Source organism: Onychomys torridus, chromosome X (assembly GCF_903995425.1).
Source record: "Onychomys torridus chromosome X, mOncTor1.1, whole genome shotgun sequence".
Taxonomy (NCBI): domain Eukaryota; kingdom Metazoa; phylum Chordata; class Mammalia; order Rodentia; family Cricetidae; genus Onychomys; species Onychomys torridus.
Genome location: NC_050466.1, coordinates 16713279 through 16840335, shown reverse-complemented (window position 1 = coordinate 16840335; position 127057 = coordinate 16713279). Strand labels below are relative to the sequence as shown.

Below are 127057 nucleotides of genomic sequence, written 5' to 3'. Positions count from 1 at the left end.
AAGTTATGGCCATCATGGGTATACCTGCACAAATTAAAACTGACAATGCTCCAGCATATGTCTATTAAAATGAAACAGTTTTTTGCTTATTATAATATAAAGCATATTACAGGTATACCACATAATCCTACAGGCCAAGCAGTTATAGAAAGATCCAACGGAACTCTAAAGGACATGATAAATAAACAAAAAGGGGTAACAAAAACCCCCAGAAATAGACTGCACAATGCTCTATTAACTTTGAATTTTCTCAATGCTAATGAGAAAGGAACAACAGCTGCAGAGAGACATTGGTTAATAGAAAAAACAACAGAATTAAATCAGCCTATATACTTCAAGGATGTGCTGACCTCAGAATGGAAACCAGGGCATGTGTTACGTTGGGGACGAGGTTTTGCTTTTGTTTCTGCAGGAGAAGATAAGCTGTGGGTACCATCAAAACTGATAAAGGTTCGATTTGAACAAGAGAGACCTCTTAATTAGAGGAGGTGATAGTTCATCAACCAACATGACCATCCAGTTTAAACTCACTTATAACATTAATACATGCCTTTTCATTTAATCAGATGTAAGTTGCCAAAAGGGGACCTCCCCAAAATTAGTCTTGGGGAAGGGTTTTTGTTTTTGTCTTTTAGGAGAATGAAGGCTAAGGAATCTGAAGAACACTGGACAAATGAGACAACTGAAGAAAAAGGACAAATCATCTGTCCCAGGAAAAAGAGTAAAATGGCCTATTGGTATATCATCTACAAAATTTCATAAATCTTTCTAAATGTTTGTTTCTGCTCTTCTCTAAAAAATTAATACTCTTAGTCTTCTTGTAGTCCCAGTTCAATTAAAGCTTCAAGCTGATTTTGGAGTTGGAGAATGGCTCTCTCCTCCTTTAAACTCAAGCATGTTGTTAAAAAGAAAATGAAAACTCCCTGTATCATACCAGAAGAAAGAGCCATCTTCTGACATGGGACAGGAGAAAAACCAAATTAATTAAGGGACTATTCTATTACTAATCTCAATTCTTTGACTCTATTCTGATTCTTTAAACTTTTCTTAAAGTGTGAATTTTATATCAAAATTTACAAGATATATATATATATTTTTTTTTTAAACTTTGTTAAGATAATAATGGTCATATAGAGTAGTAATTAATTCTAGAGAAAAGGCTTCGATTAGCTGCCTATACATGTCTTTGTGTTCGAGTCTCTTTTCAGTTTTCTGCAGGAAATCACGGCCAGGCCTAACATCAACTGAAATCTCCAGGAAGAAGATGGGGCCCCACAACGACAATTCCACGTGGAAAATAATATCACTAAGCTGACAAACATCATCTACAGATCAGCTTTGGACTACAAAGTGCTTAGAGCAATTCTGAGATGGCTAGCTGAGATGATCCAGTTTCAAAGACTGCTTAAATAAGGACTTGAGATAAACCCTGAACTTTCGCATTATGGATAACAAAGAATATAGTTATCTTTCCTAGAATTTGTCAATTAACCCAAAATTTTTCTTTTCAGAATAAAGATAACTTCGCCCATACCCAGCAGGAAGCAATTTTAAGAATTCGACGCCCACATTCCCAAAGGGGTGTTGTGGGGTGGGTGGTTTTTTGGTCTTTTTATGGGTATTGGGTCTGGGATAGTTTTCATTGTTTAGGAGGGTTGGTTACAAGTTGTTGTTAAGGGTTAAGAAAAGGGCTAGGCAAAAGGTGCTTGTTTAAAAAAAAAGAAAAGAAAAGAAAAAAGAAAAAGACAATTACTAGTTTTAAATACTTTACATTCAATTGGATTGTTTTATATTGTATACAAATTATTATTATTGAGATTGAGATTGTTAGAATATACCATATACGTATTTCTAATCTTGTTCGAGATATTGTATTTATACCATTCATTTAACAATGTAATGCAATTTGCTAATCCTTGAATGTTAGTATTACCAACTATTAGGATATATAGAAATGAAAATTAGTGGTTAGACATTACAATTGAACTTGTAGTCATATTAGGTGTGTTTTCAAGATCAAACAGATATATTTTAGATAGACAGGTCATCTTCAAACCCTTCAGAGATCTACAGAATATGGCATTTAAAATGTTTTAATAACTTAAGAATTTTTTCTTTTTTGCTATGACTATGAGACATGACGGCTCCTGGCAGTACCAATCTACTTCAGAAAAAATATGGGCATTGAAGAAACTGCATATGGAGCTAACTTTCATTGTGGCAAAAGTCAGCCACTGGACAACAAAGTATCCTCGAATCAACTGTTGACAAACAGGACAGACAGGACATGAAACCAAGGACTACCAATTCTTACAAAAACAAGTGTGGTTGTGGCTTTAACAAAAGGCATCTTCTGAAGCCAGGACAATATGGCACCATCCCTGAAGTGAGTGACCTTTTCTTCGAAGGCAGCTGAACAGGGAGTGGGCCAATGGCTTCTGATATGCAATGGAACAGCAGATGAAACAGTTATTCTTGAAGAATAACTAAGCTCATCTCTCTCAATAGTAGACTGGCATTTAATAGAGGGATGTGGAGAAGAACAGGATGCCAAGATGAAGCCACACACACACACACACACACACACACACAGAGCCAAGAAAAATGGACAGCTGAATTGAAAAGACATCACTAATTTCCAGAATTTAAAATCCTGAATCATGACATGACACTAATGGAATTCAGGTGTTTCTGGTACATGGACTGCTCTCACCAAATGTGAGGTCAAACTGTTGACCTTGTATACATCTTAGTTCACAAAAGAGTCTGTCAGATACGCTAAGCCTGTAGGCTGAAGATGATGCCCCAACACTGTGGAGAAACCTCAGGTGACTGTCCAGGCAGCTGGCTGTTTCTGTCAACTCACATTTTTTTTTGAAGCTGCTTGCATGCACTTCTTGTTTTTATTTTTTATTAGGTAATATTATTTCCTTCTTGGGTCTCTGAGGGAGTTGAAGATCAGTTAGTTATAGTTATAATTATCTTTGTTAAGGATTTCAAAAAAACTCACTAAGAGCTGTAAGTGTATAAATTTGAAAGACGTTATAAGACAGTTCCGTTAGCTATATAAGTTAGGATAAAAAAGTGAATCAGGAACATTCTGGACTTACCAAAATAAGATAAATAATGGAATTATTTTCTCTGAATTTGTCAATTACAAATGGACTAGACATTGTTTAGGTATTTATTGTTTGTATATATGGTATATATAATTATTGTACTTTTGTATATAGTCTTTCTTTCATTTGTTATAACTTTTTCCTTTTTTTCTTTTTATTAAAATAGAAAAGGGGAAATATAGTGATATTTTATTTGTATTGAAATGTGATTTTATTTGTGTGTCAATAAAGTTGCCTTGAGGTCAGAGCAAGCCAGAGCAGAAGCCGAGCAGTAGTGGGGCACGCCTTTAATCCCAGCACTTGGGAGGCAGAGCTAGGCAGATCTCTGTGTGTTCAAGGACACAGCCAGCATGGCAGACACGCCTTTAATCTCAATACCAACCATAGAAGACCTGGAGGTCTGTACAAACAGGCAGTGACAAGGAGGTCATGTGGCTGGGTTTATAACCAATGAGAAAACAGAACAGAAAGTCTTTAAATAGACAGGACGCACAGAAGTAGGTCTCTTGCGGAGAGGAAGAACCACAGAAGCAGTGAAGGGTAAGGTTTTCCGCTCTTGCTCTGACCTCGTGGTTTAACTCTGCAATCGGTTCTGTGTTTCTTATTGAACAAGCTGGATACATCTACAATAGATTGAGTTCCAAGACATCCAGGGATACACAGAGAAACCCTGTCTCAAAAAAACAATCAAAAACAAAAAACAAACAAAACAAAAAGGATTCTAACTGTCACCAGTTACTAGAACCAGGACTTCAAACCAGGGGTCTCAACTAGTATGCAGGAGCTTCCTATAATCTAGGATAACTAATTTCCCTTAAGGGGCTGTGTTTTATATTCATGTTTTAAAGAGCTACCTCAAGCCAACTGTTAGAAATCCTGGAAGACACATTACATCTTCCAGTGTTACAATGATACAGACAGGTGGGTATTGGATATGAGAGGGTTTTTTAAATTGTGCCTGTAAGATTGAATGTTTCGGGGCTCGAAAGATGGCTCACAGTTAATAGTAACTCCAGTTCTAGAGAATCTGACACCTTCACACAGACAGACATGCAGGCAAAAACACCAATGCACATAAAATAAAAAGAAATAAATTATATAAAACATCATTTACATATAATAAATAAATCTTTAAAAATTTTAAAATAGTAAGGGCATCTCTGAATGTTATTTTAGGTAATTATATAGCTGTTAGAAATGCAAAAAATCAGGGTTGTGAAGAACATCTTGGTAAGTTCTCAAAAAAATTAAAAATATGGGGGCTGGAGAGATGGCTCAGAGGTTAAGAGCACTGACTGTTCTTCCAGAGGTCCTGAGTTCAATTCCCAGCACCCACTTGGTGGCTCACAACCATCTGTAATGAGATCTGGCACCCTCTTCTGTGCACATAATAAATAAATAAATCTTTAAAAAAAATTAAAAATATGACCCAGCAACTTTACTCCTAGGTCATACCCAGGAGAAACATAAACAAATGTTCACACAAAACAAGTTTGTATAAATGATCTGAACAACATTATTCATAATAGCCAAAGATTAGACACTGCTTACCAAATAATGAATGGATAAACTAAATGTGCCATGGATCATTATATAGAAATTAAACAGAAGTAAATGCCAACCTGTGCTATAGCACAAAAGAAGCGAAGCACAGAGGGCTACATGTCGTTTCATTCCCCTTCCACAAAATGTCCACGGTAAGCAAGTCTCCATGGAGACAAGCCGCTTATTAGTAGGATGGGAGAAGAGAAAAGTGGCTGCTAATGGGTACAGTGTGTCTTCTTGGAACAGTGACGATATTCTAAAGTTAGGAGTGGTAGTTGCACAAATCAGATTATATGCAGGAACCATTGCACTGGTGTACTTTAACTGAGTAAATTTTTGTGGTGCATAAATAAATTCCAAAGGTTTTAGAAAATGCACCCGAGGGAATGCATTAGGGGTTTAGGCATTTATTTCAGTATCTGTATGTGTCTAATCTCATGCTGATCAATTCCTCCTAAACCCTGACGTTCTGTGCTGTCAAGCTGTCCCATCATAGTCTGATTTATATATAAATCTGATTTATATATATATAAACACCTGGGGCTCATACGTACAGAAACAGGTCTGTTTAGAGACAATAAAACATGTTCACTTGCAAGCCAAGGAGTAAGCCACCTGATATTTGGTTGTGGCAGCCCTGGCAAATGAATGTAGCAAAGTCATTGCAGTCAACCTAAGGCTCTTTCATACTTGTTCTTATCAAGATCTCCAATATGCGTAACAGTGGGCATAACAGTGGGTGGTGCTGCAGCCCAAACCTTTAGAGTATCCATTCTAATGGTTTCACCTTCCTGTCTTTTCACCAGGAAGAATGAATGCTAAATGACAGAACTGGACTCCTATTTAAGCAGACCTTCAGACCACCTCTATCCCCACATATACTTTAGCCCCAGCCCAGAAGGGAAAAAAATCCCAGAAGAGCCCTTTCCTCATGCAAATACACATTCTAGGCAGTGTCTTTCCCCAGGTAGATTTGTTCAAGGTCTTGACATAGAGTAAGCACTTGCTATTGGCTGAATAAACAAAAACTCATTGCTATAAAATGACAGCAGGTTAATGCTTAGGTATCTGAATTTAACTTACTAAGTCCTGCTGATTGAAAATAGTATGACTTTGTAGATCACTGAATCCCAGAGGGCTGTGTTAGAGGAACAGGCAGTTTAATTGAAATGAATATTTATTTATTTGGCAAAATAAAAAGATTTTAATTTGGGGTTCATCATTAGGAAAGGAGCAAGTTGGGCAGCGTCCCAGTCTGTTTCATAGTTTACTTGGAAGTTTCTCACTGAGTGATGGTTTAGTAGACTCCATGGCTCACTTGCACGGACTTTCTGATTTTACCTTTACTCCCCAGATGCAAACAGCTCACCTCCAGTACGATTTTTCATGACTCAAGGTTTTTGTGGAAGGAATTAGTGTCCATCCGAAACCACTCTGTCTACTAAACAATATCCTGACTGCAAAGCTTCTCTGACTATTGGTGGATCAATAACGACACTGCACGGCTGTTATCACCATGGCAACCATACCCTGGGCCTGCCAGAGGAAAATTGCACATGGAACCACTGACTGTCAAGCAGCATGCCTCAGCTTCCTGTAGTCTGGTGTACTCTTAGGTACCACCACCAACCCAGTCTGGGTCCAACACTACAGATAAAACCTAATATTTAAAAGGGAATATAAATAGAGAAAAAGGTACTGCTTTGGTATGGCAAAGTCGTTTCTTATTAGGGTACAAGTTTGGTGATCTTGCCACTGTTGAATAAGCTGTGTTGAGATGGAACAACAAGTAACTCAAGCGTAAGTATCAGCAGGTTTTCAACGCTGGAAGAAGAGCTTTTAGATAAACAAGGAGCAGGTGCTACAGAGATTCATGTGCCAAAGAAACTCTAATAGAAATGCTCAGATATATTTATATATGTGCATTGATGTGTGTATATACACAGATTAGTGTGTATACATACAGGTTAGCGTGTATATACACAGATTAGTGTACACATATCTTTATTGTGTCTATTTTGATAGCTTAAGAGAAAGAAACACATGGCTATTTTGGTACCTAACACAGTCATTTAAGATTTATTTGTATTTTTTAAATTACTTTTTATGTGCTGATGTGTTACCTGCATGTATGTCTGTGTACCATGGCTGTGCAGTGCCCATAGAGGCCAGAATAGGGTGTTGTATGCCCTGGGGCTAGAGCTACAGACTGTCGTGAACTGGCATTTGGGTCTTAGGGACCAAATCAGGTCCTCTGGAAGAGCAGTAAGCATTCTTAACTACTGGGCCATCACTCTAGCGCCCAAACAATACTTCTCATTAATGAATGTGCACACATCTGATTGTTGCAACTCTTGAATATTCCAAGACAGAATGTAGGTAATGGAATCACTTGTGTCTTGAAAGATCAAGATGGAAACAACATTCAATATCATCAAACGAGGTTTGTCCTGGGCAAGTTGCCCAACTGTTTCTACTCAACCGTAGTATTAGATCTCAGGTCCTGTGCTTATTCATGGGTGAGACCTGTTTTCCACTGAATCTCATATATTTGGTTTCACAAAATGCCACTAGTCATGCTCTTGAGATCAATCAAGTTTTGGAAATGATAGATGGGATACACAGACTTCCAGATCCTTCCACAAGCGTCTCTGATCTCCAGGAACACTGAAGATCAGAGTAGGCATCAGAACCTCAGAGCCCCAGGCAGAAACAAGCAATGAGACAGCAAAGGAGAATGCTGGAATGAATGGCTCCATCTAGTGGCCTCACTGCTGTAGAACTCATGACTTTTTTTCCTAAAAAAACTCAACAAAACAAAATCCTATAAATCAGAGCTTTCCTAGGGAAAGCTCTGTTTTGATGTATAAATGCCTCAAATTTAAATTGCCCATCTCCTGTTGTCAAGGTGGCAGTGAGTACCACACTTGAAGAAGGGACAATCTGTTGGAAAACATCAACCCAATAGACCAATTGGACCCCAAGTTATACCTAGAGGGCTGAGGAAGTTGACAGTGCCGAAAATGGTTAGCAAAAAGGAGTTTTACTCCACGTATGTTAGTTTGGGGGTTCATCAGCTTGGTGGAAATAAACAGGGAGTGGGGCTTAAAACCCCTCCTACCCTTGATTGAGATTGGGCAACGATTAAGTGATTCACTTCTGCTATGGCTTGGATCTTACCTTTTCCCCAAAGCCCCATGTGTTAAAGGCTTAATCCCTAGAGTCCATGGTGGATTTGCTTTTATGTGTCTGTGCGTATGTGCAGGTACCCATAGAAGCCAGAAGGCATCAGATCCCCCAGAACTGGTGTGGTGCTGGGAACTAAACTCAGATCTGCAAGAGCAGTAAGCACTTTAAAAACAATTTTTTTTTTCAAGACAGGGTTTCTCTGTGTAGCCCTGACTGTCCTTGAACTCACTTTGTAGACCAAGCTGGCCTCGAACTCACAGAGATCTGAATTTCTCTGCCTCCCACGTGTTGCAATTAAAGGTGTGCACTGCTAGGCCAGCGGCAGCGGGAAACCCTTTACACATTGAGCCACCTCTCCAGCCCCTATGGTGGACCTTTTAAGAAGTGAGACCTAGTGGGAGAGTTAAGTCACTGTGGGCATGCCACTGAAGGTGTTAATGGGGCCCCAGGCCTTTCTTCTGTCCCTGCTTTGCTGTACTCTGCCACATGATTCTTCCACAGTGTGCTACCTCACCACAGGGCCAAAGCAGCAGGCCCAATTATCAGGGACTGCACAACCTCTAGAACTTGTGAGTAAAAACCATTTTCTTTTTAAAGTTAGAGTGCCAGAAACATGAGCAACAGCACTTCAAAGAGTGCTAACTGTATAGAAGACAAAGTTGATAGCTATTAACTACTTCAGCCAGGTGCTAAGTCATAGCGATCCAAGTGATAGAATAAAAAGGAATTTACCACCAGGCGGTGGTGGCACACGCCTTTAATCCCAGCACTCGGGAGGCAGAGGCAGGCAGATCTCTGTGAGTTCGAGGCCAGCCTGGGCTACAGAGTGAGTTCCAGGAAAGGCACAAAACTACACAGAGAAACCCTGTCTTGAAAAACAAAAACAAAACAACAACAACAAAAAATTATCAGATGAGATCCAAATTGAGGGATGCTTACCAAGTAATCAAATGCAGATTATTCTTGGTGGCAGGTGACTTTATCCAATTAACCATCTTGCTGGCCCACTCGTAATTTCTTGATTATGAAGAAAATATGCCACATTAATGTAAGCCTAACAGTAGGGGGAAATGGGTGTAGGTGGATACAGGTATACTTTCCAACTTCTATGAAAATCTGAAACTATTTGAAAATTTAAAAAGCATGACATCTATAAATGCAATGTGGCATCTAGGTCAGATCTTAGAACAGTAGAAAACTGGTAGAATCCAAATAAAAGCTGACATTTACCTAATGATGTATTGGTGGTGTTCTTACTTTTGATGAACGTACTCTGTAATATGAGACACACATTAAGGGGAATTTGGTAGGGAGTGTAAGAGAACTTTGTATTTTACTAACTACTATTATTAGTATATGCAGGTGTAATGAGTATGTGTGGTAAATGTACATGTGTGCAGGAGTGCACACCTCTGCAACTGTTCACACACCAAAGGAGTACATCTGCTCTCCTCTCTGCCTATCCCTTGAGGCACTTTCTCCCTGAACCTGGAACTAGGCCCGCAGCCAGCAAGCCCCACTGATCTTCCTGTCCCTGCTCCCTATAGAACTGGAGTTGTAGGCACATATGTGGCATGCTATATCTTTTTACATGGGTGGCAGAATCTGCACTCAGGTTCTCATGCTTTAGCACCAAGAACTCATACTCACTAAGCTATCTCCCCAGTGCTTCTCTCTCTCTCTCTCTCTCTCTCTCTCTCTCTCTGTGTGTGTGTGTGTGTGTGTGTGTGTGTGTGTGTGTGTGTGTATTAGGTTTTTTGAGACAGGGTTTCTCTGTATAGCTTTGCGCCTTTCCTGGAGTTCACTCCATAGCCCAGGCTGGCCTCGAACTCACAGAGATCCACCCGTCTCTGCCTCCTGTGTGCTGGGATTAAAGGTGTATGCCACCACCACCCAGCTTATTTTATATTTTTATGATGCTGAAGATTATGGGGCTTCACACATACTAGCATACTAAGCATGTCTCTGAGAATTCTCTACTTTTTTGCAACATTTCTATAAATCTAAAGTGATTGTAAAATAAAAGAAAATAATATAGTGCAGGGTAGATGAATGTACCAAAAAAATCTGCTTGGATTACTCTGGTAACCCGCACAAGGGCACTTGCCTTAATTAGGACTCCATGGTAAAGTCTTTCCTTTGACACATATCTTAATACTTAGTAGTGTCCCTGTTAGAACACTGTGAATGTATTTCCTGTGCACATATTTATTGAAAAGAGTGGAAACTAGATGACCTAAAACTAAAGAATAAAACAAAACAGAAAGGGACCAGCTTTCAGAAGTCATGGAAAGATGAGAACTACTGGAAGCTAGTGCTATTAACCACTGAGTTAGCTCAAAGCAGATAGCCAACATTCTTCAGGAGGGGCCAGAGACTAAGGAAAATGTTGACAGCTTGGGTAATACTCCATTTTGTGTGCCTTAGCTATGTCTTATACACAAACTCTTTGACCATAGTATCCTTAGTGCTTTAAATGAGATTGGCAAAGATCAGCTTGATAACCTAGTGTCTGCCATGACTTAATAAGAGTAAAAGACACAGGATAGGGAGAGAAGGGAATAGATCTAGGCAACGGTCATAAGATAGTCCCAAGCTTCTTGTTTCTGCAGCCATCTTCTCTCCAGACAGAGAGCTCCAGGCAGAGAATCTGCCTGTTTATTGTCTCAGCCCAGCAGCCTTCTATTTTCAGTAGGTACTTAATATACATTGTGTAGTTAATGAGCAAAGTGGGAAGTCAGAAACTAATGCAACTGGCAAAAATTTTTTCTTTTGAAATTTTTCTATGAAGCCAGGTGTAGTGGTACATACCTGTAATCACTACATAGACAGTCTGAATCCAACCCAGGTGTGCTGGTTAGTGTTATATCAACTTGACACAAGCTAAAGTCATCTGAGAGGAGGAACCTCAATTAAGAAAATGCCTCTAGGGTTGGAGAGATGGCTCAGAGGTTAAGAGCACTGACTGCTCTCCCACAGGTCCTGAGTTCAATTTCCAGCAACCACATAATGACTCACAACCATCTGTAATGAGATCTGATGCCCTCTTCTGGCCTGCAGTCATGCATGCTGTATACGTAATAAATAAATAAATCTTAAAAAAAAGAAAAAGAAAAGAAAATGCCTCTATAACATTAGGTCTGTAGGGCATTTTCTTTTTTCTTTTTCTCTTTTTGGTTTTTCGAGACAGGGTTCCTCTGTGTAGCTTTGGTGCCTGTCCCAGATCTTGCTCTGTAGACCAGGCTGGCCTCGAACTCACACAGGTCCACCTGGCTCTGCCTTCTGAGTGATGGGATTAAAGGCATGCACCACCACCGCCTGGCTTGGTATTTTCTTAATTAGTGATTGATGAGGGAGGGCCCAGCCTATTGTGTGTGGTGCCATCCCTGGGCTGCTGGTCCTGGGGTCTATAAGAAAGTAAGCTGAGCAAGTCATGGGGAGCAAGGCAGTGAGCAGCACCCTTTCATGGCTTCTATAACAGTTCCTGCCACCAGGTTCCTGCCCTGCTTCCTTTGATGTTGAACAGTGATATGGAAGTATAAGCCAAGTAAACCCTTTCCTCCCCAACTTGCTTTGTCGCCATGGTGTTTCATTGCAGCAATAGAAACCCGAACAAAGACAGTAAGCTACATAAAACTGTATCGAAAAACCAAAAAGGCAGGTTGGAGAGATGGTTCAATATTTAAAGTGCTTGCAACACAAGCATGAAGACTGATAGGAGTTTGGATCTTCCAAAAGCCATGTAACTTGCTAGGTGGATGTAGTGTCCTGCCTGTAATCCTAACCTCTGAAGGGTGAGACAAGGGATTCCCAGAGCAAGCTGTTTAGCAAGACTAGCCACATCATCATCAGGCTCTGGGTTTGGTGTGGGAGATCCTCCCTCAAAGAATAAGGTGGAAGAGTAATTGAAGATTTTTTTTTTTTTTTTTTTTTTTTGGTTTTTCAATACAAGGTTTCTCTGTGTAACAGCCCTGGCTGTTTTGGAACTTGCTTTGTAGACCAGGCTGGTCTTGAACTCACAGAGATCCACTTGCCTCTGCCTCCCAAGTGCTAGGATTAAAGGCATTCGCGACCATGACTGGTGAATATGATTCTTGACATCAACCTCAGGCCTTATGTGCATATGCACAGAGTTATATGCACACCCACACCACACAGATACCCACACATGCCAAAACATGTGTATTATACACACTGACACAGAAAAATATGGGGAAAAAATGAATAAACCAAAGTAGAAATAAAACAGTAAAAAGAATACTAAATATATGAGGAAACAATCTCCAACATGTCCTCATATTGAAGCAATTAAAAATATTTTGATAATTCAATTTTTCACTTCAACGAAGAGACATGGTCCTAGAAACAGAAATTGAGGGATGGACATGTGAATACTAAGTAAGTAAGCATTTCAAAGGGTAAGTTACTGCCCAATTGGGTTATCTGAAGACTAGTGGAAAATGACATGATAAACTATGTTGTGAAAAGGATAACCAGACTATAATCCACAACTCCAGAGAAGCTAGGTAACAAGGAGGACCCAAAGAGGGGTGCATGGATCACCCTGGGAAGGGGAAATATATGAGATCTCCTGTGTAAACTGCAGGTGGGGGGCAATAGAAGGGAGGGGATGGGGAATGGGAACATGAGGGAACAGGACAATCGAGCTGGGGGAGAGACAGAGTGGAAGAGCAATGAAAGAGATATCTTGATAGAGGGAGACATTATGGGGTAAGGGATACCAGGGAAATTCCCAGGAATCCACAAAGATGACCCCAACTTAGACTACTAGCAATAGTGGAGAGGGTGCTTGAACTGGCCTACCCCAGTAATCAGATTGGTGAATGCCCTATCATCATAGAGCCTTCATCCAGTAACTGATGGAAGCAGATACAGAGATTGACAGATAAGCACCAGGGGTCCAGTCTAAGAGAGGGAAGAGGAATTAAATGAGTAAGCAGGGGAGGGGGGTCAAGCTCATGATGGAGAAATCTACAGAGACAACTGAACCAAGCTCATAGGAACTCACAAACTAGACCGATAGCTGTGGAACCTGCATGGAACCAGACTCTGCCTATAGGAGAGAGTTGTGTAGCTTGGTCTGTTTGAGGGGCCCCTGGCAGTGGGATCAGGATCTATCCCTGGTGCATGAGCTGGCTTTCTGGAGCCCATTCCCTAAGATGGGATACCTTGCTTAGCCTTGATGTAGGTAGGGAGGGGCTTGGTCCTGCCTCAACTGAATGTACCAGGCTGTGTTGACTCCCCATGGGAGGCCTTACCTTGGAAGAGTGGATGGGGGGTGAGTTGGGGGGGCGGTGAGGGGGAGAAGAAGGGATGGGGGGGACTGTGGTTGGTATGTAAAGTGAAAAAAAAATTAAATTAAAAAAAGTGGCAGAGAACTCTTAAGAAGACTACAGACATGCCCATTGTTATGAGAGAAGGATTTCAGGCCCTTCCTTTTGTCTTTAGTGCAGCAAAGAGAATTGAGAACAGTAAGCTTAGTGCTCTCAACCCTGGGCCAGTCTCAACTGTTTAAAGCATGAGTTCTCATATTAGGACTCTGCAGCAAAGTGGATCATAGCTGTCTTCATGGGTGAAAGTACTTGCAGATCAGACTGTGTGAGAAACTTCGGAAATGCTAGAATTCTGTGTCACTGTATCAAGACCAACATTTCTAATTCCTAGCTCAAAATTAATCCCAGCACTCAGGAGGCAGAGGCTGGTGGATCTCTTGTCAGTTCCAGGCAGCCTAGTCTACACTAGGCAGGGCCACACAGTGAGGCACTGTTGGGCCCTGCCTACCCCCCACTTCCTTGGGGAGCTGTTGCCTTGCTTGCTGACCTTGATCGGATGTCCTGGTGGTTTCATTCCTCCTAACAGCTTACCGGAAGTTCCTTGTTTGTGTATCCTGCATATTGGTGTAATGCTAGAATGTAAAACATCTGTAGCGAACTTTTGCCCTCTCAGGTTCTTCCACTGTACTGTAAGCCTGTATTTAAGGCCGCCTCCCTCCTTCAATAAAGGGCATTCTACTGAGATGAATGACCCACCGTCTTGTCTCTCTTTTTAATCCTTAGCCCCTCGCTCGGACATGGTGAATGGGTAGTAACATGGGCGCTGCTACAGTAAAAAAAAAAACCCACTCTATTGTGTATGTGCCCGTGAATATATCCATTCAAAAAGCATGTGCATGTGTGTGCAAATGTTTTGTTTAGTCTAAAGGGATACTTGAAAAGGGCAATGAAAAACGCACATTTACTGAGTACATCTACTAGCTAGATCTCATGTTTCATATATTCGCAATTTATCATTGAATCTTTACATTTTACATTAGTCATTTCCATATTACATACAAGGAAAAAGATAACAAAGGATAAATAACTTGACCAAGGAACGTGCTAACAAGGAACCAAATCCAAGTTTATCCGACTCTAGAACCTGCTCTTTTCTAAATCACATTATTCATGGAGGTTTTCTGATACTCATTGTGGGGAGAATGGTGCAGTACTGGGATTGAAGTGAGGGCCTTGCACATGCTAGGGAAGCACTTACTCACTAGCTATAACTATACTCTTATTTTTCTTCTCAGTCAGGGTTGAAGTTTGCCAGATTGGAGTTGAACTAACTGGCCCTATAGTGCAGGTAAGCCATGAACCCATGATCCTCCTGTCCACACCCTGCCTCGCTTCTTTGTACATATCTTGATGCGTCCTTTGCAAACGTACTTTCTGACTTGTAAGTTCAGTGTATTTACACAGTAACCGCAAGTGTCAACATTGTGTCCGTAAGCAACTAGTTTAGCCTTTTCTTTAAGCAACTGTATGAAAGGTATCAGGAAATATTCCCAGAGCAATACCCTGATTATCTGCAGCTGAAACACCCAGAAAGACAGAAATACTCTGAAAGAAGTCAGTCAAAGCCAGGTGTGGTGGTGCACACCTTTAACCCTAGCACTTAGGAGGCAGAGGCAGGAGGATCTCTGTGAGTTCGAGGCCAGTCTGCTCTACTGCTCTACATAGAGTATTCCAGGATAGTTAGGACTAGACAGATCCTGTCTTAAAAAACAAATAGCCGGGTGGTGGTGGTGGTGGTGGTGGTGGTGGTGCACGCCTGTAATCCCAGCACTTGGAAGGCAGAGGCAGGAGGATCTCTGTGAGTTCGAGGCCAGCCTGGTCTACAGAGTGAGTTCCAGGAAAGGCACCAAAGCTACAGAGAAACCCTGTCTCGAAAAAAACAAACAAACAAACAAAAAAGAAATTAAAGAAGAGGAAGAAGAGGAATGAAAAAAAAAAAAACCAAAACAAAACCAGAAACCCTAATTAGTTAGAAAGACAGTGACATAATAATTCAATTTGCCATGTGGAGTACAGGAGGATGAGATCCAAGAGATGTAAAAAGGAAGGGAGAGAGCACTGTCTAGAGTGAGAGGGCAATGCAGGGCAATCCAAGGCGGACGACAAGCAATCAAGAAGAAAGCCAAGAACTCTGAAGATCAAGACCATGCTAGATTAACTAGGACATGATGGTGACTCCTCACATCTGCACGCTCTGGAAACAATGCAGCAGAAAGAACACGTGAGCATAGATGGCAGTACAACTCACTGTAGAATGAAACTCAGAAGCAGCTTTAAAGGCATGTAGCTAATGCATTAGAACAGGGATTTCAAATCCCTGATTGATTGAAGTCAATTTAAGACAAAAGTTGGTTTTTCTTGCATCTCCTGGTTTACTCAAGTCATCTAAAAATAATTCACCTTTAACAAGTGTTGATAACCAACTTTAATGACACATATTTCATTTTCAGCAACATATGCAAACCATCAACAACATTACCAGGTTCCATTGTCCCAGATGTTATTTCATTGGTACATTATATTGGTATTTACAAGGCCTTTCAAATTCAACAACACAAAACAAAACAGCTTAATTTTTAAAAACTACAATGCTTTAAAAAAAATGTAAACAGTTCATTTTTACATTATTGTAAAAAAGAAGACTCACTCCTTAATGTGGCTTATTTTTAAGTGAGCAAAGCCTGGTGCTCATGGATAAAGAAAAGAATTTCTTACATAGAAACATTGTGCTCCAGTGTGGCAAAGAAAAAAAATTATATATATATATATACACATACAAAGTAATGAATAAGTCCACAATTTAGATCACAAAAAAATCTTGTCCCCAAATTGAGAAATTTATAAAAAACCATTTATACATGGTTATTGACCTATTGAAAACCTATATAACATTTTCAAAACAATAATTCAGTCAAAAGATACCACGTTTCTTAAAAACGAAATTTTGTGCAAAAAAAATTTTAGAGCTAGAAACAAGACTATCACCCAGCAGGAGGCCAAAAGAGCCACCGCAATAATTTAACTTTGTTAGATTTAGTGCATGTAACCAAAAGGCACGCACATGTGATTAATATATTAATATCTTTTCATGCAGAAACCTGTGCATGTTTATAATTATATAACAAAACATAAACATAACAAAACATAAACTCTATGCTTGGCAATGTTAATCTAGCCACATTCTTTCTAGTCTAGGGGTTCCTAGATTGCTAACACTGCCTCTCAAAAAAATATATATTATATTTGGACAACTTTCAATAAAAGTTAAAAAAGGATGTTAGCCTGAAACACTATAATACTTTTCTCATTTCTGATACATATAGAAACTCATTGATATGGTTGTTTTAAATATATTTTCAAATTAAGGTACAGTTTTCCTTTTGTTAATAAACACTTTGATTGCTCCAGTGAAGTCAGCAGAGAGAAGAACTTCTGTGTTATCCATCTTCACAATACCTGAAAAGCAGAAGAAAAGATATTAGCTGATTTTAAAGGACCAAGAAGCCCATTGCCACAATACTACACGCTCATGACCTTGTTTGTACCTTTGGTGGGAAAGATCTTCTTCCGACCATCTATGTTCTTGATTTCTCTAGAATGCTTACATTCTCTGGTACATTTCTGCCTGACTAAAGCACACTTCCACTTAACTTCCTCTTAGCTGTTCTTTTCCCGTCTTAGGGGTGTTACAGTTCCTTGGAGACTGAATGACTCAATTACTCCAAGGTAGTCTAGGCCTCTATGCCATCTAATGCTTCCATTTCAATCTCAGGATTGGAATACTGGAAGAATTGGAATACTAGAAGAATGCTAACAGCTGGGCAGCAGTTCTGCTGTTAAGAGGGTCTCTAAGATGATTGATAAGGCTAGCTGTAGCACAGACACCCTGAAACTGCCATGAAATGAGTACATACATACATTCGCTCTGTGAATGCTGACAGCAGCACTCTGCCTTTCTGGTCTATATTGAGTATCTATGTAGCTACGCTCACTGGCCCAAATGCTTACCTTTTTCATTTGCCAGCTCTGTAAAAACAGTTGACAAACAAATTCTATGTTGATATAGACTAAAAACTGTAGATATAACAAGTGCTGACTCCTTAGGGGTAGAGGAACTTAAATTTTCATTGAAAAGTTGGGTACACGATGAGAAAGACATCATGTTTTCACTCTAGGTTTGTCATACTGTCTTGTGAGTCTTTGAACATTCCTTATGCTCCTTCTGGACTATCTTAAAGGCAAGCAGTGCAGCAGTAGTAAAGGATTTAGAGATGTGAGAGAAGCAGAAGAAAATGAAAATTCTTTATTGAGACTCAAATAGTGGCTGGAATCTCAGCAAAAGTAGGTGAGGCAGAGGTTTGAGGAAGCCAGTCTCAGTCTATAGTGAGTTCCAGGTAAGCTTGAGCTACAGGATGAGACTACTATAGTACACTGTTTCTAATTCTTATTACATGGTGTAAACCACATCATCCTAACCTGGGGTGGGGGGTAAGACAGGAAAGCCCAAAGTGCCAAATACCAGGAATAAAGAAAGAGGGACACTGGATGTGTTTTATGGTCCCATGCCCTGAGTTGTCAGTTTAATCTTAGCTATACCTAGACAGGTACAAATTTGGAAATAATCCATTAAAAGCTGTGACTCTTCAAAAAGGATCTAGAGAGTTAATGGGGCCTTGTTAATGTGATACAATTTTGAGAAGGCTTTAAAAAAATATACTATAGATTGTCTCCAAGTAGGCATTTAGTAAATTCTTAATAATTATCATTTGGGTTGAAAGGAGTGCTAGGCTAGAATTCATCCTTGTTTCTAAGAATATTCTTCAAGGCAGATGGTGGTGGCAGACACCTTTAATCCCAGCACTTGGAAGGCAGAGCCAGGCAGATCTCTGTGAGTTTGAGGCCAGCCTGGGCTACAGAGTGAGATCCAGGACAGGCACCAAAGCTACATGGAGAAACCCTGTTTCGGAAAACGAAACAAAACAAAACAAAAAAGAGTATTCTTCAAACAGAATGGCACAGTAAGTAGAATGGATAGTATAAATGACATTATTGGGACAGTTAATTGAAAGTCCTTAAAAACTTTTCAGGAATTCAAGTAGCCATCCTGGTCTACAGAGCGAGTTCCAGGACAGTCAAGGCTACACAGAGAAACCTTGTCTCAAAAAACCAAAACAAAGCAAAAGAAGACAAAAGCCCCTCTGTACTCCTATTCTGCTGTGATTTTATGGCTCTGTAAAAGGTTTGTCAGTAAGGTGCAGAAAGTCTTCTATGACCGTTTTTTTTTTTTTTAATATAAGCTTATTTTCTCTAATAACTGCTTCACATATGCAGGTTCTTACCCACACTCTTAGGACTAGTACAGAACACGTTTATATAACTGCTGCTACAATCACTCTTACTTTGGACACTTTCCTTTCACTTCCTATTCTGAGCATTTTAAATATCTATAATTAATTCCAGCACTTGGGAGACACAGGCAGGCAGATCTCTGTGAACTCAAGACCAGCCTGGTCTACAAAGCAAATTCTAGGCCAGCCAGGGCTACACAGTGAGGCCTTGTCTCAAAAACAAGTAAGTAAACAAATACATAAATGAAATGACCACTCATTCTCAAAATTGCAGGTATGCATACAGCTACCTATTTGAAGACAGCAGGCATTTGTAGCAAGCAGAGGAACCTTGCTTTCATTGGAATCATGGATTTAGGAAGTAAACAATTATTAAGCACTGACTAAAAGCAGGCAAACACGACACTAAATCAAGCACTTAGAGTCTCTGTCTAGAAGCAGCTGACTCAAGCTGTATTTTCTGATTCTGTCAGTTATCCACGGGGCTGCATGTGATGATGTTATAAGTAGCTTAGAGTAGTCTTTCCTTCTACTGTGTGGGTCCTGGGGATGGAAATCAGGTGTCAGGCTTGGCAGCAGCGGCCTTTACAGGCTATACCATCTTGCTCGCCTCATTTTGATTTCTCTTCAGAGAATGCTGCCTGCAAAAATGATGAACTCCCAATTTTCCAAAATTCCTAGATGAATTTAAAGGTGTAAAACTTACAAGAAACATGTTACTGAAATGTTCAGAAATGGGTATCTAACAACTGTTATTTTGAACACAAGAAATGTTCTTTTATATGTATGAAAATCTTCCCATAGGTGGCTAGAAAAAAACAGGACAAATAAAATATAGATACCTACCAGTAGACGTGCTATCCAAAACTTCAGCATCTTCACTTTTATCAGTACCTTCTAATTTTTCAGACTGAACATCCAAGGATAACATCAAACTTGGGTTTGGAGCAAAGATGGCTGATGTAACCACTGCATTATGTGCTGGGAAAAAATTATTTCAGGATAACTGAGAAAGTTTATATTAAACATCAAGACAAAAATGAGACTATGAAAAATATCTTTTAAATCATGTAAGACTAATTTAAAATCCAGAAGCATTTTGTTAAAACTGTCTCATATAGGTTCTACGCTTCCATACTTTTTCAAATGTTAGGCCACAATAATTCTCACTGTTATAGATAAATGAAATAGTCTGCTATTGAAACACAATCAGTTACAATTGTTAAACTGCCTATGTCTTGAAGATCAGGTTGCACCTTGCTCTAAGTTTCTCCATGTCTTGCTGTGGGTGGCTCCATATTACAAAGCAGTGTTTGACTCCATTTTGAATAGAAATGCAGAGACAGGCTGACTTTATATCTTATTTGTACACACAGACACCATCACCCGTCCAGCACCAACTACAAGCACAGACAAGCCACAAGGGTAGCACCTACAAACTTATCAAAGTCGACTGAAAGCATATGACTACAGGGCTTATTAAAACTGTATCAGAGAGAAAATGGCCCCAGAACTTAGTGAACACACTGAAAGGTGGAGTACTCTCATCTGGACCCTATAAAATGACAGAGCCTATCACTTTAATGGTAGTGGTTACAAACCCAGTGAACTGCTGCTACCTGAGCACCTGGTCCATGTCAAGAAGAGAGAACTCCTAATTGTCCTGTAAGCTTAAGCTCAGCTTAGTCCTCCTTCTGGAAGTGTCCCACTTCCTGCCTGTCACCTGGTTTTCAGTTCTTTCACAGTTTGGCTGTGGGTTGCTCTGCTGAGCCTCCAGAAACTCTTCCCTTATGTTCCTTAATGTCTTATCTAACTACCCCAGTGACTTTCTTTGCATCTATCTGCCTCTGCCCCAGTAAAGCTTCCTTCAACTGTGACCTCTTTAACCCTTTTGAGCCACTCTATAAGCTACTACTTACTGTGTCATGTGAATGTGTGATGTGAAACTTAATATTAGTAATTGAAATAGAACAAAAGGGCCAGGGAGATGGCCCGGTTAGTAAAGGTTCTTGTTACACAAGCCTTACGACCTGAGTTGATCCCTGAAACCCATGGTGGAATGGGAGCACCGACTTCACAAAGTTGTTCTCTGGTCTCTACAGTTGCACAGTGTCATGTGTGGAACTATACCACCCACACTACCCCCACACAAGTAATGATTCTTAAGAACTGGGATAAAAAGAACCTGTGTTGGCCTAAGGCCAGCTATCAAATGAAACTGGGACTTCTTGGGAAATTGCAGCCAACAAAACTGTTGTAACTTGTGAGTTTACTGTTATTCTATAAATTCTGACATAGTGGAAGACATAAATCCGTCCATCTATGTTTCCAGCATAGTGCGGTCACAATGAATCTCTACTCCTCTATAATAAGGCACATACATATAAGTAAGCTGCATTTGCTTACCTTTAATACCTTCCCAGAAGTCATTACGATCTCTCCTGACTGAAGTAAACTTGCTTAGGTCATGGTAAGTACTCCAGATATAAACATATTTATCTTCTGAACCGCTAACGAGGTAAGTAAAGTCATGGCTATATTTGAGCAGGACAGGTCAAAAAATAAACAGAAAAAAAATCAAGGTTTCCTTCTATCAGTGCTTCCTAATTTAAAATATCTAAAACAACACCTGAGGGAGATTGCTGAAAACTAGAGCCATCTTCTTATTCTGAAGACTATGAAGGTGGTTTGATGCAGAGCCAGGCTTTTTTAATGCTGTTGATCATTGCTACTTACTTGTTCTAGCACTGTTATAATGACTATACTATCTGTCACAATAACCAGGCTAATCTTTTCAGACAGAGGGATGTAAGCTGTTGTTCACATCTTGAACATTATTAGTTCTGAGGACCCAACCCAGGGCCTCATTGAGCTAAGTGTGACTCTACCAGCATTAGTAATTTCATCAAAGCCCAGTAACTATGATGTTGTTTGATCTACTCTAGGAGAACTAGTGCCTTAAAGGATAACAGAAGTAGAATAGTTCACCAGTTGAATGGCTGGGGAATTACTGGGTCCTTCAAGAAGAAAATAACTGACTTTGGAGAAGAGTTGAAAGCAGGATTAGAAAGAAGAAAAGCTAGGCAGGTAATCTTATTTCAGGAGAGCTTACAGATCCCAAATAAAGAACTGAAATAATAATGACAAGTAAAGGTATAATGACAAGGTACTTTACTTTAGGGTGATCAAATGCTTTCTTAGCTCCTGCACCTAAAGGGATCAAGGCAATATGTGTGTAGTGGTGGTGGTGTGGTGGGGTGTCTCTTGAAAGTTTATATAAAAGTTGAAAAGCAAATATTTGTGAGCTAAGAATCTTCTGAGCATGTCTCTGAGAACTATGATTTTAGGCCAATCATTCAATGTTCTGGGTTTTGCTTTTTTTATTTGCAAAATGGAGATAGTTTTCTTACCTACCAGGGTTTTGCTTTATTTGCAAAACAGGGATAGTTTTTTTTTTTACCTACCATGCAGGTAGACAAAGTAAATATTGTATGATGATGATATGATGTGATACCAGTTGTAAAAATGTAGACTTAAAAACCTTATATAATGAAAAACAGGGAGTGAAGAAATGCCATACTTTTGGGGATTTCTCAATGCCAATTTACCTGAAACTTGCTTTGATCTGGCTGCTGCTATTGACATAACCCTTATACTTCATGGACAGTGATAGGTCTCTGAGATCGTATAGTCTGATTCTGGAGTCATTTGAGGTTACCAGTATCTAAAAGAAAACCAAAAGCAAAGATAAAATATCATCTTTTCATCTAAATTAAGCCATAACACCAAAAGGGTGTTAAACACCAAGCCAATAAACAGCAAAACTACAAACAGCAGTATTTTCCTATGTTATACCCAGATAGTAAAACTAACTTTCAAGAATCAGTACACAGTGTGGAGAGAGATGGTTTTGAATACTACAGTACCTTATTTTCTCCAGGTAAAGGTTCAATGCCAGTAATTTTTCTTCCAACCTTGTTGCGCCCTCTAGTAGATCGTACATGTATTTGTGTATGGTATTTCAAATGCTAAAACAAAATAATAAATTAAAAATATCAGAACTAGATAGAAGAAACCTCAAGGATCATTTGTTCTAAGTCTCAGATATTACCAATTTTGCCCCATATTACAGATAAGGCATTTAAAGGCCAGAGGGTAAAAATAACTTGTCTAAAACCATAAGGCTCTTACCTCTGTATCATAGAAAATACATCTACCATCATATGTCCCAATTACTGCATATTTGCCATTCTGACAGAAGTTGGCAGCTGTGATCAATTTAGTCTGACCATCTACTTCATTCCATAAAGCCACTTTTTTGTCAGGTATGTTCCACAGGCGGAGCTTTCCATCCAATGAACCGCTGAGAAAATACCTGTCATCCTAAAAAGTTGGCAAAAGAGAATGCTTTTATTTTCACATCAGGGAAAGCTTGGCTAATTTACAAATTAAGAAATAATAACCTAAAATGAAGTGTTAGTTGAAAAGTATTTGTTACTGTTATTTTCTTTTTATTTTGAAGGCTGGGTACTAGGGAGTCAAGCCAAGGCCTCATGCATGAAAACAAGTGATAGAGATAGAGATCAGTGAACGACATTTACACCTAGCCACAAAGTATTAGTCTTCAAGCAAGCACCATTTTGTGTACTAAAAATGACAACAATTAAACATGTCTGCTTTCATGTTGGAGACACAGAATTTGAATAACTTCATTATATCCTTAAACTGTTTTTCCAAGATATGGATGTTAATGTAAATGTTTGAGTAAGCATCACATGAAATAATGTTCTACAATCAATTAAGTTTAAGAAATTCTGGAGTGCAAAAACTTTATAAGATTTTCAGTTAACCTGTATTTTGAATATCCAAAAGGGGGATAAAGTGGGTTTTTAATTTAATTCACCCTGGACTTTCTTTGGGTATGCTTTGGGAAACACTATCTTATACCATGCATGTTTCAGGGACATGTGTAACATTGGGATACAAGGCTAACACCAGTTACAAGTTGAACCTGCTTTTTAGGAACTAAAAAATATTGAATTGCAGTGCAGGAGTTCTGTATCTAGAGAAACTGGATCCATCCTAGGTATACAGCAATGTCAGCAGACATTTCTGATGATCATAACCTAGTGTAGGGGAGGATGTTACCACTGTAAATCATCCTACACTATATAGACAAGACATTCATCCCTCCCACTATAATGAAGAATGTCAATAGAGTCAAGGCTGAAAAGTCCTCTGTAAACTAAACTAGTCCTACCTCTCAGCTGAGCTAAATTCTGGTAATGTGATAATTACTTTCCAGGGGCTGGGGAGATGGCTCAGTCAGTAAAGTGTGAGGACCTGAGCTTAGATCCCCAGCACCCACATACATGGTAATGACAAACATTTGTAACTTTAGTGCTCAGGGGCAGAGAAAGGCAGACCCCTAGAGCTCCCTGGTCAACAAGTCTAGCCAAATTGGTGAGCTCTAGGTTAAGTGAGAAACTCTTTCTCAAAAATAACATGAGAAGGTACAGATTCTCATTACAGCTACCACCTCCCACAAAGACAAGGATTATATATTAATAATCAGGACATTTTCTTCATATAAGACACTTAATTCACTGCTGAAGCCTGTCATGGATGATCTATACATGATGGAACATTCTTGAGGATATGGTATAATAAACTGTACTTAGCATCTACCAGAAAAGTTGAACAAGTTTTAAAAATATTATCTTGGACTTCAAAATTTAAACTGTATTGAAATATTAGCATGTGTCTCCAATTTCTCATTTGATTTACAAGTTTGTTGCTTTCTTTCTTTCCAGGTAACATTATAGTAGAGTCACATTGTCTATAAAATGTTGACATGACTGTTTTCCCCAGCCCCTGCCAAAATCTCTTCGCCATAGTTTTTTTTTTTTTTTTTTTGGTGTTTTTTTTCGAGACAGGGTTTCTCTGTAGCTTTTGGAGCCTGTCCTGGACTAGCTCTGTAGACAAGGCTGGCCTCAAACTCACAGAGATCCGCCTGCCTCTGCCTCCCGAGTGCTGGGATTACAGGCGTGCACCACCACTGCCCAGCCAAGCTTTTAGGTTTTCAAAGAAAATTACAAAAATAATTGAAAGAACTGAGACCTCAATAATAAAATACTATCGAGAACACTATTACAAACTAGTGTTTCCTTCAGCACTGCTACTTTAATAGGTGGAGAGATTTGGCTCAGTTACTGCTAAGTATAGATTCCATCCTTTATCTTACCTAAGGAAAGGGATAAGGACATTATTTAGAAAGAATATTCTACTAGTTTGATGGTCAAAATTAATAAGATACAAACACAGATTATACCATTTTAATTTTCAAGTGTTCTTAAGCCTTTTAAAAGCTATAGGTTTGCCTTGGGAGAGCAATTATATTGAGGGGGAAAGTTAGTGATTTTTCCTAATTTGAGGGAAAAGAAGAAAGGCAAAAATGACTGAATGTTGCATTAAAAAAGACAATGGGTATTAAACAAATAGAGATGCATGACCTGACTGCAAGGTAGCCATTTACCAGACTTGGGAGGGAAAGGCAATTTAGAAGCATCTCGAGTCCTCCACCTATTTTAATCTGGCAGCAGTGGAGGCATCAATGAGTATTCTTCCTTGTGCTTACATTTGCAGAAAACCAAAACTAATTCAGCTTTAAATATTTATGGCTCTATACCATAAAGTCGTAAGGCATCTACAATTCCATGTCAACTTTTTTCCTCTTTGGTTGAAATAAAATTAACTACTGCTTTTTTTTTCTATTTTCAAGACCAAGTTTCATTATGTAGCCCACATTACCCTGAAACTTACAATGTAGCCCAGGCAGCCCTCATATTAATGATCCTCCTGCCTCAACCTCCTGATTGCTGGAATTCCAGACATGTACCATCACACCTGGTGAAGTACTTGGTTTCTAGGGGTAGATATTAAAGGATTTTCTAGATGGAAAAATGAATAAAAAGGAACAACAATGTGAGCCAGGATCAGCAACACATGTATGTTGCCTCAACTACTCAAAAAGCTCAAGGCAGGAGGATCACTCGAGGCCATAGCAACACAGTGAGATCTGTTTTCAAAAATGGTAAACAAGAAACAAACAAGATTAAGAGTAACAAGAACTTCAGAGATGGCTCCTTTGTGTCAAATGCTTGCTACCTTAGCAGGAGGACTCAGGTTCTGATCCCTAGCACCTACATAAAAGTTGGGTGTGTTAGCACAAGTCTGTAACCCCATTGCTGGGGCAAGGGACAAGACAGGTAGATTCTGGAGAGCTTGCTGGCCAGCCAGTCTAGTCATAACAGTGAGCTCCAGCTTCAGTGAGAAAGACTCTCACAAAAAATAAGGTGGGTTTGAAAGCATGGCTCAGCAGTTAAGAGAACTGGCTGCTCTACCAGAGGACACAGGTGCAATTTTTAGCATCCACATGGTGGCTCACAAGCATCTATAATTCCAGTTCTGAGGGATCCAACACCCTCTCTGGCTTTGGAGGGCACCAGATACACATGTGGTACACAGATATACTTGTAAAATACCCATATACATAAAGTAATAGAAATTCATTAGTTAATAAAAATAAGGTAGGGTGTGATAGACGAAGAAAATCCAATGTTGACCTTAGCCTCAAGAGAATACAATGGCAAGTATATCCACATGTGAACATGTATACACACAAGTGCACACACATTCACATAAGCATACACACACACACACACACACACACACACACACACACACACACACACACACTATTGATTAACAATGTTTCAAAACCCTAAATATTAATTCAGGATATCATAGAATGAAATTTGGTCATTACCCATTTCAGTCTTTTGAACTTTGTCTCCGTTCCACAAGTCTCACATTTACCATGTTATACCTATTGTTTTTTCCTTTTAGAGACAATGGCATATAGCCCAGCCTGGCCTTAAACTAGTGATCGTCCTCCACTCAGCGTCAAGAGAGCTGGGATTACAGGCATGCACTACCATGTTTAGCTATTTTTCTATCTCTAAGTCTAATAGTTCCCATCTTTAGTGTATAAAGAATTTATACTCCATGTGTTATTAAGAATTTGGAGTGCCTTTTTTGTTTTTTTTCCAAGACAGGGTTTCTCTGTGTAGTTTTGGTGTCTGTCCTAGAACTCACTCTGTAGACCAGGCTGGCGTCAAACTCACGGAGATCCGCCTGCCTCTGCCACCCGAGTGCTGGGATTAAAGGTGTGTGCCACCACCGCCCGTGGGATGACTTTTCACTACTGTACTTAGAATATAATTTCCCATTTGTAATGTAAATTATTAGAATACTTCTTTTCCAACCACTGGCTGACAGGGTCTTATGTATCCCAGACTGGCCTCAAACTCATGGTGTAGTTCAGAGTGACTATGAATTTCTCATCCTTCAATCACTACCTTCCCAGAACTGTGAATACAGGCATACATCACCACACCCAGTTTTTGTAGTGCTTGCAACTGAACTCAGAGCTTCCTGCTGCTAAGCAAATACCCTACTAAGCTACATTCTTAGTCCCTTTCCCCATTTTTTAAGACATGGCCTCTAGGCAGCCCTGGCTGTCTTAATACTTACTATATAGACTAGGCTGGCCTTAAACTCACAGAGATTCACATGCGCTAGCCTCCCGAGTGCAGGGCTTAAACACTGATGTCACAACACCAAGCTCAAAAGCAAAATAAGATATTAATTTTTCAGTTATATGGCTACTAACGATTTTAATCCTGTAGTCCCAACTGTTCTCCGCAGAAATCAAATTCCTTCATCTCTATTTAGCATGACAAAGGGTGTATAAATGGTTACTTACTCTTGGATGGAAAGCGATGGCAGTGACAAAATCTATATGTTGAAAACAGCAAAGGCATTCTCTTCTAGAAATGTGCCATAACCTGACTGTTTTATCCATAGAAGAAGAGAGCAGAAAGTAGTTCTATGGAGAAAATGACATCAGTTACTTTATTACTAATATATATGAAAACACTATTTACACAATACAATTTAACTAGAATTACAGTTTTATTTCCAGTTTTAGTTTTATATACTATGTTATTGCTATATGCAACATCATAAAGAACACGATTATTTCAATTCACTTGAAAAATGTATTATTTTCTCAAGTTATTATCTAGTGTATTTCACTGACTCTAAGCCATTTTAGCACTACCTGTTGTTACATTACTTTGAATCTTACAATGTATGAAAGGAAGTATGTCAGGTACTAAAAGAGGATTAAGGAGTACTTTAGCTGTTTTAACCAGAACATGTTTAAACTTAGCTATGAATATATGAAATCTATTAATTTGATTATTTTAGTTTAGTTATTTTTCACACCCAAACCGCTGGTGAATTCTAACTTACATGGATCCTAATTGTCACTTAAAATATCTTCAAAAAGATTACTCTGGAATGCAGCATAGAAATGAAAAGTTATTGTGCTCCTGTCACACTCTAGCAAGAAAATCAGAGAACAGAAACTGACAAGTTCTCAGAAGACATCATAGAATTTTCAGAGCTGGAAGAAGTAGGGTAACTGACTAATCATTATATCAGACCAATTACCATGGAACCAAACACCTACCCATGAAAAGGTCATGGCCAACAAAGCCCAATAATTTCTAAAACTCACCTATTTAAAGGGCAGAACCAACAAATCAAGGAAGTGATAACACTTGAGTACACACAATTTGCAAAAAAAGCTTTGTTTTTAGCACTATACAGCGACTCTGCGAGGTAGGCAGATTATTTTCATCCTTTTTGACAACTGAGAATAGTGAAGTACAGAAAAATGACTTGCCTAAGATTACACAGTAGAGTTAGGGTTCAAGAACAGATGGTCTGACTCTATGTCTAGGCTCTAAGCAAGTTTTGCAGAGTGCAGAAAAGCACCAAGATGCTTTGTCATTTGCTTGAAGTAATTAAGAACACTTGATCTGAATCTGTGTGGCAGCTCATAGTTGTAATTTTGTGGTTGTAGAGGCAAGAGAATCAGGAGTTCAAAGTCATTCTTAGCTATATAGTAAGTTTGAAGACAGCCTGGCTACAAGAGACCCTGTCTTCAAAAATCATAAAAAATAAGCAAAAAGACTAATTGCAAATATTTATTTGGTTATATAATGTTATGAGCTATTCTATAAAACACATCTAAAATATCTATTTTTAAACAGATATTATACCTTATTGCTAAAATATAGAGTCTTGGAGCCACACATGGTGGTAAAGTACTTGCAAGGATTGGCCCTCAGTATCGAGAAATAAAGAGAAAAAAAAGGAGGAGGAGAAAACTGGAAATCTATAATATACTCTGGAGGTATCTAATAATTTTTTTTACTTTCAAAGATAACTCAGTTCCAGAAAAGTTTTAATAAGCATATATAGTTTGCATTCTAATTTTCTGTTTATTAATAGAACTAAACTTATGGTCCAATGCTCTTGAATACAAGCAAATAAGCCAACCAACCAACCAACCAACCAACCAACCAACCAACCAACCAAAATAACTCATATATATTCAGTGCTTGTTTTAAGCATATGATAGATTAATATATTCTTAAAATATTAAATGAATGTGTTAAAGAAATGTTAAATTTTATTCTACTGTGTCAAGAGTTTTTGTTCAATAAATTCTTACTAAACAAAATTAATTTTCAAAAAAATTTCTTTATGTGTCTGAATGTTTTGTCTGCATGTGTAACTGTGTACCACGTGCATATGTGGTGCCCATAAAGGCCAGAGGAGAGTGCTGGATCCCCTGGAATTGGAACATATAGTTGTGAACCATCATATGGGTGCTGGGAATTGAACCTAAGTCCTTGGGAAGAACAGCCAGTGCTATTAAATGCTGAGCCATCTCTCCAGAGCTAAAATAATTTCTTAAACTAATCATTGACCTTTGGAGTCATATAAAGTATATTCAAACTGAAATTCTGTATATAACTAGACTTAAAATCTTTAGGTGGATCAGGGAATATAGTCCTCTCACCTATACAATGAAAGGTCCTTTACTACATAGGATTTTTATTCTATGTTTTAATATTGTGTTAGTTGGCACAAAAGTATTTAAAAAATAGAAAACTCACGATAAACAGAGACTCTAATAGACAGTGAAGAGAAATAACAGTAAAGTAAGATTTGGCCACTACCCTTTAACAGGTTAGAATCTCATTGTAAATAACATCTAGAAATCTATGGTGGTTTGAATGACAATAGACCCTATAGGATCATATATTTGAATGCTTGGTCCACAGTTGGAGGAACTGTCTGGGAAGGATTAGGAGGTGTGGCCTTGTTGGAGAAGGTGTGTTACTAAGGAGTGGACTTTCAGGTTTTAAAAGCCCAAGTAATTCCCAGTTAACTCTCTTGTCTCAACATGTAAACTCCCAGCTACTACTCCAGTGCCATGCCTTCTTGCTTGCTGCCATGCTCCCTGCCATGATGATCATGGACTCACCCTCTGAAACTGTAAGCAAGCCCCCAGTTAAATGCTTTCTTTTATAAGCTTCCTTGGTTATGGTGTCTCTTCGCAGCAATAGAAAAATAATTAAGACAGTAGCAGTTAGGTCTTTCCCAGCAAAAAGCACACCAATTTGTTATCCAATACCAAATGGTCAGCCCTGAAAACATAACATACAAGCAACATTATATTATATTGAGCTGGTTGTATTTATGTATTTAGGAACACACACACACACACACACACACACACACACAGAATGTAACAACAATAAAAAAAAGAGATCATGACATTGAAAAAGAGCAAGATGAAGGTGGTACATGGGAGAGTTTAGAGGGAATAATGCAAACAGGGAAATGATATAACCTCAAAAATTAATGAAAAATCTGGCAAGATAGCTAAAGGAACAATTGAGTGAAACAAGTTAATACTCATTTTTCATTGTCAGGAAAGGCTGACAGAAGGATGCTCCTTCAGGAGGAAGCAGCATCAAAGGCACCCTGATTCATGATGAGTGGGAACCAGCCCAATAAACATATTTTGATATAAAACAAAGGTAGAGGCTGCCTAAGGAACAACACCTAGGATTGTCCTCTGCCCTGCCCTACCTCCATGTGCATGGGTGTGCATGTGGGCATGCACGCCCCTACTCACATGCATGCGTTCACACACACATAAATTAATGTGAATAGCATCCACAAAAATTTTCAATGTGTTATATCCTTGTTTTCTATATTTATCTTTTTATGACTAGTATTCATGATATCAAGAATCAAGAAGCCTCAGCTTACAAACTGGCACCAGTCATGAGGCAACTATATAGACTAAACACTAAATATTTCTGTGACCTACAAAATTTGTAAAGAATGCAGGAAAGGAAGAATTTATGATTCTTGTATCTTTGCAATATATCCAGAATTTTCAATTTTTGTATGTTAGCTTTTGTAGGGTGATGAGCTATTGTGACATGGGAATGGGGTGAGAGAGTACTGCTCTAAAGACATGGAGTGTGAATTCAACTCTTTACTCATAACTACACACCTGTCAGCATGTTCCTTAACTCATACAAATCTCCTTTTTCAAATCCTTGATAAACATCAGTGATCTTACCTGTTTTGATAACACAAAAGAGAACACATATAAAATACTTAAGTTTGGTGTCCTTGGTGCCTAAAATCCTCTACCTGGTGCATTCATAGATCATGTTTTTAATTTTTATTTTTAATTTTGTGTGTGTGTGTGTATGGGGGGGTGGTTATTTGAATGTTAAGTGTAGTTGCCTGTGGAGAACAAAGGTATTTTATCCCTTTGGAGCTGGAGTTATAGGCAGTTGTAAAATGCCCCTGAAGAAGCTGGGAACCAAACTCGGGTCCTCTGTGAAGAGCAGTACTCATTCTTAACTGCTGAACCATATCTCCAGCCCCACTCACAGGTAATGTTAATTGAACATTTATTGTGTGCTAAGTAGGTATGCTTATTTTGTTTTGTTAAGATTTATTTTATGTGTATGAGTGTTTTGCCATTTGAATGTATGAGTACTGTATGCCTACCTTGGAACTGGAGAGGCAGATGGGTGTGAGCCACCATGTGGCTGTTGGAAATGGAGCCCAGATCCTCTGCAAAAGCAGCAAGTGCTCTTAACTGCTGAGCCATCTCTCTAGCCCTATATAAGTGCTTTGTATTTACTCAGTTAATCTTTCCCTGTAACTCTGCAAAGAAGCTACTTTTATTATGCCTATTTTGCAGGTGAAGTATGGTAAAGTTTAAGGAAAGTGGCTAAAGATCCTACAACAATAGGGGCAAAGCAGTTAGAATATGAATCCTGGGTGTCTGGCTCCAAAGTTATGCTCTTAAATAGGTGGTTAGGTGAACAACAGATTGAATCTGAAATATAGAATATCTAGTAGGCAGATGTTTATAGGAACTCAGTTTATTCTTTTATTTTAATTAAAATATAATTACAACACATTCCCCTTTTAATTCCCTCTCTCCAAACTCTCCCATGTTCTCTCTTACTCCCCCTTGAACTGATGGTCTCTTTTTCTTTGACTATTATTATTACACACACACACACACACACACACACACACACACACACACACACACACAGAGAGAGAGAGAGAGAGAGAGAGAGAGAGAGAGAGAGAGAGAGAGAGAGAGAAAGAGAACCTGCTGAGTCTGTTTAGTGTTGCACCAAAATGTAATTAGGTATGAGGAATAAGTTCTAGTATTCCATAGTACAGGAAGTGTCTGTAATTTATAACAATTTGTTATACATTTTATAAGTAACTAGAAAAGAGGAGTCTGATGGCACTAAATAGAAAATGGTAAATCTTTAAGGAGGTAGAGATGTAAATAATCTGACTTTTAATCATTATCTATTATATACAAATATTATATTATACTTCATTAATATGCATAATTCTCATGTGTCAATTAAAATATAAAAACTGTCTGACATAAACCTCTTTATATGTAAAAAGGTTCTTGGGCCATCGAGATGGCTCAGAGGTTAAAGGTGCTTGCTGTTAAGCCTGATAACTTGAGTTCAATCGCTGGGACACACATGGTAGGAGAGAACTGACTCCCACTTATCCTCTGGCTTCCATATGCACACCTTGGCACACATGCCCATGCACATACGTGCACACAGGTGCACACACACAAATAAATAAATGTAATTTAAAATTTTGAGAACTAAAAGTTCAAAAATGTTTTCACAAAAGGCTTTGTTCCTCTTTGTGTTCATGTATGTGCATTAAATTGTGTATATACATGTACGTGGAGGTCAGAGGACAACCTTAGTTGTTATTACTCAGACACTGCTACTTACTTTTTTTAACAAGATTTTTTTTTTTTAAGATTTATTATGTATACAGAGTTCTGATTATATGCCAGAAGAGGGCGCCAGATCTCATTACAGATGGTTGTGAGCCACCAATGTGGTTGCTGGGAATTGAACTCAGGACCTCTGGAAGAACAGCCAGTGCTCTTAACCGCTGAGCCACCTCTCCAGCCCACTGCTACTTATTTTATGAGGCAGGGTTTTTTACTTGTCTTGAACTTTCCAAGTAGGCTAGGCTGGCTTACCAGAGAGCCACATGGGTCTCCTCCTATCAGTGCTGTGATTATAATGTGACATTATGCCTGGCTTTTCTTTTTATGTGAATTTTTGGGATCAAACTTAGGTCCCCAAGTTTGTAAGATATTTGGTTTAAAAAGCAGACCACAGAGAGAAATGGAGAGAGAGATACTGATTGATTATGACAGATGGGTTATATAAAATACCCAGATACCTAAAGAGAACCAGCAATTCAAAAATGCACTGATTCAAAGGTGTTACACAGCAGGGAATGTTGATCCCAATACTTGGCAGGCAGAGGTAGATACGGAGGCAGAGGTGAGAGGATCCCATTGAGTATGATGCCAACCTGGATCACAGAGTGAGTGTCAGCCCACCCTGAGCTACAGAGACTCAGTCTCAATAAACAAATAAACAAACAAACAAACAAACAGAGTTCAGGTGCAGCTTTAGTTTGTCAAAACATGCCATTAATATCTCTGTGCTACATAAGGTTTTTTCTGATACAATTAATGTTATGGGTAACATTTGTATCTCTGGTATTGTCTAGTTAACACAGTTCATTTTTCTCAAGTCATGGTATTCAAATATTACGTTCTCTCTTAAATTTTAAACATATTTTAGATACTGATTACTGACAAAGTTTAAAGTATCAAACAAAAATAATGAGGTATTTCGTATTTAAACACCTTACTTAAAATTTGAGATATCTCCTTAAATTTAGTATTTAGTGGCAAAATTGTCTCTTTACTACTGTTACAATAGTGCTCTATGGGAAAAGCATCACAAAATGAACTTTTAATAAAAAAAAAATCAGTAATTGCATAAAGGTAGCAAGTTAAGCTTTAAAGCAGGCTTAAAAATGGACCAGACTTGATCTGTGTAGCTGAAGTCATATCCATTTTATAAAAAGCAAACGGCGAATAATACATAGAAGGATCTAAACTGTTAAGCAATATCAACACTTAAAATTCCTCTTTTGAGAACTTAGATTAGCTTATAAATAACTTTCACAAAGTTGACAGCCTTTGCTTGCTAGTGTAACAACCATGAAAATAAGACATTTTAAAATCCTAATGTCACTGGGTGGTGGTGGTGCATGCCTTTAATCCCAGCACTTGGGAGGCAGAGGCAGGCAGATCTTTGTGAGTTCGAGGCCAGCCTGGTCTACAGAGCGAGATCCAGGAAAGGCGCAAAGCTACACAGAGAAACCCTGTCTTGAACCCCCCCCCCCGAAAAAATCCTAATGTCAAAGTCATACAGAATTAATGCATAATTCAAATAATAATTTCTTACTTTAGACCATGAAAGATCAAGGAGATCAGCAGTATGCCCTTTATATTTGCAAAATGGCCGTTGCCGAAATGGTGCATTTTTGTCATCTGGGTCTTCATCAGTTCCGCTACATACCTAGTTAGACATAAAATAGACTTTACAACTGGGATGTAATGCTATCCAAACAAGAACTTCAGACTTTTCCCACCCAAGGAGACTCTCCTGTTGCTGCTGATCTGCTACTTACCACCTTTCTCTCTCTCAGGCAGTAACAAATTAAAGCACTCCTTTCCCTCTTGAAAAGAGCCCTTGCTTTGTTTTGGCCTTTTCTTAGCATCTGTTTCTTCAGAAGTGGGCCAGCTTGGGCAGTTCAGTCATGACTAGGCTAAACTACTTTAAGACTAGCTTACTCCATTTCCCAAGGATGACAAGTTTAGCCCCAGGGTGGGTTCAACAGAGCTCACTTAAGAGACTTTCCCCTCTTTTGCCTTTGAACATTGTTGTCTCCAAGTGACATTTACAAGCTGCCCTTTTACAACCATAAGGCAAGGAAAGGCCCAAGACAAAAGAGAGTGAAAGGCAGAAAATTGGTGGGACTCTGTGTCCCTGAAGATACTTCTGAACTAACTAACCCTAAGAAACCTTACCTCTAGACTCACTTCCTCATTACTTAAGCCATTTTTAGCTAGGTTTCTGTTATTTCACAGAAGTGTGTAGAAAATAAAAAAAATTAGTTAGTGCATGCTTTGTGTATTCATCATCTGAATGATTCCTAGCAACTCTTTGAGATAGGAATTAACACTATGAATATGAAGACATTAAGAAAAACCCTGTAGGTCCAAATAACACATTAGAAGGTCACATAGCCACCTGTGAACAAGAGAATCAAGGCAGAATGTAAGTTATCCAACTCCTTTTTTTTTTTTTTTTGTTTTTTGTTTTTTTGAGACAGAGTTTCTCTGTGTAGCCCTGGGTGTCCTGGAACTAGCTCTGTAGACCAGGGTAGCCAGGAACACACAGAGGTCCACCTGCCCCTGACTCCCAAGTGCTGGAATTAAAGGAGTGCAACCACTACCCAGCAGCTATCTCTCTACTGGTTTAGAGCATGTAGCATGAAACAAAATACAGAGTGCTAGCTAAGCCTTTCATGTTTAGGAAAGAATAAATAGCTAGGGTGAGGATGGAGACAAAAGTTCACAGAACTATAAAAAGATATTAAGTTAGAAAGGTACTTGGAGACCATTTCATGAAGGATCTCAAACTTGTAGCTCAAGAGTCTTGGTGGTATAAGGACATGGAGAACCAATATAGAATTCTGAAAAGGAAAAAGTAACCTGATCTGACTGAAACTTTAGAAGGAAAACTCAACAATGTCAAAGACTGTTTGGATGAAGCAAATGGAGATAGAAAAAACAATAACTTTAAGAATGATGGCTTGAAAGCTGGGCAGTGGTGGCGCATGCCTTTAATCCCAGCACTCGGGAGGCAGAGCCAGGTGGATCTCTGTGAGTTCTAGGCCAGCCTGGGCTACCAAGTGAGTTCCAGGAAAGGCGCAAAGCTACATAAAGAAACCTTGTCTCGAAAAACCAAAAAAAGAGTGATGGCTTAACTTCAAATACAAGTCTAGGAAGAGCTGAGCTGGGTTTGACCTGAAAGCCTCCTCCCTAAGGACTAACTTTCATAATGTAGGAAAGTGCTATGCAAGCTGCCAAGAGAGACAAGCAATCTGAGAAGCCTATGAACCACAACAATAAGTACTATGGGATATCCCTAAAACTGTAACAGTGGCATTCATATCTTGGCAGTAACCAACAACTATAATTGGATTTAAGGCCTACTCAACAGGAGGAAATTCATGCCTGGTATTAGAAACCTAGCTAACTACCTAGGGCTAGTGAGGTCATGGATCTTAGAAGAGAAATTACTACTGCCACTTTACTAAACAAGCATAATTTTTAATTGCATTCTAAAAACTTATCCTTATACCCACAGATTAAGTGTAGCTCCCAGCCCTCACCAAAGAAGCTTCTATTCACAACAGGCAGAGACCATTACAGAAAATCGCAACAGGTCCAAATGCAGAGAAAAACTGATCAGATGGTGCATAGCCCCAATGGCTATATCTACAATACAACTACTACACCTAACTAAGACTTAGAGAACATCGAGGAAGAGGGAGCAGAAAGATTTTAAGAGCCAGAGGACCAGGATATATGCTGTGAGATTGTGTCTCCTAGAAATGACAGAGAAGCTTCATCCATGATACCTCTACTATGTGGCTATCTAAACAAGACTAGAACAAAGAGAACACCATAAGACATGCAATGAGGAAGGGGGAAATGTCACTGCATCCTACCACTGGACAAACAACTATAGGCAACTAACAGATATTGAGAGAGGTAGAAATAGTTTTCTCCCAAGGGATGAGCCCCCCAATTGCCTATACAATAACAAGTGCTCAGCACTGAATTCATGTACACATAAGCAACACTAACCATACTCTGTAGGTGATATTAACATATTTTCTGTGTGTGTGTGTGTGTGTGTGTGTGTATGGGGGGGGTTGGAAGAAGGAAAGGGAATGCAAATACATTTTAATAATAAAAATCATCAAAGTATTAAAATGTAGGAAAAAAATGAGAGTTTGAACTAGGACAGTAGCCATGGGGTAGAAAAAAAAGCAACAATTATTATTTGTCTATACTGGAGGCTTGATTTTTGATGCTGGGGATGGAATCCAGGAGCTTCATGCTTGCTAGACAAGGGCTCTTAATACTATACTATACCTCCAGCCCTATAGAAAACTTTCAAAGTTTATAAGAAAATCTTCACAAGAACCATGCAGGCAAACCAGAACACTGAGCTCTGGGCTTTTACCAATCACTTCTAGATAACAACTTCTTCCCTAAATTTTACTTCCCCAATAAGACTTACCATTAATCGTCTTGCCCTATTACATAAAAGCCAACTTCTTGCTTAATATTTATTTTTCATTAACTCCTAAACACAATGCCCCTAACAGTGATTCCAGGCCTTTAAATCTTTTTTTTTTTAATATTTGTTTTATTTTATGTTATGACCATTTTGCCTACATGCATGTATATATACCAAGTGTATGCCTATGCCTTGGAAGTCAGAAAGAGGGTGTTAGGTTCTGTGGCACTGAAGTGTGGGATGGTTGTGAGCTACTATGTCGTCAGTGCAGAAAACTGAATCTATATCCTCTGCAAGAGCAACAAGTATTCTTAACCATCTGCCCCCTCCCTACCACCAGACCTCTTTTTAGACATTGATTTTCTTCTCCCTGACTTTTTTGTGCTGGAGATCTAATACAGAGCCTTTGCACTCTACCCCCAGTCTTCCAGTCTCTCAATATTTTTAATAATCTTTTTTTGGTTATTTTATGTCATTCATAAAAATCAATTAAAAATGGATTAAAGAATTGACTATAAAGTCTACACAGTAAAACTGGAAAAACAAGGAAAAATCTTCTAGACAGTGGGTCTGGCAATGATTTATTAGCTATGCTACCAAAAAAATCTATAAAAGGAAAATGAGACATGGGAGATTGCAGTAACCCTCCTTTATTGTCAGTTTTGCATTCTGCAATTTTGGTTATTTATTTTGACTCAAAAGGGAAATAGAACATTCATTATCATTTTATTACAGTATATTACTATAACTGTTCTATTTCATTATAATGTGTTATTAAATCTTTTATGTCTAAATTTATAAATTAAACTTTATCATAGGTGTATACATAAAAGAAAAAACATTGCAGGTTTTGTTACACCCACTGAAAATTTTGGATCACATCTCCCCAAAAAAAGAAGACATCAAAGTAAAAAACTTCTTGCATGAAAAGTAAACAACCACCTGGCAGTGGTGGCACACACCTTTAATCTCAACACTTGTAGGCAGTCGGATCTCTGTGAGTTCAAGGCCAGCCTAGTCTACAAAGCAAGTTCCATGACAGGCAGGGCTACAAAGTGAAACCCTGTCTTGAAAACCAAGAAAGAAAAGAAAACAACCAACCACATGAAATAGCAGCCACATAAATGGAGGAAACTATTTGTCATCCAAACATGCAAATTTATAAAGAACTCTACAACTGGACAGTAAAAAAGCTAAACTAAAATCCAATCAGGTGACTCAATTAGAAATGGTCCAAAGGTCCAATGTGGCTCAGTGTTAGAACTGTTGCCTAGCATGCAGGAAGCAAGCCCTGATCTGCGCGTGCGCGCGCGCGCACACACACACACACACACACACACACACACACACACACACACACACACTCAGAGAAAGAAAAGAGAAAAAAAGAAAAAAAAAGTCAAAGGAACTGCCAGGCATGTTCCAAAGCAAACATACAAATGGTGAATAGGTATTCACAAAGACATCCAACATCATTAATCATCAGGTTGATTTGATTTGTACCATTGCAAGTTAAAAAAAAACACAACAATGTATCTCCCTACAGTTGTCATGATGGCTATCATAAAAAAAAAAGTATAGCTACTAACGCTGCAATCTACAATGGTGGCCTGCCTGCATGACATGATGGTGTAATAAAGGCACAAATGTAGTGGGAGTAACCAACCTGATTGAGTCTCACCCAGTATAAACCACACTTAAGGGCAGGCCCCATGCCCAGAAGAAGATAGCCAACACAAAATGAACTCAATGGTACTTTTGGAGTTTTTGTCTTACACTGCATTGTTTGGGCATTTTTTTTTAACCTTACTGGTCTTTTGCTGGTATATTAGGGATTCTGGTTTTGTGTTTTATAGGTTTTGTTTATGTGTGTATGTATTTCTTATGCTTTTAAAAATTCTTTTCTGAAAATTACTGGTTTGGTTTCTAAAGAGAGAGAGAGATGGCACTGAGTTGGATGGGTGGGAAAATAGGGGGGATCTGAGAGGAATTGAGGGAGAGGACACCATTATCAGAATATATTATATGAAAAATTATCTTAATAGAAAAACATTGATAAAGGCTGGCAAGAAATTGGAGAAAATGTAACTCTATATACAACAGGTGGGAATGTCAATCAGTTCAGCCACCAGGAAAGGCAGTATGGAGATTTCTTAGAAAATTAAAAATAGAGCTCCTACGTGATCCAGTAATCCTATTTCCTGGTATATATCCAAAGGAATTAAAGTCAGAATCTAAAAGATTTGCACTATCATGTTCACTGCAGCCAAGACATGTGAGTAACCCAAATATCTAATGGCAGAGGAATAGATAAAGTAAATGTGGTTTATACACATCATAGAATATTATTTATTCTAAAAGGAAAATGCAGCCATTTATGATAACAAGAACAAGCTTAGAAAATAAGTAAAGTAAGCTAGATACAGAAGGGCAAATACTATATCATACCACATAAATGATAAATGTAACATAACATAGTTCCATTCACAGAAGCAGAATATGGTTGCTGCCAGGGATCAGGGGAAAGATAAACCAAATAGTATTATTCAAAGGGTATAAAATTTCAGTTATACAAAATTAGCAAGTACTAGAGAGCATAGAACAACGATTATGGTTAATAATACTGTATTATACACTTAAAATTTAAAAAATGTTAGTTCAAAATTTTTTATCATAAAAATTAACAAATAAGGAGAATGAAGAAACAACTGGAGTTGATGGGTAGGTTTTTGGCATTCATTGTGTTTATGCTTTCATGGTTGTACATTTATCTCCAAACTCACCAAATAATATATGTTAATATATGGCTTTTTGTATGTTATAACTCAATAAAGTATCTTTAAAACTTATTTATTACATTTGTTTGTGTATGTGTATGAATACATGCAAGTCAGAGTACAACTCATGGACATTTGTTCTTTTGTTCTAGTATGTGAGTTCTGGGGACCCAACTCAGGTTGTCAGGCTTAGTGGGAAGCACCTTTACCTACTGAACCATTTTGATGGTCCTCAATAATGTGTCCTATAAAATTGTATTCTTCCATATAATCTTTATAACATAGCTTTGTCTTGTTTCTTTGTTTACTATTTCTTCAAATAGTTTTTTAAATAGTGATTAATATGTGGTAGAAATTCAATAATCGATATTTTTGGACTGAATGAAGATAAGTCCCAGCTATCAAGATGGCAACTAGTGTAGCATAATTCTTAAAAGCCTAGGTTGTAGAGATAGAGCTGGATACTAACTTTAATGCAGTATTTATCAACTGTGAAACTGTTACTTAATATTTCAAAGCTTTTTTATCTATAAATTAGTTATTAATAGCACTAAAGTATAGATTTATAAAGTGTCACACATTTTCTCAATTTCTTCTAGAGTGATAGCTCCCTTTATTCAAGTTCTTCATTCTAACGATCTATTCCCTCCTCAAAATTTTAGTGAAATATTCCCTCCAAAATTTTAAGCAGCAGTTAACATGTTACTAATACTCATTGACATTCTACCAATAAAGTATATTGGACAAAAAATTTACCCAAGAAAAACACTAATTTCTAAGTTAAAAAAAAAAGCACCCTTACAATTTATAGCAACAAGAAGAAATTTTACACAGAATCACCATACTACACTCTTGTCAGATTATGGATTCATAGAAACTGAGAAGACTGAAAGTCCATGCTAAAGTCAATACTACAAAGTCTTTAAGCATTTAGACAGCAGGACAAGCTAAGCATGCACCTCTCTTATACTTCCTGAGCTACTTTTGGGAATTAAGAGAAGCATGATAGGAGTCATAGGAGTCAGCTAGGCTTGGGAACACTGCTAAGTAGTAGGTGAGTGACCTTGGCTCATCACTGCTCAACTGTACTCTATTTTCTAAAACATGAATAATCACTTCAAAAGAGGTAAGCCACCACTACCATGAGCCAGACAAAATGCATATAAAAATGATCTCCACTGTGCTAATTGTGCTCCACTGGATCTAGAGTTAGGTTAAGAATAATTCCAGACACCAAACCCCAAAAGACATGTAATAGAGGCCTTTTCCTGAAAATGATAGACCATTCAATTATTTCAGAAGAAAAAAATCAAATATTATAAGAAAAATGATCAACTTTTTTATTAAAGAAGTTTAATAGTTCTCATTTATAATGTCTTATTCTAAATTAACATTGTAATTACACTTAGAGATCTGGGGTAGGGAGGCTACACAGAAGTAGTTATGAATATATAAGCTGCTAAGCATATTCAAGACAGTCTTATGCAGTATAGGCTGTCTTTTAAAAGCAATAAATACCTAGAAGCTTTATAGTAAATTAAACTAATAAATAAACCCCTTTCCCTAAAAGCAAAGCAGTTAAAATTGTCACTATGCATTAGTGAGTGAAGACTTTAGAGAAAAAGTGGCCCATGAAGAATGGGCATAGTTTGAATAAAAAGAAAGGAGACTGGAAGCATCTACATAAACTTAGAATAAAAGCACAGAAGCAGCATTTCAATAAATGTACACCTACTACAGTCAGCATGGAGTAAGGTGTCAAGAATTAGTCCAAAGCCTAAATAGAAGGAAGATATGGTAAGCAATATAAATAGAAAATACACACGATATATTATAAAACACACTGAGTAATAATTTTGCCTGCTGGATTTAGGAAAACATTTACTAAGAGAACATAAGATATTTGAGCTGAATTCAGACAGGGCTTTCTGGACAAAGCAAACACATGGGAAAAGATGTCAATGTAAAAGTGTTGAATTTAGGACACAGACCAGCACGGAAAGTAGAATTCACAGATATCAGAGTATTAGAGCTGAGTTAGAAAGGCAGTATGAGGCATTATCAAGAAGTATCTTTTTCCTGGTGGCAATAAAATGACATTAGAAGAATTTAACTATAGTTAACTTATAAAATTATTATTTTAAAAATATTAAACCTGGATTGAGGGAAAGTGATTATGTTTTATTTAAGTATGCAACAGTAGGTTGGTAACTTGAATAATATTATTCACCATTTGGCAATCTTGAAACTTGATAATTTTTCACTTGGGGATACTAATAGAAGAAAGACTTCTAATATTACATGTTACTTTTAATTAAATGCCTTAACAGAACTTATTTATAATTGAAAACTATTTTAGGGCTTCAAACAAATCATAGAATTTAACAAAAGTAATCATAAAACTTGAACATACCCCCGTGTCTGTGTCAGATTTTGATGAACTTAGACTTTCCTGAGATGGTGACGGTGACACACGGCCTAAAAACAGCACAGTAATTGTTAATAAAGCATATATGTATATACACTAATCTACCAACAAAAATATTCTGAATTTAATAATAATAGTCATGGAATATAATACCCTAAATAAAACACATTTTCTAAATGTGAACTATAACCACACAAGCACCCACACATTTGTCTTTATCATTTTGATCAATTTGAATAAAACAGCTTAACCAGTTCCCTAAATTAGTAAACAAAGTATCATTTCATCTTCATTATTGTTACTAATTACAAAAGGAGCAAGGGGAAATAACAGAAGACCAAGAAGTTCTGAGCTGAGGTCAGGTTTTAAAGCAACTGAAACAGTCTTTTTGCCTCACCAGGTAGAACAGGAAAAGCCTACTCACTATACAAGTAGCCCATTTTAACTTTGTCTTGTCACATCATCAATTATGTACTATGACATACATTAAGGATATTCACAAGGTTTTCTAAACAATAGAGGTTCCCCAGTACTGGTGGCACAGCACCATTATCTCAGATACTCCTGAGGTTGAGGCAAGTAGATCTTAAGTTCAAGGCCTCCCTGAGCTACAAAGAGAGTTCAAGGCCAGACTGGGTATCAATGAGATACTGTCACTTCGTAAGTTTTTTTTTTTTTAAGTGGGAAATGGATTGAGGTTGAGAATATAGCTTAATTATAGAGCTTAATGATAGCTGCCTGAACTTGAGGACCTAGGTTCAATTTCTAATACCAAGAAATTCTCCAAAACAAAATATAGGGTCTAACTAGACAGTTGACTGAAAGAGAAACTTCTGTGTTCTTTAAATTGGTGCTTCGATTGTATTCTATATTCTCACCAATGATTAACTCTATTTTCTCCCATTTCTTAACTTCTTATTTTCAACCTTAGATGATTAGGAAGGGGATGATTTGTGAATAAGGTTTGTTACATTAAAAATTATAAGTTATCCCATAAATTCAGAGTCCCTACTTAATTGAATTCTTTTTAAATCATCACATAACACGAATATTTTGTTTAGGTACAGTCAGTGTTTACCATATATTCATAGTATTTAGAGGTTGGCTTTATTTGTCAGTTAACAGTTCTTCAAATATCCATTGATTTCATATATCCACAAACTTAATTTACTTTTCATGGCTATTTTAGCAACCTTTCTTTACTTTGTGAGTATATATAGTATTATCATTTTTCAGTTTAATTCGATCTTTTATTTTTATTTTTTTTAAAGATTTATGTATACAGTGTTCTGCCTGCATGTTTGCCTGCAGGCCAGAAGAGGGCACCAGATCTCATTACAGATGGTTTTGAGCCACCATGTGGGTGCTGGGAATTGAACTCAGGACCTCTGGAAGAACAGCCAGTGCTCTTAACCTCTAAGCCATCTCTCCAGCCCTCTCGATCTTTTATTTTAATTTCGGATAGAACTGAAGGTTGCTAGGGGAAACCAAGTAATTTCTAACTGGTTAATAAAATTACATATTATACTTAAAAAGGCATAAATCAAAAGCTTTGTGGTATTTTTCATTAGGTCCAGAGATTTTTGCTATTGCTCTTTGCCTTATTTTTATTTAGTTTTTGAAACAGTCTTGGTAAATAAGCCAGATTAGCCTTGAATTCTTAACCTTCTTGCCTTAGCCCTGCAGTCAAGAAAATAGCTCTTACGGTAAGTAGTGGTTACTACAAATGACTGGCCAGCTAAAGAGAGCAATACAGTTGAATATTCCTTATTAGATTTTGGAGCTTGTTGGATTTTTTTTCCAAGACAGGGTTTCCCTGTGTAGCTTTGTGCCTTCCCTAGAACTCACTTGGTAGCCCAGGCTGGCCTCAAACTCACAGAGATCCACCTGCCTCTGCCTCCCGAGTGCTGGGATTATAGGCGTGCTCCACCACCACCTGGCTAATTGTTGGATTTTTAAATAATTGCATGGTCTTTCTAAGTTCAGCATCCCTAATCTGAAAAAATGAAATCTGAAATTCTCTAAAATTAGAAAACTTTGAGCATTTTCCCAACGTTTAATGAGTTTCAGAATACAAAGCATTTTGAATTTGGGAACTGAGGATGCTATTGCACTTAAAACGCAAAATTCCAGATTTATTTAGATATTTAAAGAAATGAAAAATACCTTCAGTATTGTATTTCATTCGCATATTGTTGAAATAGTCAAAAGCATTTTTTAAGGCCCATATCCTCACTATATTGTCTTGTCCAGCTGAGGCAAGTAATCGGCCACAGTGAGAAAATTTCATGGTCCAAACAGCTCCCTATGAAAACAGAAGGTTCAAAATGACTTTACAAGCTTAAGAGATGTTCCTTTAACCCAACCTTTAAAGTTCTGCCACATTATTTATAGTAAACTAACACTAACTTTCCTGACATGTCTCCTAGCCACAATAGGTGCAATGGTGCTAAAGTATCACAAAGGGAAGCTTTTAGAAGAAAGGTCTGTTAGGATCTTATCATTTCCCATAGTTTAACCTAAGAAATTTAAAACTCTAAACTATGTTCACATACTAATAAAACAAGGGCTATTTTGGTTGCATGTATGCATGCATGTGTGTGGGCATGCATGTAGAGGTCAGGGGGCAACCTCAGGTGCTATTTATGAGAGTCCCTAAGTGGCTAGAAATATTATTTAGAAAAGCACAAAGCACAGCTTGGAAACTTCAGTCCCTCAACTGAATATGAAGGAGGAAGAGAAAGCCCTTACATGTTACTAACAATCCCTACTAGGACTGAAAGGAACAAGGCTTAGCCTACCTTAGTTGTGGGGCCCATAGCATGAGATACTTCCAAGTACCTAAATAGTGTGGTCTTATTCTGCTTTTCTCTCTACAGTACATGACTAGACTCTCTATAGAAACTAAAAACATTGGAGAAGTATACGTTCAGAAAAGTGTTAAAAAATAGCAGTCTTTACTAGGAAGGGCCAAATCCTATTCTAACAAGTAAGATTATAACACAGACTTAGGTGTATTAAAAAGATTACCTGCCTAAAGATTCTCAAGGAAGAAAGATTGTATAAGTTAGAAGCAATTGTTAATCTATTTAAATAGCAATCATTTCCATAAAAGTCAAATACAGTAAAAACAAAACAAAACAAAACAAAACACCATCATTTGGATCCCAATATAATGGGTTTTTTACAAAGTAGAAAATAAAGGTGGGTTCAATATAGTATAAGAAAATTCAGTAAGTTCCAAAATGAAATCATAAAAATTAAAACATTGATGCATAGTTTATTAGTACAAAAATTGCAATTATGGGGTTGGGGATTTAGCTCAGTGGTAGAGCGCTTGCCTAGCAAGCGCAAGGCCCTGGGTTCGATCCTCAGCTCCACCATCTGCTGCTTATAGCCACTGTGTAGCTGGGGCAACACTTAGGCTTTATTTGATTCCCTGATCACATAGGTTTGGCTTTCACTGCTATCTTCCTTATGTTCCTGGATTTGTAGAAACTGCAACATAACCTGAGTATTTTCATCTACACTGCAGTGTTAGGGATCAGAGAGAGCCTCATACATATGAAGGAAACACTGAACCACAAAGCCACATCCCTAGTCTGGGAATTTTGAAAATGAAAGAATATAAACCTCTACCTATCTCTATCTTGGCTAAACATTTACTGTGGAAAACACTTTGGGATTCTGACCCTTTTTTTCAAAGTGCTTAGGGACTGAAAGCAGAACTTTATGTATGACATGCAAATGCTCTAAGTATCCCTACCCCTGAAATATTTAAATTGTGATTGGGAATATTTAAAATATTTTTTATAAGTGACAGACTATTTTCTAATTTAAGTGCTGTAAAGGTTGGCCTCTCTGCATAGTGTTTTCTCAGTAATAAAGCCTAGAGCTCATTTATTCCAAATCTTACTTTCATTTTGAAATTGGTTTGCCCTAAGTAGCACAGGCTGGCCTTGATTTCATTCATATTCCTGCCTCAGCCTTCTGTGTGCTGGGATTATAGGCCCAAGAGATTATACTCAGCCTAAAACATTACTCCTTAAACAATAATTCAGAGACAAACGCTGCATTATCTATTCATTTAAATATATTAATATAAATGTACTGTTCTTGAGTTTGATTAGCAAACGTACATACATTGGTAAAGATAAGATAAATAGAAGCCTCAAAAAATACACTACCAGTCATGAAAAACGAAATGGTTGCTTACCATATGTTCACCACTAAGATCTTGAACCACTTTGATTTGATCAAAATCATAAGGTCCTTTGAAACCATGTGCTGCCTTGAATTTAACTGGTCTTGTATATGGCATTCCTTCATCATCACTTGATGAAGGGTCATCTTGATCAGTATGAAACACTGAAGACAAAAGCAACAAAATTCATCAATGGCTAAAATATATCTAGTTACAATCGTATTTTCAAATACTTTGATCATCAAGTATACTTTTAGTAAATAGAGAAGCAAAATTTGTCTATTACTATATAACATATTGGTTGAGAAAGTGGAGTCTGATGCTAGATGGGCTGAATTTAAATCCAGCTGTTATTTATAATCTGTATGACCATAGAGAAGTTACTCAACCTTTCTATGCTTCTCAGTTTTCTCTCCTATAAAGTGAGGATAATGATACTCATACTCACTTTACTGTGTTATGAGATTAAATTTTAACACTTGGGTTAATTCTTAAAAGAGTATATGGCATTGTGTGAGTACTATATGCACTTATTAATAAAAAACAAATGAGCACAATAATGACAAAGGCACAGTGGGCTACAATTTGTGAGAATTAAGAAAATCTATTTTTACATTGTTTATTGTGCATACATGTGCATGCCATGAGGCACATGTGGAGTCTGTTCTGTCATTCTACCACATAGATTATAGGGACTGAACTCTGGCAGCAAGCTCCTTTACCCACTCAGCCATCTTGCTGGCCCCTAGATGTGTGTGTGTGTGTGTGTGTGTGTTTTGTTTTTTTTTTTTTGTGTGTGTGTGTGTGTGTATGTGGCTGGGTACATGCCATAGCATAAGAGTAGAGATCAGAGGATATTGTTTTGAGAGTGGTTCTAGCCTTTCACCTTCTTTGAAGCAGTGTCTCTCTTTTTTCTTCTTCTGCTGTGTTACATGCTGCAGACTAGCTGGCCTGTGAACTTGAGTACAATTCTCCTCTCTCCATCTTCTATGTCATCATAAAATATTGCCTATACAGATGCATACTATAGCATCTAGATTTTACCTGAGTTCCAAGGAACTCCATTAGGCTTGCATGGCAAGCGCTTTTACACAATGAAATAATTCCCTGGTTCCAAGTTTACCTAATTAAAAAAACAGTTTTAAAGTCTGTTTATTATTATGGGCATGAGTGTCTTGCCTCCATGAATGTCTGTGTACTATGTGTGTGCCTCATACCCATGGAAGCCAGAAGAGGGTGTCAGATCCTCTGAAACTAGAGTTACAGAAAACTCTAGGCTGCCATGAGAGTACTGGGAAATTATACATGGATTCTCTGGAAGAGCCAGCCGGTGCTCTTAACCACACATTCATTTCTCTAGCTCCTTAAAAATATCTTTAAAAGCCAAAAAGTCTGACAAACCAATTTCTACCTAATCCTTGTACAGGATTGTATGTTGAAATACTAACATATTGACTATAAAAATTTGTTATATTCACTGATACAGAGTGCTTCTTATAAATAAACTAAATTTAGAAAATACACATTAATGGACTATTCAGTTGAAATGTGCTTATTTTACTGACCTTCATCTCTTACACTTTTAACTTTATTTATAGCCCGTTCACCATATTCCTCAGCAAGATGCTTTGCTCTCTTTACTGATTTTCCAAGGAATTTCTTTAGTTGAGTCCTGAAGAAAAAGACACAAAACTGCATTGACACAATTTTGCAAAGTGAACTATCTACAGACAAACTTAAGAGGTATCTTTAAAAACATTAATAGTAGGTATTCAAGTTCTCTGATTCCTTGGTTTTTAAATTTATTTTGTGTATATTGGTGTTTTGCCTGAAGGTATGTCTGATGAGCTGCTGTGTGGGTGCTGGGAATTGAACCTGAGTTCTCTGGAAGAGCAGCCAGTGTTCTTAACTGCTGAGCCATCTCTTCAGCCCCACCAGATTCCATGTTTTATGGAAAAAACATATTCAAGTCAATATCCTTCAAAGAAAATATGTATGAATGTGACTTCTCCCAATTAACAGTTCTTGTATATTTTAGAGCCATATCTTTCAAGTGTGAATAATAATTGACTGGCAATGTGGGGTGGGAAGGGGCATGCATGTTTACGCAGATCTATGGGGACCCATCCTCAGACAATCTAATCTGGAGAGTTGTGGTGAAGCCATAAATATGCAGTTATAATTTTGAAAAGACTACTTTAGAGACTTGTCTCTAAGAATACATTTTACCAACAAGAAGGAAGGGTTAAAAAGTCATTTATGCCTGGTAGTGGTGGTGCATGCTTTTAATCCCAGCACTTGGAAGACAGAGACAGGTGGATTTCTGTAAGTTCAAGGCCAGCCTGGTCTACAGAGTGAGTTCCAGGACAGCCAGGGCTACACATAGAAACCCTGTTTTGAAAAACCAAAAAAAAAAAAGTCATTTATCTACAAAGTAGAATACCTGGGAAGTCTAAGAAGACCTATTATGTTTTCTCTTTCATCTGGGTATTCACAGAAATAATATTAGCCTGAGCTTTCCCAGTAGACACCCCCAAATCTAAAGTTAAACAAGCATCAAAGCGTCTCTAAACAAGTTTGAATTATTCTCTTTTCAATTAAAAAGATATGAACATCTATCAACAGCAGAATGGATAAATAAGTGTTGGTATAAACTACACTCCAACACTGATTACTAATTTCTATTTACCTAGTGGTAGGGTGCTTGCTTAGCATGTGCTGGTCCCTAGTTTTGACTCACCAACACTGTCAAAAAAAATGATAGAGAATCTTGATAATCATCTGTGAGATTATTAGAAACTTTCATTTTCTGTTTTATAGATATTTGTTATTACTTTCAGTCATCAGAAAACAAAGACGATAAACTATTTTTATAGTGCTGGGGATTGAGCCCAGGGCCTTGTATATGCTAGGTGAGCACTCTACCATTGAGCTATGTAACCATTCCTATAAAACCAGTTTCTAAGACCAAAATCAGGTGTCTAGTCTAAAGTTATAGTTTACAGATAAGTATAGGTTCACTGCAATGATGTTTAGTTTTAATTGCTAATTTGATACACTCTAGAATCACCTGAGAAGGGAGGTTCAATAAGGAACTGTCTAGATTGGGCTGGCCTGTGAACACATCTATGAGGAGATTATCTTTATTAATGGGAAGACTGTAAGTGACGCCATTCCCTGAGTAGGGGGTCTTGGATTGCTTAAGAGTGAAGAACTCTTAAACTAAGCACTAAGTGCAGGTATTAATTCATTGCTCTCTACTCTTCACTGTGGATGTATTATGACTAGTTGCTTCAAGTTTATGCTGCCTTAACATTCCTGCAATTATGGGCTGTTAGCCAAATACACCTTTTCTTTCTTAAGTGGCTCTTATCAGGGTATTTTATCATTCCAACAGGAAAAGAAACTATGATGATAACTATTTAAAAGCCAAGAAGACATTTAAATCATTGTAGATGTGACTTTCTAAAATAGTCTTTTTGCTTTTGTTTTTTGAGAGAGTTCCTTTAGGTAGCTGTGGCTATTCTGTAAACCAGGCTGGCCTAACACTCACAGAGATTCTGCCTAACCCTGCCTCCAAGTGCTGGGATTAAAGGTGTATACCACTATGCTTAGCTATAGACTTTCATGACTTTAAAGTAGTACTGAACATTTAGATTTCCTTTCATTGATGAATAGGGTCAGTTACCACTTGTACTATTCTCAGGAACTTTTGAACAAGATTCACTTAGGCTCAATTATTAGTTGCTTCCTCAGATTTCAAAACAACTTGTTAAGATTCAGGAAAAGTCAGAACCATGGGCCAATCTCTTCTGGTTACTGGCTGCCTTATTGGTTTACCCCATCATTCAATTCAAATATTTCTATGTTCCATGTATATCATGGTAAGAGAAAGGACTGGAAAGAACTACTGTATACACAGACTATTGTGCTATGTATAGGTCCTTTTATCATTTTCTGATTACAATCTTGCAATCAGAATATTACCCAACAGTCTGACATGCCAACTTCTATGTCATGATTTGCAGCTTCTCTGTTATTTTAGAAGCTTAGGTACTAGATGACTAGATTTAAGAAATGATGTATGAATCAATAATGGGACCGAATAGACACATTTTTTAAATAGAATTTTTTTCCCTAGAAAAATGAGCTTTAACAGGCACAGTGATGCATACCTATAATCACAATACTCAGGTTAAGAAGCAGGAAGTTGTGAGTTCATGTCATCTTGAGCTGGTGTATATAGCCATATAGTGAGAACTTACACAAGAAGGCCAAAGTAGAATATAAATGAGCTTTAGGGCATACACTATATGACGGCTCACCTGAATGTTTGTTTCCTGAACAATTCCTAAGTCTTTGGATCCTGACAGTTGTCACTGTTAGCCATATATTTGCATTTTTGGCACATATTTTCTAGTCTTACGTCCCTTAATATACACAAGAAAAAAATCAGACTGAAGTGGATCATTCACTTTGGACTTTACATAGCAATATTGCCAATTTAGTGACTCATGCATAATCAGACACAATCCACATGACCACTAATATACTATGTATTTGTGGGGGTAACAGAAGAATCATGTGATCATAAACTTTCCATATCACATTGTTTAGCTGTTTAAAATGTGTTTACTTTTGGCCTTCCTTGAGGATCTATAGGGAGCTAGTGGCTACTAGGAGAAATATTTCTTCAGTGTAGTCACTGATAAGTTGCTCATGCTCCTGTAAGTAACTCTTATTAAACTCATTGGGTGATTTAAAACAAAACATACAAACAAACAAAAACAACTGGGCAGTGGTGGCACATACCCTTAATCCCAGCACTCAGGAGTCAGAGGCAGGTAGATCTCTATGAGTTCAAGGCAAGCCTGGTCTACAGAGCTAGTTTCAGGACAACTAGACTGTTACAAAGTTAGTTCCAGAACAGCAACGCTACACAAAGGAACCCTGTCATGAAAACCCAAAAATAAAGAGTAAAAAAGACATGAAAGTAGAAGAGTAATTAGTTAGAAAGAGAAAGAGGATCAGTAGGAGTGGTGGGGGGAAGAAAAGGTAATAGGGATGAATATGATAAAATACATTACATGTATGAAAATGTCATAATGAACAACATGTAAAATATATGCTGATAAAATGATTTGCTTTTAAAATTAGAAAATGGCATTAAGGGGCTTAGAGGTTAATAGCACCAACTGCTATTCCAGAGGTCCTGAGTTCAATTCCTAGTACCCACATAGTGGCTCAAAGCTATCTGTAATGAGATCTGGTGCCCTCTTCTGTATAAATAAACAATCTTAGAAAATTAAAAAAAAATTAAAAAAGAAGATGGCATTAAAATATGCTAAAGAGAAAAATAAGTTATGTGGCTATAGACTTGCTATGAACTGGGGTAGTTAGGAAGAATCTCACATACTTTATGTTGAAATATAAATAGACTTTGGGGAAGATATCTAAGGACAATAATGATGTTCTACTCACAATTCTAGTACCTACAATGGAAAACAATACAAGGATGATAAAAAATATACTGGTCATTTACTTTATGTCAGATGCTTTACACAGACATAAGAAACTTGTAATCAACCAATAGAAGGGAGGGGATAGTGTGGGGTAGAAATTTAACATGATTAAAACCATTTGGAGGGAGACCACATATTCCATTCCAAAGAGCAACTCTCTCAAGCTGAAAGAAATTATGAGGAAGAAGTTACTGAAATGAAATGGTAGCAGATATGTCCGAGCAATGTGGCAAGGATTGATCCTCTTAGGAATTTTCTGGTAGATCAACGTGTGGTGATGGCAATTAGTATGAGTAACAAAACAACAATGGGATGGTGGTAATATAAGGTAATAATAGTATCATGTTAGAAGCCCTGGAATGAGTTTAACTATGAATTTAGCACATAAATCTCATTAAAGGACCTGTTTTACTGTAATGTAAAAAGTGGCCAAGAACACTTTTGTATCACATTTTTTTGATAAAAAAAAATAACCTGGCAATTTTCTTACTTTTCTTTTCTTTCTTTTTTTTTATTATTATGTATACAGTGTTCTGTCTGTACATATCCCTGTAGGCCAGAAGAGGGCACCAGATTTCATTACAGAGTTGTTCTGAGTCACCATGTGGTTGCTGGGAATTGAACTCAGGACCTTTGGAAGAGCAAGCAGAGCTTTTAACCTCTGAGATATCTCTCCATCCCATTTTCTTACTTTTCTAATAAACATTTAAAAAGAAGAAAGCCCTGGAGAGTAACTCACGTTTTTTGTTTTAACCTTCCACCGTCGGTGTCTGCTTGCTGTGATTGTAACTTTTCTTCATCATCAGACTGTGTGGCATCATTACTACAAGAAGGGGAAGTCATTTTAAAAGAAACCATTTCCCTTCTCAAAAATATCTTCTTATATTTATTATACAGCAACCAATAAGAATAAGAAAAATGATACCAATATGTTTACATAACTTCAAATTAATGAATAACCTGAGAATTACTAAATGGTTTCCAAGATTAGACTGGAATCTTAAAGCAAGATGCAATGTGTAAAATTTAAATGAATGCAGTTTAAAAGCTTATAAAAATCCTACTATATCAATCGCTCTGCTCCAAAGCTGTTTTCCCACTATAATACAAAGTACAAATACTTAGAAGACTAAGTGCTCCTCACACATGGCTTTTTAGAATGCTCTGATTCTGTCTCTGCAGTAAATCATTTTAAGTGACAAGAAACTAAGTAGTATGAGATTTTAAGATTTAGAATAGTCTCCACAAGTAACTACATAATATGACTATAACAGAGATCAAAGGTAAAGAATACATTCTTGAGCTACTTTTGCTTTTAGATTAAAATAGAGGAGTGAATTTAACTAAATAGGGACAGTTGTAGTTCACAAAGCTAAATCACCACTAGCACACTGAAGTGTTATAAAAGTTAAATAACATTAAGTCATACCTTACATACTCCTTTGTCCTTCTCATGATGTGTAGAGTGAGAGGATTAATACCTGTTGGCAACTTCTCTTCAGCAAGACTTAGAGGTATTTCTTCTCCAGTATCTAGGTTCTTAATCATCACACTGGCTAAAATTTCCTGGAGGTAAAAAAAAATAATATCAAGATGACTTGCAACTTAATTATCTTTAAAAATTATTATTTTTAACTATTTGCATATATGTATGTAGTGTGTGTGTGTGTGTGTGTATGTGTGTGTGTGTGTGTGTGTGTGTGTACAGAGGCCAGAGGTGCTGGATCTCCTGGAGTTGGACTTATAGCTGGTTGTGAGTTGTGGTGCTGGGACTCAAACTCAGGTCCTCTGGAAGAGCAATAGTACTCTTAATTGCTCAGACATCTATCCAGACCTCATCTGTTTTGAGTCTACAAAATCCTTAAAATTTTAAGTTAAGGATTTTTCTAGATAGTAACTACTGGGAACAATAATCTTAAACATTTACACTGAGATATAATTCTTACACCATAAAATATTACCTCTTAAAATATGCAATTCAATGGCTAATAATATATTTATAGTTCTTAATTGATCATTAAGTTATAATATTTGATTACTCACAAAAGAAATCACTTCAATATTAGCTGTCAATCCCATTTAATTTTTTCTTAGTCTCTGGTAATTATTAATCTTTCTGTCTGTATTGATTCATCTATTCAGGACATTTCATAAATTCAATAAAAATATGTATAATACATGCATACACACACACTGTATCTGTATTCTTTCATTTAGCATGCTATTTTTAAGGTTTATCCAAATACCAATATCATATTCCCTTTAATTGCTGAAAAATATACTACTGAATGGACATACTACATTTTATTTAAGGATTCATCTATCAATAATACATGTTTGGGCTGTTTCCATTTTTGGTAATTATGAACAATGCTGCTGTGAATATCTGTGTACATTTCTGCGTGGATATATTTCCAGTTTTCTTTAGTATAAAAATAGGAATGGAACTGCTAGGTCATGGTAACATTAACAGTTTGAGAAAACGTTAAACTGTTTTCCAAAGTATAATTTAGAAATATACATATAATATTATTTTAACATATTTGAGAAAGGGTATAGCTATGTTGGTCAGGATGACCTCAAACTAATGATCTGCTATTATTGGTATTGAAATTATTATTGTGTACTACCATGTCTAGCTTCCTAAAAAAAAACCCTACTTTGTTTTAGAACTTCATTCTGAATAAACTGCCAATAAATACATTCTAATTTTTATTTTATGTGTATGATGTTTTGCTGTATCCATGTCTGTATATCCCATGTACATAGTCTGTGGTGGCCAGAAGACGGCATTAGATTCCCCTGGAACTGGAGTTACAGACACTTGTAAGCCACTGTGTGGGTTCTAGCAATCAAACCTGGGTCCTTTAGAAGAGCAACCATTGCTCTTAACTGCTGAGCCATCTCTCCAACTTCTTGCTCTTAAGTTCAAAGGTAAGAAACCATTATAGGGTTAGGGAAACTACTCAGCAGATAAAAGGACTTAAGACCAACTCAGATGACCTGAGTCCAATCCCTAGGACTTACACAGTAGAATGAGAGATCCAAGTCTTACAAACCATCCTTTGACCTCCACACCTGTAATGTGGCATGTATGTACCCATAGACACCCCCCCCACACCCCCACCCCCACACTCACACACACACACACACACACACACACACACACACACACACACACACACGTAAAAAAAGCATATGAACTACTATACTTATTTTCAAGCTCACTTTCTATAAAATACAGATCCTGCTATTTGTGCTGTGTATGAATGTGCATGTGGTACTGGGAATGGACTTTATGAATACTAGCAAACATACAACTGAGCTACAGCCCCAGATGTTTCTGTCTTTTCTTTCTGATTTAATGTCTCAGAAAGTTACCAGGCTGGCCTTGAACTTACTTTGTAGCCCAAGTAGATCCTGACCGTGTGATCTTTCTACCTCATCTTCCTGAGTGCTGGGATTATAGGCCTGCTTTGTCATCAGCCCATCTTGGGTTCTGCTTTTTTGTTTTGTTTTGTTTTTCGAGACAGGGTTTCTCTGTGTAGCTTTTGCGCCTTTCCTGGATCTCGCTCTGTAGACCAGGCTGGCCTCGAACTCACAAAGATCTGCCTGCCTCTGCCTCATGAATGCTGGGATTAAAGGCGTGCACAACCACTGCCCGGCAGATTCTGCTTTTAATGTAAGTATTCCGCCACATATCTTTGTGAAATGGCAACTTTCCATCATTGATTTAAACTTTAATATATAAATAAAATCCCAAACCTAAGATACTCTTATTTTTAATGATTTTGGCCTAAAAGTAATTCATTATGCATGACAAAATAACTAAACAAGTTCAGTATTCCTGGTATTAAAATAATGCTTAAAAAGATGGAAACACTGATTTCCTGGATTTAGTCATTATATACTGCATCAATCTATCAAACTGCCATATTACAACCCATTAATATGTATAAATGTAAAACATCAATTAAAAAATACAGTAAGTTATATGTAACATGAAACAATAGCATGTTAATCATTTTTAAGTGTAGTTCACAGTTATTCCGTACAGTTAAGTTCTATGCAACCAACACCACAATCCATCTCTAGAACTTTCTCATTTTCTCATTATGATTTTTACATTTTATGTTTTTAAGAACAAAAAAATTGAATTCTACCTCATCAGTAAGCTCTCTCCCAGAGTTGGATCTAGGTCTCTGAGGGCCCATCACTTCACCTGCTAGGGTCTGCACATCAGGTGCTTTTCCATTTTCCTAAAATTATATTATATAAACAGACAGACTGAATCAATTTCTATAAATTTTAATTATTCATTACCATGCATGCTTCTACAAAATTCCACAAATCAGAAAAAAATCTACTGAAAATGATATTAATGATTCCATTTTAGCCTTTTATTATTCTCTGCATGTTGAAAGACATTAGACATCAAAACTACTGCTGCCCATAAAATTGTGCCTTAGTAGTATCACAAACAAATAAGTGTTTTATTTGAACCCATCCAAAACAACAGTTCTCTACTAAGATTGTAATTAATTCAATCCATATGTGGATATTGCTAAAGAAGAGTTAAGACAACTTCTGTTTATGTAGAAAGCTAGACAACAAATATGTTAAAAATTTCACATACAGTTGTTGTTGCATATTCTTCTACATTAAAAAAAAAACAATACTTCAAAAGGGCAAATACCATGTGGATCATACAAAAACTGGCTGCTTGTGACCTCTCCTGTATTGTTAAAACAAAATGGTAATGCCACATTTCCAGGTCTGCTAACCCTCCTCACTTCAGCTACTATACTATATAGCTACTTGTATATATACAAGTTCCAGAATTTGGCTGTGGTAAAATGTTATGCAGTTCTTTTGTATAGCCCACGGCCTAGTACATGAAGTGTTTTATGTCTAGGAAAAGGAACTTATAATATTAAAAATAGAAGCAGCTGTTTTTAAAAATACCTATAACCTGTCACACACTTGGCATATATTAGCACATTTCATTCTTGCAGAAAACCTTCAAGGTAGATACTTTTCCCACATTTTATCAGTGGGGCATCTATCAATCAGATGCTAAATAGTTATCTTAACTCACTAAACTAGTTAGCAGCCAAGCTAGAAAGGGAAGTGAGGTGGTCAAGCATGGAAGACAACGAAACATTTGGCTTAGAGAAGAAAAAGGGTTTCAATAATTAAGTCAGCTAGTTGTACAAATTTTGAATTAGCCTATATCAAATATAATAGTAATTCACCAACCTGGGCAGTAACTATTTTATCTCCACTTGTAGCACTTGCCAAATCTAGAGATGGCTGAGACTCTCTAGCTGTACTTTCTGAAACCACATTTGTAGTAAGGAGAGAATCAGATGTAATGTTGTCTTTGGGTACTGCAATAATAATAATAATAATAGTAATAGTAATGATAATGAAGATATTACTAACAGAGCAATAATACCAACAATTTTATACACACATACACAAAAATAACAAGAAATACTTTTAACCTTTATTTAATTCTTGTAACAAGCCTGTGAGAACAGTGACTTTTATTTTTATTTTCTTTATTAAAAAACATGGTTCAAATAATTATTTAACTTCTTCAAGACTACACAGTTTATACATTCAAAGATCTAGGATTTAAATTTAGAAATTTTAAAGCCTTCCACTCCCATTTTCTTTCTACCACTCCCACACCAATTCTTAGAGGGTAAAAAATGTGAAAGTCTGGAGTCTGCCAAAGTACTCAGTAATATTACTTTAACTTATGACCAGTATAATACCTTTTACCTTTTGTCAACTTATTCAAGAAACAATTTATATATCCTAGCTATCGGAGTGGTTTTTCTTTAGCACAAATTGAAACAAAAGCAGAAAAATCAGCTGAGAATCATAGCAAATGCCTATGCTTGAGGAAGTAGAGGCAGAAGATCTCCACAAGTTCAAGGCTAGCCCAGTCAACAGAGACGTTCCATGGATGATATAAAATGACCCTATCCCAACCAAAATATTTCCCAACCAAAATATTTCTCAATTAATACTTGCCATCCAGATCAGGTGTTTTAAGAGCCTCAAACTCCAGTTCACTTTTCTTTTTTCTTGGTGGTGGCGCAGGTCGGGCTGGAGGTGGGGGTCTAGGAGGTGGGAAATTAGTTGGTGGAGGTGGGCGTGCAGGAACAGGCTTCTTTGTACTGGCTACTATATCAGGTTCTGGAGTAAGGTGCCTTGGGGGTTTTGCAGGAGCCACTTCTTCTGCAGCAGCAAAATCTTTAGTAGATAAAGAGTCTGAGGATGCAGAATCTAGAACATCACTTTCTTTGACTTCCACTGCTTCCTTGCTCAATAGTTCAGTCTCCAGTTCAGAAATATCAAGCTGCTCAGTTGAACTCACATCAGTTAAATTAGCAGTTTCATCTACTGTCTTCTCAGAGGTGTCAGCAGAAGGAAAACATTTTTGTGTTTCTACTTCAGTTTCTTCAAATACATTTGAACTGTCCACCTGTTCAGAATCTTGTTGTAGTTCATGCTCTATGGATAGTAGTCCAGGTATGTTACTAAAATCTGTCTCAGCCACAGAAGGACCCGCAGTAGCCTGATCAGAGAGTTCTTTTCCTTCAGGATCCAAAGACTCATCTTCCAATTGTAGTACTTTCTGACTCTCCTCAATAATACTATCAATTATCTAATGAAAAGTTAAAAAGCAGTTTTTTAAAAATGAAGCTATTTACAATAACAAAGCAATAGCTAATTAAATATATGACAGGCAATGTGTGTAACACTTTATTGATTTTAATCTTTACAAATGAAGGATGTAAAGCATACATGGACCAAGTGATTTGTCCAATGTTTTTGAGTCAGTCATAAAAGTGGCATAAGCCCTGGGAGTTCGCTTCCAGAATCTATATGCTTCCACATTGTAATAGGGAACCTGTGTTGGTATACAGTCACAAAAGTTCAATGAACCCTGTAAGATGAAGACTCCAAATATCAAGAGTTCATGTACATAGTTCTGCCAAACTAGTTGCAATAACTCCCTGCTGTCTCAAGTTAACAAAATCATGAGAACAAAATCCACCTAGGTTAGAATTGAACTTGTTTCAGTCTGAATTTAAGAGTACACTAGAAAAGCCAGCAGATACAAGGAGACGAACATACTTGAATCAATTATAAGGCTTCATTCCTCAGACTGAGGGCAGGTCTATCCAAAGAGCTCAAACATCCAGCCCACATTGCTCCCACTCCCCGTTCCTTACGTCTAAGTGAAAAATACACACAGGTCTATGTCTTCAAGTAATATTTAGAGGAAAATATATCTTCTAAATTACTAACACATTAAATTCCCTGATTCACTCATTCTTCTACCATACCAACCCTGGATTCTCTATCTCAATTCCCCAGCCCCAGTAAGCTAATGGAATGTGTCACAGACCTGCCCTGGTCAGCTTTTTTATAATTCCATCCTAGTAGAACTGGCTGTTATTGCTGTTCTGTAAGATTTGCCCTTGATTTCCCAGAATATTATTAACTTTTCTCTATCTTAAAAATTCTAGTACTAGAAATTACCTCATTTTTACCACCTATAGTATGCACTAAGGTCCACATTGTTATCATGTTTACATTTTATCAGCCTTGGTGACTTTAATGATAATAGAAGTCAGATAACAATGTGTGTGAAACTGTGTAACAGGGATCGTTGTGGGAGGGGAAGTGGAAAGATTGTAAGAACCAGTGCAGTAAATGACTATAAGGACAGTGACTTCAGGACACAGCAGGGCAACTGAAGTATGAACTCACAGTGGCTGTGATACTGTGAATGGATAAGAGCTGTGCTAGCTCAAGTCAGACGATGAGAGGTTGTGGGCCATTGACAACTGTGTGAAGAGGGAGGGTCAGTTTCTCAAGAGTGTGGCCCCTGGGAAGTTGACCACGATCCAGGGGAGGAGCACATATCCAAGAAGATATGGGCAACACAAATAGGATTTGACTGGCTTTTTATAAAAGGAGGACACAAAGTTTGATGAAGAGGGAAAGGGGAGGGGGTTAGGAGGAGCTGGAGGAAGGGTGAATATTTTCAAAACACATATGCAATTCTCAAAGAACTAACTTTAAAAATAAGAATAACTAAACCATGAAGGCACAGTGTCAGCTGGATACAATACAATTTTCAAAAAGCTTGGTAGTTGCCTAGCATTTACTAGGCCATGGGTTAGGGCAGAGGGGATTGGCTGTAAATAGGAAAAAAAAATTCAAAAAAGTAGCCCAGCATTTTTATAAGCTGACAGGAAGTTAGCCATAGGAGAGAAAGATAACAATAAAATTCTCAAGTTCTAGAGAAGAAAGGAAAGAAAGCCTACTGTGTATCATGCCCAGTATATATCATCCTGTGATAATCTCATTAGATAGCTGGATTATCTTTTTTTCAGAAGTAGGATCTGAGGTAAAAGCATTAGGAAATTTGCCCAAATGCCTCACAGTTAGTAAACAAAAAAGCCCAAACTTAAAACCCATGTAAATAAGGGGAAGATAATGGTAAGAGGGGTTTCAAGCTTCTTGGCCTCCTATGTCTATGTGCAGAAGAAAACACGGGGCGGTGAGTGGCCACAGTAAGAACAAGGTTATTGTAAAGGGTTGACATGATCACTGTGTGTAAGAGAAAGGTTCATGCTATGAAAATAAGGGTCAAAGTGAGGTTGAAAACTATGTCTCCCCTAGTCTGTTCTCCTAATCCCACTCTTCTATGACTTTACCATTCATTACAGCATGAATAATATAATACACAGACTAAACGAGTTTGCTCTGTATATTCACTCTATTCACACCAGACCATCATTTCCTGGACTGCAAGACACATTTTTCAGCCTGTTGATTGACACCTTCTATACCCATTTATGGTGCCTAAGTATGACATTTTTTTATGGATTTGGAAGCAATGAAAAGGAGAGAAAAGAAAACAGAACTAAAAGCAACAAAGAGATGCTGCTGTTGTACCTGTTTACATCAAAAGCTCATTGCATTCTGAGTGATTATAAAATGAAACCCAGATACTTTAGTATGACAGAAGCATTCTCCTAACTTGGACTTATTAGACTCACCCTCAAACATTCTACACATTCTCCATCTCTAAGCCATTAGGAATGTCTTTCCTCTTTTATCTCTACCTGCCAAAATTTTATCTATTCCTCGAAAATCAGCTCACATGCTTTTTCCCCATAAAGTTACCTCCGTTCCTGCTGTCAAATAGGAGATAGTTTCTCTTTAGGTTTTTTTTTTATAATATTTTGTAAATTTGGTACAACATTTATTACATTTATTTTCATCCAATTTCCTTATTTTCTTTTTGACATATGGTTGTATGCAGACTGGCTTCAAACTCCTGCTGTAGCTGAGGATGATCCTGAATTTTTCCGTTTCTTTTGCCTCTACAACCCAAGTGCTGGGATTAGAAGTTTGTGCCACCATGTCTGATTATGTTTACTCAAATTCCTCTACTAAAATGTAACAAACTTCCAAGCATGATAGTTAGTATTGTTTTCCTATGGTCTTTAGCAATTAATGCTCAATCAATCTTAAAAGGCTAGAACTTTAGAAGAGTATTAAGCCTCACTTTATGTCCCACAGGATTTTCTCACTACCTTTTCAGTTTCTATTTAAACTCTCCTCCCAATCACCTTTCACGTATTAACTACAGGCAGGATAAATTGTAAGTAGGTAACTGATTCTTCTAAAGGGGGGAAATTAAAAGCTGGGGTGTTGATGAATGCCTGTAAAGTTAGCACTTTAGAGGCTGAAGGAGGAGGAGGAAAAGGAGAAATACAGCAAAAATGAACAAGTTTCAACAATACAAATGGCTAAATATAATTTAAAATGTTTGGCAGAAGCATAGTTACGATGAAATATGAAGGACATATAAACATGGTAAGAATAAAAAATTCTATCTACATTGTAATCGGGAAGAAAATAATGTATGCAAATGGTTGAGAACCAAGAATGAATCATGAAAAAAAAATCAAAGAAACCGTTACACTACAGAATGGTGAGTTTTTTCCTATTTTTAAAAACAGTTCTATTTCTGTTCTATAAGCTAATATACAAGAACACCTCTTCTCCCTGAAGGGGTTTTTCTCTTTTATAGAAAATGGTATGATCAACATTAAAATTCATAGTCTGTTATATTTATAAATTTTATAAGGGTAGAATAGTGTTCTTCATTGAAAGCAAGTTTGCCACAAATCCATCTCAGATATGGAGACATTTTTGTTATCATGACTAAAGGATGGAGAGAATGCTACTGGTGTCCAGCTAGGTAGAAGAATTCTATAATGCACACAATAGTTGCTGCTTCCCTTCACAACAATGTATGTGAAGAGTGCTACTGTTGAAGAAGCTCTGAAGTAGAGAATGAGCTGTTTTGCTGGGATCTAGAAACTTACTGGCTAAAACAGTGCTCATGGCCCAGAAAACACACAAAATTTGTCTAAATAAATGAATAGAAATATCTTTTCCCTTGGAATTTATGCTGATACTAAAACAGCTCATTTTATAAATATTTTTTTAAATGATGTATATGTGTACTACATGGAGAGGCTTGATAAGGATACCCTGTATCTTCCTCCATACTTTCTACCTTATTCGTTTGAGACAGGGTTTGCTACCGAACCTGATTTGCTTCCTGGCTTGCAGGCCAGAAAACTCCTGTTGGGATCAACTTGTCTCCATTCCTTGCACTCCCAAACACAAGCACACAGGGTCATGACTAGCTTTTTTTTTTAAAAAGATACATTCTGGGGGTTTGAACTCAGGTTCCCATGCTTAAACATCAAGTGTTCTTGCCCAATGAGACAGCCTCCCAGCCCCAGACCCAAACTATGTACCTTGTACTCAGTCTCTTCTTGTGAACTAACTTCGGGAGCATCACAGCACTGATTATTTAAAAAGCATCAAGGATTCTATCAATGTAAGGACTTCCTGCTATCTCTGACTCCTAAAGCTATCATAATTTGCTACAACGAGCCTTTCAGTATCTGTAAATTCTATTTTTTTGTTGTTGCTGTTGTTGATGTTTTGAGATAGAGTCACTATGTAGCCCTGTCTGTCCTGGAGCTTTCTATGTAGACCAGGCTGGCCTCAAACTCATAGAGATCTGCCTGCATCTAACTCTCAAGTGATGGGATTAAAGGTGTGCAACATGATGCCTGACTCAGAATCTGTAACTTTTAATAGTAAAGTCAAGATTAGGAACTCTTAAACCATTAAATACAACCATATTTTGCTGTTGGTGTTATTGTTTTGATTTTTTGAGACAGAATCACCCTTTGTAGCCCTGGCTGACCTGGAACTCACTATATCCATTACAGAGATTCATCTTCTCTGCCTTCCAAGTGTTGAGATTAAAGGCCTGTTCCATAGCACTTAGCAGCCACATTAAACAAACAAAAAAACCAACCTGTTTCAAGGATAAATTACCAAGTATATGATGACACAACTTCTAAAAAGCCCCAAGTGCCTGTCACCATAAAGCTGATGATGCAAAAATCATTGCTAAAACAATCAGTATGTACAGAACAGTATGCCAAAACAATACATAACACATTCTATTTTAAATGCATCATATAAATTTGATATCCTCCATAAACTAAAGTTGACATTATATCTTTCCAACCTTTTTAGATACATCTTGTCTCAGTTCTTGTACAGGGGACTCATTTCCAGCTTTGTTTGCTGTATTCTCTGTTTCCTGTTTAAAGAAAGAAACAAACAGAACAAATGATGACTTTTATTGAAAAGCTTCCTCAAAAAGAGCGCAAAAGGGGAAATACAGCATTCTTAAACCAAAGAAGACATAAGATTGTCCTTAAAAAACTAAAACAAAAAATAATAAACAAAGCAAAGAAACATGAACAGATGGTATGCCAACTATGACACTGTGATCATAAAAAAAAAATCAGCAAATTTAAATGTGAAAAACTGAGCCTAGCTTTCAGCAAAGAAGATTTATTTTTATATGTATGGGTATACTGCCTGAGTGTATCTATGTACACACTATGGATGCCTGTAGAGGCCAGAAGGTACTGGATCTCCTGGAACTGGAGTTGCAGATAATTAGGAGCTGCCACATGGGTGCTGGGAAGCAAAGCTGGGTCTTCTGAAAAAGCACCAAGGTATCTTAACTTTGAGCCATCTCTCCAGACCTCTGAGCTTATCATTTTAACATTAAAAAACTAATAGAGGGCTGGTGAGATGACTCAGAGTGTGAAAGTGCTTCTTACAAGCCTAGTGACCTGAGTTCAATCCTGGAACATGTAGCATGGAAGGAAAGAACCAACTCCTCCAAGTCGCCCTCCGATCTCCTGAGTTGAGCCTTACCATGCATATGCACCCCAATAATAATTTTTTCTTTTCTTTTTTTCTTCCAGACCTGAGGACCGAACCCAGGGCCTTTCTCTACCACTGAGCTAAACCCCCAACCCCCAATAATTTTAAAACATTTAATAGACGCTAAGAACTCCCGAATATCTTAGTAGCTAGAAAACACTAAGGATCAAAAATATTCTTCCTGGGACTGGAGAGATGGCGCAGTGAGTAAGTGCACTAAGAGGTTCAATTTCTAGAACCCAAATGGCAACTCATAACACAAGAAACTGTGATGTTAGTCTCAGGAGAATCTAATGCCCTCTTCTGGCTACTGCTGGCACCAGGCATATAAGTGGTACATAGACATACACTCAGGCAAAACACCTGTACACACTAAATAGATATTAAAAAAACTTTCCAAAAAATATTGTTTTATAAATATATAAAAATCACATAACACAGAAAAGCATATTCTGAGAATATTTTTTAATTCTACATGATTTAGATAAAAAGAGGCAAGATAAAAGGAGAAGTTAAATAAAATTTCTCAAAACACTAAAAGATGAAAAACATTAAACACACCAAAAATACATATATATCTACATGTACATTTATTTGCATGCACATATATACATGTGCACATACACACACATATCTTGGAAGTTAGAAAGGTAGACATACTGCATTGCTTGCTAGAAAAATTAGGGTAAAATAATAGTGTCATACATTTGCAAATCTTGCTTTTTACATTTATAAAAGGATAGCAATTTGAATGCTACTGATATAATAAGGAATATCAATTCATAATTATTATATATCACAGAGCTTCTTAGAGGAAGGCTGCTATAATAACTTTCACAGACAAGTAATACAAGGCGTATAGGATATATATAAGTATAAAATGATACTTACACAAGTATCAGAATTATTTGTATGAGTACTTATTCCATGATGAAGTTTTGCCAAAGATTATTACTGGTTAGTATAATTGAGTCAATTTGCTACTGAAAATTTTACAGCCTTGAAACATTTTCAATCTAAATTTGTTCCTTTGGATTCCTCTTCAATATTTGGGGAGGGGAATACTATTAATTTTATTATAGAATCTGATAAAGGATCATTTTTTTTCCCTGATGGAATCTCAAGTATCAGGTAAAATCTAAATTCCCCACAGTCTATGAGGGCTTAACATGATAGCTCATGTACTTCTCATCACTACACCCAATACCTACAGTTCAGTGAACCCTTGCTATTAGGGTTCAAGTGACATTTTTATCATAGAAGGCTTGCCTGGCCATCTTTTAAAAAAACACAATTATTTGATTTTATGTGTATGTGTGTGTCTGTTAGTAGAGAGACAGGGGAGATTGGAGCAGGAGGATTAAACAGGGCAGAGGAGGTAAGAGATGGATAAGGGAGAGAATATGGGGAGAGACAACGAACACTAAAGGCCATATGGAAACAATGTCCCAACTAGATATCTTTCATCACCAAGTGAAACCACTAATGCCAGGAATGGGCTATAATCTAGTTGAGTCAATAGCCAAAAGGGCCTCCAAACAATGGCTATTGCCAAGGCTACTGGTTACTTTGCACAAACTGATGGTAAGGCCCTATTGCTGAAGACAATACATACAAATCTCACTGAACACAGAGAAGTTGAGCTGGTGCCTAACTAGAGCCTCACCCCTACTGACTAGTGCTTCTGGTACTCTGCATGCTATCAGGAAAAAGGTAACCAGTTACAAATCCTGTGCTCGACAATGGTGACTTGGCCTGTAAGATAATGCTGTACAGTAGTACTACGAACATGGGAGTAACCAATAACTCTCTGATTGGATTTAAGACCTACTCCACAAGATGGAAACCATGCCTGACATTGCTCAGGTGGCCCATAAATGGGCCTAGAGAAAACAAAATACTATTGTATTGCTAAAGGAACATAGCAATAAAATGATGCCTAATGAAATTTTTGTTATACTCATAGATCAGTGCCTGTCTCAGCCATCATCAGAAAAGATTCCTCTTGCAGTAGATAGTAACTAACACAGAGACCCACAACTAGACAATGTGCAGAGAGAAAAAGATTTTGGAATATTCAGTCCTAAATGGGATGTCGTCATCAAACCCTTCCCCTCAGGGCTCAGGGAGCTATACAAAGAGGAGGCAGAAAGAGTGTAAGAGCCAGAGGGGATGGTGGACTCCATGGAAATAGTGTCTTCCAGACACAATGGGAGTGATGCACATTTGGATTCACAGAGACTGTGGTAACAAGCAGAGGGCCTGCATAGGCTCAAGTCAGATGCCTTGATCAACCATCATTATAAAGTTTCCTCTTGTAGTAGGTGGTAACTAACATAGAGATACACAAATGGACAATGTATAGCACTGAGGGGGGATGTAGACGCAACATCCCATCCCAAACCCAAGAAGCTATATTGCATTAACAACTACTCACACAAAAAAAATCAGTTCTCTCCAAATGGAGTATCACTGGGTATATTTACCACACATAAAGGCAGACTCTATGCCCAGGAGTCAATGGCCAACACAAACTGAACTCAATGGTATTTTTGTAGACATTTTGTCTCATATTGCTTTGTTTGGACAATATTTTTTATTTTGCTGGCGTTTCATTTGTATAATATGGTTTACTAATTTTGTGTTTTTATGGATTTTGGTTGTGTGTGTGTGTGTGTGTGTGTGTGTGTGTGTGTGTGTGCGTGCGCACGCATGTTTGTACTTTGGTTTGATTTTGTTTTCTAAAGAGAGAGAAAGAAAGTACATAGAGTTAGGTGGGTAGGGAGGTGGGGAGATCTGTGAGGAAGGGAGGATCTAGAAGGAGTTGGGGGAAGGGAAACTGTGATCAGGACATATTGTGTGAAAATTTTTTTAATAAAAGCAAAAATTAAATTGAAAATGAAAAAATACATTTATTTATTTTTGTACATGTACATGTCTGAGTGCATTTATGCACTGATTGCCTGCAGTGTCCCTGAAGATCATAAGAGGTGCTGGATCTTCTGAAATAGGAGTTATAAGTGGTGATGAAGTACCACGTGGGTGCTGGGAACCACACCTGGGTTCTCTGTAAGAGCAGTAAGCACTCCTAACCACTGAGCAATCTCTCCAGACCTTTTAGCTGACCATCTTAAAGTAACTGTTCAGAATCTGAAATGAGCTTTGTTATTTGCTTAGTTTTTCTCTTATCCCACTAGAGTATAACGACTGTCTTAGTCAGGGTTTTTATTGCTGTGAAGAGACACCATGACCATGGCAACTCTTATAAAGGAAAACATTTCATTGTGGTGGCTTGCTTACAGTTTCAGAGGTTCAGTCCATTATCATCATGGCAGAGAGCATGGCAGCATGCAGGCAGACATGATGCTTGCTACATTTTGATCAGAAGGCAACAGGAAGTTGACTGAGACACTGGGAAGTATCTTGACCATAGGAAAGCTCAAAGCCTGCCCCCACAGTGAAACACTTCCTTGAACAAGGCAATACCTACTCCAACAAAGCCATACCTCCTTATAATGCCACTCCTGAACTACCAGAACAACCACAAGAACAGGGATATTACTTGTTGAGTCTACCACTATTTACCCAATATCTCAAACAGTGTCTAGGACTAAATAATCACTGCTAAATAGTGAATGCTGAATAATGTATATTCTGGATTTCCTTTGGTTAAAATATATAACTTAAACTCACATATTCTTTAACTGTTTTCTAGATTTAAATTTTATTTTTTGAAATAGTATCTCACTATATAGCTCTGGTTGGTCTGGGATTCACTGTGTAGAACAAGCTCAGATTGAACTCACAGAGATCCACCTGCCCCTGCCTCCTAAGCACTGAGATTAAAAGCAGGTGCCAACATGTCCAGCCTGCTTTTTTTTCAATAAAGTGTTTCTTTTCCTTTTATTTTTGAGATTAATATAACATTTTCCCCTTCCCTTTCCTCCTTCTAAATCCAGCCATATACTTGTTCATGCTATTTCAAATTCATGACCTCTTTTACATTAGTTGTTGTTATATACATATATGCATATAGATAGGCATTCCTAAATACAACCTGCTCATTTTGTATGATGTTACTTATATGTATGTATGTTTTTGGGGCTCAGCATTCGATAATCAATTGGTGTGCTCTTTCCTGGGGAAGACTATTCCACTCTCGGCATTTCTTAGTTTTCTTTGTGTAGAGATGAGGCCTTCCTTGTGCAAAAGGAAATACTTTTTAAAAGCATTTATTTATTTACTTATTTTTAAGTTTATTGTTTTTCCTGCATGCATATATGTGCACTGTGTGCATTCCTGATCCCCTGGAACTGGAGGACTAATAGCTGTAAGTTGCCATGTGCATGCTGGAAATCAAACCTGTGTTCTCTGTAAGAACAAGTGCTCTTAACCACTGAGCAATCTTTTCAGCTCTAGTTTAGTTTTAAACTAAAGAAGATCTAATTAAAACTATTTAGTAAGAGAACTTGGACAAGATGGAGAATATTTGAAAGACCATCTTTAAGAATAGTTACCACAAGTCAGGCAGTGGTGGCGCATGCCTTTAATCCCAGCACTTGGGAGGCAGAGGCAGGCGGATCTCTGGGAGTTTGAGGCCAGCCTGGTCTACAGAGCGAGTTCCAGGACATGCTCTAAAGCTATACAGAAAAACCATGTCTCAAAAAAGCAAAAAAGGGGTTGAGGATTTAGCTTAGTGGTAGAGCGCTTGCCTAGCAAGCACAAGGCCCTGGGTTCGATCCTCAGCCCCCCCCCCCCAAAAAAAAGAACAGTTACCACAACAGCACCATCAATCCTACCAATTTTAATCATTTAATTCAATTATCCTCCAACTATTTATTACCTGGAAAATCAAAAGCATTTTACAACACAATTTAGTGGAAAATTTCTTCATTTAAGCTAATTAAAATATATATGAAAACTTCCTAGGTCCTAATTTGATTTGTTTTAATTGGTATTTACAAAGATTCTAGGTTAATACTCTTACACTGAAAAAAAAAAAAAAAACCTGCTAACCCGTGTTTAGATTTCTATTTTATATAGCTTAACAAAGCTCTTTTGGACTTTGAACTTAAAAGGTAGCAAGCTGCTAAGTCACAAGTTAAAAGGGGTCATATGGTCCACTTAAAAGACCTGATCTCCAGGGAAGGGAAGTCAATCAGAATGTTTCTTAGTAAAATCTAAGTCTATATAAGTCAACTATAATTTTCACTAAAAGAAAATCACAGTAGTTAACTATATATAGACCTAGATCCTTCTTGATAACACATCTGTCAGGCTGGGAGATAGGCAATGGAAGTAAAGCATGTGACAAGACAACATCACCAAGTTAACTAGACTTGAGAAGTCTTTAGTATCTTCTTATGGGGTGGCATGTTCTTTACTAAGACATAAAACTAAGGGCCAGCTTTCCCAATATCATGTCATTTCTTTAGTCCCTATCTATGACAGTATCAGAAGCATCCTTTAATAAAAGGCACAGTTCACGACTCAGATTTTACTCATCCATGTAGAAGTTATGCTCCACTTGTGTTGGCTAATAGAGTTACTTGTACTTTCTCTATGATCTTTTATTATAGGACTTGAAGAATTAACTTTTAATACACATGCCCTCCACTCCCAGTTTACCCAGGAGACCTATTTTCCTCTCCCAGGAATATCCACATGCCCTCCCATCCCTTCCTCTATACATAACCTCTCTGTGGCTACAGACTGTAGCTTGGTTATCATTTATTTAATGGCTAATATCCACATATAAGTGAACACATACTATATTTATCTTTGTGTGTCTGGGTCACCTCACTCAGGATCACTGGACAGGAAGAGGAGGATTAGATGGGGAGAGGGAGGGAAGATGTGGTTGAGGGAAGGAATGCATGGAAAGAGCCAGAATCGAGGGGGCATTTGGTGGTATGAAAATCCTAGTGCAGTGAAAATGTCCTAAAAATATATGAAGGTAATCCCAGCGAATTCTCCAAATATTGAGAGAGACAACGCCTCAACTATTCATCTCTTGGGGTCCTGTGGAAATCCATAAGCAACCCATGCTATTACTGACAATAGGTTGCTCTTCTCAGACAGACAGCAAGGACTCTTTGCTGAAGATAACAACCACACAACTCACTGCATATGGAGAGGTCGAGTTGGTGCCTACATAGAACCTTTACCCCCATGTTCTAATGTCTTTGGTATGGGAAGGTACTCCGCAGGCTTCCAAAAGAGAAACATAAAATCCAACCCAGCCACAAAACCTTTGATCTACAATGCTGCCCTGTCTGCAAAATATGCTAGAGCAATGGTGGCACAAAGCTAAGCAATGTCTGATTTGACTTAAGGCCCACTCCAGGAGTTGGAAATCATATGTGACACTGCTTAGATGACCAAGAACCAGAGACTAGATAGCCCACAGACCTAGGGTAAAATCAAATACTACTGGTTTTCAAAAGAAAAAGTAGTGATCAAGGGACTCCTAATGATATTCTGCCATACTCATAGATCAGTGCCTTGTTCATCCATCATCAGAGAACCTTCCTCTTGCAGCAGATAGGAATAAGTACAGAGTCATACAACACAACACCCTTAGCCATACATTATGCAGCAAGCCAGGCCTGGCAACACACAGCTCTAAATAGGATATCTTAATCAAATCCCTCTACTTAGGACTCAGGGAACCCTGAGGAAGTGGAGGCTGAAGGACTGTAACAGCAAGAGGGGATGGAAGACACCAGGGAAACAGGTCCTGTAAATCAACTGAGCAAAGCTCATATGAACTCAGAGACAGAAGCAGCAAGTTGGGGCCTGTACCAGGTCCTTTGTATATATAATACAGCTTTCAGTTTAGTAGGTTTAATGGGACTCCTGAGTGTGTGAATGAGTGGGTCTCTATTGTGCCTTCTCTTGGTTTGCTGTGTCAACTTTGATGTGATGGTTTCTGTTATATTTTGTTATCTCTTAGAAGCCTATCTTTTCTAATGAGAGGTAGAAAGGGAGTGGTTCCAGATGGGAGAGGAGGTGGGGAAGACTGGGTTGAGGAGTAGAGATAAGGGAAACTATAATCAGGATAAATAGTATGGGGAAAGAATATATTTTTTTTTTCTTTTTTTTATTTTTTTAAATTTTTTTTTTTTGAGACAGGGTTTTTCTGTGTAGTTTTGGTGCCTGTCCTGATCTCGCTCTGTAGACACAGGCTGGCCTTGAACTCACAGAGATTCACCTGACTCTGCCTCCTGAGTGCTGGGATTAAAGGTGTGTGCTACCACCGCCTGGCAAGAATCTATTTTCAATGGAAGAAAAAAAAATAAGTATGCCCAACAAAAACTCATATTTACAATTAATTTGTATAAAACTGATGCATACTCAAGGAAATATTTGTTATTATCTATGAAAGAACATTAAGCTAGGAGCCAGGTGTGTTTCACACCTGTCATCTCAGCATTTCAGAGGCTGAGGCAGGAAGGTTGATGGCAGTACAAGGCCAGCCTTGGCTACATAGTAAGTTCCTGGACAGCCTGGGACATAGAACATTAAGCTATAAATAGTAAATACATTAAAAGAATTCAGAAAAAGAGGTCATGAAGTTAAAGGTGAAGGTGAGCAGGGAAGGACATATGGGAGGGTTTGGAGGGAGGAAAGGAAGAACTACTGTAATTATATTATAATCTTAAAAATAAAAATGATAAAAAATTAATTCTGTTGACTCCTGCCTTTTATTAGTAAAGAAGGAGATGCTGTGGATGTCACTCTGAGTAAATAAAGTTCTGATTGGCCAGTGGTCAGGCAGGAAGTATAGGCAGGACAAGAGAGAAGAGATTTCTGGGAGGTGGAAGGCTGGGGAAAAGAGACACTGCCAGCCGCTGCCATGAGAAGCAACATGTAAAGACACCGATAAGACACAAGCCATGTGGCAAAGTATAGACTAACAGAAATGGGTTAATTTAAGATAGAAAAAGTAGATAACAAGCAGCCTGCCACGGCCATACAGTTTATAAGCAATATAAGTTTCTGTGTGTTTACTTGGTTGGGTCTGAGTGACTGTGGGACTGACAGGTAAGAGAGATTTGTCCTGATTGTGGGCCGGGCAGGAAAACTCCAACTACAGGGAGACATTAATAGATTAGAGTTACAAAAATGTTAGAAATGTGACTTTCACTTTCTGCTGAGAAAATAAAAAACAACTTTTAAATGGCTATCATATCCACCTATCCATTCCTTTCAATGTTATTTCCATTGTCTCTTTGTCAGAGGCAGAATAAGCTCAAATTCAAGGCCATCGTGGGCTATAAAGTGAGACCTTGTAATAAACAAATCCACAAAAGCCCACAAAACCCAACAAACCAAAACACTAGCCAGAGCTAGGCGTGGTGATGCACGCCTTTTATCCAAGCACTTCAGAGGCAGGTAATCTCATCTCTGAATTTGAGACCATACAAAGAGAGTTCCAGTTTCCAAGACAGCCACGGCCATTACATAGAGAAACGCTGTCTCAAAAACCCAACCAAAACAAAAAATAAAAAACAAAACCAAAAAACACGAGTCAGAGTAACTGGAAGATATATACAAAGTGACTCATATATCCTGATTCAAAAATTGAAAAGCTAGAGTTCTTAGCTCAATATCTATGCTTCATCACAATCTAGTCTATTTTTCCAGCATTCTAGCACTGAGACTTCTATAGATATCACACTACTGTTTTCATTGCTTCCAGCAAATGCCATGCCTTCACACCTTAGTTCATACTGCTCCCTAACACAATATTTTGCTGATGGTTCTCTATCTACCCATGTGATCACTCAATTTTCAAAACCTAGCACAAATTCTATCTTCTTCTTCTTCCTCTTTTTTTTTTTTTGGTTTTTCGAGACAGGGTTTCTCTTGTGTAGCTTTGTGCCTTTTCCTGGAACTCACTTGGTAGCCCAGGCTGGCCTTGAACTCACAGAGATCCACCTGGCTCTGCCTCCTGAGTGCTGGGATTAAAGGCATGCACCACCACCACCCGGCATTCTATCTTCTTTTTGTAATGTTTTCTATTCTGTTTCTACTTTTACCTTCTATAGAAGGTACCAATGCTCTCATGTCTGCTTAATTTTGTCCTCCTTCCTCCAACCTTCTTGTAAGACTCGTCATCTAGTCTGTTTTATAAAAACCAAGACCTTTTTTGTCCTTTTGCAGAGAGCTATAATGTGAGACTGTAAAATTACCACAAACCAGGACCTTTATTGTACCACATAAGATATTTGTAGATGAGGAGCTGGAGAGAAGTAGGAAGTGAAAAGCACTTTCTGATCTTCCATAGGACCTGATTTCAGTTATTTGTACCCATATTTGGGTGGCTCATAACTGTCTATGCCCTTTTCTAGCCTCTGTGTAGTATATACACACACAGAAACACATACATAAAAATAAATCTTTAAAAAAGGATACTAGTAGATATAACACTTACATATAAAACATACTCAATAGCCTCAGTACATATACATGTATGTACAATACAAAGCAATGAAAATGAACACAATGCTGATAAATACAATTCTGATACATCTCAATGCTTTCTGCTAATTTCAAAGGGCCATATATTACATGATTTCATTTATATACCATCTTTCAAAATGACAAAATTATAGCAATGGAAAACAAATTTGGAGATGATATGGGGTGTTGGTAGCATGTAAAATATAAAGTGGTAGCACAGGGCAGATGTTGATGACACAGTTCTGCATCTTGGTTGTGGTGGTTACACAGAAATAAACACAGAAAATACTGATATAGGATTATACATTCACACTGGACCAATGTTAAATTCCTGGTTTTGATACTATTCTATAATTAAGTTATAACCATTGGGGAAACTGCCTGAAGGATACACAGAACCTCTTCATACTATATTTGTAGTTTCCTATGACTCCATACTTACTTTGAAATAAAAAAAGTAAAAAGGGAACAAAACCCAATCTCATATTTACTTACTAAATATGTTCATTTGCTATCTAATTTTAGTCAAGTAAGGACAGTCTTTAATTACTGGCATAAAGTAAATTCTCCAGACCTATTTGTTATAACCTATAAATACCTTAGAGTCAAGTAGCTTTGAAGACTTACAAGCATAAAAAGCAATCACTTCTAGATATACAGACTAGGAGGTAGTGGATGAGGAATAGGAGGAACAGCTCTTTCCACCATGTATCTTTTGCTCTATGGACATTTAAACCATTTATATGTATTACTTTTAAAACATGTTTCATGGAAATATTAAGTACAAAATATTTTTACAAAATACAAGGAAGAATTATGATAGAACCTTTCTTAAGCATCCAGTTTTAAGAAAAAGGAAAGAGGGTTGGGGATTTAGCTCAGTGGTAGGAGCGCTTGCCTAGCAAGCACAAGGCCCTGGGTTCGATCCTCAGCTCAAAAAAAAAAAAAAAAAAAAGAAAAAAAGAAAAAGGAAAGAGCTTTCAAGACTCTTGCACATTATTCTCATTTTCTTTATAATCTCTCTACCTGAGAAATGAAAATGACAGCCTAAATTTTGTTTATCATTGCTTTGCTTTCTTCCCAGTTTGACCATGTTTATGTTTCCTCATGTATAACAAGATGGCATCAAATCCACTATGTTAACAACAATGACTTTAAATTTTTTATTCTGCTTTCACATCTCTAGTGCTAGTATTATAAGCATGAACCATTGCTGTGGAATAATCCTGTGGTACACTGTGAAGATATATTGCTCTCACTGGTTTAATAAGGAGCCAATTGGCCAGTAGCTAGGCAGGAAGAGGTTAGGTGGGAGAGCCAGACTGAGAGAACACTGGGAAGAAAGAGGGTGGAGTTACCAGCCATATGCAAAGAAAGCAGGAAATGAACATGCTATGGTGAAAACAGGTACCACCACAGTGGTAGAGCATAGATAAGAAATATGGGTTCACAGGGCAGTGGTGGCACATGCCTTTAATCCCAGCATTTGGGAGGCAGAGGCAGGTGGATCTCTGTGAGTTCAAGGCCAGCCTGGTCTACAAAGTGAGTTCTAGGACAGCCAGGACTGTTACACAGAGAAACCCTGTCTTGAAAAACCATAAATAAATAAATAAATAGATAGATAGATAAATATGGGTTAATTTAAGAGGTAAGAGCTAGTTAGCAACAAGCCTAAGTTATCAGCTGAGCATTTATAATTAATAATAAGTGTCTGTGTAATTATTTGGAAGCTGGCTGGTAGGACAGAAAACCCTGCCTACAAGCCATCATGCTCAATTTTATGGGGTATTTAGGGGACTGAATTAAGGGACTCAGGGAGATCTCATGATTATATTTCTAAACAATATATTCTTTTTTGGTGTGCTTTTGAACTAAACATAATGGAATCACAGTGCATATTTTTTCTGTGCCTTGTACCTCCAATCAACACTCTGGTGTTTGAAACTGATTTGGGCTTTATATATAATTAATTCATTTTTACTTCTGTAGAATGTTCCATATAAATATACTATTATGTGATAATATATCCGATGTGCATTAAAGGTGCATGTGTGTATGTATGTATGTATGTATGTATATATATGTATATAAAAATCATATAATACACATATATAAATACTTATATATAATGCATTTAATATAAGTAAATTTTCATGATGATATTCTTGTATTTAAAATGGGTATCTCTTAGGGACTAAGATATAGCTCAGTGATGAAGCTCTTACTTGTGCTAGGCTCCAGGTTTGATCCCCAGCATGACAAAAACAAACAAAAAAGGCCACCAATGATATACTGTCACAATAGAAAATCTGTTTACTTAGAAATAAGGCCAGTATTAATTTTTATTTATACTAATAGTGTCAAAACATGTGCCAATAAGAAGCATTCAAGTGTTTTGGTTATTCTATTTTTTTTCCTTTTTAAAATACTAAGGTCTGGACCTAAGGCCTTGTAGATACTTGGTAAGTACTGTATCACTAAGTTATATATTTAGTCCTTTAATAGTGTTCTTTTATTTTTAAAATTATAAATCAAATAAAAATTAATGAAAATCTAAAAATTATATTTAAACCTGTCCTTACAGCACAATATTCACATAGGTATTTATGAAATAGCTAAATAATTGTTAAGTTAGAATATAATGGCAATGTTCTTGATGGAAAAAATAACTAAAAAAAAAAAAACAAAAAAAACCAGTAGCAAGAAGGTGACAAATACCAAAATCTTTGAGAAAACACAACTAACCTTGACTGATGAAAGTCCAACTTTTTCTGGAGATCTGTTCAGAAACAAAAGAAAGTATTAGATAGAAGAAATAAGAGAAACTTCTACATACTAATAAAGACAAGTTTGCATTAAAAAATAGGTATATATTTTGTTACTGGAAAATCGTATTTTTTATATAGCAAAATGTGGAAAACAAAAGATCAGGGAAGAAAGCTAAAGCAATTATTAATAAGCTTACTTACCATCTGTCTTCATATACATATAGTACATGGAGCTTTCTACAAACAAAACTGTGCAACTCCACAATAAACTTCCTAAAAATGATTGTTCTAAATGTGAAATTGTGGGTCAAAAGTATTTAAAAAATTCAAATTTGCAGGAAGCTTTCAGACTGCTATCCAGAACAATTACACCAATATACGCTCTCACTGCTTTAAGAATGCCAGTTTAATACCTTTGCCAAAAAGCAGTGCCATTAAATATTTTTTATTTGATAAGTAAGTGTACATGTTATTTTTGTCCTGTGTTGCACTTCTTTGGTTTCTAACATGGTTCAAAATTTTCATATGCATTATACATACTGATTTTGGAAAGAGAAATTATTTTCATTTTGACTTCAGTTTTTCTACTGGAGCAAAACTCTACCCTTACCTGGGGTAAAACCAAATACTACAGGTCTAAAAACATTAAAACATGTAGTAATAAAATGACTCCTAATGACTTCTGCTATACTCAAAGGTCAGTGCCTTTTTCAGCTACAATCAGAGAAGCTTGCTCCTACAGTAGATGGGACTAAATACAGAGACTCACAGTCAGACATTAAACAGAGAGTGAGAAACCCTGGAACACTTATCCCTAAATGGGTTGTCTCTACCAAATACCTCCACTCAGGGAACCCCATAAAGGAGGAGGCAGAAAGAGCTAGAGCGGATGGAGGACACCAGACATGACCCTGTAAATCAACATGAGCAAAGCTCATATGAACTGACCGAGACTCTCTGATTCTTCTGCCTTCTCTTGGGCTCTTTTCCTTCTGTTGGTTTGTCCTGTCCAATTTCAATGTGATAGTTTTTGTTTTATCTTATTATATTTTAATATTTCCCTTATAGAGCTGTTCTTTTCTAATGAGAGACAGGGAGTAGATATGGATGAGAGCGGAGGTGGGAAGGAACTGAGTGGAACAGAGGTAGGGGAAGCCATAATCAGGATATATTATGTAAGAAAAAATAACAATAAATTAACAAAATATTCTACCCTTAAATATAAACTACTCTTGATACAAGAATTTCAAAAATAATTTCTCACCAATTATTTTCACTGATTCCTTCCTTACCTTTTTGTTTTTTTCAAGTAAGAACAGTTTAATTTTCCAAGTAAGAAGAGTTTAATATTTGGTTCAAAGCATAAATGAGAGAACATATTTTTATGGCCACTAATTATTATTCCTCAGGGCTACATAGCATTCCTGGATTTTGAAAAATAAAATGCAATTATCACAGATGATACAACTTTGGGTTTGAAAGGCAGCTTCAAACCAAAACTTTTTAATCACAGTGTTTTTGTACAGATAGAAAAACAGTTTAAGAGAATGGGTAACTTTTCCTCAAAGTTGTATTTATAAGAAAAACCAAATTACTATATTCTTTATATGCCAAATTTGGTATGATGTTATTACAGGAATCCTTAAGATCTACTTAAAATTTAGTGGGAAGCAAAATAACTTTCAAAGAACATTTAATTTCTTCACTGAACAAGTATTTCTAGAATACCATTCTGTGCTAGGACTAGAGATAAGATGAATTAGACAATTGTAGTTTGCTTTTTTAAGGTTACTAAAGAAAAAAAAACCCACAAAATTAACTGTCAGAAACAGTGCCCATCTAACTAACAGTGTTTTTGGTCAAAATAAATTTGTGTTAACAAAAGACAATTTGCAGAAATGAAAACAGGTTTTGTTTTGTTAAGACAGGGACTTGATACATAGTCCAAACTCAAGATTTTCCTGCCTCAGTCTCCTGAGTTCTGGGATTATATGCTTGTCATGTTGACAATTATTTGGTTCTCTAGTCAAATCTATATTGCTGTGTAATAAAATCCTGCATATAGATAGCTAGTTATAGCTAAGGCTATTCTAATTTCCAAAGAAAGAAATAAAGATCAATTCTATATAAACAGATGTCTAAAACAAACAAGTACAATCCAAAGAAAAACACAGACCTTAAAAAGCTCAAATCTCCATGAACCTTGAATTCTGAAGGACAACAAAGGGGAAGTGCAGACCTACAATAGACGTCTAAAAGCAATGTTGTTTAAAAACAAAACAAAAAACACTAAACCCCATATGAAGGAGAGAAGGGAGGAAATTTTATTCATCTCAGGATCCTTACACCTGGAGAAATTTGGCCAGGTTCTTTAGCTGGTTGCATCCCCTAGAAAGGAAGATATACTTAGCTCTTGTATGTAATAGGTTTCTGGCTGCTGATTTAATGTCTAAGTTATTGGCCAGTTGTTGACATTAATAGAGATATTCCAGATTATGCAGAGTAACTACTTCTGTTTGAAAGACAAGGGACATAGTAAAACAGTCTTTTAAGCAGGCTAACTTGGCTTGAACACTGTTTAATGACAACCCACCTGTGTGATCAAATCAATTAATGATTCAGTTTCTTAAAGGTGCTCTTTTGTCCTCTGCACTGGACTGATATGAGGATTAAGTCAGGGTGCATGAAAACATACAAAGTGCATGGTAGTTTCTTTAGCAACTTTGAATTACTCCACATTTTTCTATGGTACTTTGGAAGCTATCAGTAGTGAGGAGCCAAAAACTATTTCTGGACACAAAAAGGGTACTCTACAGCCTAAAAAGCTCCAGCTCACTGAAAAAGAGTGAAAAAAAGCCAGAGTATACTGAGCTGGTGATTCAAATGAAATCTTACCAATAAGTGATATTATTAAACAAAAATCTAGTAACCAAAAACACTTGTGTTTGAAGCATATTTTAAGTATAATGTAATTAAGAGTTTGGTGGGTAACAATGTATTTCAAATTACCATAGGTTTCTTCTAATGTGTTAAGCTTGAAACTTTTTTTATCAGGGTAGTATGTAAGGCTAGAGTGCTTTTGTTACACATTTCTGATCAATTTATAGAACTTCAGTGCCTAGTAAAAAGTGAAAAACACATTTAACTTGTAAATTACCTTTGTTATGTGCCAAAATGAGAAAAGAACAATTCATTCCAGCATAAAAAGCAGCCAACAGGAGACTGAAGAGATTGCTCAATGGTCAAGGGTACTTGCTGCTCTTGTAGAAGACTGAGTTCAGTTCTCAGCACCCACTGGCTCGAAACTACCTGTAACTCAAGCTCCATGGAACTCAATACACTTTTCTGGCTTCTGCAGGCACTCACACACACGTGGCATACATTCACACAAACAAATAATAAACAAACAAACAAATAGTAGCAAAAGTCATGATTTATATCCACTCCAAGTTTTTTCTAATAGGGGCTTTATAAATAATAAAACAATGGCCATAATTTATCAGATATGTGCCAAAACAACGCTTGCATGCTTGAACTTTTTTAGTCCTCAAAAATCTCCTACTAATTATATTATTTTCACAGAACAAAAGTCTAACTTGGATCAGACTCAATCATTTAAATTCTATCTTTAAAATGCACGGGCTGGAATGTGACCTTAGGCAGCCTGACTCCAGGCTTTCAGTGTATTGCCTCCTTTCTGGGCAAGGTTTTAAACACTGCAAAAGTTGAAGATCCAAAGGTTTCATTTCTCTGGATATTTTACATATGCATCTTTCTTTACTTCATTCCCAGGCTACGACATGTCAATTAGCCAGTTATTGTAGCTGTTAAGGGCCAGTCAGAATTCAAAGCCTTAAACAAGTTTAGTCCAACTCAAGAAGCAGCATTAATTGCCTTCACTTTGTTGCTCATGCATAGCACCAGCTACTGCATTTTCCTAACCATTGTCTTTTAATGATTGTTTGAACATAAAGTCTCATATATATATATATAAATATATGAGTAAGCCTTGCAGTTTCAGTATCTGTCACTTAGAAATACCTCTTTAAATAAAATATATGTAATCATCCCTTAATAAGTATGCTCAAACATAATATTTTAATAGAATAGTGCCCTCCTGTAGGTGATAAAATACAGGGTATTTATTTGCTTTCATTCACAAGATTCTAGGCTTGGAATTTCTGTTTTAGAGTTTTCTTTCTTCCTTACCTTAAGTGGTCATTTCCTACAGCTGGCCATGTTCCTATGCTTAAAAGCTTTCTTGCCCTTCTAATTTTGCTTCTTATCTGTGCTGAACAGAGAAGCCAGGTTTTTAAAAACTGTAATTGCAAGGTCAAAGAAGAATACGGATTTGGGGATGCTGCCAAAGTGACTTTATGATTTTATTTTGCACTTTGTGGCACTTTTTCAATTGTTCAAGGGCTTTTAAAATGCTTACTTCTTACGTTCAGCTCTATCTGAGAATTGTCATTAGTGAAGAAGTAGCTGCCCGGTAAGTGTGCTACTAACCTTCAGTATCCTGGGACCACTCAGCCCTTCTACGAATCTCAGTCTCTGATTTCAAAGTGAAGATAAAATATGGTATCAGAGAGAGCACATGTCTACAAAAACAACTACCGAGGTCAGGCTTAGGGATGGGAGGGAAAAATAGAGGACTAGATGTCAACAAAAATGTTACTCTCTTTCTTCCACCATCAACTAGCTATAAGATCTTAGCAAGGATCTGTAGAGTTTCGGGGATTTTAGGAAGTTTTTTAATATTACAAAAGCCCAAACTTTATTTTTCTAATTTATTCCCAGGAAGACATCATAATAAAAATACTATAAATTAGGGGTGAGGGATTTAGCTCAGTGGTAGTGCACTTGCCTAGCAAGCGTAAGGCCCTGGGTTCGATCCTCAGCTCAAAAAAACAAAAAACAAAAAACTGTAAATTATCAAACAAAACTTGTCTTTATAATAATTTTACCAGGTTAACCTTAGTCATTTCACCCTAACAGCCAGACCAGATTAGAAGTTCAATATCATCCTATGAACATACTAATAAAAGAAAACAGTATGTCGGTATAGGCAGAACACATTCCGCTTAGAAAGGAGATGAAGAAAGGTATAAGCATCTGTTTATATGTGTAAAGCATGTTCTTTATGTGACACACACAGTTTTATATTATAGTATGTAAACACTAGACACTATGCCACATCTACAAACACTTCAGAGAGATCTGGGGCAAAGGAAGTGGTCTTGTTTGGCCAACTTTCCAAGAAACTGTCTAAAAAAAGAAATTGACAAATGATGTTCCTAATTATTGGGAATAATGAAACATTAATATATATGATTAAATCAAGATAACTACCCTGTCAGTTTACATATTCACCATTTGTTTCTAAAAGCATTTGAAATTTATACACACAGCAATTTTACTTAGAGACAGGGTCTCATTTAGCCCAGACTGGCCTTGAAGTCACTACATAGCTGAGGATGACCTTGAACCTCTTCTGGTCCTCCTGCTTCTATCTCCTAAATGCTGGAATTATAGGCATGTACCATAACATCCAGTTTATATGATGCTAGGGACGGAACCCAGAACCTTGTGCATGCTTTAAAAGTACTCTATCAACTAAGCTACATCCCCAACCCAACACAGAAATTTAAAAATATACATTACTTACTATTATCATTTGTTATACCATAGATCTTAAACTTTATTCCTTCTAAGCCTTTAGAAAAAGCCTTCCTATACTGTTCCTCCTCTCTAGCACCCAATAACCAACACTCTACTTTCTATTTCTAGAGATAGAATTTATTTTAGATTGCATAGGTAAATGAGATCATAAAGTCTTTGACTTTTTGTGCTTGGCTTGTTTTACTTAATACAATACCTTTTAGGTTGATCATGTTGCTATAAATCACAGAATGTTCTTTTATGACAGAATAATATTCTACTGTGCATACATAACACATTTTACTTTATCTACTCAGCCTCTGATAAACAATCATCTTGCTTTTGTATCTTGGTTATTGAATAATGCCCGAGTAAACATGGGAATTCAAATATTCCTTGGAATACTGATTTCATGTTCTTTGGCTACATATCTACAAGTAGAATTACTAGTTTATATGGCAGTTCTATTTCTAGTTGAGAAACTTGTATACTGGTTTCTGTAATGGCTATACTAATTTATATCCCTACTAACAATTCAAAATGGACCAAATTCTTATCACTTATCTTATTTTTTGACAACAGTCTTAAAAGGTATCTCATGATTATGATTAATAATGCTGTTCATATACTTGTTCACTATCCCCATGTCTGCTTTTCAAAACTGTCTTTTCAGGTGTTTGTTTATTTTAGGTGCAGAGACAGGATCACAGGTAGGATAGGCTACCTCAAACTCACTAGTAGATGAGGATGAACTAGAACTCCTGATCCTCCTGCTTCAACCTCCCAAGTACTAGAATTACAGGCATGTCTCTTTGTCCATTTGAAACAACTGTTTTTATGATTTCATATGTATGGGTATTTTGCCTACACATATGTCTGTATACCCAGTGTGTACTTGGTACCCTCAGAAGAAGGTGTCAGATGCTCTGGAACTGGAGTTACAGATGATTATAAGCAATCATATGGATGCGGGGATTGAACCAGGGTCCTCTGGAAGAGTAACCAGTGTTCTTAACCACCAAATCATTGTTCCCCTGCCCATTTTTAACTGTGCTATTGTTTTCTTGCTTCTGAGTTGTTTGAGTTTCTATATATTATAGATATTAACTCTTTATAAAATATAAGGTTTGCAGATATTTTATCCCAGTCTATACTTTATTTCCCTCCTGTTAGCTGTTTCTTTTCCTGTTCAGTAGCTTCTAAGTTTAATATAATTTTATTTGTATATCACTGTTGTTGTTATTTGTGCTTTTACAGTCAAATACAAAAGAGTTACTGAATCAATGCACATAGTAAAAATTTGATTTTTCAACATACTGAAAGCAGTGTCTATTAATGTGTTTTAGCTATAAACATAAAAAAAGCAATTTATGAAACAGCTTCAAAATAAAAGTGCTTTAAACAAATATTGGGTTTTACTAAAAAGGAAAAACCCATGGTTTTCATGTAAAAATAGCAAAAAAAGTAGAGGGGCTTTCACTTAGGATTTGAATATAAAGGTAATTTTCATATTAGTATCTCAGCAACTGACAACATATATAGAATATTTGTATTCATTATAACTTGCTTTTATATTTCTCAGTGTATTGCCAAGATTATCTGCAAAGTCCTGAGCTCAAGTGATACTTCTTCCTCAGCCTCTCATACACCTCCATGCTAGCTATAAATTTTTCTATGAGAAACTTATTTTTGCACACTAGCTACAGTTTATACTATATACAGTTATACATAACAAAATAATGTTTGAATATAAAATTATGCATTATATATTTTCTCTAGTTTCTTATCTGTTTAGTATTTTGATCATGAGTTTTCTTTTTGCAGGCAGCATATTGGTGGCTACAGTGAGAATGTATTTTACTATCTGCATTATAGTCATTTAAAAAAATTATACAACTTTAACACATTGCTCTTGTGTTTTGTAGAATACTGGGGAAATTACTTTTCTCTTATAATTTCTAACCTAATTTACTGATAACCTCCAAGTGTACAAAGCAATATATATATATGTTCATTACATCCAAGCATAGATTTGGATTTTATGACAATATCTATAACTTATGTAAAAGATGTTCAAAGACTGTACAGGTTGTAAAACCAAACAAAACTGCAGTAAAAGGTGCAAACATGTAAGCAAAGCAACATTTTACTAACTCTCTTAAAGATGGACTTTAGAACTTGCTAAACAGGACTCTTTTGTGTGTTGTGTATTTACTTCCTTTAATAACAATAAATTATTCCCCAAATATTATACATGCCTAGTGTACACGGAGACTGAGTTAGATCTCTAGCACACCCTCAAAGAATATAAGAGAACCAGGTTAGTGTTTCAGAGATTTAGATGTAACAACTGTCATTTGTTTTGCTATCATATTTAGCGGGGAATGGGAAACACTTAGTCACTGCTGGTGGAAATACAAACTGGAGCAGCAACTGTGGAAATCAGTGTGGAAGTTCCTCAAAAAACTAAAAATAGACATACCACATGATCCAACTATACCATTCCTGGGTATATACCCAAAAGACTCCACAGCCTACTCTAGAGATACCAGGTAATTCACATTTATTGCTGCTCTACTCACAATATGGAGTCTAGATGTCCATAAGCTGATGAATAGATAATGTAAATGTGGTACATTTACACAATGGAATATTATTCAGTTATAAAGAAAGATGAAATTATGACATTCACAGGTAAATGAATAGAACTAGAAACTATCATTCTGAGAGAGGTAATGCAGATCCAGAAAGATAAATGTCATGTTTTCTCTCATTTGTGGATGCTAGATTTGAATCTTCAGATATTTGTGTTTCAATTGGAATGATCATAGAAGTAAGGAAATTACTAAGGAATCATGGGGAGGGGATTTCATATGAGGGGAGATTGAATGCACTGGTTTAAAAAGTTAAAATGTGATAATGGAATGGAAAAAGGTTAAATTGAGGTGGGAGAGCACAAGACAGGAGAGAGGAGGGAGTATGTAAAAGGAAAATAACACAAAACACTTTTAAAGTCATATGGAAAATTACTACTACAGAATCTTCCTAATACACACATACACATAACACACAAAGAGTTAAATTGGAGCTACACTTTAACAGGGCAACAATGTCCATACCAGACACAATGGCTAACAAATAAAAAGCCCAGTGCTATAACTGGGTTAATTCTTTTGGAACTGTTGGCTAGCGAGGTCCCATAGTCCCCTCCCTGCCTCCAAAATATTACAGGATATTGCCTTTGCTCTTGGTTACCATTCAGAAACTTACAGTAAGATTGTATTGCTGAAGATATCTCATCCCTGAGTTATAGAACATGGAGAAACCAAGGTGGTGCTGACCTGGAAGCTTCACCTCTACTGGCTAGCCTTCACAGTACTGAAGGTCCTGTGTGCATGCTTCCAGAAGAGAAAAGTAATTATCAGTCTTACTCAGCTTTGAACCCTGTGAACTACAATATAGGAGTGGCCTGGCAACACATGCCCACTGGTGCATAGCAGCATGAATACCATGGGAGTAACCAGATACTTTCTGATTAGATTTTTAAGTCCTGTTCTACAAGGTAAAACTCATATTTGGCACCCATTATCAGGCCAGAACCTATATCTAGACAGGTCATAGGCCCCAGAGGAACTTACCACTATAATTCTGCTACACTGGCATAGTACTATACTAATTCCCAATGACTTATCATTATAATCACAGATCAATACATCTCTCAAGCCTCCTCTAAGAAGCTTCTATTTGCAGTAGATGGTGATTAACACCAAGACCACAACCAACCAAGGTACCAAGAATATAAGACTTCAGGATGATGAACCAAAATGGAATATTATACCCCTCCTACCAAGACTCAGAGATCACTGTGCAAAAAGGGTCAGGAAGCGTATAAGAGCCAGAGGTGGTAGATGACAACAGGAAACGTGTCCTATGAATATAGTGGTGCAGCTGTTCATATGAACTCAGTGGTTGTGGCAACATACACAATAAGACCTGTGCAAACTCAAGCCATACCAAATTCCAACATGGAGAAGGGAATTAGGCAGTAACTCCTACCCCCTAGTCATGGAGCTATTGGCAACTGTTAGCTGCTGCTGCAAGAGAGCACAGCCCCTGTAAGTCAAGCACACTCCAGTGAAACACCACACATCTAAGAGCATTCGAGTATCAGAAATTGGTCTTGATGTGTTTAAAAGAACAGACAAAAAGTTGAGTGGATAGAAAAGGAGAAGAGTTAGGGAATGAATACGATCAAATCATGTACAAAACCCTTGAAGAACTAATAAAAATTTTAAGTTAGCATACCACCTATGATGCTATCGAGTATAAAAGGAATTACAGCAATACATACCAAAATCTCAGATTTTAAAAATTAGTCTCGAGGCAAAAAAATTTTTTAGTGTTGGAAGGTATCATAAGAATCATTTCCAAGGCCAGTGAGACTGCTTATGTGTTAAAGACAGTTGCATTTCAGGCCTGAAAACCTGAGTTCAATCCCTAGGATCCATGTATAGGTGGAAGGAGAGAACCAACTCTACAATGGTGTCTTCTTACCTCCACATGCTTACCACAGCATCCCTATATACATTCACATATACACATTATGCACAAAAGCTTGTTTCAGAAAAAAATTCAAAGGATTCATTTCCAGAAGTGTTCAATCTTTTGTCATTGTGATATGAGGTTGTCATCTACATATGTATTGGTCCACATTCATAGTTATGAGATACATGCAGTCCATAGCCACAGGCTGAACATGCTTGGAATTACCTAATTTTTTAATAAGAAAAATAACACACACAAAAAAATTACAGGGTTGGGGATTTAGCTCAGTGGTAGAGCGCTTGCCTAGCAAGTGCAAGGCCCTGGGTTCGATCCTCAGCTCCACATACAAAGAAAAATTACTCCACTTAACATCTATCATTTATCAAATAGCATGGTGCTTGCTAAGCATTGAGTATAAAGTAGGAAACAAAACAGACACTGTCCCTGCCATCATAAAACTTAGGCTAAGGTCAAAAGGCTTGGGTTATTAAGTTAATAGGAGAGTGCATATTAAGCATGTGTGAGGTCCTGGGTTCAATTCCTATCACAAATCAACCAAGCCTAGCTAGAACTAGGGATGGTGTGAATAGTTTCTTTGCTGTTTCCAACAAACTACCTAGCCTCCCAATTTACCTTAGGTAACCAAGAAGTTGAAACTTAAACCATTTATTAAAGCTTTGATTTATCTAGAAACAACATCAACTTCTTAGGGAAAGCCAGAGACTGGGTCCCAGAAACTAAAGAGTGAATATGATACCAATCTACAAGTAAAAGGGCTCTTTAGACATACAATAGAAGAATAGAAGTTATAATCAGAGCAAGTTTTGGAACTGAGCCTGCAAATAACTATCTATATGGCAATAAAAATATTTGGGGGGGGCATCTCCAAGTTTTCATTACAAATATTTAGAGTATACACAAAATTTGGAGAATATTTAGAATATGGTAAAGCTACACCATATATGCTGACCATGTTCAGCAATGACAGATCAACACCCCTCTCTCCATTCTGTCAGATATTTTGAAGCAAATGACAGAAGCTATTTCCTTTTTATCCATTAAGCATTTCAATATGCATCTAAAAAGGACAAAGACTTCTCTTTAAAACATAACCACAATATCATAAAAAAATTTCTAATGATTTATATAGCTCACATCCAGATTTCTTAGATTGCCTCAATTTTTCTAATAATGTATTCAGTGGAGCAGTGATGAGTGTTTGCACACCATAGTAGTGCCTGTGTGGAGGTCAGAGGACAATCTGCAGGAATTGGTTCTCTCTTTCCTCCTGGATACTGAACTTAGGTTGATGGTATTATCTTTTAACCACTGAGTCATCAGTGGAGATGTCTTTTTAAACTAATCAGTAGGTTCTCCTGCTAATGACTATTTCTTGTGATTCATGTGCTAAAGAAACCGTGCTGTTCATCTTGTAGAAATTCACATGGTTTGAATTTTGTTGATTGCATCATCATGACAATAACATAAGAAATATCATTTCCCTATGGAACTCATTTATTTCACTCAATGCTCAGGAGTGACGCTTCACAATAGGTGGGTGTGAGGCACAAAGGGAACATGGAGAGGCTGCAAGGACTAGTACAGTGATCCCAGGATCCTAAGAAGGCTGGTGGTCATACCAGAAAGGTACCTGGCTCAGGCACACAATGCCAGGTCCCATCTAGGGGACTGTCCAAGTAGTGTCTAGCCTAGGTTGTATCTGGCAAGTCACAGGGCCTGGTCCTGTTTCCAGAAGCATGTGTTCTAGCTGTAAGCTTGCTGTCCCTTTCCCTGTAGGTGTAGCTACAAGGATAGACATCTCGGCATGAGATCATAGTCTGGTGAGGGGCCAACTCCACACTAATGGTGTGCTGAGGAGGATATGCCAGAGAGCTTGTAGATTTCATAAAAGAGGTTGTTAGCCACATGTGAAACAGAGGGGTGCCTTTAGTATCCTTTCCATAATGATAATTTTCTAGTTCACAAATTCTTTTGGTAGACATCTTTTCTATTTTCATGTCTTATTTATTTATTTATTTATTTATTTATTTATTTATTGTTTGTTTGTTTATTTGTTTGTTTGTTTGGAGCTAAGGATTGAACCCAGGGCCCTGTGCTTCCTAGACAAGGGCTCTACCACTGAGCTAAATCCCCAACCCCTCATTTGTCTTTTCATCAAACCTTCCAAGATAGCCTACAGTTCCTCACATAGCATCTGGAGTTCCCTAGCATGTTCTGGGTATGTTTTCTCTTAATTTTTATTGGAAGCTAAGCAGCTGGTCTCCAATCCTATTTTGTCTTTACTGAACAAGCTGATTTTCAGGTTGTCAATGTTACTCACAGTAGTAAAACCTGAATCACTAAGGCTTTCCCACTTCAGGATTAAATTATGCCAATCACCTTTATTGTCCTTAATTGTTCTTATATTGACGGATAAAGGCAGGCTTTCTGGGTGTTGCAATTCCAGGAGTCTTGCTTTGTGAGGTCTGCAGACATCTGTGGAAGAAGGCCTGAATAAATCCCTCTCATGGAGGTTGAAAGCACATTATGAGAAATACTTTAAAGAAAAAAATATTCAAGAGTCTGGAAGGATGGAATGGGTACATATCTGAGGAAAGTTGAAAAGACAAAAGCTAAAGAAAAAGTGTCAGAAGTTTTGTTGCACAGAGTATGCTAAAGTTTCAAAAAACTATGAGAAGATGGTTGTCTCTACATTCATAACAAGAACAACAAAAGAGAATGCAAGTTTGCTTACATGTGGATCATTTCTTCATTTAACATCATTAACAGTCAGAGAAGAAAAACAAATTGTAGAATGAGGAAAGTGGGACCTAGAGCATTCAAGAATAAAGTCCCAGGATGTTCTAAAGTTCAGCTTTACTGTACATTATCTCTTAGTCTATGTGAGAATTTACACAGCTCATTCCTTATGAAAACCCTCAGGGAAACCAAGGAGAATAAAAGAGGACAACATAAAGAAAACACTCGGGTTGGGGATTTAGCTCAGTGGTAGAGCGCTTGCCTAGCAAGCGCAAGACTCTGGGTTCGATCCTCAGCTCAAAAAATAAAGAAAGAAAGAAAGAAAAAGAAAGAAAGAAAGAAAGAAAGAAAGAAAGAAAGAAAGAAAGAAAGAAAGAAAGAAAGATAGAAAGATAGAAAGAAAGAAAGAAAACACACTAACAATCAACAATGGAAAGCAAGTAGATAGTACAAATTATAGATATATTCACTACATATCAATCCCAAACAAATTTCTGGAACATACTATTAAATTGTTTAAGAGCCCCCAGCAAGGAAAAGGTGTACTAAGAGTCAGCAAGCATTCACTGAAACCAACCAACCAAGATTATCCTGGTTTTCCTTTTAGATAGGGTTACTGGCCGAGAATATCAAAGGAATACTGTATTAAATAATACTAGATTAAAGCACTGTTTTAGTTTGGTTTCTATTGCTAATATAAGCACCACAACCAAGGCAACTTATAGAAGGAATAAATCTGGGATAAGAGGCTGTCATGGCAGGAAAGCATGGCAGCAAGTAGCAGGCATCAGCAGGAGCAGGAAGCTGACAGTTCAAATCATAAACCTCAAGCACAAAGCAGACAGAGTGAACTGCAAGTAAAGCTTTTGATTCAAAATCCTGTCCCCAGTGACGTACTTCCTCTACAAGGTTGCACCACCTAAACTTCCCTAAACATTACCAACTGGGGACCAAATGTTTAAATGCCTGAAACTATGGGGAACATCTATTATCCAAACCACCACAAACACTCATTTCTTATCTACTTCAAAATCTTAATATTTTTGATAAATGCATTGACCATATATTATAAATTTCCAGATGAGACAAAGTTGGAGCAGACAGGTAACATATTGGCTAGAAGGACTCAAAAATATTCAAATGGACTAGGTCACCAGATCAAATCTCAGCACAGTGGAATGTAACAGGAATAAATACAAAGTTCATGATAAGGGATTCCTAGTTTAATAAGACGCCAAGTGAAACCATACATATTATCTGCTGATCGCTTACACTGGGTAAAACTGTGACATGGTTGCCATCCTAGACTGACTTAACAGAACACAGGAATGGGGAACATATGCACATTCTCACTGATAAGAGCACATTGAAAAGCATTGTGTACTATCTTAGAAATGACATTTAGAAAAGCACATTGAATAAAAGAGGAGAAACCAGTTTGGTGAATGTTTTGAAACCCATGTGAAAAGATGAAGAAATAAGGATGAACAACCAAGAGAAGACAAAAAACAACAACAAAAACCCTGCCTTCAAATGTTCGAAGCACTGTATATCAAAACAAGGACTAAGAGCAGAAATTCCCAGGTGGAATAGTCATTTTTTCTCAACTTAATAAGCTTAATTAACAACCAGAGTTTAGAGCTTCTTCTGTGATAAAGTATTCAAACAGAAATTGCATGATAACCTTAACAAGGACATTACAAAAAGTTGGGACAGATGACTTCTGTGGTTTCCTGTTTTTACTTCTTAAAAGTCATAATCTCACTAAACCTCAGTTTTCATACCTTTAAAATAAGGAGTTAGATAAGCTGGGTTCTTGAGTTCTTTCATTTAATCAACAAACCATTATTGGTTGCCTACCAGAGGTCAGGCATTGCTAGGCAACAGGGAGAAAACAAAGATAAGAAAGAACCAGCCTTTGCCCACAGAGAGGTCATAATATAATAGGTGAGGCAAACCTAGGAAGAGACAATTTTAATATATAATAACTGTACCCCAAAACACACATTATATCATAGAAAGACAGAAGAGGGGCACTCAAGTGTATGTAAGGAGATGAAGGGTGTTTAAAAGGCTCACTGGAACAGCCCTTCAGCTATTTCTACAATGGGAACTTACAGAAGGCTAAAGGAAACGAAAGTGCTTTAAAACACTAAATATAAACAACGCTTCAGCCTTATGCATGAAACTGGTAATGGCTTGTTTGTGTGTGCAAGCATCCATGTGTATACACTGTGGTGCTAGGGGCTGAAGCTAGAGCCCTGCACATGCTAAACCATTAATCTACCACTAAGCTGTACCTTCAGTCCTTCTTGATAGTTATTATAGACCGTCCAAACACAGGCATGACTCAATTAACACCGAGGACACACTCTAGGAAATGTGTGCTACGCAGTTTTGTTAAGTGACCATCACTTAAGCAAAATTAAAATGGCAATGATGTCATCAGATCGCTATCCTGTGCACAGACTGCTTTTAACCAAAAATATCATTATGCATCACATGGTTGTAGTTCTTATATAGGAATAGTTTGAAATCTAACTTTTAAATATTAATGAAATACAAAAGAGGTCTGTGTAATTTTTGTTCTAGGAATCCTAATACTTTACCTAGGTTACTTGAACTAACTATATCATTCCACATGCTCTACAACCCTCCTTTAACTTGACATAACACATCTGAACCATTCATTAATTTTTCCAAGTGAAAACAGAAAGTGGAGCTTTGAAAGTAGAGATAGAATAATGAAAACAAATAATAAAGCCTTATACCAGAGGGGTTTAATTTGGATATATTATAATAGTTAAGTAATCATTCTAAAACTTATTATCTGATAGGATCTCTGGGAAATTGGTGGAGGCCTCAAGTTTTCTTTTTGGATTTAGTTTGTAAAGTACATGCAAAGTTAGCCTTTCTCTACAGGCTAACTTTCTCATTGAAGTCCATGTTTAAACCTTTAAGTTATTGATCTTTATTTGATATATACAAGACTACATTAGAATACACAGCTTCAGCACCTGAATCTGAAAATCCAAAATGTTCTAAAACTCAAAAATTTTTAGTGTCAACAATGATACCACAAATGGAGAATTCTGTACCCAATTTCATGTGACTGTGCAGGCACATAAAAAAAAATCCCATAAAATTACCTTCAAGTTATGTGCATAGGGCATATATGACATTTAAATGAATCTTGTGTTTAGAGTCAGTTCCCATTCCAAATATATCTTATTAAAAATATCTTCTAAAAATGAAAATAACTCCTAAAAATTCCTAAATCTAAAATGCTTTTGTTCCCATGAATTTTAAATAAGGGAGAATAAACTCCTATGACTCCCCATTTTACCCGGACACTAGAGTAGCAGCCCTGCCAGGATCATTATTGTATGCTCTATTTGTTTCCCTACCCAATACAGGTCAAACAGGGTAAAAGTCCCTGATATTTGGTTTTTAAAAACAGTTTCATCATGCCAGGTGTGGTGACACATGCCTTTAATGCCAACACTTAGGAGTTAGAGACAGGTGGATTTCTGAGTTTGTGGTCAGCCTGATCTACAGAGTGAGGACAGCCAGGGTTACACAGAGAAACCCTGTCTTGAACCCCCCTCAAAAGTTTCATCAAACATTCACACATGTGTATTCCTAACAATATATGAAGTTTCACTATTTTTGAGCTTTGTTTCTACTAATGTACTTCCAAAGGGAAAAAAGTAATGGGTACTAAAGAACAAAAGAAAACAAACTAACAACACCAAAATCCAGCACTATACAAAAAACCTTAGTACTTTGTCAGACTAAATGCCACTCTTTTCACTGTATTCTCTAGTCAGACCTACATTTCACAACTGTGCCTATATCCAGAGATGTTTCTTCTTCTTCTTCTTCTTCATCTAGGGTTATCATATTTAGAAAGTAGAAAAAATAATCCAAATGGAACACACAGCTAACTCCCAATAACAAACAATGAATAAACTTTAATGTATTTATCTGAAATTAGAATTTAAGTGAGAGTATATACCTTATTTAGTATATGTTAGTTATTTGGCTCTCTTACCCTGCAAGGAACACGTCCCGAACATGACAAATCCACAGGAGAGCTGTTTATTAATATAGGGTAGAGGATAGAGGTGACAGGCCTGTGTGAAGCACACACATGAGTGAGGAGAGGGAGAGGAGAGGAGAGAGGGGAAGGGAGGGGAGGGGAGGGGAAGGGGAGGGGAAGGGGGAGGGGAGGGGAGAGGGGAGGGGAGGGGGGAGGAGAGAGGGGAGGGGAGAGGGGAGGGGAGGGGAGAGGGGAGGGGAGACCTGTGCAAAATGGCGCTGGCTTTTTAAAGAATGGGCCGCACATGTGTATAGGATTGCAGGTGGCTACTCCACGCATGCGCGTAGATTACATGGCTGCGCACTTTATGCAACCATGTAAAGCCACAGAATCCTAGTCATTCGAGATGTTCTGACCTGGAAATAGCTATTTTGAACTGGAAATAACTAGGCGGTCCGCCAGGAAAGCCCAACCAAGGGGACATGTTGTGATTTCCTATCAGTCTATTCTTCTTTCTCATGTTAATTATGTAGTGTGTAATGAAAGACAAAGAAGGAACTGAATGACTACACTATTATATAAATATTCATATAAGTATTTAGCAGCATTCACTCAATGAAAGATGCTGCACATGTGTGTAGTCAAAATTCTATCAGAGTATATTCAGTGTGTATGCCCAAATGTCAATAGTATGCATTATCTATATGGTATTATGTACAGTTAGCAAAACTGCTTAATAAAAATAGGAAGGAAAATTAACAGCTGCATTATGTTTGCTTAGATTGTTCCTACTCCTATAAAACTCAAGATGGCTACTATAACAAACTGACACAATTTCTAGATAGGCAAATTGAATTATAGCCACTATTACTCAGATATGTATATGAAACTGACTTAATTTAACATATCCAAAATGGGGTTAATTCAATGTATTCAAAATGGGGTAATGCAGTAGGTCAAATAAACACCAATAGTCAATTTTCTAGGAAGGTATCAATTAATATTATGTTGTCATTAAGAAAAGTTATCACATACAAAAAGTCGTTCTGGGGGGCACTCTTCTTGCTTTATAAAAAAGAGTATCAGTAACATTTAAGACATAGTATCAATCACAAACTGGTGAGCCATCTGCAATACAAGACAGATTTTGTTTCTCAATTCTTTCAACTAATAATCCTCCCACATGCTTGAAGTACTTAGCTCCTAGATTTGAATAACGATCAATACAAGTATATATTAACTCATACAGGTCTACAAACCCAAAAAGCTGCTTTTCCCAGTACACTGGGAAACCCTTATTTTGAAAGCAGTTGTTGAAATGATCAAAATAGCAATTTGGCTCATTTTCCCCCAGAGCTTCAGTGAGGGGTTCCTTTAGATAGTCAAGAGGGTCCAAATTTTTGACTTCCCTAAGCCACACTGGAAGCAAAACTGTCTTTGGCCATAGGAGGGGTTTCAAACCCATGTCCCAAAGTATACATACATTGTATTTTGTGTGGCACTGTGACACAGTACTGTCGTGTATAAAGTTCAAGCTCAAAACCCACACAATCAAGTTATATAAAAGTCACAAAAACAATCATATAATGTTCTAAGTAAGTTTACAGTTTTGCGTTGAATTGCATTCATAGCTATACTGGGCTGCATGTGGCCTGTGTGGATTATGTACCTCTGCTTGTAGACAATGTTGGATCAGCTTTTTCAATTTTAAGATCAGATCTTTATTGTTCATGCCTTATCAGGACTTAAAATCATGGGCAAGAGCTAAAAAACTACTTTTTATAACTAACATTAAATGTTTATAGTTTCAAAGAGCCAGAGTTTATAAGCCATCTATCTTAGTTTTAGTTTCTCAACCATTTAGCCACAGATACTCTGCCTTGCCAGTTGTTATTTCTCTTCCCCTTATCTGAAGGTTATCTGAAAACAAACCATCTCTAAGTCTTTGGCAAACAAAGAGGAATCAGTAAACAGACTAATCCTACATTTGCCACCTGTTTCATATTCAGTTTAAAAACAAGAAACTCAAAGGCCGGCCCATTTTGGGTAACTGTTGCCTTGCTTGCTGACCTTGACCTTGATATCCTCCCTAAGCTAATTCCCTTGGAGATTCCACCCTCCTGAATGCTTAAGGGTCTGTGAATGCAGCATATTGGGCGTTAACTGCTTAAGATGCAAGATTGTAAAACACCAGGAGCGGGGGTTGGGTTTTAGCTCAATGGTTCCATCCTCAGCTAAAAACAAAACAAAACAAAACAAAACAAAACAAAACAACAAACAAAAAAAAACCCCACACATCAGAAGTGAACTTCTGCCAACCGGGGTTCCCCCATTGTGCTGTAAGTCTGTATTTAAGAACTCCTCCCTCCTTCAATAAATGACATTTGACATTCAAAAAAAAAAAAAAAGAGGGGGTCAAGAACATGATGGGGAAACCCACAGAGACAGCTTACTGGGGCTAGTTGGAGCTCACTGACTCTAGATTGACAGCTCAGGAACCTACATGGGATCGAACTAGACCCGCTGAATGTGGGTGACAGCTATGTGACTCGATCTGTTTGTGGGGTCCCTGGCAGCAGGACCAGGACTTATCCCAGATGCATGAACTGGCTTTTTGGAGCCCATTCTCTGTGGTGGGATACCTTTGCTCAGCCTGGACACAATGGGGAGGGGCTAGGCTCTCCTTCAAATTGGTATGCCAGACTTTGTTGACTACCATGGGAGGCCTTACCCACTCTGAGGTGTGAATGGGGGTAGAGTGGGAGGGAGGTGAGGAGGCGGGAGAAGGGGAGGGAGGAGGAACTGGGGTTGATATGTAAAATGGGAAAAAAATTTTAATAAATAAACATATTTAATAAAAAAAATCAAAAGCCACCTCCTACAGTACAAAAACAAAATCCAAGAGCAATCTCATCCTTAATGTTGCCAATTCTAAATTCCTCATTACGCTTATGAAACTATATTAAAACAACTAGCCAAAACCCTGGAATATAGCTTAGTGGTCGAGTACCTGCCCAGCCCAGGGAAAGTCTTAGACTCAAATCTCAGCATTGCAAACCAACCAATCAATCAATACCACCAATACCACCACCACCACCACTCAAACAAGCAAAAATCAGATAAAAAGAAAACCAACTCCACCCCCCACAACAAAACCCCAAAGGACTACACTGTGAAAAATCAACTAACAAGGCATTTTCTTTTTGTTTAAAAAAAGCTGACTATTTTAGTCTTGAGGGGGAAAAAAGGATGTTTAGTTCTTAAGTAGCTAGTCAGGTTGCAAAATCCCCGACAGAGTCCTGAAGAGGTAAAAGGGGCAATGAGACAGAAAGTGTCTAGAGTGAGTCAGCTAGAATAAAGCTGGTTGCTCAGGAAACATTTATTATAGGGAGGTGACTACAAAGGGCTGTTTAACAGGAACCACCTTGTAGCTTCCTTTTGACTTGATTCTCTTCTGCTTTTGCCATACAGAAAATATAAAAGAAAGAGCAGGTAAAGCAGTGTAACAAAGAAAGTGCTGGGATCCTCAGTTCCTGGAGGTGAATAGGACAGGAGCAGAGATAAGGCCTTTGTCAGGCATTATAAGCTAGCTCAAGGGTTTTGATTTCTAAAGCCCAGAAAGCTGAAACAGTAAAATCTGATAGACTGACACTAACATGTAAAGTCTAAACAGGAACTTGGAAAGCTTCTGGTGCTCTGAAAACTGATATGATGATTTATTTTTTGCCTAAGAGGCCAGGCAGGAAAAAAGAGGAAGAAGCTAGAACTAAGTGGATAAAGAAGCACAAATAAAACAACCAATCCCAAATTGAATAGATTTAAAAAAAAGCCCTGAAAACATACATACAAGTAACATTTTACAGACCGAACGGGTCATATTCAGGAGAGAGAGAGAGAGAGAGAGAGAGAGTAATAAATATATGCAAGTGACAACAACTAATAAAAAAGAAGATATTAATTTGAAAGACAGGAAGGAGGGATATATGGGAAGGTTTGAAGGGAAGAAAGGGAAGGAGGGAATTATACAGTTATAATCTCAAAAATAAGAAATTATTTAAAAAACATTTGCCAGGTGGTGGTGGTGGCGGCGTGGCGGCGTACACCTGTAATCCCAGCACTCAGGAGGCAAAGGCAGGTGGATCTCTGTGAGTTCGAGGCCAGCCTGGTCTACAAAGGGAGTTCCAGACAGCCTCCAAAGCTACAGAGAATCCCTGTCTCGAAAAAACCAAAATAAATAAATAAAATAATAAGATACTGTCTTGCTTTCCTTTTTCAATTTTTGTCTAAGTGAAATTAAAATTTTTGATTTGCAATATTGTATGTAAGTACTGAAATAAATATAATAATCATTCTTAGTTACATTCTTGTGGAACATATTACTTGATCCTATGCTAATAAGAAAATCCTTTATAGAAACTGGGAATTCAAAAGACACCTCCAACTTATTAATAGTACTAAAATTAAAGAAATGACATCTAAGAAAAAATAACTTGCTCTGCCTTTGAAACGCAAACCATGACCATACCCATATGGTCTCATGCTCCTATTTTAACTTTGCTACTGTTAAAAGGGTTATCAACAAAACCTTATACAATTTAGAAATGGTAGGCTAAAACAGGTGCTATAAAATTATAATCCACTTTAATTTTCCTAAGTGAGGTCATTTTTTAGCATATGTGTGGAGTGGTGTGCATGTGTATGTGGTACATGAACCCAAGTGTGCAGAGGCCAAAACAGAACATCCGGTGTCTTCCTTTATCACTTTCCTCCTTATTGCCTTGAGACAGGAACTCTCCACTGAACTATTTCAGCTAGGCTAGCTGACCAGTCATTTCTCTGTACCCACCCATCTCTGCCCTCCAGTGCTGAGGTTACAGGCATGCATAGCCATGTCTGGCTTTTTACATGGGTGCTGGGGATTCAAACTCAGGTCCTCATGCTTGCACAGTTACCCATTAGCCATCTCACCAGGCCTAGAAATGTCATATTTTAACTATGTAGCAGAAACTAATTATTACTCAGATTTCCCTAGATAAAAAGTAACAAAATCTGAGAATATAGCTACAATAATCAATAAGTATTAACTGAATCCTAAAGATGTAATTCACTAGTGTTATTATTCTTTAGTAATTTAAATTTATTTTATTTTAGCTATTATAATTTAATTATATCATCTCTCCCTTCATTTAAAGTTTTAAATACTATGAAATCCTTGAACCAGGGTATATATAAAAATAACTTCAGGAGGCAGAGGCAGGTGTATCTCTGTGAGTTCAAGGCCAGCCTGGTCTACAGAGCTAGTCCAGGACAGGCTCCAAAAGCTACAGAGAAACCCTGTCTCGAAAAACCAAAAAAAAAAAAAAAAACCAAAAAAAAACAAAAAACCAAAAAACCAAAAAAAACTAGGCCAGGCGGTGGTGGGGCATGCCTGTAATCCCAGCACTCGGGAGGCAGAGGCAGGTGGATCTCTGAGTTCGAGGCCAGCCTGGTCTCCAAAGTGAGTTCCAGGAAAGGTGCAAAGCTACACAGAGAAATGCTATCTCGAAAAAAAAAAAAATAAATAAATAACAGGATTTTATCAATGATATTAATAGAAATAGATGGTGAGGCAATTTGACACAATGCCTAAATGTTTTCTGAAAGGAAGTTTGGTGGCATTGTTTGTTAATGAAATTTAATGAAATCAAAGGGAACTGTGAAAATCACATCTGTTCACGATGAGGTAAATTATAAACTTAAAGTGGGTCATTAAACAACTATATCTTGTCTAAAACAGCCTGATTTTCCAAAATAAAATATGTAGCATAGTTTTATGCCATATCCCTAAAATAACTTAATCATATATTTACCAGCAAAAATAGAAAACAAATAAGCAACTATCCTTCACCTACTTAAAAATTCTAAACTTAACTATGCTGTTGTATAGATTTGCAACCACTCAACAAACATGCACATTAATGCCATTAAGATAATGTGGTATTATCACAATGTCAGTTTGTCAATGTAGCTTGGGACAAAAATGAGATCTATTAATGGTTTAAAGTAATTTCAGATATATCTGAGACAGACAGTGATAAATGTACAATAACTTAGAAGTCAAGACCTAATATAAGCACGCCAGATCCTTTTAAAAAAGTAAACAAGCCATATTTCAGATGTTTTATCAAGTTAATATAATTTATACCATATGAAGCATTCAATGGAGTTATAGTCTTGATGAGTAAGTACCAGTAACTTCTAAGTAAAAATTAGGGCTCTAAAGCACCTGTCCTAAGCTCCTATTTTTAAAAACCATTCTAGGGGCCAGTGAGATGGCTCACTGGGGAAAGGCTCTTGCTGCCAAGTTGAATGACCTGAGACTGAGGAGAGAGCTGCCTTCCAAAAGTTGCCCTCTGACCTGTGCACCTGTGCCATGGTGTATGCCCACACTGACACTCCCCTCACCAAATAAATGTATGGTAAACAAAACAAAACCAAAAAACTATTGATAGTGATCTTATTCTTCATACTGTTGATTCTTCTTCTGAGTCCATTAGTCATCACCAAAGACGGGAAGAGAAACAAAATATAAACCAAACCTTTTTTTTTTTTTTTTTAAATGTTAAGGGTTGAACCTAGAGTTTACCACATGCTGGGCAAATACCTTCTCCTTGCTTTTTTTAATTTAAGACCAGGTATCAGGAAGCTTCCCACAGTGGTCTTTTTTATTTTTTTTTGTTTTTGTTTTTGTTTTTTCCCCGAGACAGGGTCTCTCTGTAGCTTTGGAGGCTGTCCTGGAACTCGCTTTGTAGACCAGGCTGGCCTTGAACTCACAGAGATCCACCTGCCTCTGCCTCCCGAGTGCTGGGATTACAGGCGTGCGCCACCACCACCCAGCCCCACAGTGGTCTTGATCTCCCTCTCTTACTCTGACAGGCCTTGAACTTGCAATTCCCTGGCTCTCTGAATAGTTGAGACTATAGGACAGACATCATCAAACCTAGTTCTTTGATTTACTTAACTAAAGAAAATCTGTTATACTGCAATAAAAGGCTTGATAAGGAAAGGAGGTTGTAAATTAATCACCGAAACAAGATCATGGTATAGCTGGGAGCTTTTCATTATGTATATTCTTTCAATATGACTAATAAGAAAAACTATTTCACTAAGAATTCAATTGTATTTTTATGAATTCAATTTCTGCTCTATGTTTGAATTTCTATTCCTATATTCTTTTATGAAATATTTATTAGCAATTAACATTCTAAAAAATGCTTAATCTACAACATTTGCCTACATAAAAGATTCCATAGGCCAAGTTTAAGCCCTTTATTATTTATTATAAAGAAGACAATTCAATCTTACTTGTATCTTTAATAATTTTTGTTCATGTAACTTTTCTAGTTAGATTTCAGAAATGTATGTTCCCATTTATTTAACAGTCAACTGAGGACTGATTAGGTGACTAACACATAAATTCATTGTGAAGCTGGTCAGTGGCAGTGCATGCCTTTAATCCCAGCACTTGGGAGTCAGAGCCAAGGTGGATCTTTGTTGAGTTCGAGGCCAGCCTGGTCTACAGAGTGAGGTCCAGGACAGGCACCAAACCTACACAGAGAAACCCTATCTCAAAAAAACAAAAAAAAAAAATTTTTTTTTCATTGTGACTATTAGAAAACACATCTGAAGGGAAAAGGAGAAAAAAAAGAAAGAAATACTGTGTTTCCAATTAGTGGCTTATGGCCAAAAAATGAATCAGCACTACAAAAGAATCATAACAGGACTGTGCCTGACTAAACAACTGACAACGATCTATAAAACAATAGAAAAAATTATGCATAGAGAGACTCTGATGAGTTGGTGGCTCAGACTAAGTGAGATACCCCTGGAAACAAAGACTATATTCTTTTTTTTCTTTTTCTTTTTTTTAATTGAAAATAGATTCTTTTCTCATAAAATACATCCCAACCAAAGAGACTATATTCTTTAAAAGGCAGTGAGCAGGGTCTAGGATTCCAACTTTTTCAATAGCAAAGTCACTTTTAGATTCTTGGCCAATAATTAATTAGAATAATGCATACCAAGAAAATTAAAATGCTATTTATCTTGTTTTTAACACCATAAATATGCAAATGGTAGGATTACTTTTGTTATTCTAACAAATTACATGTAAAACAGCAAAATGCTCATTCTTTAGAAAAAGTAGAGAAAAACCTAGACTTTTCATTTTTTACATTTAGGTGTGTGTGTGTGTGTGTAATGTGTGTGCGTGCACGTGCACTAACATGTCACAGCCCACATGTAGAGGTCAGAAAACAACTTTCAAGAAGGTTTACTCCTTCTACAATGGGGATCCAGGGATCAAACTCATGTGTCAGCATTGGCAGCAAGCATCTTCATCTGCTGAGCCATCCTGCTGGTCTGAACTTAGGCTTTTCAATTCTTCATTATACACTTTACATCTAATGACACGGGTTAGTGAATTCCCACCCCTCGGATGACTATGCAACAAGTCCTTTATCACACTGATCTGTCCATAATCATCCTCCTCACCTCACAAAAACTCTCCAATCTCACAGAATTACAAGATGGTTAGGAGTGACTATGTACATAAAAGAACTCTGAAAGTGAACTGCCGATACACTATGCCATTCATTTATCGTTCTTTGTATGTAACAACATGTAGAGTTACATATCATTTTTCTTATTTTGAACACACTCACACTGAAAAACAAGGATGATAACGAGGAACTGATGTGTGCAGGATAACTATCAACATCTAAGACTCCACTGTAAACATTTAGTATTTACTGAGTAGAAGATATTCTCGGGTTACAAAAATTCCGTACATGCAAAACACTGTCCTCATCTCAGCTCTCTCCATTACCTCTGTTGAAAACTAGTGTGTATACGTGGACTTGAATGTGTGGACATTTGACAGAGCAGGAAATTCAAAAGTAAGAGAGAAGTCGAACATTAGAGAACATGCTTACAAACCAATTCTAGTCCCACTTAAACATTCTTCTACATATCAACTGTGGATCTCTCTCTGAGAGAGAGAGAGAGAGAGAGAGAGAGAGAGAGAGAGAGAAGGTTAAAATAAAAGTCAACAGTCAAAAGCTATGACTGGGACATAATGGAAATAGAAAAATTCACCTAAAGGGAAAAAAAAAAAGAAAGTGACCAATCTCTGTCATTTACTTTAACTCTTTAAACCAATCTGATAAAGATCAAATACCTACTATAAAATATTAACAAATCTACTTGCTCTTATTCATCAAGGTACCGGCTCGCCCATCTTTCACTAACCCAGTAACTAACTCCCAGCTGAGACGTCAACCAATTCCAACCAGTGTATATATTATATCCAATTTAACCAAGTTTTCCCTTGCTTCTTCCCCAAAGTCCCTTACCCTTTACATTTCATCCATTATTATCCTTTTACAGTTGGAAGGGACAAGGAGTTATGTTAATAAATCTTAAAACAGTAATGATATTGGCTAAACTAGGAAGGAGAATGTTGGCAAGAAGGTGTGGATATCACCTGTCGTGTTAGTTTAACATGGATATATAAGCGTATTTTTAAAATAGAAACTTTTAAAAGGGTACCCAGAATGTTCACAGTATTGTTGATAAACAAAAAGGTGATTCCTCCAGTCTCCTAATTTTATTAAACACTTTCAGAGACCAATTTAAAAAAGCCTATGAAATTAAGTTTCATCTGCAACTACTCTTAGCAATTCAAGAAGGAAACCTTCAAAGAAGATTCTCTGGAAAGTTTAATCTGTAGTTTAGAAGAATATTCAGGGTTTAATGAGTTTTGGACTAGAAGAACTTAAGGAATTGGGGGGGGGGATATTAGTTCCCTATCAGAAAACCTCAAAAACAAAGCCAAGAATGATGATATATGTCTATCCAGCACTTAGAAGGTGAAGATAGGAAGGTCAGGTGTTCAGGGTTATCTTTGGGGCTACATAGTGAGTTCAAGGCTAGCCAGGGAGACATAGAAAAAATAAAAAATTCACAAATATTATGCTTTAACTCTAGGATTTAAAAAAGTAAGTCGGGTTGGGGATTTAGCTCAGTGGCAGAGCGTTTGCCTAGCAAGCGCAAGGCCCTGAGTTCAATTCTCAGCTCAAAAAAAAGAAAAATAAATAAAAAAGTAAGTCCCCTTTCTTTTAAAAATATAAGGATCAGGGGCTCCTTGACAAAAGTAAAATTAGTGAAGTTAAAGTTTTCTTTGAGAACATTATCAGAATTCAAGCACAGTTTTGGATATACAAGTATTTAAATGAAACCACACAAATCATGATTTAAATAAAAAAGAAAAATCCGGAGTACTTAGTAATTTCACAACCAAAAGAATAAATTAACAAGTTGTACTACAACAATCTTCTAACCTGGAAAGATAAATACTTTTTGAAAAGTGCATTCAATGTATTAAAAGTTAAATTCTAATAAACTGTCTAGGCATGGTAGCATATACCTGTATTCCCCGCACTTGGGAAATGGAGGCAGGAGAACCAAAAGGTGGTCATCATCCTCAATTATATATGGAATTCAAAACCTGCCTGGCTTATGTGAGATCTTGTCTCAAAAATAATTAATCAATGTACAACAATCAGTTGTGTTGCTAGACATTAAGAGTGAATTATCTTAAAAGGAAATAAAGCAATCCTATTTATAATGGCTACAAAAAACACCCAGGAGTAAATTTAAATACAGAGTTGAAAGAGCTCTGTAAGAGGGGCATGGTGGCTTGTCTGTAATCTAACACTTGAGTGTGGCAGGAAGCTAGAAGTTCAAGGTCATTTTCAGCTTTGCACTACATCAAACCTGGGCTATATGAGGACCTGTCTCAACAAGAAACACACACACACACACACACACACACACACACACACACACACACACACACCACACGCACGCGCTTCAAACTAACACTACAATAAAAGCTGATTAATGAAACAGAAGATTTATTATGTTCATGAATTGTATGAATTGATGTTGCTAAAATGTCCATACTAAAGTGATGTACATATTCAATGTAATCCTTACTAAAACATCAGACATTCTTCACAGAATAAGGAAAAAATCATTATGAAGTTCCTATGGAACCAACTGTGATGGTTTCTTTCTGTGATTCCAACACTTGAGAGGCTGAGGTAGGAGGATTGCATTGAGAGTGAGACCATCTTAAGTTACTGACTTAATGAATATGTACAAAATAAGTTCCTATGTAACTGTGCGTGTGCACCTACACAAATACAAAACCCTGAAACAGCCAAAAGAGTCTTGAGCATAAACAACAAAAGCAGGAAGAATCACATTGCCTAATTTCAAAACAAACTACAAAGCTATTGTCATTAAAACAGCACAGCATTGGCTTAAATAGAACAAAACAGGAGCCTAGGGAAAACAAAAATAAAAACCTCACATATCTATCCCAATTATCACTAACAAAAGTACCAAGAACACAAATTAGAAAAATCACATTTTCAAACATAGGAGAATGAAATTAAACCCATATCTCTTACCAATTACAAAAATCAACTGAAAACAGATTAAAGACCTAAATATAAAACTGGAAATTGACATTACTAGAATGCAGAATAAGAAAAACATTTTAAGGTACAGAGGCACAAGCAATGAGTTTTCTAGGTAGGAATCCAGAAGCACAGTGGACAAATGCATTTCTCAAAAAAAAAAAAAAAACAAACCAAAAACTAGGATTTTATTAAACTTAAAAGCTTCAGCACAACAAAGGAAACAATAAAGAAACAATTTATGGAATAGGAAAAAAAAACTATAACATTTGACAATAGGTTAATGGTCAGAATCTAAAAAGAACTCAAATAAATTAACAGCAAAATAAAATCCTAAGTAATCCAATAAAGAATGGACATTAGACCAATAGAAATTTCTCAAAAGAATATATACAAATGACCAATTGGTAAATGAAAATATACTGTATAGCACTAATTGCCATGGAAATGCAAATCAGAACAACAATGAGGTATCACCTCATTCTATTGATAACAAATGGTGGTATGGTTGTGGAGGAAAAGGAATCCTTGCATGCAAGTTATGGGAATGTAAATTAGTATAGCTATCACTAATAAAACAGCATGTGATTTCCTTAAAAGTTAAAAGCAGAACTATTATATGATTGAGCAGTCTTATTATTGATTACATATCCAAAGGAAATGAAATAAATTCACCAAAGAGATGTGTCTGCACTCCTAAGTTTACAACAGCACTATTTACAATAGTCAAGTGTCTATTAGAAATATGGTACATATACACAATAGAATACTATTCAGTCATATCAAATTATTAAAGTGTGTCATTTATGACAGCTTTGGTGGAAATGGGTATCATTTTGTTAAGTTAAATAAACTAGATACAAAAGATAAGTACTTCATTGGCTCATTCATATAGAATCCAGGTAAGTAAATCTCATGGATGGAGTACTCATGGTTACCAGAAGTTAGAAAAATAAGACAGGAAGAATTTGGTAAGACTGATAAATGGGTACTATGTTAGTTAGAAGCAAGAAATTTTGGTGTATTACTACACATACGTTTTTGCCATAAAAAACAATAAATGGAAACACTACACAACATATACATGTATCAAAACATCATATTAAACCACAGACATATGTATGCTTTTACATAGCAGGTTTTTGTTTTTGAAGACAGTTTCTCTGTATAACAGGCCTGCCTGTCCTGGAACTCACTCTGTAGACTAGGCTGGCCTCAAACACAGAGATCTGCCTGCCTCTGCCTTCCCAAGTCCTGAGATTAAAGGTGTGTACCACCTCACCCAACTTATATCAGTTTTTAAAAAAATTTCCTTTGATCTTAAAAAGAAGTGGTTTATGTCATTATGTATAGAGATGATATCTATATTGGTACAGTTACTTATAGAGTAATCACCTAGAATTCATTCAGTTCTGGAGAATAGCTGTACACATTCAGAAATTATTACTGCACCTTGCAGTATTAACAATTAGTACTGGTGTTGGGGATTTCAAGGCCCTGGGTTTGGTCCCCAGCTCTGGAAAAAAAAATTAGTACCAAAACCATGCATTAACAGAAATAACTTGAATTTTCTAAATATTCCTTATATTTCACCAGGATAAACAAAAACAAAACAGGATAAACATATATATTAAAGATATTTTAGTTACATAAATTTAAGACATTTATAGAAGACAAAATTTGTTAAGTGAATGGAAAAACTTTAAAGAACCGTACAATTATTCAGTTTTTCTTCCTTTTTTGCTTATTCAAAGGTGGCAAAAGATAACATTTTCTCAAATTAGAATAAATTAATCTGAAGGCTAAGCATTCCTCCTACAGCCTATGAAAATCACTTTTTTAAAGCAAGATTATTTATTTAGTGAAGATTATTTATTTGATAATTTATTTGCTTCAGTTATTTAGTGATGATAATGTATCCAAAATGCTATTGTTAAATGTATTTTCTGAATGGTCACCTTTGGGCTTGAAATTCACTCTCACTGATAATACAAAGGGATAAACATGGATGGTAGTGATGCAGTGCATTCAGTCTTCAAGACAATGGCTAACAATGAAACAGAAAAACAGTGTAAGGAACATGGGGTTTTTGTTGTTAGTTTGGTATGTTTAAAACATTTGCATGTTTAGAGACAAAAAGGTTTAGTGAACTTGAGAGCAACCAACCCTGATGGAATGACAAATTGTAAACTGCTAGACAGCTGCAGCTAGTAATAAAATGCTGAGACCTGAAGCACATTTGCAGAGCCTAATTATATGGCAAATCCCAGGATCTGAGAGAAGGCAAAATAGCTAGAAGAATAACCGATAGACTGGTTGCTATAGTAACTGAGATAAATTTGTATACTGACTAGGGGGAAAAACACTGAGATTGCTATAAGATATGAGGTCCATATTATGTTTTAGTTGCTTTTCCTTCAATTTTGAATCATGGGGCCAGACTAATATAAAGATGGTTCAATTGGAAATAAAATAATAGACAGAATTCCACTTTGAAGACCAAGAAAGCAACCAATTAAGTATTTAATTGTTTAGCTGAAAAATATCTCAAAGCAGGAAGGAGAAAGAACTGATGGAAGAAAGATCATGGATAATAAATTAGATGTTTGTGAACAGAATAAAGAAACAGGTTATTGGGGTTGGGGATTTAGCTCAGCGGTAGAGTGCTTGCCTAGCAAGTATAAGGCCCTGGGTTCGGTCCTCAGCTCTGGCTAAAAAACAAAACAAAACAAAACAAAACAAAACAAAACAAAAAAAGGTTATCAATTCAAGTAAAATATCAGTGGGGCATCATAAAATGGGCACAAATTCTATTATTTTAAACAATGCTTAAACTAGGTATTAATGTCTAACAGAAAGGGTTACTTAATTTGCATTGCATATGTGTACCCCTATGGAAAAAATGATAGGAATTATACATATCTCAGTTACCAAGCCGCAAGAAGTAGTTCATAATCTGGTCCCTATTTTAGGTGCTTAGGGTGACATTCACCTCTTCCATCTCCAGAACCACAATTTCCATGATCTCAAACTACCATCCCTTCTAATATTATCTCCACTATACTCCCAGAAAATAGCTACCAAAATTGCAGCAGGAATATGAGGAGGGAACAAACACTAGCTCAGTTGATAAATTTATCAGACTTTATTAAAGTTATAACAATGAATTGGATAGAATATATTGACTGTTGAGCCAGTTATATATCCCAAATCAGAAATTATTTTCTTTCCTATAAGACTACCAATGAGGGCTGAGGAAAGGACTCAGTCTATAAAGTGCTTACCATGTAAGCATGGAGACCTGAGTTCGGATCCCCAGAAACTTTGTAAGGCAGGCATGGGGGCTGGAGAAATGGCTCAGTGGTTAAGAGTATTTGCAGAGGACTTGTTCAGTTCCCAGCACCCACATGGCAGCTTACAACCATTGGGAAACTCCAGTTCCAAGGAATCTGATGCCTTTATCTGCCCTCCACAGATACCAGACACACATGCAGTACATATTCATATATACAGGAAAAACATCTATACACATAAAATAAATAAATCTTTTTAAAAAGACAAGTATGGTGATATGCAACTATAATCCTAGCAGTAGGGGAACAAGATCACTGACTGGGGCATTGTGAGTAACTAGTCTTACCCAATAATAGAGCTCCAGGGAGCAATTCTGCCTCAAAATAAAGGGTGATTGAGGAAGACACCTGACATTAACCACTCACTAGCTTCCATAAGCACATGAACCCACAAGAGCATGTTCATTTTCACACACATACACACAATATTCTTTTAAACACTACCAATGGGGCTGGGCACAGCGGTACACACCATTAATCTCAGTACTGGGGAGGCGGAGGCAGAGGCAAGAGGATTTCTATGTGTTCAAGTTAGCCTGGTCTGTATAGTGAGTTCCAGGGCAGTTGTGGCTACATTGTTAAGACTCTGTCTCAAACGCAGAAAAACAAAAAAGTAAAAATAATGAACTTATCCTATAACTACTTGTTTTTAATATATTAATTTGTTTTAGTTTTGGTTTTTTGAAATAGGGTCTTGGTATACAGCCTAAATTGATCTTGAACTCATGGTTCTTCTGTCTCCATTTCCTCAAGTACTAATATTATGGGAATACACGTCTGGTTTTTAACATTTTTAGAAAATCATGTTCTATGTATTATTTTATGAAATAAGTTATCACAAGATAATAAAGTTTTCAACTTACATGAATTTGTACAGATTCAAATTGAGTCTTCAAATTGCCATATTGTTACCAACTGTCCTATCTCCATGAGTCACCAATTGACAGTTGGAGGTCACTAAATTTAGAACCTAAATTTACTAATTAATATGTAGAATGTTTTTCCCCACTTCAATGTTATGAATATGTTAAAACTTCACTAATAAATATATTTCTATCAATCTACAAAGCCAACAGCAATCAATATAATCTATAATTGAATTGGAACAACTAGCCATTTTTTGCTGTTGTTTTAAGACAATGTTCTTGTGTAGTCAAGGCTGGCCTGAAACTTACTACACAACTGAAGATGAATTTGAACTCCTTATCCTCAATGCCTCCATCTCTCAAGTGCTGAGATCAGAAGCACATTATTATGCCTAGATCAAACAGCCATTTACAAGATTATTTCCTAAACGAATCACACACTAATATTTTGTAAATAAAAACATGTGCTGAGGTGGATGTAGTGGAACAGGCCTGCAATCCCAGAACTGGGGATACTGAGAGAGATGGATCAAGGGTTTGACGCCAAGCAAGGCGCTCTCGCTCTCTCTCTCTCTCTCTCTCTCTCTCTCTCTCTCTCTATATATATATATATATATATATATATATATATATATATATATGAATGACACTGTCAACATATACACACACCACCAGTACCAGCACCAGCACCAGCACCAGCAGTACCACCAGCACCAACAATCATGCAAAATCAAATATGAATTTTCAGTTCAGGGTGAAAGGCTTCTTATGCTTAATTTGGGGATGTTTCAGATCCAATAATTCTTTTGGTTTTTTTCTCTATGTGTAGATTTACGGTATATGAGCATATGTGTGTATGGGTTTGTGTACTTACAAAGCCCAGCAGGTGATTTCCTCTACTGCTCTCTAACTTTTTTTTGACACAGGGTCTTTCACTGAACCCTTAAGGTCACCATTTCGGCTAGGCTGGCCAGCCAACAAGCTCCTGGAATCCACCTGTTTCTACCCACCCCCATTCTAGGGTTATGGCAGGTGCAGTCATGCAGGGCTTGTATGTGGGTGCTTGGTATTCAAACTCAGATCCTCCTGTTTGCATAGCAAGTATTCTTATGGAGAGCCATCTCTTTTGCTCTTTTTATTTATTTTTTTTTATTATTTTTTGAGACAGAGCCTTGTTATGCATTCCTGGCATTCACTATGCAGACCATGTTGGCCTCAAACTTGACATGATCTTCCTGCCACGCTATCTCCTGAGTGCTGGGATTATCCGTGTGAGTGAGCTACTATGCTCAGGTACACCTAACAATTCTTGCAGATACTTTAATCTCTGTTCTCATGATTCAGTCCATAATTTATAATTGCTCCAACCTAAACATGGTAGATTGCAGTTAACACTAACAAGACCACTAAAAATGAAACTACATAATCATTGTTCATAGACAAGCTATTCAATCATTGGTTTTCATTTTGACTTAAAGGAAATTAGTGACCCATAATCAGAGTCATATAACAGTCAATGTCTTTTGAAAGATAAAGCATGAAAAGCCATGTTAAATAGAATTAGACCACTTTAGTGGCCTGACTTAACAGGGTATGTGCCAAAAACCTGTAGCATAACTACCTGCTCTTATTCTCTCTTCATTCAAATGTGGCAGCATCACATGGATACGGAATCAAAAGACCTGGACATTAGTTTAAAGTAAGATGTGTAACTTCCTTCTCTAGGTCTAGGTTTCATTTTCAGTTAAATGGGAAGGCTGGGCCAAATTCTGTCTAGTTAATTCCTATTCTAAAAATGCATGATTCTATCCTTCTTCTAAAGCTTTGAGACTGAGGAAGTCTAGGACTTTGGCTGTAACTAAAAAATAATGTTGAAAATATTAATTTATTTTTATAAGATGTTCTCTGTTATAGCCTTTAGAATACGTGGGTATAATTCACAGTCAGAAGAGGCATCCAACTCAGATATAATTTATGCAGTAAATAATTTCAAATCTATGGATTTGGAACCATGTATCAAAGTCATCAATGTTTGTTCAAATAAAACATTATAACAATATGTAAGCCAGGCCTGGTAGAACAGGCCAGTAAGTCCAGCTACTCAGGAAGCTGAGGCAGGAGAAAATGTTCAAGGCCTGCCGGCGCTACAGAAAGTCCAGGTCAGCCTGGGCAACTTGGCAGGATATACATTAAGCACAAACAAACAAAAAATGAATAGGCTGGGGATACAGCTCAGTGGTAGAGTACATTTAGCATGTATCAGACCCTAGATTCAATTGACAATACAACAAAAGCAAAAACAACTCAACGTGTGCGTGTGTGTGTGTGTGTGTGACAGAGAGAGAGAGAGAGAGAGAGAGAGAGAGAGAGAGAGAGAGACATATCACTAAGAACAAAGATTAATCAATAAAAGTACACACTACTGACTCTTAATACAATGACAGGCATTTAAATTTCAAAGGGTTCTCAAACTGTAATTTCAATTTAAAGTTCAGGAAATAAGATGACTCACAGTGTTGGACTCTTTTCTACTATACCACAGTTCCTCCTGCCTTTCCTGCTGTATTAAGCAGCAGAAGAGAAAGAATGCCATATTATGAAACTGATCTGGGATGTAGTTCTGTTATTAATTCACTGTGGCATCATGGGTAAGCCACTTTCTCTCTCTGGGCTTTAGTTTTCATAACATTTTGTAAGAGTTGAACTAAACTGCCATTTCTGGGTATAACACACTATGACATTATAAAAGTCCTACATAATAAAACAAAAATATAGATTCTAGAAAGAGAAAATGGGAATTTGCAGCCAAGAGAACTGGAAGGTTTAGACGATGGCTTTAAATAGATTTATCAATTCAATGTAGAAGGCTGGTACTAAAGCATTTACTCTTGGATCAACTGGGGGAAGATCCCTTCTCTACAAAGTGCAGAGCAGCTATGATGTCTAGAAAAACACTGGGCTAGTGTTTGATGAGCTGGCTTCAAATGCCAGTTCTGTTGCTTGAAAGTTGTTTCTCCTAAAATAATGTCTTTAACTTCTCTAAGATCTTATATGTAAAAACGGAGAAAGTACCAATCAAAAGAAACCATTATAAATGTGGTACACGTTACAAATTGGGTAAGAGATGATCTGCCACTGTGGAAACATAACTGCATTAGGCTCAAACACTAATAAGTTGGCTGCTTATTAAGTTTTCTTTCAAAGTATAGATTAACAAATAATTAATAAATGTAAGAAATAGATGAATATTAGGGAACAGACGGTATTTGGAATCTGCTGATTAACAAACATTAGGTTTTTCTCAAGTGTTTATTCAATTTAGCACAATTTGATGAAATGTTCTATGTTCCCAAACACACAAACATCAAGAAGCATTTCTTTTATTTATTTATTTAAATTTATTTATTTATTTATTTATTTATTTATTTATTTATTTATTTATTTTTGGTTTTTCGAGACAGGGTTTCTCTGTGTAGCTTTGCACCTTTCCTGGAACTCGCTTTGGAGACCAGACTGGCCTCGAACTCACAGAGATCCACCTGGCTCTGCCTCCCCCGAGAAGCATTTCTTTAAGTAGCCAAATTCATTCAATTAGTCTCTAGGGCTGGTATGGTGTGCCACTTCCGGTTCATGTCAAGGAGCAGAAGACATTTCTTATGATCAACTAGCTAGTGATGCCACCTGTTTTCAGAAATCAAGACTTCTCACTGAGTTTTAAAGCTGTTAGCTGTTCACAGTACCTTACAAGTCTGCCCCAGAGGATGGAAGAAAATATAAACAAAGCCACCTCTTTTCTGCCCTCTCAATATTGCTAACTGTTTTCAGATCCAATTCTCCAGATAAGTCTATTTTTTCCCCAATTCTCTCATTAATACAGTAGGAGGGAGGACATGTAATTTAAACAAACCTTGTCATTTTTCCATAGAGTTCTCAACATGCTCAGTTTGGGGGTAAGCTAGAGTTAAATTTAGGAAGCTGGGTCCCAAAGGACTTTAAAAAGAAGGCAACTTTTCACCTACTATCAAAGTATAAAGTTCTTGAGAAGCTGTACAATCCGAGGAGGAAGAAGTGACTATCAATTCTCTTATGACTCATTGGATGCAGATAAATAAAACAGTATAAGTTTATATACTTCCTCCCAAAGTAAGCACTGTAGAAAGCTAACAGTCTAATGTCAAGAAAGGAAGAGAAGAATTCACATTTGAATGTTTTCTGTGTTAGTGAACTTAACAGTTTACAGAGGTTCTGAAATAACTGTCCTTTCTAGACTAAACTTACTTTATTCAATGAGGAAGAACAATATCCACATGGCTCTAAATTGCTAACATAGTGAAAACTGATTATTCCCCCCCACATAAAAAAGGAAAAAAAAACCCGCACAAATGCTTACTAAGTGATTTATTCTCTCATTTAGCCTGAACTGACGGTTCATTACTTTGAAGGGAAAACCACACAGACTTTATTTCAGGAGAATTCCCTATGTTTGAAAATCTAAACGCATTTTCTACCCTGTTCTACTGAGTTCCAAACTTAGATCAGATATATTGAGTTCCAAACTTGGATCAGATACTGAACTTCAAGGAGATTCAGTGCTATCTCAAGGCATATCATTATGATCCTAAAATCTCACAATAGTGACAGACAGCTTCCTGGAAACACACACATTAGTAATCTAGCAACATACAATTCTTTCTGGTTGTGTTGCTGTAACTTTTGGGGTATATATTGTATATAATACACAGCAGGTTTTTAAAGGACTTCTATAACTTTATTTCTATCAAAGTATTTCGTCCACGGGGTAAACATAAGGACTGAAGAGAGTTCAACTCCAAGAATCATACACTAACATACACATTTTACCAATTTTCAAGATCTTCTAGTCTGAGAATATATTTCACTGCTTCTTGTTCCAGACATGTCAGGAAAGAGTTTGTGAAATCATTTTAAACGCTAGTAGAAGAGTAAAATAAGTTCAAATCCCGGTCAGAGAAGCTTTCCAACTAGTGAACTTCCTACTCAGAGTTACCCATATTAATCACCAGTAAAACATCTTGCAAAATTAGATAAAGGGCACAAAGCTGGGCTCTCCTTCCAAGGACCAGATTACTCAGCACTTGTTTGTACATCTGTACTCGCCTGTGTACATTTGTGTCCCGCTGCCGTTTCAGACCACATCATTCTCTCTAATGGTAAGCATCTTGTCTACAATTTCCTCTGGCGCACAGTAAAGTGCTATTTCAGTAAAACACTGTTGATGTCGAACACATTGGCTGGAGGACTTCCTTAAATAAATACCTGCCTTCTCCCCGCTTCTTTTTTATGCAAAAGAAAAAGTGAATGTCAAATAGGGTAGAGTTACAGCCACTTCGGAAATGAATAGGTAAACTAGAGGTCTTTTTTTAAAAAAAGACCCAGGGAAGTTCAATTTCTCCTGCCACCGCTTCTTCTGGTCCCCGAGGGCCAAAACGGATGTTGGAAAGGTAAGCTTTGAACACCGCAAATACAAATCGTTGCCTCTCAGGCACGAATGCCATCCTCTCAATGGCTGGCCAAGACAAGAAAGGGGTTCCGAAGGAATCCCCGGGCCGTTCACTAGGAAACAGGGTGGAGAAGGATTCCCTCTCCCTCTTCCAACTCATCCTACCCTAAGGAGTCCCAGGTTTGGGTTCTGAGGTGTCCGAGTGAGATGAGACTAAGAGGAACAGCGGTGACGGACACAGCGGCATTTGGGAGAGGAGTAGAGGGAGGCACGGGAGAAGCAAGAAACTGGGATGTCCGAGTTCTGGGCCCGGGCTTCTGTTACTTACCCTACAGGATAGCCGCCCCCCAGGTGCACATCTTCAGGGGCATCATAGAATTCTTCGGTGTCGCTTTCCGACGCCATTTATAGGACACACCCGCGGGTGAGGGGGCCGGCTCCGCCTGGAGGAAGGGTGATTCTCAGCGTCTCCTCCTCGTCAGTTAGTGTGTGGAGAGGTGGGTCCCGGGCGACGCTGAGGAGGGCACAGATGACGTGGTGTGAGAAGTCGGTTAGGGACAGGGGACCACCCTCAGTTGTTGGGCTAAGGGGATGACCTGCAAAGCGAATGCCTTGAGGTGGCTGCAGTGGGTCTGGGACTGTTGCCAGCGTCCCGGGCGCTAGGTGTATGAAGAGCGCTAGAAGAGGCTGTGGCTCTTCTCAGTCCGGGAGAGCCAGGCAGCAGCGGGCGTGCCGGCGACACCAGCTCCAATTTCTCCCGCAGCGGCAATTACAGCTGCTGGGAAAGCTACTAGCCCGCAAAATACCGACGCGCACCTACCCTCGCGAGATTTCGGGTCGGGCCGGTAAAGCGTGGGCGGGGCGGAGAGGTGGCGGGGGGCGGGGGGCGGTCCCAGAGAGGCAATGTTCTGATTACTAATGCGGGAGAAAGCCTGTCAAAATGGCGCAAGCGCGTTGAGGGCATTTGGTAGAGGCCGGAAGTAGCGGGAATAAGGGAGGTGGCAAGCCCTCAGAGGGGAGGAGTCTAGGACCTGCGCAGGAGCAGCCCAGTGCCAAAAGTCTGAGGCACACCCGAGTTAGGTGGGACCTTGCTTACTAAGTTTTAGTCACTAATTCTACTACGTGCAGTTCGAAAGAGAAGCATTTTGAGAGGGATGATTTTGAGTCTCTTCCGTTTATTGTGAGAAAACGGTGTGGGCATTTGGGTTTGTATTTTACTTTGTCGCCTGAGCCAAGTCTGAAATATCCCACCATAGAATTTTAGCAGTTTCACCATTTCTAGTCTATAGGAATAGACCCATCTTATCCACTTACTATGGGATCTCTAGTTGAGCTCTACATATGATCCAGATGGCCAAAGAGTAAAGTCCATAAGAAAGAAATAGCTGGGGAGTGTCCCATTTCCAAAGAGTAATTAATGGTGGATTTATTGCTGGAGCTGAGCCACAATAAAGCCTCCAATTACTTTTTCTCAAAACTTATCTGTCGTCGCTGCCCACGATGTGAGAGAAATTCCAAACTGCCCAAGATGTGTGTCAGCCAAATAACACGTGTATGTGAGAGGGGTGGGGGGAAGAGAGAGAGAGGAGGGAGGAGAGAGAGGAGAGAGAGAGAGAGAGAGAGAGAGAGAGAGAGAGAGAGAGAGAGAGAGAGAGAGAGAGAGAGAGAGAGAGAGAGAGAGAGAGACTAAGACAGTACCTGAATTCTGATCTTCAGTTGCCCAATGTCCAGTGGCTGAGATGTTCTTTCTGAAACAAAGGGCCATTCATTGCCCATTAAAGTGATATTGACTTTCAGTGTTTTCATGAGGCACATTTATTTCTCCCACTGACGTCATAATAGGCTCTTGGGTTGTTTGTGCTGCCTCAACCGTTAATCAAGATGGCAGCATAAAAGCTTGAATTGGGACCAGGGGCATAGCCTCAGAGAGATTAGAAATAGGGTTCTAAAGATATTGTGAAGCAATCCAACCCCAGGCAAGGTCTAGTGTGCTTTGGGGGATTTCTATCTTTTTTTTTTTTTTTTTCAAAACGGGGTTTCTCTGTGTAGCCTTGACTGTCATGGAACTCACTCTGTCAGACCAGGCTAGCGGTGAACTTGGAGATCCACCTGTCTCTGCTTCCTGAATGCTGGGACTAAAAACATGCCCCACCACCACCAAGCCCGTGCATTTCTATAATTTAAATGCTTATAAACTGTAGATTCTGTAACATACCAGAGAGTTAGGAAAAACACGACATAATCAAATATGTTAGTATTTTGCAGCAAAACATATGATAGTTTAAATGAGTACACAAAAAATAGTGTATAGCCTCATTCAGTTCAGATAACTACTGCCAAATAAATTAAGATAATTTGATTGTCAAATAAGTTCCTTAAAACAAAACCTGTGTACTGAATTTACATAATTTTACCCCCTCTTCCCTCCAATCCTGCCCATGTCAGTGCCTTCCCAAATGATGGGTCTCCTTTTCTTTAATTATTATTGTCATATATATCTATATAGATAAATACAACCTATTGAGGCCAATTTATATTGCTCATATATCGTTTTAGGGCTGACCACTTGGTATATATATATTAATTTTAAAAAATAAAAATAAAAATGAAGCTTTGAAATCCAACCTTTTTAATTAACATCAAAATATCTGGATTTCAAGAGCTTATGGATTTCCAAAATGTAGGCAAGGGAATTGTGGGTTCTTGTGAAAGTATAACTTTTATCAAAAATTACTATTAGATTTTATGTGTTTTAAGTGTGTTAAAGAATAGACTTAGGAATCTTACTATAAAATAAACTGTTGAGATGATACAGCTTTATTGAATCTTTCTAAAGTGTTTACATTGATCAACATATCACAGTGTACTCTCCAAATATAAGCAATTATTTGTCAATTAAAATGAGTTAATGATACTGAGTGCATTGGTGTATGCCAGCAATACTAGCATTTGAGAGGTAGAAGAAGATCAGTATTTCAAAGTCATCTTAAGCTATATAAGGAGTTTGAGGCCATCCTGGGCTACCTAAGACCCTGACTCAAAAAGCAAAAAAATCATCTCAAATTATAAGGGTTTCTTTTTGTTTTGCTTTTTTGGTTCACCATGGAGGACAGCCTTTTTTTCCCTTTTGGATTATGGAAAAGAACAGTTCATGCTTATCAAAATATATGTTATATAAAAAGATATAACCATATAAATTTATTTTCTTCCTAATTACTTACTAGTGAACCTATATTTTTCTTAAAGTATTTTGATTTATTGTAGAGGTATCACTTGTCTGTATATTAAAGAAAAAATATTAAATGCTATGTGGTATGTGAGAATATATAGCAATTCAGTGAACAAGTACTATTTAATGTCATTCAGTATTTTAAAGTGCTAAAGATAATTTGAATATGAAGAAGACAACTTCCTGTATTCCACCAGCTCACAGTCTAGTATTGGAATCCTAGTTTGAAGTTTTATTTGAATATCCCATGCCAAGTTTTCAAGGTAAGTTAAACATTAATTTCTCCATTGAGAAAAGGTCAAAATGGGTAGTAGGAATGATAAGTTATTATAGGTGTCTATTTAAATGCTTTTATAACTGCTTGGAAAAGTTAATTGTTGGGAGCAATAAAACATATGTTAACATTCATCATTTTCGAAAATGTTAAAGATTCGTTTATGTTGTACAAATACCTGTTTTTGAGGGGTTTTTTTGGCGGATTTTTGTTGTTGTTGTTGTTTTGTTTTTTTTATTTATTTATTTATTTATTTATTTACTTATTTTTGGTTTTTCCAGACAGGGTTTCTCTGTGTAGCTTTGCGCCTTTCGCTGGAACTCACTCTGTAGCCCAGGCTGGCCTTGAACTCACAAAGATCCGCCTGCCTCTGCCTCCCAAGTGCTGGGATTAAAGGTGTGCGCCATCATCGCCCTGTCTCTAAAAACCAAAAAAAGAAAGAGAGAGAGAGAGAGGGGGGGGGGAAAGAAAGAAAGAAAGAAAGAAAGAAAGAAAGAAAGAAGTGTTTTCATTATAAATGAGCCCTTTAATCAAACCTAATTTCACAGGAAATTCCATATATATATTTTTTAAATGCTTTGTTTTCCTAAGTAGGGATCAACAAACTTGTCCACACTGTTTTTTAAAATAATATTTAATTGGTATATAGATAAGGCTTTTTAAAAATATGTTATGTGTTGGCTGTTTTCCTGAAAGAGTTTAGCAGTTGGAATGGTGATTGTATGACTTGCAAAGTGTGAAATATTTACTATTGGAGTCTCTACAGAAAATTTTGTGGAACCCTGATCTATACAATAGTATTCTGTAGGTCACCCCATAACTGAAAGTACCTTTGAATTAAATGGTTATTTGAATTCATTCCACAAAAATCATAAGAGCTCACAGAATCTTCTGCAGTTATGATACAATCTTTTCCCATTTGGCTCATTCCCAATGGCTGCAAGAACCACACTGCTCAAAGGCTGAAGTAGGTTAAAGGAAGGTCTTTGTGCTGGCTAACCTCCTCCTGTATATAGCAACAGTTCTACTCTAAAGGGAAGAAGTTGCCACTACCATATGCAACGGCGTGCCGTGGGTATTTTCTATCTTCTCTTAACAAGAATATTCCAAACCAGCAGGCTCCCTAGAGTTTGGTGACAGCCATGGCAGTAGAACATCAGTGATCCAAACACCTCATAAGTCATGTAGCCTTTCTTGAAGCAAGCACTACAGTGATCACTCAGCAAAGATTGTATAAATGATTACAGTATAGGAGATAAAATATAGACATGAAAAGATTTTATATGCGAGACTTTTTATGAGTTTTGAAATATCAGAATCCATGGAAAACACGTTCTGAAATTGTTCAGAGCTTATCAGGGACAAGATAACATTTGCTAATCCTCAGTCCTAAATTATCTGTTTGAAAGGTCAGTTGTGTTCTTGCCGTGATACTAAATATTAAAACACTTGCTCCTGTTTGGCTTTGGAATTTTTATATCTTTTTTTCAGCCTTTCAGTGTACCTTTTAAATGATACTTTATGTTGACATTAAAATAATGAGTTTTCAATCCTTAAGCTAACAAGAACTGATGTAGAAAGTCTAGAAATGTATTGAGAGAAGAACCAGCCTGCAATTCAAATGTGTTATTTTATAATAGAATATTATGTAGCCATGCACTCTTGTTCAGGACTCTGGAAGAAAGCAAACTGGAATTATCTTAAAAGGGAATTTGTTAGATTATATTTGTTCTATCATGATAAATTAAAAAATAGAGCATGAGGGGAATTTCATATTTGCATATGCATAATTTCATTGCCAAAACATAGGTAAAAGCAAAAAACTACACTTAAACTGAATCAAGTTGCATAGGAATACACAACATGCACACATCCATACCTCAAATATCTGCCACCTACCTCTCAGTTTATTGTGTTTAAAATCCCATGTGTTCACATGGAGTGGTAAAGCTCCCAGCTTGCTCTCAGGTAGTGCTCTTAACAGTATTTCAAAATAATTCACAAACTACAACTCTTCTGACAACCACGTCAGTTTACAAATTTTATTGCCTTTCAATATTTTCATACAGGTATATATTGTATGTTGAATAAAGCCCTTCTCATATTGTCCTGCCTGCATTTTCTATAAATAAGCTTTGATGCTTTCAAAATAAAGTGTTAGATGTATTGTAATATTTATTTATCGTGGGTAAAACTGTGCTCCTATTTTATTAAGTTCATACCTTTTTGTATATAGTCCACATAAATTATAACATCTGATGCATTTGGAGCTCAGTATGCATCAATGTCCTCTCCTTGTGTCCACCCTTTGTTACCTTTGAATTTTATGGACTTTGGCTTCAGTTTTCCTACTGCTAATGGTTTCTTTCTTACAGTTAGTGAAAATGAATGGAAGCAACTTCAGTTCATAATGTCTTAACTCTAAATATTTTTCGCCTTTGTGGTATTGGGGGTTGAACTTAGTGCTTGGGAAGCCTGTAAGGTCATAGGAGAACTGTCATTTTCAGACCCAGGGCAGAGGTTGGTTTCTCTGCCACACACCAAATAGAGAGAGACTTGCATGCTTATCTTATTCACTTAGATTATGTGGACTATGTAATGTGGTTTTGCCAAGAAAAGGACATGAGCAGACAGAAACAAATGTTTACCATAAGTTTTTAAGGGATGAATCTGTATATTCATTTGCATGAGAAGAGCTTATGATGTGTTAAATGAAAACAGATAATATAAAATATTGTATGTAGTAACCTCATTTATGTGAAATTATTTGTCTGTGTATATATGTGTGTTTATCTATATAGAAAGAATTGTGACAGAATATTCAAAACGGACTTGTGGTGATTTTTTAAATAATAATAAGATATTAAAATAAAAATAGTAGATTTGTATCTTCTTTCTTTCTTTGTGTAATGATTAAATATCCTACAATAACTGTGTATTACTTTGTAAACAAGGGGACTGTATTAAAACAAACCATGTAAATTACCATATATTAGGTAGACTTGCATACAAAATTAAGACCTAGTATTTGTTTCCAGTTTTCTGCATACCTATGAGTCCTGAAATTATTGTAGATTCCATAGTCTTAGAATTGTTTAATAAATTTCATCAAGAAATTAAACTTGGAAAAATACTTACAAAACAAAAAATATTTGGAATGTAAGTATTCTACTGTGGAAAATACCATACTATTTTCACTTCAATTGACACATAAGAGAATAAGTAGGCTGGGCAGTGGTGGCGCACACCTGTAATCCCAGCACTCGGGAGGCAGAGGCAGGTGGATCTCTGTGAGTTCAAGGCCAGCCTGGTCTACAAAGCGAATTCCAGGACAGCCTCCAAAGCTACAGAGAAACCCTGTCTCAAAAAACCAAAAAAAAAAAAAAAAAAAAAAAAAAAAGAGAGAGAGAGAGAATAAGCAGTGGTAATTTTTTAAAGCAGCTATTAAATGGCAGACTAATGTGGAATTTCCAGGAACAAGGTATAATATTACAGATATACTTCTAATAATTTGGACTGTGCATAACATTTTTCAAAGCAATAAACAGTACACATGGCCTTATGTAAAGAGAAGTAGACAAAGGCACATGAACTTTATGCTTTAAAAAAATCACTCAAGGGGTTGGGGATTTAGCTCAGTGGTAGAGCGCTTGCCTAGCAAGCGCATAAGGCCCTGGGTTTGGTCCTCAGCTCTGGTTAAAAAAAAATCACTCAAATCCAAATATGGGGATGTATGTCTATAATCCAAACATTTGGGCAGCTGAAGCAGGAAGATTGATACAAGTTTGAGGCCATTTTATGCTACCTAGTAAGTTTGAGCAAGACCAACTTGGAATAAATATAGAAACCTTGTCTCAAGAAAGAGGAGGTTGGACATGAGAGGGAAAAAGGGAGGGAAAGAGGGAGGGAGAAGAGACAGAGAAACAGAGAGAGAGAGAAACTGAGACTGGAGAGATAGCTTAGTTGTTGAGACACATACTGCTCTTTCAGAGGCCGGAGGTCAGTTTCCAGTACCCATGTCAAGCAGCTCCCAACTGCCTGTACCTCCAGTTCCACGGGATCTGATACCCTCTTCTGGCCTCTGTGGGTACTCACACATGTATTTGCACATGCACATACATAAGTAAAAATAAAATAAATCTTTTTTTAAAAGTAGAGGTTAGCTCAGTGGTAGAGTAGTTGGCTAGCAAGCTCAAGGTTCTGGGTTAAGTTTTTAGTTCGGAGACATGGAGGAGTAAGGGGGAGATCACTCTAGATCACATTTTTTTTTTTTTTTGAGACAAGGTCTCACTTTGTAGCTCTGACTGTCCTGGAACTTGCTATGTTCACCAGGCTGGCCTTGAAGTCATGGAGATTTACTTGCCTCTGCCTCCTTAGCACTGAGATTAAAGATGTGAGCCACCACGCCCAGACTCTTCTCACAAACTGAAGAATTTCTTTGTAACTTTCACAAATGTGTGTGTGTGTGTGTGTGTGTGTGTGTGTGTGTGTGTGTGTGATGTGTACCTATCCATCTATTTATTGCTGAACTTAATCTATTGGCAAACATTTATGTAGAAATGTCAACCAGAAGTCTTTAACATATATATCCAGTCAACAGAAATCAGTAAAATTTTGTAACACTATCAGCTGTTTCATCTCAGAATTTGGATGTTGAAATCTAATTGAGAAGGCTCTTTAAAAGTTACTAGTCCAAGTCTCATATCTGATGAGTGTATTTGTTATACAAACTTCCCTGAAACTAAATCTCAAACATTAACATTTTTTTTGTTTTGTTTTTGTTTTTTTGAGACAGAGTTTCTCTGTGTAGTTTTGGAGCCTGCCCTGTATCGCTCTGTAGACCAGGCTGGCCTCAAACTCACAAAGATCCACCTGGCTCCTCCCCCCACCCCCCACCACCGAGTGCTGGGATTAAAAGCATGCACTGCCGCCGCTGGCCACAAATTTCTTCATTTTATTTAACCTGAAATTAGATTTCCATAACTTTGATCCTTTTATAATTATGTTACTAAGTTCATATAGAACTTTTCAACTCTTTAAAGATGGCTGTTTTGGTCTTTTCTGTACTGCCATGATGAGATAATTGAGTCTGGGTAATTTATAGAATAGTAAGTAGTTCATTTTATACAGTTCTAGAGGCTGTGAGTCCAACATCGGGAGGGGGGAGGTTCACATTGGATCAGAGCCTTTGTCCTTCAAAATCCTATAACCAGAAAGAGGGAAAAGGAGGCTCAACTCAGTTTTATAACAAATTTAGTATTTCAGTAACAGACCTACTGCAAGGTAATAATCCGTTTATGAACCACCTTGATCCATTCCTCTCCTATAAGACCCTAATCCTCAACAGTGTTGCATCAGAGATCATAGCATATGAATTTGGGGGAACACTTTTTGAAAACATAACAATACTTATAAATTCTCTTCATGTTTTATCTTATGAATACAGCTGGTGTGTTTACAGTGTTCAAAGACAGAGTTAAGTGAGAATTTCATTTGCAAAGTTAAGACACATTAAATACAGTAATATATGTAAATGCTAATGTGTCAGTATCCAGCATATGTCAAGTTTCTGTTTAATGGTCTGTGATCTATGTTCTTAGTGATAATGTTATATTACAGTACCTCTTCATACTTTCTGAGTTTTTTACTTAACAGCAAGGTAATTATTATAATTAAATTAGTATTTACTAGATGCCAGATACCATATTAAATATTTTGTGCATATTATTTCACTTAATCCATACACTACGTGAGGAAGATCCTAATATTGTCCTCATTTTCAGGTAGAGAAATAGGTTTAGAAGAATATAAGTCAATCAAAGTTTCACAGGTAACATTTGTTTAGTGTCAGGATTTGCTGCCAAATCAATCTGAATTCAGAACTTAAACCAAATTTTTTTGGTTAGGGAAGATCACACTATCACCTTCACTTTATCAATGTGAAAACTGAGATGTTCAAAGTTGTCCTATGCCCAAGGTGACACTTTGAAATGAATTTATTTTTCAATTTTGTTCTAGTTTCACTAGCTTGTAGCAAATGAACATGTTGATAGGTCAGCTGTCTGAAATAATATGATAACAAGTGAAAATTAGAGCAAATAGTTGATGTAAGGAAGGGGCAACTCCCTCAGAGTTACAGTTGTTATAGTACACACCAAGACACCAAGTTCTCAGCACAATGGAGATTTATTATCCCAGAGAGTCATGTGTGTGTGTGTGTGTGTGTGTGTGTGTGTGTGTGTGTGTGTGTGTGTGTAGTCTGCCTCTGGATTAGGCAAAGGCAGACAACAAGCAGCAGCAACAGGTGTTTTTTGCAGGAGTGTGTTTTTAAGGAGAAAGGGGAGGGGTCTGTGCTAGGGTGAATTGGTAAGTCCTGATTGTACATATTTACCAAATATTTTGTCTTGATGTTTTGACTCAGTGTCTAAATAATGGAATGGACCTTGGGGGCTAGCTTTAGGAATGCAAGCTGACAGTTTTTAGCAGAAAAGTGTAGGGGGCAAACCTGTCAGCACCATGTTTGCTCTGTTCAGGCCTTTTAGAGCCCTTGACTCCAACCATTATGTTTTCTTACTGGGTCGCTGAGTGCTGAGTTAAGTGGGAATCTTTCTCTCTGGCTCCTTCTTGCTGATACTGGGGAGTTGTTGTTAGGAATCCAAGGAAGCTGGAATGTTGGTCAAGGTCCGGAAAAGCAGACTATGTCCGTTGCTGTCCAGGTTCAGCGGAGTCATCTGGGGCTAGGGAAGTGTAGACAGCAGTTGCTATTTCTTTTGATTTTCATTTTATGGCATGTTTTCTATAAATGAATACATTTCATTTGAGGGTACATTAACCAGAATGCTAAGATGGCCCCAACATTCCCAGCTCGTGGTATATGCACCTTCTTCTGGGTGCTGAAAATCTATATAATGCTGTAAAGGGATTTTGTAGTCATTATAAAAGTCCCAGAGCAGTTGACTTTACAAATATGGAGATTATATAGATGGATCTGACCTAATAACAGGAACTCTTTAAATTTAGTTTTCTCTGGCCAGCAGAAAAGAACAAGTCAGGGAAAGGTACTCTGGTTGGCCTAGAAGAAAGCAAAAATCTATACTGTGAGCCGCCTAAGAGGACCACTGAATGTGGATTGAATGAGTAGAAGCTGACAGCAGCCTCCTGCTGATAACAGCCTGTCAGTGGGAGCCTCAGGCCTAAGACTACACAGCCAGTTGAATTCTGCCAACAGCTTTAATGGACTTGGAAGAGGATCCCAAGCTGCAGATAAGAGTGCAGCTTGATTTCACTTTGCGTTTAGTTTTGTGTGACTCTGAGCTTAGCGCCTAGCCAGCCTGTTTACAGACTTGTGGTTTACAGAGCTGTAAGCTAAGATGTTAGGGTTAAGTCACTGTGTGGTCGTCTGTTATAAATCAATATAGAACTAATACAGAAGTAAACAGCCCTATCTTCTGGTTAAGAACCACAGATAAAGATAAGTTATGATTAAAAAAAACAAGCTGAGGCTGTGTGTTTTCTGAAGAAGCTCTTGTCCTTGAGTGCACTTGTGATTAAATGTAATACTGGCAGGAATATCGACTAAGGTGCAATGTAAAAGAAGAAAAAATACCTAACAAATTCAGAAAAATTACCTAACATGCATTTAAAATATGAAAGAAATGTCTACTTTCACATATACTCATGCATACACTAAACCAAAAGTTCCACCTCATTTATGAAATGTCATCTAGAACCCCAGTAATCCTGTTACCCATTTGATTTAAGGGAACGTCTGCCATCTTGTTTATGAGGTCTTTCCCCATTTACTAAACCTGCTTGTGCTTAATTTCTGTGCCAAACCTTTGAATTTCATTCCAAGGAAGTTTTTGAAATCTCAATTCATGTATAATAAAAAAATAAAAATAAGAGTCAAACATATTTATAGTATAAAGTGCAGTGCTTTGTCAGAAATATATTTTGAAATGATTAAATAAACCAAATTCACATGTATAAATCACTTTACATACTTAGCACTTCTTTGTCCTGAGAACATTTAAGATCTAAGCAAATTTTATGTATACATTATTTTAATTTTTGACAGGTCTCCCTATGTTACCCAGGCAGGCCCTCAGGCCTCAGTCTACTGAGCGGTGAGATTACAGGTGTGTACTGTCATGCACAATATGCCATTCTTAACTATAGTAGCTATATGCAATTGATTTCCAGAACTTATTCCTGTATGTAACTGAAATGTTGTGCCCTTCGACCAATATCTTCCTATTTTACGGCTGACTCTTTACTTCCCCCAAGTTCAGACCATCACTATTATATTCTCTGCTTTTATGAGTTTGCTGATTTTAGAGGCTGTATATAAGTGGTATCTTGAAGCATTTGTCTATTTGTCTTTCTGTGATTGCCTTATTTCTCTCAACACATTGTTTTAAGTAACTGAGGTTTTTTTTTTTTTTTTTTTTTTTTTTAAGAAAGGCTCT

At 37.2% G+C, this 127057-nt stretch overlaps 1 protein-coding gene and 1 non-coding gene across 4 annotated transcripts; both read right to left on the bottom strand.

The window, feature by feature from the left end:
- Positions 1 to 6062: 6062 nt before the first annotated feature.
- Positions 6063 to 6320, bottom strand: LOC118574898. The gene has a single exon (XR_004943775.1).
- Positions 6321 to 15559: 9239 nt separating this feature from the next.
- Positions 15560 to 115971, bottom strand: Wdr44 (WD repeat domain 44). Of its 3 annotated transcripts, none has more exons than XM_036174959.1 (21): positions 115907 to 115971; positions 115415 to 115600; positions 76833 to 76866; positions 63907 to 63981; positions 58293 to 58929; positions 57507 to 57637; positions 56411 to 56506; positions 53677 to 53813; positions 52987 to 53070; positions 48291 to 48397; positions 46738 to 46889; positions 44688 to 44826; positions 42507 to 42571; positions 34404 to 34517; positions 27383 to 27505; positions 22747 to 22938; positions 22482 to 22583; positions 22164 to 22279; positions 20962 to 21089; positions 19402 to 19536; positions 15560 to 16663 (listed from the first exon to the last, which is right to left on the bottom strand). In XM_036174959.1, exons 2-21 carry the CDS (start codon positions 115489 to 115491, stop codon positions 16569 to 16571), a joined length of 2739 nt encoding a protein of 912 aa, XP_036030852.1. In that variant the 5' UTR covers positions 115492 to 115600; positions 115907 to 115971; the 3' UTR covers positions 15560 to 16568. The 3 variants fall into 3 exon arrangements, with proteins under 3 accessions (XP_036030852.1, XP_036030851.1, XP_036030853.1); XM_036174958.1 differs by lacking the exon at positions 115907 to 115971 and adding an exon at positions 115683 to 115882; XM_036174960.1 differs by lacking the exon at positions 115907 to 115971 and having other exon boundaries at positions 15615 to 16663; positions 57507 to 57583; positions 115415 to 115882.
- Between the last annotated feature and the right edge of the window lie 11086 nt (positions 115972 to 127057).

What these genes read in the sequence shown, in the direction of transcription:
- Wdr44 (XM_036174959.1), bottom strand. Translation starts at nt 115,491, where the DNA reads ATGGCGTCGGAAAGCGACACCGAAGAATTCTATGATGCCCCTGAAGAT. An exon ending in GGGGGCGGCTATCCTGTAGG is followed by an intron (nt 76,867 to 115,414) that starts GTAAGTAACAGA and finishes GTTTCTGAACAG; the next exon opens with ATCTCCAGAAAAAGTTGGAC. An exon ending in GACAAGATGTATCTAAAAAG is followed by an intron (nt 58,930 to 63,906) that starts GTTGGAAAGATA and finishes ACTTTTCATTAG; the next exon opens with ATAATTGATAGTATTATTGA.